Source organism: Peromyscus eremicus, chromosome 8a (genome assembly GCF_949786415.1).
Source record: "Peromyscus eremicus chromosome 8a, PerEre_H2_v1, whole genome shotgun sequence".
NCBI classification, from domain to species: domain Eukaryota; kingdom Metazoa; phylum Chordata; class Mammalia; order Rodentia; family Cricetidae; genus Peromyscus; species Peromyscus eremicus.
This window is the reverse complement of record NC_081423.1, coordinates 32,983,772-33,120,157: the sequence shown is the minus strand read 5'-3', so window position 1 is coordinate 33,120,157 and position 136,386 is coordinate 32,983,772. Positions and strand designations below refer to the sequence as shown.

At 47.0% G+C, this 136,386-nt stretch overlaps 2 protein-coding genes across 10 annotated transcripts; both read right to left on the bottom strand.

Annotated features, from left to right (window-relative positions):
* Window positions 1-2,776: 2,776 nt before the first annotated feature.
* Rasgef1c (RasGEF domain family member 1C) lies at window positions 2,777-42,770 on the bottom strand. 2 transcript variants are annotated; one of them, XM_059270429.1, is made up of 14 exons: window positions 42,641-42,770; window positions 24,871-25,053; window positions 24,583-24,705; window positions 23,361-23,498; window positions 21,424-21,624; window positions 20,598-20,672; window positions 14,162-14,251; window positions 12,286-12,388; window positions 11,755-11,834; window positions 11,577-11,672; window positions 10,403-10,498; window positions 6,254-6,377; window positions 3,718-3,790; window positions 2,777-3,184 (listed from the first exon to the last, which is right to left on the bottom strand). In XM_059270429.1, exons 1-14 carry the CDS (start codon window positions 42,767-42,769, stop codon window positions 3,160-3,162), a joined length of 1,536 nt encoding a protein of 511 aa, XP_059126412.1. In that variant the 5' UTR covers window position 42,770; the 3' UTR covers window positions 2,777-3,159. The 2 variants fall into 2 exon arrangements, with proteins under 2 accessions (XP_059126412.1, XP_059126413.1); XM_059270430.1 differs by having other exon boundaries at window positions 42,646-42,770.
* Window positions 42,771-84,667: 41,897 nt separating this feature from the next.
* On the bottom strand, window positions 84,668-129,571 carry Mapk9 (mitogen-activated protein kinase 9). 8 transcript variants are annotated; one of them, XM_059270421.1, is made up of 12 exons: window positions 129,391-129,571; window positions 120,037-120,207; window positions 111,180-111,309; window positions 107,272-107,330; window positions 105,278-105,416; window positions 97,825-97,990; window positions 96,776-96,847; window positions 92,170-92,352; window positions 90,669-90,793; window positions 89,608-89,671; window positions 88,722-88,790; window positions 84,668-87,764 (listed from the first exon to the last, which is right to left on the bottom strand). In XM_059270421.1, exons 2-12 carry the CDS (start codon window positions 120,156-120,158, stop codon window positions 87,607-87,609), a joined length of 1,287 nt encoding a protein of 428 aa, XP_059126404.1. In that variant the 5' UTR covers window positions 120,159-120,207; window positions 129,391-129,571; the 3' UTR covers window positions 84,668-87,606. The 8 variants fall into 8 exon arrangements, with proteins under 8 accessions (XP_059126404.1, XP_059126403.1, XP_059126410.1 ...); XM_059270420.1 differs by lacking the exon at window positions 96,776-96,847 and adding an exon at window positions 96,357-96,428 and having other exon boundaries at window positions 129,391-129,568; XM_059270426.1 differs by lacking the exon at window positions 96,776-96,847 and adding an exon at window positions 96,357-96,428 and having other exon boundaries at window positions 87,644-87,769; window positions 129,391-129,569.
* Between the last annotated feature and the right edge of the window lie 6,815 nt (window positions 129,572-136,386).

Sequence of the window (136,386 nt, the reverse complement as noted above, 5' to 3'; positions counted from 1 at the left end):
TGACTGTCCCCCATATCCCCGTTAGTCTTTGCTGGGGTCACACCTAGCCATTAGGTTCCACCTCATTGATAAGTAATGGGTCCACTGCTCACAACTATGTCCCAGGGCATGCATTGCTGAAAGATTGATGCACCTGAAATACAGGCTCCTTCCCCAGGGGTAGTTTCCTGCAAGACTGCAGTTTGTTCTGACCCCAGGAGGGCTCTCTGTGGCTCAGTTTAAAAAAAAAAAAATGATTTTCTCTGGTAGCTGTTTGCCTTATGGTTTAGCTTATTGGGATTATGAGGCTGTGGCCTCCTGTTAATTTCTCGATACCAAGATCTCTACTGTGTTTTTTTTTTTGTTTGTTTGTTTGTTTTGTTTTTTCGAGACAGGGTTTCTCTGTGTAGCTTTGCGCCTTTCCTGGAACTCACTTGGTAGCCCAGGCTGGCCTTGAACTCACAGAGATCCGCCTGGCTCTGCCTCCCGAGTGCTGGGATTAAAGGCGTGCGCCACCACCGCCCGGCCTCTACTGTTTTTGAAACTGCCCTGAAGAAGTCCTTGAAGAGTTTAGATGTCGGTGCTTACAGCTTGCCTGTGGCCACTGTCCCAGGGTGACACCTTGCTTTTTGAGTTGAGTACTAACTAGGTGGGACTGGAGCTTCATCTGGCTCTATTTGTTTTCTCCCAGCATGGTATTTCCACTGCATGGGTGAGCTAGTGTGAGCATGACCAGGGCCCCAGCACTCTCAGAGCAAGTGGCCAGGACAATCTCCGCTCTGTGAATGGGGCAGGGTGCAGGAAGGGCTCCTTGCCTTCCAGCCGTGCTCATTCAAGACCGCATCTTGGCTGCACAGAGCTGGAGTCCAGTGGGAGAGGCTGGTAACCTCTTTCCTACAGGGCTGAGTCCTGGACTGGGGGCTGGTGAGGAGGACTGGTGTGTTCTTGGCTGTGCCCCTGGAGCTGACTTCTACTGTTCCTCACGAGAGGAAGCGGTCAGTTCTAATGTCATAAGACTCATTGTTCTTACACAGTTTTAGTAGATTTTCTTTTTTCAGTGTGTGTGTGTGAATGTGAATGTTTTGGGTGTGCTCATCTGTGCATGAGAATGCAGGCCAGATGTCAATATTCGGTGTCTTCTATTACTCTCTATTTTTTCGAGACGGGTTTTCACGAAACCGGGTTTTCACTGAACTGAATTTCACCATTTTTTGGGTAGACTGGCTAGCCAGTGGGCTCCTGGGACCTGATTGTCTCCCTCACTGGTGCTGGGGTCACAGATGTGTGCTGCTGTGCCTGGCTTTTACATGGGTGCTGAGGATCTGAACTGGGGTCCTCCTGCTTGCACAGCAAACATTTTACTCCGTGACCCATCTCCAAAGTCCAGATTTTCCTGAATAAACTTTCTTGAGTTGCTCCATGATCTAAGATAATTTCCAGAGAATTTAGAAGAAGTCATTTCCACCACATATGGCTGCTTTGCTGGAGGAGCTTGTCCACGGAGCTCTTCACACCAGTACAGGGCTCTGGGCAAGACCACAGGCTCTCAGTTTTGGGAGCTCGATCCCACCTCTCACTTGAAATTATTGCAACGTTTGGAAGTCCTGAAGACTGAACTCAGGACTTTGTATATTCTAGGCAAGTGATCAACCACTGAGATGTACCCCATCCCAAGGCACTAGAGAGGGAAAAGGTTTATTTTTGAGATACAGTCTTGCTATGTAGCCCAGGCTGGGCTTAGATCCTTGTGCCTCAGCCTCCTGAGTGTTGAGATCATAGGCATACAACCCCATCTAGCTTAGAGATTCAGTATTTGTCCAAGTGTTATTTGTAATAACTCAGTGTTGAAAGGCTTGTAACAAAGGCCTCCCCTCTTTTCTCCCCATGTCTTCCTTATCTCTATCCCCAGAGGCACTCTGCAGTTATGGGATGACCCACCGGCCAGCTTACTCTTAATGGAGGCTCCTCCTGGTGCCCTGGCTTCTCCCTCACTCTAGTTCCTCCCAGCTCCTCTCTCAGCAGAGGAGGCCATTTTGGCTGGATGCTGCCAGAACTCTTTCAGAATTCTAGGGATTCCTCACAGGCCTTGAAGTTGTCTTTGTGGCCTGGAGACAGGGATGGAGCTTTCCACCTTATTTTTTTTGGGGGGACAAAGGCTCTCACTGAACTTTCAGCTCAGCAACCAGCTACACTGGCTGGCCAGCAAGCTCCAGGGATCTGCTTATCTCTGCCCATCCAGCACCAGGGTTACAGATGTGCTCCACCAACACCTGGCTTCTGCACAGGAGCTGGGGATCCAAACTCAAGTCCTCCCGTTTGTACTCCACCAAGAAAGCCACCTTTCAACCCCACATCCTGTTCTGAAAGCGTACTGATACATTCCCAGGGACGATCTGGGAACCCCGCACTGTACTCCGTTAAAGCTCATCTTGGACCTAAGGATCAGACACACATCATGGACACTCATGTGCAGGATAGGTGTACAAACGTGTGTGTTTACTCCGACTCTAAAGTTTACAAGGGAGCTAGGCAGAAAGTCATAATATACACATTGCCGACTCCATGACTCGGGTTTGGCTTACTGACTTGGTTCACCGCTGTCGCCAGAAGGCTATCCTGATACCAGCAGGATTCGGAAGGAGATGGGTGACTGCAGAAACAAGTCCACTGGCAGGGGCAGGACAGGGGCCCATCAGCAGAATGCCAGGGGCCAGAGCGGGCTCTGAGCTGGTGCAGGCACATCCCATGTTGCACCATAATGCCTGCTGCCATTTTAGAGGCTCCCAAGCCACCTGGTGACAGATGGTGGTGTTCATCTCCACAGCACACGTCACTTAACAAGATCATGTGATTGCAGTCGCCCAGCCCATTGGGGTAGCGCCGTGTCCCTGTCCAGAATGGACAGATTGAGTATGTGACCCACTTGGTCATGAAGGCAAAGTTTGCCCAAGGCATGTTACCCATGCTCTTGGAGGCCCTGCAGGTCAGCCAGGGCTGAGATCCCGTAAAAGGTTTCCTAGGCCAATGCGGCCACTGTGGCAGGTGCCAGGCCACAGGGTCTGGTTTGCAAAGTAGCAAGGCTTTGCGTCAACCTCCACCTGTTGGGCCATCTGTGATGGAGCTGGGATGGGCTGTCAGCTCCATTGCTTCCTCCTCCTCCTCCTCCTCTGTCTCGGCTTCTCATGTCTTCCCCAGAATAGAAGATCTGCAGATTCAGACACACAGGAGAGTAAGGTGAGCCCCTCCCCTGGGGCCAGAATGCTTCCACCATAGGGCACCTTCTCAGCACCGTAGAGGTGGCCAGAGGGGGTGTGGCAGATCCTTTGGGCTCGGCCCTCTGAGCCCATTTCTGCTTGTTTCTGACTTCCCTCTGGCTCTGCTAACATGCTGAGCAAGCTAGAGACAGTGTGTATGGGCGGGGTGGGATGTACGCGTGCAAGCGTGTTGTTTTCTGGCATAAAAAATATGGACCAGGAGTTTCTGGCCCTGGGATATGCATCCTGACCATCCCACAGAGGTGCAATGACCCCAGGGAGGGGTCACTGGCTCAGTCTCCTTCCAGTATCCATAACCCTTGAGTTCCTCTCTGATCTCTCTGGTCCTGGCTTGTTCCTCTTCTCTCCTCACAGGGAGAAGACTGCTTCCTTGCAAACCCCTCTGCCCTGTCCTGGCTCCAAGTGACCCACTTGTCTCCCTCCACCCACCTTGCATGCCCCATCCTGGGGCACACAGACCCACCTTAGGGATCTCCACCTCTCCTTTTCTGTCTGGTTCTCTGGGCTCTCACTCTCATAGGAAGCCAAATACAGACCTAAACCAAAATGGAAGTGAAATTATACAATTATGGTAGATGACGGTAAAACTCTTTGCTCACCCAGAACTTGACCAGCTTTTTGTTTGTGAATTAAACGTCTCGTCTGGAGGTCATTGTTCATAGGCAGTTTTACAAAACAGCATGCAGAAATCCCATGGCCCCTCTACTCAGTTTCCCCCAGCAGTACCCACGTGCAAAACTATAATACAGAGCGTGTCCTTCACTTATGATGGTTTAATTTTTCTGCTCATGATGATGGTATAAGATGACACAATCTGAAATTTGAATTTGGATTTTTTTCCTGGCTAGCAATAGGAAGTGTGCTCCCCTCTGTGAGCTTCAGCCACACCCCCATCAGTCACGTGACTCCAACACATACAGTGTATCGTAGTCAATAAACAACACGGACTATTCTGCATATAGTGATGCAATCTGTTTCATGTTAGACTAGGCATGTTGGCACACCTTTAAGCCCAGCACTCAGGAGACAGACGCAGTCAGATCTCTGTGAGTTCAAGGCCAGCCTGGTCTACATAGAAAGTTTCGTGCCAGCCAGAGCTACATAGTGAGACCCTGTAATGTAAGCATTCTAAGCACGTTTGCCGCAGGTGATCTGTAGGCTCGGGGTACTAGAGATGTGTTTCTGACTTACAGTGTTTCCACCTTAGGATGGGTTTAGTGGGGTGTAATTCTATCATGAACTGAGGTGCCCTGGTACAGTATTACCATAATCAGGACACTGACATTGGCAGAGCTTAGACACCAGTCATTTCATAACAGCTGAAGTGCCCATGGGCAAAGGGGCCCCTTTAGAGTCACCTCCACATCCTTCATTGCTCCACACTTCCTTTTTCCTTTATCCTCTCCTCCCCTCTTCTCCCTCACCCGCCCCCCCTTTCTTTCTTTCTCTTTCTGTGATATTGGGGATTGAACCTAGGGCAGCATTCCATCACCAAGCTACATCCCAGATCCCCCGACCCCTTTTCTTAATTTCTGACAATCACTAATCTAGTCTCCATTTCTTTCTTTTGATCATTTGAAGAATGCTATATAAATAAAGTCATATATATATATATATGTACATATATGTAATCTTTTTGAGACTGGAGACTCAGACATGAGGTGGCATGTATCAGTGGCATGCATCCTGTTTGAGTCTGAAAAGGTCTAAAGCAGGGGTATATCACAGTTGGTTTAACCATTCACCCACTGATAGACACTGGGTTGTTTTCAGGTTGACATTGTAACAAAGGGAATTTATAGACACTGATATATCGAGTTTTGTTTCTCTGTGAGCATGGATATCATTTGTCTAGACTAAATCAATGCCCAGGAGTGCAATTTCTTGGTCATAAAATGTTAATAGTGCTCAGTTTTACAAGAAACTCTTTGCCAGGTGGGCATGCCGGTCCCTGTCTGTAATCCCAACACTAGGGGACCCAAGAGTGAGTTTGGAGTTAGTCTGGACTACATAAGTTCTAGGCTAACCTGAGCAACACAGTGAGACCCTACCCCAACAAACAAAACAAAACAAATCTAGATAACCACACAAAGCAAAACAGACAAACCCCAAACCAAGACCCCTTTGCTTGCACAGGGGCTTCCTGGGATGTGACACAGTTTGTTATGATCCGGCTATGTCCCAATAAACTCCTACAAAGTGAAACTGCTGTTCTTAAATCCATGCATTCAACAAGCCAGACATGGCGCCACAGGCCCGAAACCCCAGCTGCTCTGGAGGTTGAGGGAGGAGGATCACCAGGTCAAGTTTGCCTGGGCTACAAAATGCGTTCAAAGCCATTCCAGGAAACTTAGTGAGACCCTGCCTCAAAATAAAAAAGAGGCCTGGGGATATAGCTCAGTGTTAGGATATTTGCCTGGTGATGGTGTGAGGCCTTGGGTTCAATCGTTTCCAGAAATCAATGTCTCATGCCAGTGTGTATCACATGCTGCCCTCACACGTGCCCCCACACATGCACCATCCATGGAAAGACCCCTAACTGGGCCATTGCTCTGCTCTCTCATATGAGCCCCAGTTCTTATGCTCATTCCTATGTTAGGAATGAAGAAAACGGGGAGGTTGATGTTGAAACGAGCCTATACCCTACTCTAGTTCTTCCATAATGTATAGAGTTCTGACACTGTGCAAAGACAACCATGTTCACTTATGCTTGCAACATAGTATGCCCATGGCAGACAGACAGGCTGCTCGTGGTTAGAATGCCCAACGATGACCACACTGTGCGCAGGGAGGAATCTGGACTCAGGGGTCCTTGAGGTCCTAGCACGTACTGTTGAGTTGGCCTTGTGCTCCTTAGGAGGCACCTGGGTGCTCATTAGGGCCAGCAGTGTGATGTGTCTCTGCCCAGAGTTGGGGTCCCTGCACGGTGACTGACTAAAGGGCTGAAAGACCACTGGACAGTCTACTGCCTGGATGCCAAGGCCATGGGGCTACCTTACCGTCCTCGCTGAAGATGGGGGCGGTGTACAGGTAATGGGTGATGCTGGGATCTTGCTCAAAAGGACATTCCACTTGTTTCCAGGTGATGAACTCTCCAACCTGTTTGGCCAGTTCCAGAAATTTCTGCGGGGTTTACAGAGACACAAAATGGAACAAAGTGAGTGGCTTGTCTTGGCGAAGCCCTGGCTCATCACCCTTGAGTGATCTTGTGGATCTGAGAAGAAACATGGGGCCACAGGTGACAGAGAACCTAGGAAGGATGCTGGGGCTTCTGGGAGGATCACCTTGCCAATTCTCCTTCATCCTTCATAACAATTCATGACACCTGTCATCTCATCAAGGGGGGTGGCAGCCATTGGCCTATAGTTTTGTCTCATTATGTAGCCCTGGCTGGCCTGGAACTACCTATGTACGTCAGGCTGGCTTCGAACTCACAGAGATCCTTTTGCTTCTGCCTCCAGAGTGCTTGGATTTAAAGGTGTATGCCACCGCACCTGACTGCCCAAAGCCTTTATCTGCATGTAGCAAGAATGTGCATAGCTTTATTTGAATTTATTTTAGTGTTTTTCTTTTGGGAAAGTGACATACACTTGTTGACTTATAGGGTGATGTAAATATAGTTCAGTAAAACTATTTAAGTAAAACTCAAGTAATTTTAAGAGATATGTGTTGTTTTTAATTATGTGTATATATGTGGGTATGTGCACATGAGCACAAGTGCCCACAGAGGCTAGAAGAGGGCATTAGAACCCCCGGAGCTGGAACACAGGAATCCATGAGTCTCCTGACATGGTGCTGGGAACCGAACTAGGGGCTTGTGGAAGATCAGTACATGCTCTTAACTGCTGATCTATCTCTGCAGCACAGGTGAATTCTTAAAAACTTGATGCCATTTTATTTATTTATTGTGCATGTATGTACGTGTGTAGGCATATGTGTACCTTGGTGCTCCTGTGGAGGTCAGAGGACAACTTGCTGGAGTCAGTTCTGTCCTTCTAACCATGTGGATCCAAGGGACGGAACTCAGGTCATCCGGCAGCAAGTACCTTCATCCACTGGCTATCTCAACAGTCCTCAGTAAATTATTTCAAGTGTATTTTTAAATAAAATAATCTTTCAATATGCACAAGCAGTTGGTTCTAGGATCCCTTCACCCCCACCGAGATACCCAATTCCACAGAGGCCCCGGTCCCTTTTCTAAGATGGTATATTATTTCCATGTAGCAGATATACCTCATGTTGCCTGCTTTAAACCATCTCCAGGTTTCTCCTGACACCTAACACAATGTAAACGCTACGCAGATGGCTTCTGTGTGCATTGTTCCGGGAAAAGTGACAAGAGAAACAGTCTGTACATCTCCAGTACAGATGTAAATAAGAAATATTTTCCACCAATGCAGAACTCACGGAAACAGAGGGCTGGCTACGTGTGTGTTTAAATTTTCAAAGTATGCTAACTTTCAGAAGGGTTTTAAACACACAGCAGCTGGCTGTGGTTTGACTGTGAAATGCTCCCCACAGGTTGATGTGTTTGAACACTTCTTCCCCAGCTGGCAGTGCTGTTGAAAGGTTACGGGACCTTCAGGAGGTGGAGATTTGCTGAGGAAAGTAGGTCCCTGGGGGTGGGCTTTGAGGGTTTACAGCCTGGCCCCACTTGCTGCCTGGACTCCACTTCCGGAGTGCAGACACAATGTGGTCAGTCAGCTTCCGGCTCCTACCTCCATGCCTCCCTACGATGATGGACTCTCATTGCTTTAGAACTATAAGCCCAAACAAACCCCTTCTCCTTTGTTCTTGTCAGCAACAGCAAAGAGAATGGGACACAGGCCAAAGCTGACAGCCTGCCCTCTGTCACCCCTCAATCAGCCCTAGTAGCTGTGTCTGGCCGCCACCACCTGCTCCCTCACTGTGTGGTTTCATGAAGGAGTGTTTCACAGTCTTCCCCAGCTCTGATTCTAGGATCCAATTCAAGAAGAGGAAATGATGGAGTCCCAACTCCCAATTATATGTCAGGATCACCACCAACAACAACAACAAAAGCCCATCCCAGGCCCCTGGGCCCCTGTGATCTCATCCATGTGGCCTCTAGACAAAAGCCTGGGAGCACATGCTGGGTTGGACAGTCCCCTGTCTCTGCCAGCTTTGGGACAATTAGGCCTGTGAGTCACCTGCTACAGGCCAAAGAGCCTAGGCTTGTGCTGTGGTCCTCATGAGCAGGGAACACTCACAGTTTCTGACAGCTGCCAAGACCTCTGTATGGTCACAGTTGTGGCCCATTTCACAGAGGGAGGGCATGAGCTTCCTATAGCAGTTCTCGACGTTCCCTTTAATACAGCTCCTCATGTTGTGGTGACCCCCGACCATAAAATTATTTTCATTGCTACTTCATAACTGTAATTTTGCTACTGTTAAGAACTGTAATGTAGCCAGGCAGTGGTGGTGAATGCCTTTAATCCCAGCACTTGGGAGGTAGAGGCAGGTAGATCACTGTGAGTTCAAGGCCAGTCTGGTCTGCAAAGCAAGTTCCAGGACAGTCAGGGCTACACAGAGAAACCCTGTCTCAAGAAACCAAGGTTAAAAAAAAAAAAGAATTGTAATGTAAATATCTGTGTTTTCCGGTAGTCTTAGGCAACCCCTGTGAAGGGGTCATTTTTTGACCCCAAAGTGTCGCAACCCACAGATTGAGAACCACTGAAATAGAGCAAGTAAAGGTCCAGGATTTATGTTTCTTGGAGCTGAAGGCTGAGTGGGCATCAGGTGACCATTGAGGGTCACTTGCTGACCCTTGTGTAAGACAAAAGCCTCTTTCTTCCCACAGATCGGAAGGTCCTATTACTCCATGCCTTGCTCTGTTTGTAGAGCCCACCAGCCACACTGGATGTGGGTGGACCCCTCTGAGGTATTCAGGAACTCCAGTACTCTGAGCGAGTAACCAATGCCCTGGCCGGCTGTGGACCCCAGGCAGTGGGATCTCTCTGCCTGAGAGGTGCTGGGGACTTCCTGGAGGAGGGGACATTGGATGAGACTGGTGAATTGAGGGAGCAGATATCTCTCTTTGCTTCTGCCCTCTGTGGTTTCTGCTTCACAACTCCATCCTGCTGTTCAGGGACCGTCCTTCTGGGGACCTGCCCTGGCTCCCATGTACGAGGCATTTGTGTGGTCCCTGGAACACCTTGACAGCGGTCGTCATGGGTCTCCAGGGTTGGCTTTCTCTTCAACCTGATGCTCTTCAAGGATCAAAATGCTCCCTGTGCTGAGAACAACATTCAGCACGGAGGGCTTGTTGGCATGTGGCTGAGCCTCATCCTCTCTCTTGTGAGGGGGACCCAGATAATCCTACTCCGAAAGGGCTGTAAGCTGTTGTACTCTGCCTTTCCTGGAGCCCCCATTAATCCAGGTATCTAGAGGCTAACAGTCCCATATTGTGAGATATTTGATTACACTGTGTAAAGATATGTCACTCTGGCTGGTTTAATAAAAAGCTAAACAGTCAATAGCTAGGAAGGATTTTCGGGGCAGAGAGAATGCTGTAAAGAAGGCAGAGTTGCCAGACAGACAGAGAGGGAGCAAGATATTCAGGAGGACAGGTGAAAGCCGTGAGTCATATGGAAACACATAGATTAATAGAAACGGGCTAATTTAAGTTCTAAGAGTTAGCTAAGAACAAGCCTAAGCTATCGGCCGAGCATTCATAATTAATAAGAAGTGTGATTTGGGAGCTGGCTGGCGGGACAGAGAAAGACTCACTACAGTCCCATGCTGGCAACTTTCGTCTATGTGTGTGTTTGTATTTGAATGACTACAGGTGCATGTGGGCAATTAGAGGCCAGGGGACAACCTCAGGTACTGTCCAGCTTGCTTTTTGAGACAGTCTCTCACTGGCCTAGAACTAACCAGTTAGGCTAGGCTGACTGGCCAGAGAGCCCCAGAGATCCACCTTTCTCCTCCTTCCAGGACTAGGATTATGAACATGCGCCAACAAACGCAGCTTCTCTTCACATGCGTTCTGGGGTCGGAACTCAGGTCCTCAGTAAAGTGCATCACAAGCACTTCAGTGAGGTGTCTCTCCAGCTGCCTCCCCTGTTGGTGCTGGGAACTTTTAGCAGCTTGTCTCACTTGCTGGCATCACTGAAGGCCTGTGGACTCACCTCAAAGTTGACATGCCCATTGGGAAGGCGGTTGGCGCAGCCCTCGTTGAGGAAGTAGATGTCCTTGATGAGCAGACTGAAGAAGGGGATGACAATCTAGAAGGGAGAGGGTGCAGAGCAACTTACAAGCACAATCCCCAGCAGCCCAGAGCCGGAAGGGGGCTCAGAGTACAGGCACATGAAGCCCTAGCTTATGGTCACCTGCCCCACGGTCACCCAGCCTCAGCATGGATGGGAGAAAAATCATGCAGAGATACACTGTTGGAAGAGACTTCTCCACTCAGAGCTCAGCCCAGCTTCTATATAGTCCGCCCTACAGTCCAACTCCTGAGCTGTGAGCCAGTACCTCTGTGACTAAAACACAGCACCACCTGTGTCCTGGCAACAGAGAAGCAGTCAATGGACAAGGCCATGGTATTCACAGCTATGCAGGATGGGGTTTGATACCCGGCTCTGCCACGGCCTAACAGTACAACTGGACAGTGAAGAATCCTCTCTGAGACTCAGTCTTCCAATCTGGCAGATGGGAATGCTGAAGCCCGTCAGAGTTAAGTGGAGGGCCGGGAAGCATGGAGCCAAACGCACTAGATGCTCAGTGGAGAGAGCTTCCTGACCTTGCTGCCTGGCTTCCTAACGTTCTGGTTCCTAGGCTGGGACAGGCTTACGAGGGCAGGGATGGAGCTAGGTGATCTGGTCCCCCCGGTTCCTAAATGCTACAGTTTGGATCCTGTGTTTTCCAAAGGCCCATATGGCTATGGCTTGCTTCCCAGAGAGGTGTTCGTGGGAGGCGGTAGAAACCTTAGGAGGTAGGGTTTAGTTAGCAAGAGATATTTAGTTTCTGGGGATATGCCTTTGAAGGGACTATGAGACTCTGGGTTCTTTTCCCTCTTTTTGGCTCCCCTACCATCAAGTGAACAACTTAGTTTTTATCATGCGTCTTTACCAGGAAAGGCCCACGGCCACAAAGTCAACCGATCACAGACTGAAATCGTTGAAATGATCAGCCGAAACCGAACCTTTGCTCCTTATGAGTTGGCTGTGCCAGCTATTGGGATGCAGTAACAGAAAGCTGATCGACACATGCAGCGATACAGCCCGCCTGAGACAATACGGTCTGGAGGAGGGAGGAGCGATGGAGGCCGGCACTTCCGGCCTTTGACGGTCCCTTCCCTACCTTCTCTCTGCTGCTGTGGGCAGTCAGGGAGCGGTGAGCTGCCCCACGCAGGGCTGTCCTATAGTTGCAGAAATTCCCCGTTGGGTCCATCTGGTGCTGGAAGGAGACAGGGAGGCATTGGAGCGGCTACGTTCGGGGACCTGCTGGCCACACCCCTTGGAGCAGCAACCCTGTTTACCTCTAGGATGAAGAACTTGGCTGTTTTCACTTTGGCCCAAGTCTTCTTCAGCCTGGAGACAGGGCTCATGTTCATACCGGCTGGAAGAAGGCGTACAGAGCTGGGAGGGCTCCTCCAGCCTGGACAGTCCCCTTTGTTCCCACAGGCAAAGAGGTCTCAGTGTGCCCCGACTGTGGCTGAAGGGAAGCTGAGTGGGCAGATGCTGGTGGACACCGGACTGAGGTTGGCAGGTAACTGACCCTGTCCCAACTACATGGGCATCACCAGTACCTATGTTGGTCTCCTCATTCTCTCTGTCTCTGGGTGCACACTGCCAAACTCTTCAAATGCACCCTTTGGGGACTGGCCTTGCTTCAGATGGAGCGGCTCCATCAGCCTCTGGGGCAGGGATACGGCCTACTGGCCCCCTAGCCCACAGCCACCCACTGCAGGGAAGACCCTTGACATGCACCCCACCTGCCAGCTGTGCCCACTTTAACCTCTCTGGGGGTCCTCACACAGGGTGTTCCAGGCCCGGGCAAGCTCACTCACAGATAATGGCCATGAGGGAGTTGAAGTTGCCGATGTTGAAACACTCACGGGCCACATCAATGAAGAACTCGATCACCTGAGCTCTCTGCTTCTTCTTGGCTGGCTGGGGAGAGGACATCAGAGCTGCAGGGGGCACATGTCCCTCCCCCTCCCTGCCCAAACACCCCGTTCCACCAGCCTCCTCCTGCTCTTCTCAAAGCCCATTTCACAGCCGAGAAGTCCAAGGCCCAGGGTCTCAGGACCCTTTGCAGCAGAGCCAGCGCACACTGTAGAGGTGTGGAGGGCAGATGTGACCCGATGCAGCTCCTGTGGGGGCACAGGCACCCCTGCAGCTGTGAGGGGCTGTGAGGCATCTTTGAGATGGTTCCCCTCAAGGCTGAACTTCCCCTGAAAGACAGAAGTCCTGACATTGCCTTCCCTCTCACCACGGAACTTGCCTCTCCTCAGTAAGGGCCATACGCCAAGTCCAGGTCCTGCTCTGTGGGCTGCCCCTCTATTGCTTTCTGTCTGAGAAAGTCACCGTGGGGACAAGTACTTGGGACTCTCAACCTTTCTGGTGGGTTGGAATCAAACTGTCCTTTTCCCCAGGCCACCCCAGGTGGGTTCCTGGGTGTCCAGCCTCCACACAGGTAAACCCTGGCTTAGTTGCCGAGCCAGTAATGTGACTACAGGAACGGGGCCAGGCCGGTACAACTCAGACAGGCCAGCACAACTCGGGTGGATCCTGCTTGTCTATCAACACAGTGGTAGTCTCGCCAGCCACCAAGAAGTGTACCGTGACACTTCTGTAGATGTGCCACCAAAGCCCCTCCAAGGAGTGGTCTCTGCTGCAGAAAGCTGCCCACCTGAGGTCTAGTCCTGTCCTTCAAATGGCGACCTCACCGACGACAGTGACAGAGGTTTAGATAAAGGCTGACATCCCACCCCATTACGGACACCCCAGGGCAGTTTCTCCCTTAGCACACGCCTGACTGCCCTGGTCATGTCTCAGGGGCTGACCGCTAATGAGCATTGACCCTTGACCTCTGTCTTAATGCCTGCACCCAGTGAGCCCAATTGGACTGGCCAGTCTGTCCCGTTGTGCTTCACCTTATCGGACACTGCCCTTGGTACAAAGGAAAAGCAGGTGAGAGGCAGGGTGTGGCCAGGGTGGCCAACACTGGGATGCCAGAACTTCCTGCTGACAAACGCAGCCATTGGCCTGGACTTGTTTTATCATTCCGTTTTTTAAGAATTATGGTCCATCATTTTCTATATTCAGAAAATGACATATAAAAAGTGCACTGGAGGCTGATGGTTTGCGTGAAATCGTTCATACCCTTCAGAACACTGACTATACATACATGTTCAAAGCAAGGCTAACAGATACAGTGAAACCTGCTTTACTCCCTCAAATATCATTTACTAACAGCACGAACGACAGCATAGCTTTAGATTACACTCAAGACTCTAGTAAAAAGTAATAGGGGCTTGATATGAAATAAAATAAAGGATTTAGGGATAGATTTATTCCCAATCTCATTGTTGGCCTGGACTTTTAACGTGCAATTTCCCAGTTCTTAGAGGTTAGACCATTTTACCTCCAAGCCCCCCAAGCAAGCTACAGAGCCCAGCTGCCTGAGGCAGACAGGCCCAGAATGAGGCACACAGCGGCCCGCCCTTGCTGCTCAGCAAACAGTCCGGCTTCCTCTGCAGCCTCGGCTGGTGGAGCCACCCTGAGATTTACCTACAGGGGACCTTCACTGGAGGGAAGAGGTGAACCTGGTCTGGCACGGTGATCCAGCCAAGCCCTGGACTTGGGAGGTTGGGATTCAGTACATCCTTCCAGGCCCCAGGTAGCCTCTGGCTGGCAGGCAGGGCCAAGCTGGCTACTCACCATGCAGATCTCAGTTGCCACGAGATAACACAGCCTGTTGAACCACTTCACGTAGGCCTCTACGTTGTTACTCTTGTCACTGAACCGGGGCTAGGAGAGACATGTGCACTGAGTCTCCTTGTTGGTAAGTTTTTAGGGAGCAGAAGCAGATCACAATCATTATAGAGAACCCAGACACTATGACCGTCTCAAAGTCAGCCAGAAACACAATGATCCAATGCGAACTTCCTGATCTTCTTCCTACAGTAGACTGCACACTCCCAATGTGGGAGGTCTTTGGTTTCATCCACAGATAAAGTACAAATAAATGAATAAAGGAGGCTGTAATTCAAAATTATGCGTGTGTACACACAAAACCAATATTTATTATCCATAGACTCCGTATTTGCAAATCTGCCGACTGTTTAATTGTCTTCTGTAGTTCCAACAGCTTGTATTGCTCTCCCATTCATTGTGTGCAGGGACAGAAAGGCGAAATATCTGAACCACTCAACTTCCGCCAGCATTTCCAGCCAAGACTGAACTAAATGAAGCTGTCCTGTTCTGTTCTGCTCGTACTGTTGAGCAAGGATCCTTTCCCTGCCTTTGTTCAGTGTCTCTTTTATTTTTGTGTTTTCTTTGGAGAGCAGTTTCAGTGTTTGAAAGGATTCCAAGAATAATACTGAAGTGATATATTTTATTCCTAAGCACACGAAGGTTATGGTGTGTCCTACAGAGAAATAAGTGCTAGACTGCCTTCATTTATCTGTGACTTATACAGACTTGGATAGACAGAGAGAGAGATGGATATATAGACAGACAGATGGGCAGACAGACAGATAGATGGATAGGTAGATGGAGAGATAGACAAGTAGGTAGATAGATTAGATACACATACAGATAAATATTTCCTTTCTGTGGTGCTAGGGCCTTGTGCATGGTAGGCAAGCTTTCTACTTCAGAGCTACATCTCAGACCTAGCCATGAGTTGGTCTGGCCATCTGCCCTGAGTTTAGTGTTAATCAAGGATGCACAGTAAATATGTGTCTTTAAACATAAGCACATAACCGTGACTATGTGTTGATTGTTTCTAGAAAGTATTAAAAAGTTTGTCAGAACCTAATGCTGCATTTTCCTCCAGGAACAATAGCTTAGGATTGCTACTATGATGTTTGTGTTGGCATTCTAGAACATAATTACTTGGAATAGCAGAATCAACTCTGTATGTGTGTGTATTATGTATGTATGTATGTATGCATGTATGTGTGTATGCATATCTATAACTATAGATTTCCATTAGAAACTTTTCCTGAGTCATAAAATGATAGGAGAAAAACAAATTTAAATCTACGCTGAACATTCTCTGTGTGGCATATACTTGTGCCATTTTTTAAATGATTAAACTTAAGGTAAAGAAATGTGTATGTTGAGCTGGTGGTGGTGGCACACGCCTTTAATCCCAGCACTCGGGAGGCAGAGGCGGGTGGATCTCTGTGAGTTCAAGGCCAGCCTGGTCTACAGAGTGAGTTCCAGGACTACAGAGAGAAATCAGAGAGAGAGAGAGAGAGAGAGAGAGAGAGAGAGAGAGAGAGAGAGAGAGAGAGAGAGAGAGACAGAGAGAGAGACAGAGAGAGAGACAGAGAGAGAGACAGAGAGAGAGACAGAGACAGAAAGAAAGAAAGAGAAGGAGGAAGAGGAGGAGGAGGAGGAGGAGGAGGAAAGAAATCTGTATGTTAAAACTAGCAGGATAAATTACAATTACTAGAGGAGGTAGATGGAAAAAGATGCAGAGAAAGGCGAGAGAAGGAAGTAGGCCGTCAAGGAAGACAATGACAAATGCCGCAGGAGTCGGGGAGGACAAACCCTGCAGAGCGGCCATTGCAACCAAATCCCACTTCTTGCCATTTTCTAAGTCAAGGATAGAAGTAAAAAAGAAATAAGAAATTGCACACTTGCTGAATGTCACATATTTGGAGGATCCAGACCTTTGTGGCTCAACTAAGATTTTTCAGCTTTATGATGGGCTTGTCAGGATAGAACCCCGTTGGGAGAACAGGAGGACCTGTAATGTTCGGACAGGTCTGAAGGCAAAAAAATATTCTGAGGGAAAGGCATTGTAGAAGCAGTGAAGGGTAACCACACAATAAGAGGTCCAATTCGTTAGAAAAATGTCCTGAGTTCAAACATGTTTGTGCTAAGGAACATTATCTTCAAAATGTGGAAGTAGGGCTGGGGAGATGACTCAGTTTCCCGAGTTTGATGCCAAGAACCACAAAAAAAAAAAAAAAAAAAAAAAGCCAAGCTTGGTGACACTCACTTGTAATCCCACCCGGTGATGTGATTGTTACATTGATGAAGAAACAGAGAAATAAATCACAATGACTATTAAAGAGATGCCAACGCGGATGTGAAGAAATTTAAGAGAATAGTTATTAGTGAGTAACTTTATATCTGTCAATGTGAAAACTTAAGGGAAGTGGTTAAATTCTTGAAACACTATAAGAAATTACAAAATAGCCGGGCGGTGGTGGCGCACGCCTTTAATCCCAGCACTCGGGAGGCAGAGCCAGGTGGATCTCTGTGAGTTCGAGGCCAGCCTGGGCTACCAAGTGAGTTCCAGGAAAGGCGCAAAGCTACACAGAGAAACCCTGTCTCGAAAAAACCAAAAAAAAAAAAAAAAAAAAAAGAAATTACAAAATAATTTAAGAGGAAAGAGAAAAGCAGGGCCCACTTTCAAGGTCTGGCTGAACTAGTTAGTGAGCCTGTCACAAAATTTAAAAAAGCAAAAAGGAGGGTTGGGGGTGTGCAGCTCAATGGTAGAGCATCTGCCTGGGAAAGGGAAGGTCCTGGGTTCGATCCTCAGTACCATGGCGGGCGGGGGGAGAGGAAATAGAAAACCCAAACAGTCCTATAGTCACTAAATAATAGCAAAAATAAACTAAGAAACAATCCAACAAAAACAAAAATTAATGTTTTTAGAGGAATGTGTTTCTCTAAGAACACATCAGACTCAGATGTTTCCCTGGCAAATGCTGACCAAATGCTCCAATAACAGGTAATTCCAGTCTTTTATACATAATAGAGAAAGAGTAGCCAAAAATAATGCCAGGAAAAAAAGTACCAGATCAATCTTACTCCTGGTTAACAATGGCAGAAACTCTAAACAAAACAGCTCACAGGACCCAGGGACGCACCGAAGAGATAAAGGTTTCTTTTGTCCCAGTTCTGCTTATTTCAGAAATGTAAGGTGGATTCAACGTTGATTTAAAAAAACCAATAAAAACAATCACTTAGCAGTTTAGAGGAGAAGCAACACACGAGTTCTGTGGCGATGCATTATGATGAAAATATCTCTCACATCTCAGAGACGGGAACTTCTGCTGCACCTTACAGGCAAGGTAATAATTACCTTGAGGTCACTGAAGAGTGACTGATAGTCTGCTGTGTACTCAGCCTGTTTGTTCAGCCTACCTCTAAGAGAACAATGTAAAAACATCCGTACTCGCCTTAGATTTCCCACATAATCAGCTTTTGCAGCCTCAGCTAATGCATGGCTTTAATCTTAAATTGTGTATTCTTCCATGCTCCTGGCCCAGAGCAATGCATGTGTGTGTGTGTGTGTGTGTGTGTGTGTGTGTGTGTGTGTGTGTGTGCTATAGAAGTTGTTTGCTGGAAATAGCAAACACTACAAAAGAGACCTTGTACAATAAATATCTGCCACTAATGCTGAAAACAGCATGGAGATAGTCTGTTTGCAGAGCTGTTAGCTGGGTCAGTTGGAATCAGTGGGTTCATCCCTTGTAAAACTCTGTTAGAGATTTCTGTAAGGTATCCATCAGTCCTTCCTCATGTGATGCCTTCTGTGCTGTTTAATAAAGGAGAACAAAGCCCCATGTTAGGGACAGATTCATAGGGCAGCATTCAGGCAGGCACAGAATCAGACTCATCCGACAGATTACAGACAGGACAGATTGCAGACAGGCCAGAAACCATAAGCTACACAGAGACAGGAGACATGTGGAAAGGAGTGGAGAATTCAGATTTGGGCTCACTCTTGGCCAAAGACTTCCAAGAGAAAGTGTTAGATTATTTTCCTTAATTCTTTTCCTTAATGCGTATCGGTGCATCCAAGACTATCTCTAATGCTGTTAGTCTGTGCAGAGCAATAGAGCTGGAGAAAGAATTCAACAAAACTTCACAACCACGCATGAGGGACCTCTTGACAAACTAAGAAGCAAGGCACCTTTCAGACACCTGAAGAAGGTAGTGGTGGCGCACGCCTTTAATCCCAGCACTTGGGAGGCAGCACCAGGTGGATCTTTGTGAGTTCGAGGCCAGCCTGGTCTACAGAGCGAGATCCAGGAAAAAGCGCAAAGCTACACAGAGAAACACTGTCTTGAAAAATCAAAAAAAAAAAAAAAAAAAAAAAAAAAAAAAAAAAAGCTTAAAGCCGGGCGGTGGTGGCGCACGCCTTTAATCCCAGCACTCGGGAGGCAGAGCCAGGAGGATCTCTGTGAGTTCGAGGCCAGCCTGGACTACCAAGTGAGTTCCAGGAAAGGTGCAAGGCTACACAGAGAAACCCTGTCTCGAAAAACCAAAAAAAAAAAAAAAAAAAAAAATAGACACCTGAAGAAATAACCTAACAGCAAACACACTTGGATATGGCCTGCTGAAAGTGTTCTTTCTAAAATCTGTCTTCTCTCAATACCACTGCTCGACATTGTAGCAGGGGTGCAAGCTGGTGCCATAAGCAAGATTGGGCAGGGGTGTCCCGCATTGGTTAATGATCTTAGCATTTCAGAGACTTAAAGTGATAGAGGAAGGCCTGTCTACTATTCATGTCCCTCTTATACCAGTAGATTTTCTATTTTATGGCTGCCACAGAAAGAAAACCAATACTGTTTCATTGCTGGAGGGATGGCTCAGTGGTTAGGAGCACTTGCTAGAGACTCCCAGCACCCACGTGGTGGCTCAATGGTAGAACACTTGCCTAGCATGCACAAGGCTCTAGGTTCAATCCCCAATACCTAAAATAAAGTTCCATTCAGTACTGTCAGTTACAAAATTGATATACAAAAAATTACTGTCATCTTAAGGGGGAGCGCCTGTTGGCCTCACGTTGAACCAACCGCTGGTTTTCACTGAATATTATTTTGACTTGAATGACAGAGAAACTCAGCATTCGGCTGATCTGGCCTTGATAATGAATGAAAAGCTTGTCACCTCCAAGAAAACAATCCACAGCATTTGCTGCCAATGATCAAGTTCAAGCTTTCAAGAGAAAATTGGGAACTTACAAAACCCCTGTCCACCTCTGTGAGCGTGACAGCCTCCGGGTGTTCACAAAGTTTCTTCTCCCCAGCAGTGGGGAGATCTGCTTCACTCAGTAGTATCTCCAGATTTTTTAAGTGGTCAATGTATCATATATTCAAGGTGCGTTACTGTCCAGTGATGCCACGGTGTATGGAAAGCTCACGGATACATTTTTAGATCTTATGTTACAACGAACGTTTAAAAACAGCACTTGCAGTACCTAACAAGAATATGGACAAATATCTCACAGGAATATTTCAAATTCTCAACTACGCCCCACGAGATTGGCACTGGGATGGAACCCAGGGTTCCCTGCGTGAGAGGAAAGTGCTCTGCCCTTGTCCTCCAGCTCCCAGCCTGAGGACATACATCTCTGTAGTTGATGCCATTGCTCATCGGCCTTGTAAAGTCATGTGATCTCTACCAACAGTGTACAAGAGCTCTCTTTTCCTTCCATAACCACCTTATGGTCCTTGCCTCTCTCAGAGGCAAAAAAAGGCACTCACACACCACAGCATTTAGTTTGCACTCCTTTTGTTAGGCAGGGCCATTGGGATGCTTCCAGTTCTGGCTGGATCTAGCCCTTTGGTTAGACACCCTACTTCAGTGGTTGGGCCTCTAGGAACTAAGAACTAGCTCTAAATCCTGGAGTGGCTCTATGTGCCCAACCTTCTCAAGGTACCCAATCTTCTCAAGCAAGAGGCACCAGCCAGCACTTCCCTCGGTGGCCGCTGGAGGGCACCAGCGCCCGCCGAAACGCACAAGGAGGACCTGCAGGTCCCGGGATATGCAGGACGCCAATCTCTACCCAACGTAGACATAGAAAGCTGACTCAAGGTGACAGCAGACTTCCCGACCACACAACCACCCTGGCTGGATGAGTGATTTGATGCAGTACACCCAGTCTGTCCCCTAGGCTCCCCGGGACTCAGTACTGTTGCCATCTGAGCTGGAAAGGCCTGGATGTAGTGGCCAGGGGCCCTCCATTCCCTTCTGGGCATCATCAAGGCTCCCCCAGCTGGTGCCTGTGAGATCCATCCATATCACGCCCCCCCCCCCCCCCCCCCCCCCCCCCCCCCGCCTCCTACATGACCACCACTGGGTGGAGGCCAATGTTGTCTCAGCTCTTCCAAGAACCTTTTACCTTTGTGCCCACCAGGGGGTCCTTGTTCACAAAAGCCTGGACAAACTCCTCAGGTCCTATGTGTCTTAGTCGCTCCTGTGTGGGAAAGGGAGAAGAGTCAGAAAAGAGGGAAGGCAGAGGGAGGGGTTGCATGCTGGAAGGCAGCAAGGGAGCCGTGAGGGGTACAAGTGTGGCAGGAAGGCGTCCATTTCTCTTCACTGCTTCTCTGGGGGTGGGGGGCCTTTGGCCTCTGCACCTACATAGAACACCATGTGTTTGGGGCAAGGTCAGCTCATTCCCTTTTACCTGCATGAAGGGGGACTTAGCTGCTACTCTGGAAAGCTGGGAAGGGCAGCCTCCCTCCCCCGACCCCCATGCATGTAGGGCCCAAATGGGAAGTTCCTCAGGCCTGAGAAGAACAGACATATTGAATGGCATCATGAGAGTTTGAATCCAGTTCCTCTGTCCTCTGCCTAGACTCTTTTTTTTTTTTTTTTTTTTTTTGGTTTTTCGAGACAGGGTTTCTCTGTGTAGCTTTGCGCCTTTCCTGGAACTCACTTGGTAGACCAGGCTGGCCTCGAACTCACAGAGATCCACCTGGCTCTGCCTCCCGAGTGCTGGGATTAAAGGCGTGCGCCACCACCGCCCGGCTCTGCCTAGACTCTTATGCTGGCACCTCTAGACCCTCCCGTCCCAGGCCCAAGGATGCTGAGGGACTGCTCCAAGGCCTTCTGCAGATGCCCCTGGTCACTAGGCCTAGATCCCTGGGCTAGCCTGAGATCAGGAAAGACAGGTTGGGGACAATGCTGGCTACTTATAATGGCTCCCTTCGGTACGTCCCACTCACCAGCTCCACATGGGTCAGTTGCTGGGCCAGCGTGTAGGGGTCGCTGCAGACACCTAGGAGCTCCCTGTGGATGGAGGCTGGAGACTTGGTCCTGTACGAGATGGGCTTGTCCGCCCCTGCCAGGCCTTCTGGCCCCTGGCCAAGTGATGCCAGTTTCTGGTGCAGGGTCTGCAGGAGCTGATGCATCCTGTTCCCGTAGGTCTAAGGCAGGGGTGAGGGGAGAAGGTGCTCAGGCCTGAATACCCACACCCCAAACTCATCCCCAGCCGCAGGCCTCCGTGTGTGTGTGTGTGTGTGTGTGTGTGTGTGGGTGGGTGGGTGGGTGGGTGCGCGTGCGCGCACGCACGCCTCTGTGAACAAGGCCAGGTACCAGCAAATATCGTGGGACCTATCCCACCCTGAAAAAGGACCCTATGTTGGACATGTGGTAGTTGGGGCCAAAGTGAAGGCCTGTTAGGGAGCAGGCTGGAGGGTTCCAGGTGGGAGCTGAGAAAATACTTTGGGTAGAACATCTCTGGCTAATGTACACCAGCTGTCTGAGCTTCGGGGTGAAGTGGAGAAGGCCAGCTAGGGAAGGAAGGAAGAGGAGGAAGGGACGGCATGGGACAGGCCCTGCCCAGAGGACTGGCCTCTTACTGGCTCCCGTGGGAACCATCCTGCTCTTCCAGCCCAGCTCAGAAACGCCTTCCCGACCAGCCTCACTCTCCTGCCTCAGTCCTTCTTCAGTGAGACTTCTTCGACAGGGCCCCAGCTAGAATGATGCTGAATGGGACAGGAAATGCCATCTCTGTCACCAGAGCTCAGCCCAGCTCTGGGCATGCAGCATGTACCCCATAAATGGGGCAAGGACAAACCTGTTCCACGTGGAGCTCAGATCGACAGCCTGGTTTGGATTATGCCCTGAGGGACAAGAGGTTCCTGCAGGGGCACCCTCTTCTACCCACAAGGGGGCAATCCATCATCTCTCCTTCAGAGACCTTATTTCTTTTTTTTTTCTTTTTCTGGAGCTGAGGACTGAACCCAGGGCCTTGTGCTTGCTAGACAAGCACTCTACCACTGAGCTAAATCCCCAACCCGAGACCTTATTTCTTTAAAAAAATAAATAAATAAAATGGATGCAAACATGTTTGTTGTGTGTGGGTGTGTACATTTCAGTGCAGGTGCCCTCAAAGGCCAGAACAGCGCTTCAGTCCCCTGGAGCTTGAGTTACAGGTAAGCTGTGAGCTGCTTGGTGTAGATGCTGGGAACTGAACTCACATCCTTCTGCTTTTAACCACTGAGTCCCAGAAGCACTACTTCTAAAGAGAGAGATGCCACATGGGTTATTGAGACATCTACATATCCCAAAAGTTTGGGCCAGTAACCCAGAATAGCCCCCTGAGTGTGTGAGCCTGTGGCCAATGTCACCCCTTGAGATGACTCTACTCCTCCCGAGCCAAGGAGCTATCCTGGGAGCTGGCAGAGCAGCAGTAGGCAGTGGGGGAACCCTGCTCTCAGGAGCTCTCGTGGTTCATCTGTGGAGCCCTTCTCCTGCCCCAATTACAGGTCCCTGGCCACGAACACTGACTACCAGCTCAACTCTGCATGGGGAGCAGGGCAGTGGAGGGAGGCCCCTGTAGCACAGGTCCCTGGATATGGGACTTTGCAGGTGGCTTACTGGGCCAGAGAGCCTGGACACCAGTCCATCTGCACCCATTGGTGGGTCTTACTCACCACCTAACACCATTAGGGAGAGGAAGAGATCCTGGGCCTAAACCTCACCCTGGGTTCCCTCCCTGATATGCAGGGCCTGGTTCCTCTATGGGCTCCGGAGGGCCCACTGAGGGGTTGGACTATGCCGTGTGGGGAGAGAGGAGCCCAGAGGAGGCTGGAGACGGGCTCAGGTCCTGGTAGGAAGATACAGGAAGGGGGAGTGACTTCCACCCCGGCTGGCCCACCTCGTCACACGGGGCGATGCGGCCCACGACGTCTGTTAGGTGTCCAATGGTGGACTCCTCCTCGAAGTCCCGGGGGAAGGTTTCAGTCCACTCGGCCAACAACTGGAGCAACTTGGCCCCAAACTTCCGGACTCGGGCCTGCAAGGTGAAGCAGAAGCAGGGGCCACTTGGCGGGGGTAGTAAGGAGTTCTCAGGGCCCCAGGAGCCCCTCACTGAGCATGCTCTGCCTGTCGGGATCATACCATGGGCCCCCCGCAGGAGCGGTGGTAAGCCTCAGGCTATCTGTGCGTGCAGCAGAGAGAGGACATCAGACTGGGGGGTGGGAGGGGAAGGTGCCCACTCGGCCCTGCTCACACAGGGGACGGGAGTGAGGCAGACACACATCTTGAGGCTGGGTCCATCTCATTTCTGTGGCCTACAGCATCCCTGGCTTCTCTCTTTCCCAGGGTCAGGGTATCTTAATTTTCCCACGGGGCTCCCTCTCTTTTCCCAAGAGGCTCAGGGATGGAACTATATGAGCACTACCTGATTGGTCCTAGCATTCAAATTCATCATCTTATTCTATCACGTAATGACTGGCACACAGATGAGCATGTGACCTATACTAGGCCAATGAAATCTCAACCTTTTACCTTTAAAGGCCCTTCCACGTGATTCAAAGGTTAGAAGGTCTCCCTGACAGAGGAGGCCACCTACCACCGTGCAGGAGAATCTGCCAGCACAGGGTGAGGCCTTAGTCCCAGATGAGATCAGGACAGAGCATCCAAGTGAGGAAACCCATGTCCTAAGTGCTGGGACTTGGGCCCCCAAAGAGAAGGCAGTTACACGAGTCAGCCATGTCCTTTCCTTGAGCCGGTTGAAGCTGGAATTCTACCACAGTCCCCAGAAGCCTGACTGCCACGGGTGTAGAAAACCATGAGGTCAGGGAGAAGGGGAAGGGTTTGAGGCGCCATGGCATGGAAATAGAATAGAAATAGAATGCAACTGGACGGAAGCCCAGCAGCAGGTCTGGCTTTAACATTTTCTCACTGGACTTTGGAAAATGGCACAGGAATAAGGGTGCCTGTCCTTGCAGGTCCTGGGCCTCAAATAAGTCACAAACTTAATAGGCTCCCTTTCCAGAGGGCGGAGCAACCACAGTCTCCCGGAGAGGCTGACACTGGGAGGTCATGCCCCCGGGATACAGATGCACTCAGGGGCCCCCTCCTGCCCAGCCCCTCACCTTGTCCAGCACCGGCTTGTCCAGCTGCTGCTGCTCTATGCACAGGTGGCACACCCGAGCCAGGAGCTCCCGGGGCTCGATGAAGAGGCGTGAGCTCAGCAGGAAGGTGAAGACATAGGCTTTCTGGGGAGGATACCGCACAAGCGCATCAGAGAGTGTGTCACCAGCCTGCCCCAACTCCCCAGGCACGAGGCCATCCTCCCCCCCACACACACACACACACTGTCCCATCCCATCAGCTGCCCCATGCTCTCTCCTGCCCCTCTCCCTGCCAGGAGGCTCACCTACCTCGGGGTAGTAATCGGCTGTGGGCACTAGGTGCTGAATCAGAGTGTCCAGAGAGGCTGAAGATGGAGCTCCGTCCAGGAGGGGCTGTCCAGCCTGCTCGCCTTCTGTGGATTCTGTGGGAGGCGGGCTGAGGCTGCCCGGGGTGACCATGTCGGAGGCACTCAGTGTCCGGGGCATGCCTGCCTGCAACGGTAAGAACCAGTTGGGGTAACCCGAGCTGGGTTCCAGGCTGGAGAACTCTGCCTCTCGCTGTCCGCTTCAGTTCAGTGAGCACATCACGTGAGGCGGTCTGTGTCCCTTACTCCACAGCCCAGCATCCACTCTCCATTTTCGTGTAGCCCCTCAATTCTTCCCCTAGGAACTCTCTTCTTCACTGTCCGTTTCTCCAGATCCTTCTCTTCCTGGGAAACCCTCCATAGAAGCAGGTTCTCCCTCTATTTCTCTCTCATCTTTATACTTCAGGCTGGCCTGTAACTCTCAGCAACCCCCGTTTCAGATTCATCCGGGGCTGGCACTCTAGGGGTGAGCCTCCATGCTCACCCTTAATAGTCCTTAATAGTCACCATATTCCCCCAGCTACTGGCCACAAAGAGTGGCTCAGGGATGACTGTGATCCAGACTAGGGGTTCAGGAACAATCTCAGATCTTCCTTGACTCTTTGAAGCTATTGTTCCCCTGAGGTCCTATTGACTGGATTTTGGGGGGATGGATGTAAGCTCGATATTGTTGAGTTCATCTTGTCATTATGAGGATCTGGGAAAGCGGGCACACTCTTTTTTTAGGGGAGAGAGCTGAGAGTGAACCCTTGTGTATACTACCTAAGGGCTCTACACTGAGCTAACATCCCTAGCCCTTTTGCTACTTTTCATTTCGAGACAGGGTCTTCTAAGTTGCCCGAGCTGGCTTTGTATGGACTCTGTAGTCCAGGCAGGCCTTTGAACTTATGGTCCCCTTGCCTTAGCCTACTGAGCAGCCGAGATCACAGACCTGCACTACCATGTCTGACTGAAAGCAGACACATTCCAAGAATGGTGTTAGAGCTGGAGCACTTCCTGAGCCATGCTGCAGACTTCCCGGTTATCTGCATCTGCTCAAGTTGGCGTTCTTGCCAGTGCAGTTCAAATCTCTGCCTCCCGCAGCTGCCATTCCAGGAGCTTTGTGACACAGGTCCACTCACCCACCCAACCTTGCTTCCTCCCTTTCCCCTTAGGCTTCTGCCACCACCATTTGCACTCCTCTCCAAATATGTCCCACTCTGACCCCCTGTATACGCTGTCCTTCCTGCAGGGTGGCTCCCACCCTCTTCACTCCTCTTCCCTCAATCCGTGTCTGAAACACCTCTGGGGCTATCCCTGCTTCCTCCCAGTGTCCCATGGCCATGCCTGATCCCTCGTGGACACCAGGGGACTTTCAGAGTCCTGTTGTAAGTCTGGGGCTTCTGTCAGCTGCTGGTGTAGAGAAAGCCCTCTGTAGGCATTACAGTGTTCTCTCCATGCAGGCCTCCTCTCCACCAGTGCCAGAGAGTCTCTCTGGCCTGGCCAGCAGAGGGCTGCTGCACATTTTTACAAGGAGCGTATGCTTACTCCCAGAAGCTCTTCATTACATCCCTATAGGCCAGTCTGTGGGTGTTGGACCAGCCTCAGCCTAGACAGTCAGGTCACCCCGCTTTCTCAAACACAGAATCTTATGGGATCACCCCAAGGAACTTGCCAGGACTTAGTATTCTCTGCTGCCCCCTGAACGGCTCTGGCTTTTTCTGCCCCTGAGTGACTCTGACCTGAGAGTAGAGACAGAAAGAGAGGGGGTCAGAGCACACTCAGGGATGAGAGGGAACCCTTCAGAGAGCTATCCACAGTCTGTGGTGTTGGAGGTGCTGGGATGGGGCTTGGTCGCCAGGCATGGTGGCGCACACCTTTAATTCCAGCACTCTGGAGGCAGAGGCAGGCAGATCTCTATGAGTTCTATGTCAGCCTGGTCTACAAAGCAAGTTTCAGAACAGCTAGGGCTCATACACAGAGAAGCCCCGTCTCGTAAAACCAAAAAAAGGGGGTAGGGGGTTGGTCACTCCAGGTGGAGGCAGATTGGACAATCCTGACCTTGGTGACAGTCACAGACTGTCACCTCTCTAGCAAGCTGTACGCACTCAATTTTCAGTCCTGAAACTATAAATTTCACAAACCACCTCTTGTCCAACCACATGGGGAAGCCACTATAGATGAAGAGATGCAGGGGTGGGGGTGGGGTCCCCTGAAGATTCTCATTGGAGAAGGTGGCTATCTCTAGGGACCGCGGGTGCCAGCTCTGTCTCATGCCTGGGGCTCAGCACCTGGTTCTAACTCCACAGGCCAAAGTGTGTGAGCTTAAAAGGTCCCCTCTCTCCTGAGTGATATCTGCTACCTCTTCACCCTGCAGCCTGTCCTGGACCCTGGTCCAATTTTCTCCAAGACAGCCTAGTGACAACATGGAGGTAACACTGAAACTCTCCATGGGACAGGGCAGCAGTTTGCCACATGGTGGGAGGAACCATAGAGGGATGCTTCACGAGACAATCAGGGAAGCTCCCAGAATACCTCTGGGCCTGGCTTAGCGGCCATCGGGCATTTGATGCTGGGTCCATGTCAGTGGGTGGCTAGATCCCCAAGTTCACACTGGGAGCTGAAGGAGTGTCCCACAGGGATGATCCGAGAGGGGACAGGCTGCACACAGGAGGTTGGGAAAGTCACTGCACTGAGGCCGGAGCGCAGGAATGAGCCCATGGAAAAACATGCCTGGCAGGAGACCAACGTAGGTGAAGGCTGGGATGATTGCGGAAGGTGTGCTTAGGTGGCAGGGGCCGGGTGGCAGGTCCTGAGTGACAGAGTAGGGGATGAGGGAAAGAACAGGGTGATGGGGATATCACACATCCATGTGTGGAAACACAAGCCTTTCCAAGAAGCCTGTGGAGGCCCCAGACCCTGCCCCCATATGTCTTTTCCTGTAAGTATGACTGACTTTTTATTAGTTTCTTAACTATTTCCCTATAGCCTCTTTACACAAAGACAATATGAGCATATATTTCCCCCTTTCTTTATTACACACATACAAAATAGCATATCCCCCACACTGATCAGCTCTGGACTCTTTTCACTAACAATACATCTGGGAAATCTTTCTGTGGAAGGCCAGGGTTTGTTTCATTTTTTTTAAAATTTTTTTTATTTTTTTTAAGATTTATTTATTTATTATGTATACAGTGCTCTGCTTGCGTGAATCCCTGCAGGCCAGAAGAGGGCACCAGATCTCATTACAGATGGTTGTGAGCCACCACGTGGTTGCTGGGAATTGAACTCAGGACCTCTGGAAGAGTAGTCACTGCTCTTAACCTCTGAGCCATCTCTCCAGCCCATCATTTTTTTTTTTTTTGCTTAAAATTTTATTTTAATTTTAAAACCATCTTATTCACTATTTATATGTCCAGAAGTAATTCCATAAAGCCAGTGATGAAGCATCGTACATGTTCATCAACGGACGAATGGATAAACAAAATGTACTAGATATATATGATGAATTATTATTCTTCTTTAAAAGGGGAGAAAATTCCGATATGTGCTATGGCATGGAGAAACACTGGGGACATTAGGCTAAGGGCAGAAGCCAGTTACAAAAAGACAAAAGCTAGTCTGGGGAGATAAGCAGTTATGAGCATATACTTCTCTTGTGACTCACAAAGCCCTCTTTTGGTTCCCAGAGGTACCACACTCAGTTGTGTTCTCTGTCTCTGTCTCTCTCTCAGAGCAATAACTGTTTGAATTTCTCTCGTGGCATTTTTGGTGGCATGAAGCTGTGTGTGTGAACTGGATCCAGGGACAATATGGTTTTAGGAGGTCTCCATTTCATGACGCATCACTGAGCTTCACAGTACTGTAACAAATACCTGAGATAGTCAACGTATCAAGATAAATGGTTTATTTCAGCTTACTGTTTCGAAGCTTCCTTTCTGGTCAGTATCCGACTGGCCTAATCGCTTTGGGTTAGCAGAGACACCACGATAGGGTTCTTAGTAGAAAAATAATCACTTGCCTCATAGCTGGTAAGTGAAAGAGATGAAGAGTAAGAGCTCAGCTACCATAGTTCTCTTCAGGTGCATGACCCCAGTGACCTGAAGAGCTCTCACTGCATTACACCTCTTAAAGGTCTGCCACCTTTCCACAGCACCATCCTGGGGACCAAGCTTTGATGCAGAGGTCTCTGGAAGAACCTCAAGATCCAAACTAGAGTAAGACCATGTATAAGTTACTGTATCACTGCTGTGATAAATACCCTAGAGTAAGACCTGTATAAGTTACTGTATCACTGCTGTGATAAACACCCTAGAGTAAGACCACGTATAAGTTACTGTATAATTGCTGTGAGAAAATAACCTGACAGACACAGCCTACGGGAGAAAGGGTTTATTCTGTCTCGGTTCATCAGGGCAGAGGAGCTGTGGTGGCAGGAGCTGGAGGCATCTGGTCTCATTGCATCCATAATGACAAAGCAGAGTTATAAGGGCTGGTGCTCAACCTAGCTTTCTCCTTTTTATGCAACCCAGAACCAGAGCCCAGGAATGTTGCCAGTCACTTTTGGGGTAAGTCTTCCCACCTTAACCTAATTAAAATAATCCCTCACAGGCATGACTTGAGGCTAACCTAATCAAGGAAATCCCTCATAAGAGAGCCGGGAGCCACTAACCACCACAGACCATGAAATAGATAAGAATTATACAATAATCAGTGCTGGCGGGCATGTTGGAGCAACCCTTTGAACACTGCTGGGGTGAAGGGGTATATGACGACGTCGGTGCTTTTGACTTGTACCAAGATTCAGTTTCATGGGCCAAGTGCTTTGAATCACATTGTCCTTTCACACCAATCAAATCCTTGGCCACACACTCCACGACAATAATCACAAGGGAGGGGTGCTGGGAAGAAAGGTGTGTGCATCGGCTGTAATCTGGATCATACCTGACGTGGCCAAGCCAAGGCTTACACGACAAAGTCCACTCTGTGGCTTGTACTGGCAAGGGTCCCCTTATTTTTCACACTAGCAGAAAAGCTGCCAGCCCTCTACCCTCATGGGGACTTTACCTACTGTGTTTAGGTCATCTTATTTTTGTCATGAACACTGTTCAACTTCGCCACTTCCTGTTCTGCACTGAGATGACTGGGCCTGTGTATGTGTGTTTCTAGTAACTGTGTACTCCGTCCATTTCCAGTTGAACCATCCTTGCCTTCCATCAGTGGCTCCCACTTACTCCGGCAGTACAATCCTTTTAATGTGCTGCTAGGTTTGGTTTGATTGCTTTGTTGTTGTTGTTGTTGTTGTTGTTGTTGTTGTTGTTGTTGAGGACTTTTGCATCACATCACTGTTCCTGGAAGAAATATTGTTCTCAAATTTTCCTTTATTGTAGGACACCCTACATCAGACCAAATACTTGCCCTATAGAATGAGCTAGGAAGTGTTCCTCCCCTTTGATTATTGGTAAAAGTTTGAAAGGATTGGTATTAGTTCTCCTTCATGTATTTAACAGTGAGGCCACCAAGTCTGGGCCTTGTCTCTGTTGGTGCTTTTGATCACTAGCCCAATCTCCTAACTAGTCTCAGGGCTTTTTCAAATCTTCATTTCTTTGTAATTCGGATGTCATAACTTTTATGATTCTAGGAATTTCCATCTGCTTCATCTAGCTTATTCAATTTGTTGGCATACGATTGCTCGTGGCATTCTGATATCACTTCTATTTCTGCAGAACTGGCTCCATTCAGCTGTACTTCTTTCTTTCTCCTCAGAGCTTTTGGAAGCTTGGGGAAGAGGCTAGAGTCCCCAGCTTTCTCTCAGGGCCTGGAGCCAACCTGCTGTGTGGGCAGGCATCTAGAGGCAGGTGTTTAGGGTCGCAGCCAACCCAAGGCAGCAAGGCTGCTACTTTGCTTGGCTGCTTCTTCAGGAACAAGGAACAACCTATGTCCTTCAGGGCTGAGGCCCTCAACACAGAGCTGTTTCCAAGGGTCTGGGTGAAGAATTTGCTCCACCTAGTCCAGACAGGTTCTCATCTCCAGAGGTTTCGGTAAGAAACAAATTCTGTGCCACTCCTGGTCATTTAATCCTTAAAGCACCCTTTAATCCACCTGGCTTCATCCATAGGTGGCTGGTGACAGGACTGGCTGGGAGGGGAGCACTTACCTGGGGCTCCTGCTGACACAGCCTGCTGCTTCCATACTCCCAGAAGCAGTGGTTTTGAAGGGCTCGGGACACTTGCAGGAAATCTGTTGTTGCAAATGGGGAGCACCAAGACCCACTGCAGGCTGGCTGCTGAAAAACAGAGCTCTCCAAAGAGGGCAAAGCTGGCGTCTCCCCTGCTCCATTCCCCGCCCTCAGCCTTGTCGACAGCCATTTCCTAAACTTTGAGGAGAGGCACTGGGTCAAAGGACACCAGCCCATGAAGAGCTGTCCCACTTAACTGATCCCCGAAACCACAGCAAAGGGCTACTGTTTCTACGTCCCAATCACCACGCTTCTGAAATTTTGAGTTGAGACAGGGTGTCCCTCTGAGTAGCACTGGCTGTCCTTGAACTCGATATGTAGACCAGGTTGGACTTGAACTCACAGAGATCTGTCTGCCTCTGCCTCCCGAGTGCTGAGATTAAAGGCGCTCACCCACCAATGCTTGGCTCCAATCACTGTGCTGCTATTGTTGTTGTTATCATTATTATTATTAATTTATATGTCCGAGTGTTTACCTGCAAGTATGTATATGTACCATGTAGGTACCTGGTGCCCATGGAAGTCAGGGAGTGTGTCAGATCCCCCAGAGCTGGATTTTCAGACAGTTGTGAGCCATCACGAGGCTCACAAAAACCCAGGGAGTGCCTTTAAGCACTGAGCCATCTCTCCACCGCCCCCCAAGCCCCACCCCAAACCCCACTACCACTATCCCACCCCATGACGCTTCTTTGCTTCCAGAAGTCACTTTTGCACTGGTTGGCACCAAAGTCAGGAAGACTAGAGGCAGGGTGGGGGTGAAAGAATCTGGTTCACGAAAGTATTGGATTCTTTTCCTGCTGAGCTGGTGACCCAGGTTATACAATTAGAGTAACTCCTGAGTCCTGTTTGGAGAAGACCACGGAGAAGTGTCCTTTTGGTATTTCCCCTTCATTAATAAAAAAATAAAAAAGAAGACTCTATAAGCATACCCAGAAGTTAAATAATAACAACTATTATTATTACTATCATTGTTATAAAATGAACATCTGCGACCTACTTCCTAAGCTAATAAAATGAGCATTACTGGTGCTACAATGTATCATGCCCTTCCCTCCATCAGTCCCACTATTCACCCTAACCTTTGGTGGATAAGCGTCTTGACTTTTGTGCTAAAAGTTTCCTTGTTTTTATTTACAGTTTTTCTCATATATCTATCACTAGGCAATATGCAGCAATATATTGCTTAATTGTTGGAGATTTAGGAAATGAGTTTATTAATGACTGAGAAATGCATCATTAGGTGATTTCATCATTGTGTGAACACTGGTATATACTTATACAAATCTAGACCAGTTGGTGCAGCCTATTGTGTACCAAGGACGTGCGTGTGTGCGTGTGTACGCATGTGCGTGTGTGTGTGTGTGTGTACATATATCATTGCTCTGAGGGCTATGGGGAACAAAAAATATGAGAGCAAATCAAAGACAAGAGAAAGTGATTTAATCAAGAAAAGTGACAAACACATATGTACAAAGTTGTGCCCATGTGACATGGTATACTTATTATCAAGGGTGATGGCTGGTATATTGTCAACTTGATGAATTTTAGAACCACCTAGGAGATGGGCCTCTAAGCATGTCTGTGTGTGTGGTGAGGGGTATCTTGATCATATTAATTGAGGTAGGGAGATCTTCCCACTGTGGGTGTCATCATACCTTGAATGGGATACTGGAGTATATAAATGGGGAGAGGGAAATGAATGGTGCAGACATTCATTGCTCTCCACTGACTAGGCATGCAATGTGATCCGCTGATTCAAGCTCTGCTGCCTTGATTTGCCTGCCGTGAGGGGCTGCACCTTGAACTGAGGTCCAGAATAAGCCCTTTCTCCCTGATTGTTGATCCTGTTTGGGCATTTTATCACAAAGTTACAAACAAAAAACAAACAAACAAACAACTACCAACAAAGAAAAAAACCCCAAGACATCAACCAGTTTTATTATCAAGTTCATTATCATTAACAAGCGCTGTGGTTTAAATTTAAAAATGCCCCATCCCAGCTTGGTGTTTAAAAGTTGGCTCCCAGCCAGTGCTGCTATTTTGGGAGATTGTCAAACCTTTGAGAAGTGGAGCTTAGCTGGAGAAAGCGTAATGGAGCACAAAGGGTAGTCTCCGAAGGCTGTGGTCACCAGGGGCTCTAATCTGAATTCTCTACTCCCTGTTCTGGTCACCATGTAAGGTCACAAGCTCCTGTCACCATGGCCAGAAGCCATGCTGTCATGCCACGAGAGACTGAAATATCCTGATGCTCTGAGTCAAGACAAATCTTTCTTCCCTTACGCTGTTCCCGTCAGGCACTTTGTCATAGCAACCAGAAAAGTGACTAATACAGAAACCTGGCGCCAAGTAGAGCTGTGGCTGTGACAAACCTGACCATGTGGTCCTCGGCCTTTTCAATCGGCTTAGGGGAGGAAGGTGGAAGAGCTCAGAGACGCGGGGTAGAGAAGTCCTAGAGAGCTAAGTGGGCCATTTGGGTAGACGTTTGGATCAAAATGCTGGTAGACATGCAGGCAGTAAAGACAGTGCTCATGAGGGTTCAGACAGGAACAGCGACTCCAGCAGGAATCGAAATAGAGGCCATTTCTGTTATATTCAAAGAATTTGTCATTCTGTCAGTGTCTGGAAAATGTGGGTGACACTTAACTCTAAAGTAATCGATCAAATGGTTTGGCTGAAGATATTTCAAGACAGTACCACATCCTGGCTGCAGCATGGTTATTACTTGCTGCTTTTAGCTAGATATGCAGAGATAATTTTGCAAAAAGTACAGCAAAAAGATGTGAAAAAACGTGCAGCTTGGCAAAGAAAAGAATGCATTTAAAGCTGCAGACAGATGGGGCAAAGAGAAACCATGCAATTTGTACTTGGACAAGAGGAAAGATGCTTTGCTGAGGCAAGACTCTTCCCACTGAATACCTCAGCCTGTGAAAATACAGTTTGAAAGACTTCCCTTTGGAAAGAGAGTGTTTGGGAAATGGAAACCCTAGGGTACCTTGCTCAAACAAGAGGAGTATTTTCCCTGGTTCAACTGTGTAGGCATTTGCAACCTACTGCAACCGTGATCAGGCAGAGCCCTGAGCTGGCAGCAAAGCTTGGTATAATTCATGTGGTGCCAATTTTGCAGGCAAGTACAAGTGGCAGAGTTGTGAATCAGAGTTTCAGAAAGAAAGCCTGTGAAATCAGGCCATGTGTAGCAGGGTCAGATCCCCTGCATGGAACTCTGAATGAATTGTACACGATGCTTTAAAGAGAAGCCTGAGTTGTAAGGAACCTCCAGGATTTTGGAGATTCTAGGAGCATGGAATATGTCGGAGTGGAGCCTGTCCAAGAGCAAGCCTGTGTGCTGAAGGCAGAAAGGCAGAGACACCCAAGCCTGTAGACCTCAGATGGTGCCACCATGACCCCCTAAACCTTCTCTGCTCAGATGGGAATCACACTGCTGTGCCTTCTCAGTCATGGTGGACCGTAGCCTCTGGAAGGGTGAGCCAGAATAGACCCAACTTCCCTTCAGTTGCTTCTGCCACAGAAATGTGAAAAGTAACTAATACTTCAAAGGTTATGCGTACATAATCATGCACACGATGCTATCTACATGGGGTAGCAGCATGGTAATTTTGCCACCAGCACCACCACGAATATGCAAGCAATGTACTATGACATCATGGGGTGATAATCTTCTGTCGCATATACAATCCATTACTGGCCAAAATATTATATAGCACTTGACTGTACTTTCAAGGCAAAGGACAATTACAAAAGTGGCCTGCTTCCTCTGGATAGAGGCTCCAGGAAGAGGTACATGTAGATCAGTCTCAAGGTTCTGGTCTCACCTCTGCTTCTTCCATAGTAGCCAGAGAGGTTGTGTCAGCAAGAGTCTTGGTGGGGAAGGGGGCGCTCAGCACAGCTGGGAGTCTCGCAGGGCTGAATTGTGGACTAGATCTTGGACATGTGGCTGAAATAGTCGGAGAGAGGGGGCTGCCCTGTATTCTCTGCTCCTAAAATTGCAGTGACCTGTCTCCAGAACTTAAGGGAGAAACTGAAAACTTCTGTGAGTGACATGGAGGTCCTCAGCAGAGCAGGAAGGAAGAGACCCGCCCACATCAGCATCTGGTGAATATGAAACAAATACTGTTGTCAACCTAGGCCAAGTTCTCCAGGGCTTCTGTCTTCAGAGTTATCACACAGCCTGATGAAGACTGACTCTAAGTCAGCTGCAATCAACACTGTGGTATGGTGAAAGAATAGCCCAGAAAGAGACCCCACACAAATAAAGTCCACTCCCAGAAACAGACCCCACACAAATACAGTCCACTCCCAGAAACAGACCCCACACAAATACAGTCAATTCCCAGAAACAGACCCCACACAAATACAGTCAATTCCCAGAAACAGACCCCACACAATACAGTCCACTCCCAGAAACAGACCCCACACAAATATAGTCAACTCCCAGAAACAGACCCCACACAAATACAGTCCACTCCCAGAAACAGACCCCAAATACAGTCAACTCCCAGAAACAGACCCCACACAAATACAGTCAACTCCCAGAAACAGACCCCACACAAATACAGTCCACTCCCAGAAACAGACCCCACACAAATACAGTCCACTCCCAGAAACAGACCCCACACAAATACAGTCTACTCCCAGAAACAGACCCCACACAAATACAGTTCACTCCCAGAAACAGACCCCACACAATACAGTCCACTCCCAGAAACAGACCCCAAATACAGTCAACTCCCAGAAACAGACCCCACACAAATACAGTCCACTGCCAGAAACAGACCCCACACAAATACAGTCCACTCCCAGAAACAGACCCCACACAAATACAGTCCACTCCCAGAAACAGACCCCACACAATACAGTCAACTCCCAGAAACAGACCCCACACAAATACAATCAACTCCCAGAAACAGACCCCACACAAATACAGTCCACTCCCAGAAACAGACCCCACACAAATACAGTCCACTCCCAGAAACAGACCCCACACAAATACAGTCCACTCCCAGAAACAGACCCCACACAAATACAGTCCACTCCCAGAAACAGACCCCACACAAATACAGTCCACTCCCAGAAACAGACCCCACACAAATACAGTCCACTCCCAGAAACAGACCCCACACAAATACAGTCAACTCCCAGAAACAGACCCCACACAAATACAGTCCACCGGACTTTGATGAGGGAACAAGAGCGATAGGATAGAGAATATATCACCTCTGCCACAGGGTGCCAGAACATCTGGATATTCTCATATGAAAAACTAGCCCAGGGCTGGTGAGATGGCTCAGTAAAGGCTAAATTCTGAGTTCTATCCCTGGGCTCCCATGGTGGGAGGAAAGAACCGAATCCTGCAGGTTGTCCTCTCACCCTACATGCATGGAATGCATGTGCCCCACCTCCACCCCACTAAATAAAATGTGTAAAAAAGAAAGCAGTGACTATAGACACAGATATCACATTCTTCACAAATATCAAGTCAACTTGGTCTGTAGATATAAATGTCAAACACAGACGTCTAAACTCCTAGGAGAGAATGTAGAAGAAAACTCAGGTGATCTTGGGCTTTTCAGGTTCAACACCAAAAAACGCGTTCCACGAAAGAGAGAAATAATATGCTGGACTTCATTAAGATGGCCATTTTCTGCTTCTGAAAAGGCACTGCCCATCAAAAGGACAGAAAGAGGAAGCACGGTCTCGGGGTAGATGCCCTGTCATGGTACTTTCCCGGTTAGCCTTTGTGGCTTTCTGAATGGGTACCATCTGCTACCAGGTACCTGGGCATGCTGTGGCTGAGTCTCATGACCTTCCTTAGTCTGTGGTCAGGGGTTGATTCCTCACAGAGGATGAATTAGCCTGTGTTGGAGACACATAAAACTACTGCTTCACCTCTTGAGCTTCCCCCCCCCCCCCCCCCCCCGCCTGGCTCCTTTAGTGGAAGAAGACCTTCAAGCTAGCTGCCCACACCCACATCACTCGTCTATCCAGCATCACCCCTCCATCCACGCCAGCTTTGCCTCTGGGAACTGGCCCCTTGTTTCAGGAAAGCCATGTTCAGTACACCTGACACCAGTGATATGGTGCTGGAAAGCTTTTAGTGCCTTTACAGCTGGAGTTATGGCTCAGCGATTATGAGTACGTCCTGCTCCTGCAAAGAGGACCCGAGTTTGGTTCTCAGTCCTCACATCAGGCAGCTCACAGCCACCGTGAAGTCCAGCTCCAGCGCCCTCTTCTGGCCTCTGTGAGCACTGGCACTCATATGAACATACCCATGTGCAGACACACATATATATGCCATTAAAAAATAAAATTAGATGCTGGTGGTGCAGCACACCTTTAATCCCAGCACTCAGAAGGCAGAGGCAGGTTGATCTCTGTGATTCCAGGCCAGCCTGGCCTACAGAGTGAGTTTCAAGGCAGCCAGGGTTACACAGAGAAGCCCTGTCTTGAGGAACCAAAATAATAATAATAATAATAATAATAATAATAATAATAATAATAATATCTTAAATTATAAAATGGCTTTAAACCTAAGAAATACAACATGAGCCACTAGATCAGAGCATAGTGGGAAGAAATGCAACTACCTACACCCCCAAGGATCTGTGTCCAGTAATTCATACACAGCTCAGGAACCCACCCATAAAAACAGGCAGCTCCACAGTGCAGATTCACAAATGCTTCCCACAAGTGCTTCAGACCGTCTTCCTCGCCCTGCAAACAATCTCATGCATATTCATAGCATCTTTATTTACAGTGCAACACAATGTGGTGATATGCAGGAACTGTATCAGTAAGACAGACAACAGAAAACTAAGAAAGGGGTGCTCGCCGGCAAACTGGGACAGCCCGGGAAGGTCGTGGGCTTTGAAGAAAAGTGGGAAGGAAGAACATTTCTTAAAATAGTGACAACTTCCCTACCAGCATGCCTCTTTCCCCATTTTGTCCCCACTCCCACAGCCAGCCCACACTCAGAGCCCTGGGGGAGGGTAGCAACAGAGAGCAGAGAAATATAAGACCCTTCCTTGGGCCTTTGAGCCTCGCTCACCCAGGGAGATTTCATGGACGGAGGGACGGTTCCTCCACTACAGTTAACAACAGTGGTTTTCTGTATACTGAAAACTCACCATAGCAGATTTTAGGTGCTCTTACCATTAAAAAAAAAAAGTATCTATATAAGATGATGGATATGTGAATTTGTTTAGTAATAACTCTAATATATATATATATTTATATATAGATATATTTATATATATATCAGCACATTACATTACAAACGTCAAAAATAGCATGCAGAGTAGAAAGAAGTTCCCTTGCTTGAGGGAGAGGACATTACAGGGATAAAGGTTGAGTAAATGCTGGTAGCAAGTGGGAGAGAGAGGGGGCTTTCCCTCGGCCTGGGTCCCTCTGCAACTTTGGGGAGGTAAACATTGGCCACACAGGTGAGTGGAAGCAGTTTCCATGGGAAATGTGGAGGCAGGAGAAGAGCAAGAAATGGCTGTCAGTCTCTCTGCTGGGAGCCCCCACCTCACCTCATGTGGTTGACTCCCTATCATCCAGAGCTCTGGAGGATGCTGTCTCCTGGAGAGGACCTCTCAGTTCACACCATGCAGACCTGTCCTGTGGGTCCCTCAGCGTGACTTCACCGGGGTTATTTCTCTATAGCCTCTGGCATCTACTGAAGCTGTTTTTGTTTACCGATTTCTTCTCTGTCTCCCCCATAAGGCTGTGAGCCCTGGGACAAGGTCTCTCATATATATAGCCATGATCCCAGTGCTTAGAAAGTACTGAGCACCTGGAGGGTACAAGCCTGAAATGAAAAATGAGTCAGGGAATGGATGACTATTAGTTGTGTTTTTATTTGACTACCGACTTGCTGGGTGGCTTGGACAGACTGCTTCTCTGCTCTTGGTCTCATTTCCCTCCCTGAATTATAGGAACGAGAAGTTAACTCTGGCTTAGTACTGGTCTGCTGAGAAGTATGAACATTATAGGAAGTCATTAGTTGCCTGGACTCCTGTTCACAGGCCCCACCTTCCTCCTCTTGAAAATCAAGATGATATCCAGTTGTCTCTAGCCCCCAACCCTCCTCTTCTTCCTACACCATAGGATTAGCATCTAGCCCTGAGTTCTTAAGCACCAGGGGTCAGATCTATGTGGGCCAGGTGGGAAGCTCAGGGAAAGGGCATTTGTGGCATAGTGCCTGTGTGGCGGTCAGAGGACAGCCTGAGGGAGATAGCTTTCCCTGCCACCACACAGACCCCATGAATTGAACTTAGGTCATCGGGCTTGGTGGCAGAAGCCTTTACCCACGGAGCCGTTTCATTGATCTGTGTTGTTCCTGGTTAAAATATGACTGTTGACTGCCATCAAGATAGGTCAATGAGTAGTTTGCTACCAATCCTGATGGCCTGAGCCATGTCCCAGGCTCCTCAGCTTTTCGTCATTGCAATACCAGAGACGATCAATTTATAAAGAAAAAAGGCTTAATTTGCCTCAAGGCTTCAAAGGTTCAGTCCGTGACTGGGCAAACTGTCTATATCTAACCTGTGTGGTGATATTGTGTTCCCCAATGTATTGTGCACCCCAATAAACTTATCTGGGGTCAGAGAACAGAACAGCCACTAGATATAGAAACCAGAAAATGGTGGCACTCACACCTTTAATCCTAGCATTCCAAAGGCAGAGATCCATCTGGATCTCTGTGAGTTTAAAGCCACACTGGAAACAGCCAGGCATGATGACACACGCCTTTAATCCCAGTAAATGATGGCAGGAAGCAGAAAGGTATATAAGGCGTGAGGACCAGGAACTAGAGCTGGTTAAGCTTTTAGGCTTTTGAGCAGCAGTTCAGCTGAGATCCATTTGGATGAGGACTCAGAGGCTTCCAGTCTGAGAAAACAGGATCAGCTGAGGAATTGGCGAGGTGAGGTAGCTGTGGCTTGTTCTGCTTCTCTGATCTTCCAGCATTCACCCCAATACCTGGCTTCAGGTTTGATTTTATTAATAAGACCTTTTAAGATTTATGCTACAAACCTGTGGTGATGATAGTCTGTCCAGTGGAGCAAAACTGCTCACCTCACAGGTCTGTGATGGTTGATACTGTCGATTGGACAGGATCCAGAACCACCCAGAAGACAGGCCCCTGGGTACATCCACAGGGGATTTGGCGGATTATGCTAGTCTCTGGGCTTGCCTGTGAGGAATTATCTATATGGCATTAATTGAGGTGGGAAGACCCAGCCTAAAAATCAGACAAAAAGGAAAACAGGAGCTGACCACAGCATTTACTGGTTTCTGATTCCTGACTTCAGGTACAACGTGACCAACTGCCTCAAGCTCCTGATGTCAGGGCTTCCTTCCATGATGGACTGTACCCAGGAACTGAGCAAAAAAAAAAAAAAATTATTTAACAGCCTACGTCTCCTGAGGGTAGCACTCTCCACCCTTGCAGGGTAATTCCATTTAAACGTCTTTTTAAAAAGTTGTTTTTTGAAACTAGCTTCCTAATTAAAGGGTTTCTATAAGGCTTTTAATGTCTCCCTAGTTTTGGCTAACACACCCACTATTCCCTCCTCCACCCCATTCTCGTTTATTCCTTCAACTCCCAGTATTCCCCACTTTGAATACATATTCATTCTATTGGCTCTGCTCCTCTGCATGAACCCTAACACGTATAGAAAGCGATTTTTAAAAGGGTCCACTGAGCATGGGTGTGACATTGAGAGACCTGGTAGAGGTGAAGTAGGAGGCGGGTGGAGAGAAGCAGTATGGGTGTAGATGGGGTTCCTCTTCAAGCCTCAGTTCCTGCCGCCATGCACAATGAAGATGATAAGCCTGTGTAGGCGTGGATTGGCTTGGAGCACACATGCCCCGCTCAGTACCACCTGTACATCTTACGATCTGCCCCGGCCTTCCTGCTGGCTTAGAGGGGCCTACCCCATAGGCACCAAGCCCATCTATCTAACATTATACCTTCTCTCTTGTGTCCATGTGGGGTGAAGTCCTGCCATCCTTACCCTCAGGAATAAAATACACCACCTCTGCTCAGAGCTTGTACTCATTCCCACCTCAGGGCTTGCTGTCCTCTCGCTGGACACACCCTTCCAGGTCTTCGCCCTGGCTGCTCCTTCTCCTCCCTAAGAGGCTTCCCCTCGACTGATGGTCTACATGGTACTTGCTGCCCAGTCCCTCTCTACCCTGGACCACGTAAGTCATCTCATAATAAGTATTAAATTGCAACGTGAGTTCTGGAAGGTTCAAGCTATACTGAAGCCACAGCCCCTTCGACATGTGCTTGGCTCCTGGGGCCCCCAGCCTGGATATCCTCTGTGCCCAAACAGCTGCTAATTAGCCTACCCTTGTTTATGGTTGCCCGCCCAGCACGCCGAGCAGACTCTGCCAATGCTTGCCAGATAGACGAATGAATGAGTGAATGCACGACACCACTGGAGGTGACTGGAGGAGCAGATGGAGGAGGCTGGGTGGCAGGGCATGGAGGAGACAGCTCCGGATATGGCTGGCTGGAGGCCAGGGGGGACAGCAGTGACCTGGCCGCTTCTGCAGGGCTGACCAGCTGGAGGGCAGGTGGGATGGTGGGGAAGCAGCATGGTCGGTGAGGCGAAAACAAGTCCCTTATTTATTGTGGGGAATGGATGCCAGAATGTGCCAACATCCTCTTTGTCACCAAGACCTATGCAGTGACAAGTGCCCAGGGACACTGTGTCTTTGAACTGCCCTCACCCCAGCTGAGAAGCGCCGTCTTCTAGGACTGCCCACCCTGCCTGGGCATGACCACCTAGTCTCTGCTGCGACTCTCCTAAATCAGCCACGGTGGCTTCTTCACCCAGTACACCTTCTGTGGGGAACCTCTGCCCAAAGCCAGTCCTCCAGTGGCATTTCCTTCACCCTCTGTGCAACATTGGGACCCCAGACGGCCACTTGCCCTGCCTACCTGGCCTCGTCATTCGATGCCTGAAGATTCTCTATGTGCTGCTTCACCAGCCTGTCAGGCCACATCCCTCTCCTGATCCCGGTCCTCAGGGTCTGGTCGTAGTATAGTGACCCTTCCCTGTGGATCTGCCCCTCAGGTTGGGCTCCTTGGCTTGTCCCTTTCCTTCTTCTCTCCCTCCCTCCCTCCCTCCTTCCCTCCTTTCCTTCCTTCTTCCTTCCTTCCCTCCCTCCCTTCCTTTCCCTTTCGTGTGTGTGTGTGTGTGTGTGTGTGTGTGTGTGTGTGTGTGTGAGTGCACACGCACATGTGGAGGCTAGAGGTCAACATCAGAGTGTCTTCCTCAATTGCTCTCCACCTTATTTTTTGAGACAAGGTCTCTCGCTGAGCCTGCAGCCCATTGGTTGGGTAGACTGGCAGCCAACAAGCCCAGGAATCCTTCCCAGGGCTGAGATTACAGGCATGGGCCCTCTCATCTGGCTTATTTATGTGGGTGCTGGGGAATTCGATCATAATGCTTATGTAGCATACTTTACCAGCCCTGGGCTGCCCACTCTGCCTTCTCATTGGCTTTGTTATATGGGGTGCTGGCTCCTCCTGTCTTAAGCATCCTTGTCCTGCCAGGGCCTGGACAGGAGGAATACTGCTGAGCTGCTCCATTGGATAGGGAGATAGCTCAAGGCTAAAGTTCCATGTTCTAGGGTGTGGGGATCACTGTGCGACATAGGCCATTGTTCCCCATAATAGACCCTTGTCCTAGTTAGGGCTACTATTGCTGTGATGAAACATCATGACCAAAAGCAACTCGGGGAGGAAACAGTTTATTTGGCTTATGCTTCCACATCATAGTCCACCATTAAATGAAGTCAAGATGGGAACTTAAACAGGGCAGGAAGCTGGAGGCAGGAGCTGGTGCAGAGGCCATGGAGGGGTGCCCGCTTACTGACTTGCTCCTTGTGGCTTGCTCAGCCTGCTTTATTATAGAACCCAGGACCACCACAATGGGCTGGGTCCTCCCATATCAATTACTCATTAAGAAAATCCCCTACAGGCTGCCCACAGCCCATTCTTATGGAGGTGTTTTCTTAACTGGGGTTCCCTCCTCTCAGATGACTCCAGCCTGTGTCAAATTGACATAAAATTAGCCAGCACGGACTCCTATATCTTTTCCCTAGTCCCAGCATAGGATCCTTCTGGGAAGCAAGACCCTAGTAGCACATAAGATGCCGAGAACCATTTTCAGAGGTGAGATTTCTGAGCCAGTTTCTGAGCCACGAGAGCCTGGGATGCTCAGTTCCTCTGGCGAACACACACACACACACACACACACACACACACACACACACACACAAGAAAAAGAAGACTTGAGATGGAATATGTAAGGATGAGGGAGCAAACTGCAAAAGCAGAACTTGACCTGCTCACACTGGGGGTGCAGGTGTGGGGGGGCTAGAGCAGTGGCTTGTGTTTGGACTTTTTTTTTTCCGTTTTTCGAGATAGGGTCTCTCTGTGTAGCTTTGGAGCCTTTCCTGGATCTCACTCTGTAGCCTAGGCTGGCCTCGAACTCACAGAGATCTGCCTGCCTCTGCCTCCTGAGTGCTGGGATTAAAGGCGTGCGCCACCACCGCCAGGCCCTGTGTTTGGACTCTTAAGACTTGTGGGAAGGGAATGTCAACAAAGACCACAGTCCTTCCTCCTTACAACTTTGGAACCCTAACAAAACTTAGAAGAGGACCAGGGACCCTGCCTTTGGCAGTGAGCTGAGCCACCCCAGAGCCTGCCTGGGGATGGGTATGCAGTGTTACTGCCCTTGCTGTGTCCGTTCCGGCTGAGGGTGTCACCACATGGGCACCCGCTGCCAATGTGGGGCTTTGGGCTTGGCCTCTTGTTGCAGCTGGGTCATCCTGAACACCTGCTTCCTAGTGACAGGCACCCTGGAGAGATGCTGCCCACCCCCCCCCCTCCTCCAGAGTCTAGGGCAAAAATAGCCAGTTCCATCTCCAAGTGGCTGTGTGAGTCACCCACACCTCCTGACAAACACCTCTCGGGCTCTTTCCAGAACGGGGAACATCAGGCAAAAATAAACACTTTACTTTTCCTCAGCAGGCTGCGGGAATTATGTCTAAGAGTGAGCTTGAGAGACAAAAGTTTGGATGCGGCCTCAAAGACCTGCTTCAGGGATAGGGTCGGAGTGTGAGCCCTCGGGGTGGGGTGGGGGCGGCGTCTTCCCACCGACTGGCTGTAGAACAGCCCCCTCTACTTCCCAGGTGGGTCTCAGGCTTTTAAAGTGGGGCCAGGAGCTGAAGACAGTCAGTGTTCCACTGGTGGGGTCCTGCTCCACTCATGTCTCCCAAAAGATGGACCAAGGAGGGTCAGGAGGACAAGTGACAAGTTCTGTGATGAGAGGAACAGTAGGGGGAAAAGCCGCCACTGGGAGTCCCAAGCCTGACCCAGGGATTCAGGACCGCACATGCTCACCAGCTAGCTGGCTGGTCATCCCAGCCTGCTAACCTCTCTCAGGTGCCCACCTCTGGGAAGCATCTCTAGGCCTGAACTGCTGTCCCTCCATCACTGTTCTGTGGCCCCGGCCTCCACTGAGCTCAGAATTCAGGCCCTGGCTGAGCGCCTGTGTCCCGGTGTCCATGAGGTGGCTCCGGCAGTGGGGTGTATGTTGGGGAACAGGGGTGCAGGGGTCCCTAGCAGTTCAGACCCTGAGGCCACAGCAGCTGTATCTTCCAGATGGAGTCTGCATCCGACTCCACTCACGCTCTCCCACAGAGCCACAAAGCCTAGGCATGAAGGTGCAGCCATCTTACGGGCCTCTTGGCCAGCAAAGAGCCAGGTCCCCACCCTCATTTTCTCAAGAGTCCCTGCCTAAGGTTGCACCCCAAGCTGGAGCCCACTCAGTACTTCTTTCTTGCACTCACCTACCTAGAGCGGTGCCCTCCCCACTTCCGGCTCTCCCTCTTGTCCACAGTGTTCACTTCCAGCTCTTCTCTGTGCTCCCTCTCTCCATACCTTTGTGTCTACACTCTCTTCCCAGACTGTCCTTTCCCGCCAGCAGGCCTGGCAGAGGCCGTTCAGGTTCAACCCATGTTCTTTCCTCCAGGAAGCCTGTCTCAGCTCCCATCCTAGATGCCATGGCTCCTTTTCTGGGCTGTGTACAGTCCTTTGGATTCCTTTGTCTTTTTTTTTTTTTGGTCTTTCGAGACAGGGTTTCTTTGTGTAGCCCTGGCTGTCCTGGATCTCGCTCTGTAGACCAGGCTGGCTCGAACTCTCAGAGATCCGCCTGCCTCTGCCTCCTGAGTGCTGGGATTAAAGGCGTGTGCCACCACCGCCGCCGCCGCCGCCGCCGCCACCACCACCCGGCTACCTTTGTCTTTTGACACGTCCTGCTACTACTCCCTGGCTGGCTCCCAGCCTGTTCTCTTACCCCTGAGTGCCCTGAACCAGTCCTGGTAGGTACTTGCCAAGTGCATACTGATGGCAACTCCAGATAAATGACTGAGGCTAACATACTGGGTTTCATGATGTCCTTTTTTCTATTAATGTCCTGGCATTATTTACCCAGTGGTGGCTTTCATGACAGTGTGTCTGCTTTCCCTGGCAAGCTAGGGGGATTGGCCAAATCAAGACATCCGTGCCTGGTAATGTCCATTGGCAAGAAGTGAGTGGTCTGCCTATAGCCTGGGGAAGCCACCACAGCATTGCCCCATCACCTGCTCACCCCTGCTGCACCCAGACTGCTGTTCTTCATCTTATGACATCTCTGGCTATCTCAAGTCTGGTCAGGAAGGGACTGAGGCAAATGCTCTGCTTCCTGAGGACACACATCAGCAATCAGATTCTCACAATGACCTCAGACGTTCAGGCAGAAGTGACCACATAGACATCACACCTCGGGACCGTTTCCTTTCAGCTAGAGATGTCTGCCAAGGGTACAGAAAATCTTAGGTAATGAAGAATTAATAACCAAAACAATTTACATTTCTCCTCTAAGTCTGGAAATTTGGGGAAATGGGTTAAAACTTGTATGTATTTTTTTCATAATGGTGATTTGTGACTTGAATGCATAGGTGTGGGGAACCCAGGGTGGGCACAGAACGTTGGGAAATTGAGAACCTGCTGCAGCCTGAGAAGCTCCATCCTGTGAGGGATTTGGGGCAGGTCTTTATGGAGGGCAGGTCTTTGTGGTATCCCTAGAGACAGCGGGACTCAGAGAAACATCAAATGGCCACCATGGAGCTCAGGCCATATGGCGTGGGCTTGAAAAAACCAAGACACCAAATAAGACCCGAAATAGCTGAAAATAACTCTGAAAAGCAAGAAGCTGCTTTGAATATTTCTCATTTTTTTTGCTGGAAGAGTAGGCCCTCATGGCTGAACTTTAACAAATTCGTCACCGTCTTTTCTGGGAAGGACAAGAAAGATGAAGTCATTGGTGGTGTGATAAAACAAAGAAACATAGTGTTTCCTCTGCCTTCCCTTAGAAAAGACAAGCTCACAGAGAAAGGGCCCTTGTTAGAAAAACTGAGATGTGTGTGTGTGTGTGTGTGTGTGTGTGTGTGTGTGTGTGTGTGTACACCCCCATTCCCAGCAGCTCCACACAAAATTCTGGGCTCGGTCCCTTTCCTAGGTTACAGTCTCTAGGATAGTGGGGCCATCATCCATAGCCAGCACCCAGTGTGTGCACAAACACACAATCACTAACCTCCTTCCCTTCAGTCAGCTGCTACGAATTTTAAAACATGATAAGACATGTTGAGATGAAGCTGACACACCATTCCACCCCCCACATGAGGTGTACAACTCAATGTCTTTTGGTGTGGTCGTAGATTTCACTCTGATTTCACAGGGACTTTTCTGTGCCTGTCTTATCCTCATGGCAAAACCACTGAGTCTTAATTATTACAGTTCTCTGCATCCCCCCTCCCGTGTGTGTGTGTGTGTGTGTGTGTGTGTGTGTGTGTGTGTGTTCACGTGAATGCACCTGTGTGTGGAGGTCAGAGGTCACAATTCTTCAAGTGCCACACACCATGCATTTTGAGACAGTCTCTCACTGGCTCATCAACTAGCCTGGCTGGCCAGAAGGTCCCAGGGATCTGCCTGGTTCTGTCCCCCCAGCCCTGGGATTACGAGCGCTCACCACCACACCCAGCTTTTTTTTTTTTTTTTTTAAACTGTGGGCTCTGAGGTGGAGCTCCCACCCCCAGGCTTGCAAGCCAAGCCCCTTACTGACGGGGTTTTCTCCACTGTTGTGGCTTTACAGTAAGTCCGCACATTAGAAAATGTGGGTGCTCAGTTTTGTTTTTCATTCAAGAGTGGATCATTTGAAGGCCCTTGAATTTCCATATGAATTTTAGGGTCACCTTGTCAAATTTTCCAAAGAAATCCTCCAAGGCTGTTTGCAAGGTTGTGTAAAGCCTACAGGTGATTTAGGGGAACACTGCCTCCCTAACAAGCATTTTAACTTGAGGTATCCTTTTAGATAATCTCCAACTCAAAGATTTTTTTTTTTTTTTTTTTTTTTTTGGTTTTTTTCGAGACAGGGTTTCCCTGTGTAGCTTTGCGCCTTTCCTGGAACTCACTTGGTAGACCAGGCTGGCCTCGAACTCACAGAGATCCTCCTGGCTCTGCCTCCCGAGTGCTGGGATTAAAGGCGTGCGCCGCCACCACCAACTCAAAGATTTTATGCTATAAGTTTTACATTTTGATAATCTTATTTTTCTCTTTGTGTGTGTGTGTGTGTGTGTGTTTCTCTGTGTGGCTTTGGAACTTGTCCTAGAACTCACTCTGTAGAGCAGTCTGGCCTCGAACTCACAGAGATCTGCCTGCCCCTGCCTCCCGAGTGCTGGGATTAAAGACGATCTTTCTGTGTATTTTATGATTAATGCTATTATTTGATTCATATAGCATTCATAATCATGTAATATTTGTGGGATACAATGTGAAGTTTCAATACATATGATTAGCTAACGAAGCTAACGGCCATATCTACAGCTTTAAGTGGATATCATATTGTGGTGAGACATTAAAAAAAATCTTCTCTTGCAAAGCAGTTGTGTTGCCATCTGCATTCCACAGGAAGGGAAACTGAGGCTTCAGCAGAGCCTGCCTACCCTGCACTTTAGCATGCAGCAGGAATGCAGGGTGATGGCTCAGACTTAGCCCCTCCTATGGACTGAGACTGGTAATAGGTTTTGAGCATCTTTTGAAGATAGGTTTGGGGTTTCCTGTAGGTAAGGTCTCTGTTTCTGACTGGGGGCGGGGTAGGTCTTCAAGTCCTAGGCAGCCTTAAGGTCTCCGTGGCTCAGCCCAACCAGGTCCTTTGATCTGAAAAGGAGCCTTTGTTTGGGCCCCTCCGGACATGTGCTATGTGACTCTGAGTCACGCAGAGAGCCTGGCCTTGGCTCAGGACCTTCAGGTCACTCCATTTCAGCGCTGTGGGTTGAAAGAGTCAGTTCAGGGACATTCCCTGGGGCCCAGCCCTCCCTGTACCACTCCCCCTGTTACTTACATTTTAAAATGAACGTTTATCCTCACCATGGTATCCGTGGGCTCAAGGGTAAAAAGCGCTAACTACATTGCTTTTTAAAATGCATTACAATAAACACCTACTAATGACTGAAGACAGTGACTGATGTGGCATTATTGTATCTGGTTCTTAGCCTGAGCCAGGGAGGCAGAATTGCTGGACAACAAAGCGGTGGAGGACACAGGCTATTGGGGTAGATCGTAGACCTCGGCGGATTAGTCATTAAGAGGCTGGCCCTTAGCCTGGGTCTCAGTGCAGCAGGTGGGCCCTAGAGGCAGAGGCAAAAAGCCAAGGCAGCCCTCCCCACCCTTTGCAGGCTTTTGGTAACAGACAGTCCCCTGGAGGGCACTTGATTCAGCCACGCTAAGTGCCCACTTTAATCTTGCGAAGACGGGGCCTCGCCCAGGTCCATCAATCCTGTCATCAGAATAATGACTTCCGGCCACATCTCTGCAGTTCTGGGATCAGCATGGGGCTTCTGGTCAGCTCAGGAGCTATCTATCACACCCACCCAGCTCTGCCAGGACAGGATGGGGGAGTGCTGCACGGGCTCAGCTGAGCTGTATCAATGATAGAGGGTCCTAGCTCTGTGTGTGTGTGTGTGTGTGTGTGTGTGTGTGTGTGTGTGTGAGAGAGAGAGAGAGAGAGAGAGAGAGAGAGAGAGAGAGAGAGAGAGAATGTTTGTGTCTAAGTATGTGTGTCTATGTGTGTCTGTGTGTGAGTGTTTGTAAGTTTGTGTGTGTATGTGTTTTCAAAACAGATTCAGCCATGATAGAATATAGAAACACCACAACTCTAGAGATGCCAGCTCTTGCCATTGGGCAGGGGACAATCCTATCTACCTGTCTCGGCTTCTGCATAGCCCAAAGCCTGGCCTCTGACTCCTGCCTCACCTTAGTCAACCTGGCCTCTTCAAGGAAGAGGCTGAAGGTAAGGCAGAGGGAGTCTAAAGGAATGTTAATTTTATTGGTTTGTATGGAATTGGGGTGATAGGCAAGGAAGGCCCTGGCAAGGATAGAGAGGTACAGCCAATTAACTTTCAGAAACGTCTAGAAGAAGATGCCTTCAGAGTCCTCTGCACAGGAGCTCTGCCTGTTTTCTCCACCCAGCCTCCTCTCTGCCACTTATTATTCAAGCTGAACTCACTGAGTGCCTTGCTGTTCTCCAGCGCTTCCCTGAGGAAACAGGCTGTTAATTGTCTCCACTTTCATCCTGTCTAAGCTCCAGCAATGAAGGCCCTCAGAGCACGCCATTGCTCGAACCTCCCAACCAGGCTGCAGGGAACATGGGCACAGAGTGAGGCTAGTGTGGGGTAAGCCCTGTGTGTCACAGGAAGAGCATAGCTTGCCTCTGGGTCCCATGCCAAGGCTGGGACCTGCTGCAGCTGCCCAGGGTCGCAGCCTCTATGGCTTCCGCCTGCCCAGCATCTGTTCTTCCTCCGACAACAGAACCATTTGTCCTTCCTCTCTGGCCTAAGACAGAGGACACACAGTCCCAATGCCAATGGAGATGAGTCGCCTGGGTCGGCACCAGTCTGAGATGGACATGAGATCCAGGCTTGGGTGTTTACTTGGACTGTGAGTGCAGAGCCTGGCTCCTCCTGCTGAGGTCAAGGGAGGAACAGGAGGTGATAGTGAAGCCATTGGACCTTGTTGGGAAAGTCAAGAGTCGGAGAGACCATGTCTTACATTCAACCGTGCCTGAAGTCTAGACTTTCTGTTCACAGAAGTTTGCTTTTGTGCTTAGGATTGTTTGAGTCAGGTTTCCTTACTTGTCATGGAATCCTAACCCCCAGGCCCTAGAGCCGGCATGTTTTTGGAGAGTGCTATTACCACCCACTACCGTGAGTCAGGTTTGGACTGTGGGAAAGTTGTCTTCACCTGTTTTCTGTTTCTATAACAGAATACCTGAGACTAGGTAATTGATAAAGAGCAGTGTATGCTGGCTCATGCTTCTGAAGGTGGAGACGTCCAGGAACACGGTTCTGCTCCATCTCATGGTGGGAAAGAGGAGCGGGCAGGGGTGTGTGTGAAAGACATGGCCAGGGGCTGCTCTGCTTTATACCTATTTTGTGGTGATGAATTCACCAAGAGAGTTTACTCGGTGCTGTTACAGTGGCATGATCTCTCCATAAGGACGGAACCTTACAACCCAAACACTTCTTAATGGTCCTACCACCTTCCCAGACTGGGAATTATTGTGCAACACAACCATGTGTGTGTGCACACATGCACATGCATGTACATGTTCATGTGTGTGTGTGCTTGTGTGTGTGTGTGTGTGTGTGTGTGTGTGCATGTCAGGGCCAGAGGTAGGCATGAGGTGTCCTCAATTGCTCTCCCCTTTATTTTAAGACAGGGTGTCTCATTGAACCAGGTGTTTACCGATGCACTAGACTGGTCGGCCAGCAGGTCCCAGGGACCCTTCTGTCTCTGCCTCCTGAGATCTGAGATTCCAGATATGTAATGTTGTGCGTGGCTTCTTTTTTTCCATCTAGTTATAAAATGGATGTGTGTGTGCGTGTGCGTGTGCGTGCGTGTGTGTGTGTGTGTGTGTGTGTGTGTGTGTGTACCATGTTACATGTGTAGAGGTCAGAGGCGAGCTTGAGAAAACTGGTTCTCTCCTTCCACCATGTGGGTCCTGGGAATTGAAACACAGGCGCCTTGACCTGCTGAGCCATTCGGCCGATTTGGCTATTTTTTTTTTTTTAATGTGGGTGCTGGTGACCCAAACTCAGGTTCTCATGTTTGTGCAGCAAACACTTTCTCAACCAAGCTATCTCCTAGCCCCTCAACGTGAGTTTTTAAGGGAACACCCCCCCCCAGTCAAAGCACAGTGGCTTTCCCACAGGCTGATCAGAGGGCAAGTGTGGGATCCCTGCTGGCTGTGGGGTCCAGGGGATGTCATTTCCTTTGACATCTCATCTGTAAAATGGGTCTAAGGACCCCACCTCACAGGAGGATGTTGACAAGTGATAGCTGGTCTGGAACATCACACGGGAAGGGCTGTGGGATGGACATCCCCAGAGCAGATGGAGCTGTGCGTATGAGTTGGTGGGAGAGGAAATAGAAGGCAGTGAGGACCATGGCCCAGAGAAGAGAGCACACTAAGAAGAGCACCATCATTACGGCTGGGACGAGGTGAGGGAGGACCCTCACCAGGAGGCAAGAGTTGTGGTGGAAGTGGGTGTGATCAAAGCCCCAGAACAGCCCCGGAGTGGACAATGGACAGTGGCCAGAGGGAGAGTCAAGGGTCTGGAATGAACTGGACTTAAGTGGGTAGCAAGAAAGGGCTGCAAGCTAGCTGGACAGATCAGAAGGATGACACCCTGGGTCAGGCTACTGTTTGGATGGAGGTGGCCATCACATGACACATGAACCCTTGGCTCCCAGGGTCAGAGCAAGATATATCCTTCAAGGACACCCTCCATCCCCCTGTGATCCAAATCCTCCAACCAGGCCCCACCCTTTATAGCCCGTCGATAAAATTAGCCTTTGGTCATCTCGGCACTTCTCAATGACCGGGTTCAGCAGCTGGGGTCCAAGCCTTTAACATATAAACCTTTTAGGAGCACTTCAAGCTTCAGTCATGGGAGAATGTACAGAAGAACTGGAGGGTTTGGGAGAGGTGTGAGCCGCAGGAGGGAGTCCTGAAAAGGGAGGGGGTCTTGGCCGTGCACTGAAAGTGTTCAACAGGTGTCTTGTTACAAAACACCCTGATCAAAAAGCAAATTAAGGAGGAAAGAGTTTATTCAGCTGGCACTTCCACATTGCTGTTCATCGTCACAGGAAGTCAGGACAGGAACTCAAACAGGTCAGGATCCTGCAGGCAGGACCTGATGCAAAGGCCATGGAGGGGAGCTGCTTACTGGCTTGCTTCCCCTGGCTCGCTCAGCCTGCTTTATTATAGAACCCAGGACCACCAGCCCAGGGTGGCACCACCCACCATAGACTGGAACCTCTCCCACTGATCACTAATTAAGAAAATGTCTTACAGCTGGATCTTATGGTGGCATTTCCTCAACTGAGGCTCCTTCCTCTGATGACTCTAGCTTGTGTCAAGTGGACATACACAACTAGCTAGTATAATGGGCCAGGAAAAAAAGAAGCTAGTCAGTGGACCAGGGATGCAGAGCAGGGAAGAGGAGCTTGAGAGCATGAAAAACCCCAGAGTGTGATAATCCCAGCTTTGAGGATCCCTGCCCCCTCCAGAGCAATTCCAGAGAAAGCCATGAAAGCAGAAGCCAGCTGGAACTGATACCTTTGAGCCTGGACCCAGTAATTATCCTGAGGACCTAATTCAGAGAGAAGATGGCCAATGCAGCAGCTGTCAACGGGGAAAAAAAAAACAACAAAAAAACCCTGACCACAGCACTGAGCAGTGAGAAGCAATTAGTCCAGCCATGGATGTGGGGTAAGCAAGAAACAGCCCACAGCCTCAGAATGCACACAGGAGCCTGGGGCTGAATGGCTGAACAGCCAAACTATGTTTAGGACAGAATCTTCCTGACAGAAAACCACGCACCTCCTTGCAACTCGGAGAAAAGGCCAGGGTGTCTTCAAAGACCTGGGTGTGGGAGGTGAGCGCTTTATTTTCTGGGTTAGCGCTCTGCATTTCTGACTTTTCCTCCAACAATGAGCTTGGATCATTTTTACAAACAGAAAATCAGAAAGGTGCTCTCAGTTTGGGCCAGGAAGAGGGGAAGAGAAAGGAAGAAAGAAAGACAAGAAAAGAGAGAGGGGTGATGGGGTGTGGGGGTGGGCAACAGCTCCCTGTGGGCTGCAGCCCAGACTCTCTGGGCTACCACCAGGAGGAGGCAGCCTGCTGGTGCGGGGACTTCACACAGCTCTGGGGGAAGCCAGCCAGCCAATTACTCTAAAAGGCAGCAGATGTAGTTTCCTCTCCCTCCAGCCACTTATTACTCTGCAGAGGTAATAACACATCGGAGCATTTAGGGCACATTTGAGTATGACAAAGAGCAGGGATGATGGATTCCACACCATTTGTCAAAGTAGGAGTTGGCATGAAAGGTAGCCCCTGGCTGCCGACAATTACAGCTACCCGGGGCGCCCTCTTTTCTGAATCCAGCGCCCCATCACAGCCCTTTGATATGAGCTCCAGGGTCCACGGTCCGTCAGAATACTAACCAGCCACCGCACTGTACTTCACAGTTGGCAGCGTCAGACTGAAAGGTGCACGCCACCTTAGAGTTTGCAGAATCAGGCTGGCATGTGCACCCCTTTACAGTGTGCAGCGCCAGATTGGGCACTGTGTCACATTTACAGTGTGAAGTGACAGACAAGAGCTGCTGCTGCTGCTCCTGGGTCCTCGGTTTCTTCATACACACTTAGGGAACTAAGTCGCTGTCCTAGACTGGCCACTGGGCAGTGTGCTACCACCCAAGGGACAGGCAAACCCATGCCTCTGGCTCCACTTCCAGACTCAGTTGTTGTTTGTATGAAGTTTTTACTGAAATATACCCTACAGCATGGGTTATATATAATATATTATATATGTACATATAATGTAATTTAATATAATATAACCTACAGCACATGTATTTGAAGGGTCAGCTAGGTAAATTCTCCCAATGTCATGACCATTCTCAGGCCAGCAGCACCCACACTAGAAAACAGAAGTTTCCAGCTGTCCAAAAACCCACCAGTGTCCCTTTCCACTAAGCTCTGGGTTCCAACCACGAGGAAACATGATTAAGAGTCACCACATTGGAATTCATTGCTGCACATACCAACTTTCAAGTTTTAACACATTGTCCCCAGGTGAGGGCATTCCCTGAACACAGAAGAGAGGTGGTGAACCCTGCATGCCTGACACCATGGACACCAAGATGGGCCACAGGAAACAGCTGCTAGGGATCTGCCCACCTGCTGGGCCACCCCATCTTGGACTCACATTCAGTAATCAGGACTTTTTCCCCCATCAAAATATATGTCAAGTATCCGTAATCCAGAAATCTGAGCTGCTCCAAAATCTGAATTCTTTGTGTAGCAACATGAAGCCACAAGTGGAAAAGCCCCACCGTGGAACACACACACACATTAGTAATACTGGTTAGCATCGTTCCCGGGTTGCAGATTGAAGTTATATACGACATATCCGTGAGTCTTGTGTTGATCCCACTATGGAAGTATTTTGGATGAGAGATGCTCAACCTGGGTCACAATGAGGGAACACCCTGTGACAGTGACAAGAGACTGGAGTAGTGTGGCTTCACATCAAAGAATACAAAGAACTTCAGGGAAGCCACTGGAAGCTAAGAAGAGAGCAGGAAAAGGATGAGTCCCCTTGATTCCAGACGCACCACAGCTCTGCCGTCACCTTTAAAAATATTTTACACACACACACACACACACACACACACACTCGTGTACCCATGTGCCCACAGAGGCCAGAGGAGGACACCAGATTCCCTGGAGCTGGAGTTACAGGTGGTTGTGAACCCCCTGACTGTGGGTGCTGGGAACTGAACTGGGGGTCCTCCGTAAGAGCAATGAGTGCTCTTAATGACTTAGCCATCTCTCCTGCACTTATAGCCCTCTTGCTTTCCTGACCGTGAGAGAACAGACTTCTATTGTTTTATGGCATTCCAGGTTGCAACATTTTACTAGGGCAGTTCTAGGAAACTAACACACGTGCATAGGCCTAGAGAGAGCCTTTGGAGGCATGCGGGCCCAGGGCTCACACACCTTCCCGAGAGAGAGCCTTTGGAGGCATGCGGGCCCAGGGCTCACACACCTTCCCGAGAGAGAGAGCCTTTGGAGGCATGCGGGCCCAGGGCTCACACACCTTCCCGAGGGAGAGAGCCTTTGGAGGCATGCGGGCCCAGGGCTCACACACCTTCCCGAGGGAGAGAGCCTTTGGAGGCATGCGGGCCCAGGGCTCACACACCTTCCCGAGAGAGAGCCTTTGGAGGCATGCCGGTCCAGGGCTCACACACCTTCCCGAGAGAGAGCCTTTGGAGGCATGCGGGCCCAGGGCTCACACACCTTCCTGAGAAGTGCAATATCCTCTGCAGGCTGCCTGTGCCAAGTTAACAGTGTTGCAGTGGGAAGAAATCTAAGATGGCCCCCAATTCCCACCCTGGTGTACCTCGCCTCGTATTATGCCCTCTCCTCGAGTGTTGGCAGGACCTGTCAATATGATGGATGTCACTCCTGTGATTAGGTTATGTTCTCTGGCAAAGATGAAGGGAGTTTTGCAAATTGAATTAAGGCCCTTCATCAGTTGACTGAGCTAATCAAGAGGGAGATTGTCTTCCGCAAAGCTAACCTGATAAGGTGAACTCGGAAAGAAAGTCTAGACCAAGGCTCTCGTTTTAAAGAAGCAAGCCGCCATGAATTCAGCAGCTGCAAAAAAAGTTATGCCACCAGCCAAATGAGCTTGGAAGGAGAACAGGAGAACCTTGGTCTCAGGCGGAACCTGGCCCCAGCCCTGGACTGGTGGGGCCATAATGGAAGGACCTAAATAAACCGTCTGAACACCTGATTCTTGCAAAATCAAATAACAGATGTGTGTTTTAACAATATTAAAGAAGAGATCATGAACTTGCAGGTGAGAAAGGTAGGAGGAGTTGGAGGGTGGGAGAGATGTACATACAGGGTTCACATATGAAGTTATCCAAAATAAAATTATAAAAGTAAGTAAGTAGATCAATGTGTGTTTTACATTTTAAAGGTGGCTTAATGTTTGGGTGGCATATGTGTATTATGTCCCTTAAGCACTGAAACAGAATGAAAAGGAGCTAAAGTAAGACAACAGAGGGCATTAAATGGAATCACAAGTACCTAATTCATTCAGAAGATGCTAGAAAAACAAGATCAAAGGAACAAATAGCTATGAAACAAATAAAAATAGATTGAAGGAGGTTGGAGAGATGGCTCAGAGGTTAAAACCATGTACTGCGCTGGGTGGTGGTGGCACATGCCTTTAATCCCAGCACTTGGGAGGCAGAAGCAGGCAGATCTTTGTGAGTTCGAGGCCAGCCTGGGCTACAGAGTGAGATCCAGGACATGCTCCAAAACTACACAGAGAAACCCTGTCTCGAAAAACCAAAACCAAAATAAAACATGTACTGCTCTTGTAGAGGGTCTCAGTCTGATTCCTAGCACCTATACTGGGTGTCTCATAGCCAGCTGTAACCACAGGAAATCTGATGCCCTCTTTTGGCACTACAGGTACACACACACACACACACACACACACACACACACACACACACACATATTTTTTTGAGACAGGGTTTCTCTGTGTAGCTTTGGCTGTCCTGGAACTCACTCTGTAGACCAGGCTGGCCTTGAACTCACTGAGATCCACCTACCTCTGCCTGCTGAGTGCTGGGATTAAAGGTGTGTGCCACCACCACCCCGCTGTACACATATTTTTAATTAATAAAAAAAAAGAATATTAGCAATAACAACAAAACCGGTAACAATAAAATTCCTAGAGAGAAATATAGGGAGAAAATATTTGTAACCATGAGGTAGGTTAAATTCCCTTAAACACCAAAATATGATCAAAAATATTCTGATGGAGTAAGGACCCTCAAAATTACGAATTTACACTGATTCAATCCATAGTGGGGAAGAGAAAATAATGACTCAGGTATCTGGTAAAGATCATGAATTCACAATATATAAAGAGCTATCAGAAAACAATAAGAAATCTTTAAAAATATGGAAAAAATGAACTCATGGTTCATCAAAAAAGATTTACAAATATCACAAGCATCAAGAAAATGAGAACTGAGCCGGGCGGTGGTGGCGCACGCCTTTAATCCCAGCACTCGGGAGGCAGAGCCAGGCGGATCTCTGTGAGTTCGAGGCCAGCCTGGGCTACCAAGTGAGTTCCAGGAAAGGAGCAAAGCTACACAGAGAAACCCTGTCTCGAAAAACCAAAAAAAAAAAAAAAAAAAAAAGAAAATGAGAACTGAAGCCACACCAAGACATCACTACATACCTATATACCTAAAATTTAAAAGATAGATAGTATTAAATGTGATAAGAATATGGTACAACTAGAATTATCTTATGCTGCTAGAGGGAGCATAACATGATTTGATTGCTTTGGGAAACAATTTGGTCCTTTTTGTTAAAAGTTAAAAGCAAGGGGTAGTGAGATGGGTCAGTGGGTAGAGCGTTTACTGTACCAATGTGAGGACCTGAGTTCAGATCCCTCGTCCTCACATAAACATCCAGGCATGGTGTCAAGCACCTTGAATCTCAGCATTGGGAGGTGGAGATAGGTGAATGCCGGGGAGGGGGACCTTACTGGAGCTGATCTAGTCAGTTGGCAAGCTCTAGGTTCAGGGAGGGATTCTGTCTCAAAACATGAGGTGGAAAAGTGATTGAAGAAGACACCTGATGTCAAACTCCAGCCTCTACATCACATAGGTACATGCGCTGTATGCGCATGCACGCGCGCGCGCGCGCGCGCGCACACACACACACACACACACACACACACACACACACACACACGCTGATGTGAATTTAGCATACAACTAAGTCATTTGATCCATAGGCATTTATCTGAGAAAAACAAAATCCTGTGTGCACACAAAGACTGTCCGTCACAGCTTTATTTGTTATCTCCCCAACCCAAATCTTCATCAGTAGGCACAATGGCTACAAAGATTAGTTTCTTATTGCTGTGGGATTAATGAACACAAATTTAATGTTTTGGAGACAAAGCAAATCCATTGTTTCTTAACCTCCTGTAGGCTGGGATTCTGGAGCATTCGCGTTGGATCCTCTGCTCATGTACCCAGCAGGCTGATATTAGGAGGCCCATTTGGTACTTAGTACTTTTGAAACTTAGTCCCCAATGTAACATGCATTGGTATTTGGCCTGCATTCATGTCTGTGGGAGGGTATTGGATCACCTGCAACTGGAGTTACAGAGAGTTGTGAGCTGCCACAGGGGTGCTGGGAATTGAACCTGGGTCCTCTGGAAGAGCAGCAAGTGCTCTTCACTGCTGAGTCATCTCTCCAATCCCAGAATCTGAGAACTTTAAAATATGTTTCCAACTATAATTTTTATGAAATTCAAATACATATCAATTATTTCTGATGAAAACAACCTTGGAACGGAGAGGTGCTGTACGTACAAAAAGAACACATTTGACTTTTTCAGTGTCTGGTTTTATGTTGGGTGATAACTTCTTAAATATATACCAGTTTAAATAAAATATATTATTAATATTCTTTTTAAAATATTTATTTAAGCCTGGGTGTGGTGGCGTACACCTTTAATCCCAGCACTCAGGAGGCAGAGGCAGGTGGATCTCAGAGTTCAAGGCCAGCCTGGTCTACAGAGCAAGTTCCAGAACAGCTAGAGCTATACAGAAAAACCCTGCCTCAAAAAACCAAAATAAAATAAAATAAAATATTTTTGTGTATTTGTGTATGGTGTGTATATACATGTTCACATGTGTGCGGGTGCATGTGTGCGCATGCATAGGAAGTCAGAAGTTGGTGCTTGATGTCTTCCTTAACACTTTTTATATACTGAAGCAGGGCCTCTAACTTGAACCCGGGACTCCCCTATTAAGCTAGTCCAGGTACCCAGCCTGCTCCAAGGTTCCCTTGTCTGCCTCCTGAGTGCTGTCACTTTAGCAGGCTTCCATGCCCACCACCATTTCTGTGGGTCCTGAGGGTCAGAACTCGGGGTGTCATGCTTGCTTGACAAGAGCCTTACTCACTGAGTCATTTCTCCAGACCCCAGGTTTCCCTTTTAATTCAGCTACTAGAAAAGCTCAAGTCACCCATGGGTTCCACATGCTACTTCTACTACTATTAGCTCTGTAGGTCTAACTACTGTTGAGGGGGGTGCATCGCACAGGGAATAGACAGATGAGTTACATGACATTCCAAGAATACAAACAACCAAATCCAGACGCACGGGATTCTCTCCAAATGCCCTATTTCTCTTAACACATCAGTGGACAAAAAGGAAAAGAGACTTAAGAGTTATAAAAAAGCAAAGACCACACGTGGGATCTGAATCATTCCCAATGTGAATAAATCAACTGCAGAAAGGCATGAGGGGGCTGGAGAGACCGCTCAGTGGGTAGGATACCTGCTGTGCAAGTGTGAGCGGATCCTGAATCCCCAGGGCCCACGTGAAAGAGCGGGGCACGGTGGCACGCGGGCACACAGGCACGCAGGCACGCACGGTGGCACACGGGCACACAGGCACGCAGGCACGCGTCCGTGAGCCCAGCGCTTCTACCCAGAGATGGGAAGTGGAGACAGGAGAACCCCTGGAAGCTTGAGGGGCAGCTAGCCTGCTGCACTTTGCAGTGATTGATACAAAGAGACTCCATCTCAAACAAGATGCAAGGCAAGGCAAACCACTCAAGGTTGTCCTCTGACCTCTGCATGCATGCCATGGTATGTGTGTGCTCATGTTCACACACAGGAATCTACTCACACATACAACACACACACATACACACCCCAGGAAGATTTCAAAATTCATTTTGAAGTAACTGGGGCATGACTGCCATGGTTTGAGTGTGGCTCCCACCCCGCCCCCGACAAGGGTCATGTTTCAGAAACAAATCCCTAAGGCCATATGCGGATGGTATTTGAAAGTGGGGTTTTTGAGAGGTCATTAGGGTTAGATGAGATTGTTAAGGTTGGGCCCCTAGGGTGGTGTTAGCGTCTCTAAAAGGAGAGGAGGACAGACCGAAGTGGACACAGTTGCTCTGCCTCCCTGTGAGAAACCCTCTGCCACTCTGTGAGGGAAGACCCTCACAGCACACCAGCCAGTGCCAACCCATGCTTTGGGTTTCCCAGCTTCCAGAGCCAGGAGCCAAATACATTTTCAGTCATCATGTGCAATACTATCTGATCATAGGTATTTCCTTACAGAACTACAATATTATTAAATTATTGCCAATATGAATAAATTATTACCACTTTCAAGAAATACATCAAGAATACCAGGGTTATGAAAATGTAGTTGCTGTGTAGCCAAAGATATATATTGGAGGCTTAAGAGGACTTGAGATGGGACCTTAGATTCTCTTTAAGAAGCTAAGTGGAGGCCAGGTGGTGGTGGAGCCCACCTTTGATGCCAGCACTGGGGAGGCAAAGGCAGGCAGATCTCTGTGAGTTCGAGGCCAGCCTGGTCTACTAAAGAGAAGAACAACTCACAGGAGGTAAATGGAGGAACTACAGAAATCGCTGAGTCAGGGAAGTGCTTGTCACGGAGACCTGAGTTCAGATCCCCAGCATGCACATAAGACTCCACCAGAAGCCATGATGTGTGCCTGTAACCCCAGAACTGGGGGAACAGAGACAGGGTCGCTAGGGTTCAATGGCCAGTCAGTGTGGCTGAGCGGGTGAGCTCCAGGTTCAGCAAGAGATGTTGTCTCAAGGTGGAGAGTGATGAAGATATCCACCTCAAACCCTGGCCTCTTCGTGCATGTGCACACATATGCACAAGCATCCATGCACACACACACATACACAGACACACACAGACACAGACAGACAGACAGACACACACACACACACACACACACACACACACACACACACACACACTAGAAGGCAAGCTGGGAGCTGATATCTGTGGGCGCTGGGGGATGGGAACAGTGTGACTTACATTTAGTCTATTCTCTCCATGTTTTTGAAATTTTCTGTAAGAAAAGGTTAGCCTTGAACTCACAGAATTTTATTAAAAAAGAAAAAAAGGAAGAAAGAAAAGGTTAGGGGGAAATAAGGCAGGTCTGTGACTTTCTTCCTGGAAGTCTTGGCAGCCCTTGATGCTGTGTGACCTTGGCTTTGACAGGGAAACCTGCTGGCTCCTGGTCCCTGTCAGAGCCGGGAAAGACGGTAGCAGGAGGGACAGCAGGCTTCCCGTTGCTCTCTCTCCTCATTAAGGTGAGTGGCAGTCCTGCTGATCACGTTCATTATGTGAAATGTGCCTCTGTCAACGACTCCGCACATGAAATTGGTTACGGCACAATAACCTAATTTGTTCCTCCTCCTTAGACTTGCTGTTTGCAAAATAGAAGTCCATTTTCCCCCGAACAGCAACCCAAGGCGCCTGGCGCCCCTTCCATCACCCTGAGTGCTATACAATTTGGCTGCGCTCATTCCCAAACATCTGTTTGCAAACCGCAGGCCACTGGGGACCTGCAATTCTTGTCCCCAGAGCAGCTGTCACACACTCTGTCATCTCCGCCTCTTTAAGCCTTTCCCGCAATCTGCCTCGCACAAGCTCCCAAGACCTCTGTGTGTGCCATTTTTTATCCTTAAGGGGCTTGTCAGAGCAGACCCACTGCCAGAAGCCCTGAGCTGGAGAAAGCCCTGGTGTGGTCTGGACACGGCCACTTCCCAAATGACTGGTGGTGGGTGCTGTTGCCAGACACTGGGGTTTTGCGAAGTTAAACCATTTGATGGCAATTTGTCACCAGTAGAGAGCAAACCCCTCTGGGGATCGACAGAGTGTGACTGACCTCTGAGGACTCAGAGCCAGCCCACGGTCCCCAACCGGTAAGCAGAGTGGTCAGGGCCTGGGAACCGAGACTTGCCTTTCCAGGCGTGTTCCCAGTCTGTTGTGGCTCAGAGCCCCAGGACCCACCTCTGGCTTCTCTACCAGCCCCTCTGGTGCACGGAGCTTGCTTGGGTTTGGCAGGGAACCCTGGGATGTCTGGTTAAGGGAAGGTACATATAATGAGCCCCAAAATACGGTGGGGTAGTAGGAAAGGACATCCAGTGTTCTATAGCATAGTGGGGGTCACTCGGTCTACAAGAATTAATTCAGCATGCCTCAGTGGCCAGGGAGGAAGGATTGGAAGGATCCCAGGACAAAGAAATGATCACACTGAAGAGATGGAAAGGAGAACCCCTGGCCTGATCGTTGCACACTGTCTGTGCATGGTAGTAGAGTGTTGCATCCCATTAATAAACACTAACAAGTCAGCCTACAAATAAATCTTTTTTTTTGTTTGTTTGTTTTTTTGTTTTTCGAGACAGGGTTTCTCTGTGTAGCTTTGCGCCTCTCCTAGAACTCACTTGGTAGCCCAGGCTGGCCTCGAACTCATGGAGATCCGCCTGGCTCTGCCTCCCAAGTGCTGGGATTAAAGGCGTGCGCCACCACCGCCCGGCCAAATAAATCTTTTAAAATCAAAAAGGGAAGACAGCCCGGAGCCCCTGCACATTTGATATATCACCTCACCCCGGCCATTCAGGATGGAGACGATAGAGCAGCGCAGGGCTCAATGCAGTGGGTCCTGAGACCAGGGTCTTCCATGCCAGGATCTAACCATCACTCCTTCCTCCGCCAAACATATTTGGTTTGACTTGACAGCTGGGGCATCATTGTCCCATATCAGCTCCCCTTAAGTTGATCCCCACAGCAACACACACACACACACACACACTCACACACACACACACACACACACACACACAGGAACACCCTGGTTCCACGCCCAAAGCCTACTGCAAAGAGGCCCAGTGACCATGTGGCTTCATTAGTCAATGGTGTCCAAAGTGAGAACAGTAGTCCATGGAGAGCACGGGAAGAGGGTATAGGGACTCATCTCAATATTTTATTACAGACTGAAAGTCCAAAGTGTGGTCTGCTCCAAAACCCAAAGCTTTCTGAGCAAGTGGAAAATTCTACACCTGATGTCATGTGATAGGTGCACCAAAATGAAGGCACACTAGAAATACTGTAGAAAATGACCTTCAGGCCATGTGTGTGAGCTGTAGAAGAATTTCCTGTTTAAATCTGGATCCTATTCTCAACATATCTCGTTATGTATACACAAATACCCCTACCCCCAAAGAAAAACCCTTAAACATATAAACTGGTTTCGGGTATCCTGGATAAGGGACGGTCAACTCATGCTCGTTGAAAGGATCATGCTAACATTCTCCAAGAATGTGTAGCATATGTCATGAATCACAGTAGCAAATTAGAAACCTAGGGGATTCTGGCCATTCAAGCAGTAATCGTCATTAGTCATTGTCTTAATTAGTGTTTCTATTACCGCGATGAAACACCATGGCCAAAAAGCAAGTTAGGGAGGAACTTCCACTTCCACATTGCTTTTCCTCACTAGAGGAAGTCAGAACAGGAACTCAAGCAGGGCAGGGACCTGGAGGCAGAAGCTGATGCAGAGGTCATGGAGGCGTGTGGCCTACTGGCTGGCTCAGTCTGCTTTCTTGTAGAACACCAGCCCACCAGCTCAGGGATGGCTCCACCCACAATGGGCTGGGCCCTCCCCCATCAATCATTAATTAAGAAAATGCCTTAAAGCTGGATCTTATGGAGGCATTTTCTCAAGTTTCCCTTTCTCAGATAATTCTAGTTTGTGTGTCAAGTTGACATAAGACTAGCCAACACAGTTATCTATGCCCTGACCCCAGATCCAAAATATATGACATTAAAGTTTTTTATTTTTAAACTAATTTGGTTAACTAGTTTTTTTTTTTTTGTGTGTGTGTGTGTGGTATACTCCTGTGTATTCACATGTGTGCACGTGTAGAGGCCGGAAGCAGATATTGACCGTCTTCCTCTATTGTTCTTTGCCCTATTCCCTTGGAACAGGGTTTTTCAGTGAACCCAAAGCTGTCTGGCTAATGAGCTCCCTGAGATACACCTGTCTCCACCCTGAAATACTGTGGTTCCAGGCATGCCAGCCACACCTGACTGTGTTGGGGACTCAGTGCTGGGGACTTAACCCTAGGACTTCAGCTTATACAGCAAACAAGCGCCCTCACCCGCCGAACCGTCTTCCCAGCCCCTATTAAAGCACCTCTTATGAATAAAAATTATATATGTTTATGGCAGATGACATGCAATTTGACAGAGATATGACGAGATCAAGCTAGTATTCTGTTGTATGGAACTTTAAAAATTCACTTATCGAACATTTTCTCTCAGGAGAAGGCATCCCTAAACACTACATTGTACAGCTGGTTTTTACATCTTACAAAAATGGTGTCGTCCACTATATTACAGTACTTTTTAATCTAACACGATGCATGCACAATTACATGGCTTCCAGTTGTTGCTAGGGAAAGCCAGGGGTCTCCCAGGGACAGATGCCATGGGGGCAGGACTACTGCTTTGCAAGTGTATACAGCAAAGACCAATGACACCAAGTGATTTCACAAACTGGTTATAGAAATCCACACCCCTACCCAAAGACCCTAAGGGTCTCTGTGCCCCACACCCTCACTGGCATTCAAATTGCCAGATGTACCGATTTTTACTGACAGAATGAATGTGTGATGGAATTTCTTTCTTAAATATTTGGTAGAATTCACTGTAGAAGGCTCCTGGGCCTGACATTTTCTATATAGGAAGAATTTAAATTATAAATTCAATTTCTTTAATTAAAATAGTGTTGTGCAGGTTTTCTCTTTCTTATGTTATTTTTGATAAACTGCAACTTTCAAAATATTTGTCTCTTCTACATAAAGGATCAAAGTCTTGGTATACTTCTAAAAAGTCCTTGTTATCCTTTTCTCGTGTGTGTGTGTGTGTGTGTGTGTGTGTGTGTGTGTGTGTGTGTGTGTGATTTGCAATACTATCCCCCATTTTCACTCTTGATATTGGTAACCAATATCTATCTCTCTCTCCCTCCCTCCCCCTCTCTCTCTCTCTCTCTCTCTCTCTCTCTCTCTCTCTCTCTCTCTCTCTCTCTCCTCGGTCAGTCTTTTTTTTTTTTTTTTAGTTTTTTGAGACAGGGTTTCTCTGTGTAGCTTTGCGCCTTTCCTGGAACTCACTTGGTAGCCCAAGCTGGCCTCGAACTCACAGAGATCCTCCTGGCTCTGCCTCCCAAGTGCTGGGATTAAAGGCGTGCGCCACCACCGCCCGGCCTCCTCGGTCAGTCTTGCTAGGAGTTGACCAACTTTATTAATCTTTCCCAAAGAGAATTTCTCTACCATTTGTGTCCCCCTTTATACATGTCCATTCTCATAAGATAATGCTCACAAGGACCTGGTACCCTGCATAGTGCATAGTAGGTACTCAAAAAAGCACTCTACTGCAAAGCAACATTTAACTGTAAACACGCCCAAGTATCGCTTAGGTTTCCTAAGACCCAGCATCAACACCAAACATACAGCCAGATGCTGTTGGCTGGAGGCTGACACTGATGGAGCTCTCTCCAAATCTATAATGGAAGGACAAAGTCACTCTCTCTGTGGCCAGCCCAACACCGATATCCCGTCAACTCTCCTTAATCTCTCTGGAACCACGGTGCCTTTCCTAGAGTCTCAACCTAACTGTGACGTAAGGAGGAGTTTACCTTAAATTCAAGGGAGTACTCGTGCTTGGAAATGCACACCCTTGTGAATTACTAACAACTGCTGGGTGCAGGGGAGTGCTGATCCTGAGACAGCAGAAGAGAGACTGTGACAGAGTCACGGGTGCCCGTCAGAGCAGTGGTGGCTTCAGGTGGTGGACACAGAGTGGACAGGAAGGTGTCTGAGAAGCCTTAGCGTAGTTACTTCCTTTGTTCTTACATCCTTCCCCAATCCTTTTGGGGAATTTACATACCCTCACTGCTGTTTGGCATTCTAAATCCTAAATAGAAGCCCCATTTACATGGTTACCGTGCTGACAATCTTCCGTCAGATTTCTACACCCTAGAACACCTGATGCCCTGTGCAATAGCCCTCAGATGCACCAACACACACCAAGTGTGGCTGGAGCTAATGCTCCCAAGGTGAAGGATAAAAAGGATGACGAAGACCTCTGTCCCCATCCTCCTTCTCTTCCCTGTAAAGGCCCCTTGGGATTAGAGGGGTCTGGATGGAGCTCTGAGGAGGCAGCTTTACGTTATCTTTAGGAACGGCTTTGAATAAGCCTGATTCCTTCGTGCTAACGCATGCCTCTTGAATGTTGGCTTGCAAGTGGCGGACTTATTCCAGCAACACTCTCAACTGGTTCAGTAAAAACACTGAGCAGTGAGACCCAGCAACTATTCCCCACTGTTTTAAAACCTGGTAAATTTAGACAGAGTACACCATTCTTTATGATGTTTTCCCAAGTACCAAGGTTGGTGACATCTCCAAGTCCCCATAACAACATCTTATCGGGTTTAAGAAAGGAATTCAAGTACTTTACAATCAGCCGATCAACCCTTCAAGAATCAGGGGCAGAGAGAAAACAAAACCAAGAAACACTAGTCATGAGCTCTTCTTAAAGATCCTGTCAGAAACTAAGCAAGGGACGACAAGAGACCTTCTAGCAAAAATAGACACTAGTAACCTGAAATCCAACACCACAGTGGCCTATCCCTATAGCACCCAGCCAGCATCCCTCTCTTGTGATTCACGCCCTGGAGAGTAGATGGGAGCTTTCACTTTGCTCAAACTGGTAAACTACACCAAAGGTGACAGAAAATCGTGTCCATGATGACGTCAGCGCTTTGCCGAGCTATGTTTTGCTCAGTTACGATGCTGCCCTGTAGTCTTTCCTCACTAGCTTAGTGGAGTAAGCAGTCATGGGAAAGACTCCCACATGACAAGGAACTGGAGGGGGTCCCTGGGAACTGTGGGTGACCACTGAAGGTTGAAGGTGTCCTCCAAAGTCTGTGCGTTGATGTCATCCCCCAATGCAGCAGTGTTAAAAGGAAGGGGCTAATGAGAGGTGATAGGTCACAGGGGCTCCATTTCAGCCAGCACCAGCTTTGAGCCAGCCCCGAGTGGTAATGGGCGTGTGCCTTAATCCACTCTCTGTTACACTAGCAATCGCCAGAGTAACACAGCAGTCGCTAACCGAAACAACCATATTAAAGCAGAATGCACCCTGCTCACATGGAGTTGGTTTCAGGAATGCAGGGATGGCTGAGGACTTTATTTATTTACCTCACCTTCGTCCCAGACCAGACATTAGGGAATCCCCTAATATGGCTCACTGTCCCAACTGTGCCAAGGAGAAGGAACATATGCTTCAATAAAAACAGAATGTTTCCAATAGAATTGGAATGAACAATGATACTCCATGACACAGTGTCAGTGTGTCCCCCCAAAGACCAGAAACTTTACCCTCAATACTACAGTGTATAGAGGTAGGAACCAGGGGCTGGGCATGGCGGCACATCTCTTTAATCCCAGCATGTGGGAGGCAGAGGCAGGTGAATCTCTTTGAGTTTGAGGCCAACCTGGTCTACATATTGGGTTCCAGGCCAGCCAGGGGTACAAAGTGAGACCCTAATTTTAAACAAAAATGAGGTAGGAGATCCAATAAAAAGTCATGGGTGTTCAGCTCATACAAATGAGTTGTCCTTTTTCCTAGGATGGGTTAGTGGGTCATTGGAAAAGTCAGTTTAGCTCTCTCTCTCCCTCTCCCCGCTCCCTCTCCCTCTCATCTTTCCTCCTTCTGCTATGGGATGACCAGGCACAATGGCCCTCAAAGATGTAGTCCCTTAATTGAGGACATCCCAGCCTTCAGATCATGAACCAAAAAAACAGCCACTGTTTACAGATCACTCCATGTTTGGTATTCTGTTACAGAAGCAGAAAAGGGACTAAGACATTCCCTTCATAGCTCCATCCCTGCCTCCTCCAAAGTCTGCATCTTTGTTAGCTTTGGAACAAGGTAAAGATGCCCACTGCATCCAATATTTAATGCTGAACCAGAGGGATTGATTTATTTCTTGTTTATGTGTCTGTATGCATATATGCCACGTGCGTGCAGGTGCTCACAGAAGTCAGATGAGGGCACTGGATCCCCTGGGACTAGAATTACAGGTGGTTGTGAGCCACTTGCTGTGACTGCTGGGAACTGAACTTGGGTCCTCTGGAAGAATGGAGGTGCTCCCAACCGCTGAGCCATCTCTCCAGCTCCAATTAGCTAACTTAATTGGATGAAAGTAATACATTCCTAAAAGTTAGTAAAGAAAAGTGATACTGTTGAGTTTGTAGATGACAGAATACCCAAGCTATCTACAAAACGATCACAAAACAAATAAATCGAATATGGTAGAAAAACACATGTGCGGGGATAATAACCATTTAGGAGACACAACGGAAGGAAGAGATATTTACAACGACAGCAAGCCGGGTCAAGTTCTCCTGAGTAAAGAAATGTGAAAACCTTGTACAAGGGCAGCTTCACCTGTGGAAGTGACCTTGAAACAGAAAAGCATCTGTGATTCCAGAAGCTGAGATAGAAATTCAGCTGAGAAGAAAATGAAGTTGGTGAAGTGTTTACCTCCTGAGCACAAGGACTCAACTGTGATCCTTGAAAATCACATTGTTTTTGTTTTTTTTAAACCAAGGTTGATGGCTTGTGCTTTTAATCCCAGTACTAGGGAGGCAGAGACAGGGCAGATCCTTGGGGCTCTATGGCCAGATGGCCCAGCTTAGCTGGCAAGCTCCAGGCCTGTCTCAAGAACAAGAAGATGGAGCGTTCCTGAGGAATAACACCTGAGGGCTGTCCTTTGGCTTCCACGCTCCCCCACACACCTGCACCTGCACACAGGAACACGTACACATGTGTGAACACACAAATATGATCCAAATCCAAATATCATCAACACGATGGAATAGCTAGAAAACCTTTGGAATAAAAAGTGACAGCAATTAGCCCAGAAGACACAGAAACATAGTGAGGGGAGACTTTCGTTCAACTGCTCTCCCTGTACCATGCTCTTGCGTACAATTTTTCTTCCCTTTAAATGAAGATAAATAAAACAAATACTTTAATTAGTTAATTAAAATAAAACAGGCTCGCAGATGCCTGTAACTCTACCTTCCAGGGATCCAACACCCTCTTTTGGCCTCCATAGATGCACATCCACAAACAGACACATGCACACAACACACACATATAAAACAAATCTTTTAAAAAAGACTGAGAGGGAAAAAGGGAAATCAAAAGCCTGGAATAAAAAATCAAAGGTCCACCCACAGAACACAAATTGAAGAAACTAGGGGACAGCCACACAGTGGAGTGGGGTGTAGTAGTAAAAAACATCCGGGAAGGTCTCTACAGACTGGCGAGAGCTGACTTTTAGAAGGAATTTTTATCACAATACAAAGGGGATGTAACATACGCTAATATAATGTATAAATGGCTTGTTTGGTAAAAAAGAAAGATAGACAGATAATCTAGGGACTGTTTAAAATGGCTACCTCTGATAAGGAACAGGGACAAAGACACTATACCTCTAAATAACTTATAAATATAGCATTTGTATACCTTTGAGCCATAAAAATATTGTACAGTTTCAAAAATAAAATTGTATCATGAAGACCAAGGATGCGCAAAAACAGGTTGAATGCAACCAGAAACTCACAAAACCAACTCCATATCAGACTGAAAACAATGCTCAGTGCTCCGGGTGCACACCCAAGGGCATCTGAAACTTAGTAGTAGTTTTGGGTTGGTAGTGCTTTACTCATTTAATTCTGAAACAAGCTCTGTGTGTGTTCTAGGATTTAGCAAATGATCAAATATAGTGATGATTTGGGAATCAGGTTCTCACTGTGAGAAATGAGACAGAAATATTAATTTCTAGTTTTGTTTTGTTTTGTTTTTTGTTTTTCGAAACAGGGTTTCTCTGTGTAGCTTTGCACCTTTCCCGGAACTCACTCTGTAGCCCAGGCTGGCCTCGAACTCACAGAGATCCGCCTGCCTCTGCCTCTCGAGTGCTGGGATTAAGGGCGTGCAGCACCACCGCCCGGCTCTAGTTCGTTTTTAAAGATGCTTTGGTTGGGGCCACCTGACAACGTCTAGACTCAGTGACCCCAGGGTGGCCATGGGCACACCTAACCTAGACGGTGGCTTCTAGGCCCCTCAATTCCCACTTAAAGGAGCAAGGGGCTCTTTGGGAAACGGCCGACTGTAGGTTTGGTCTAAGTGCAAATGTGAGTGCTGGACCAGAACTCTAAGACACCTAAGGACAAATGAGAAGGTCCCAGAGGCTAGGCCTCGCCCAAACACCCAGCATCTCATTGGACCTCTGCAACCCCGCCCACAGTCGTGCGCCCCCTACTGGACAGGAGTGGGGCAGCACTTGAACGAAAAAAAAAAAATGAGGTTCCCTTTCCGAGCTCCTCAACTCACTATGAGACGCCTGCCCTCTTCCCGGCTCTGGTTTTCCCAGGACAACGGCCTTTGACTGGCTGCTATACCACCAGGAGGGGACTGCACAACCCGAGCCTCTCACCCATCTCAACACCTCTGATCCCCCAGTCCAGTCTGCGTTCTCTCTGCCTGGCTACTCCAGCCCTGCTTTCTTTCTACACCCCTGCACACCTCTTCAACCACCATTAAGCGTTTCCCTCACTATTCAAACTCCGACCATCGGGAGGCTGCCCACTGCACCCAGAACATCCAAGCCCTCCTTCCTCTCTCTGACTTACCCGGTCCCAAGCCCTTCCCATCCCTTGCCCGAGGGATGTTGCACCTGTTAGCCCATGGGCTGACTTCTCCATGGGCTCCACTCTTCACTGACAGCAGAGGGGTCTCTAGCCAGGGACAGACACCTTCTCTGGCCAGGCTCTACCTCCCTACCGTCTCTCTCCAGCCCATCACCCCGTGTTCCTAAAAACGATCTTCCGAGCCGGCCTCAGGCTTTCCCTTGGTAGCTAACTATGCTGTGGTATGTCCCTCTCACACCAGCGTGGGGCAGGGCTCAGGGCAGGAGCTGGCAGCACACAGTAGGTGTCAGTGAACATAACATCCTCAAGGCACCCGGCAAAGTGGCTGAAGTACTGGAGTAGGAGCCTGGGACCTCACCTCTGTCACTTCACGGCCCGAGACAGAACACATGAGTCTGTTTTCTCGACTCTGAAGTGGAACCAAGGCTCTGTCCATCAGGTGGGTCTTCCCAGGACCCTTCTTGGACTCTCTTACCTGTCCTACAGCCGCAAGAGGCAGTCAGTTGGGGTGCAGGGGACCTCACCACCTCACCACCTAACCTGCTGGGTAGACAGCAGGGTTGAAAGCACCCACTTCTCTCCAGGGCTTCTCTGTCTCCATCCTTGAGCCTGCCCCCGGCCATTGCCTGAGGGACACACCCGGAGCCCCAGCAGATGCCACTACCCTGCAGCCCCTCCGATGGGCAGGCACACTGGTCCTCTGATTCCCACAAGGCCAAGGACCTTTGCATCCTTCACACGCACATCGCAGGTCAACCTTGCTGTGCCCGTTTCATAGCTAGGGAAACTGAGGCCCATGTGGGTGGAGATTCTGGGCCCAGGCTGGCATTTTCTGCCACTAGCAGGTGCAGGGAGGTGGCCTCCCATCAGCGGCTGGGGGGGCGTGCCCTTCGCTGAGCCCCGGGCCTCCAGCTGATGCTGGGCATCTCCACCCCGGGACCTCACGCCCGTCCCGCGCCCTCAGCAGGTGGGGGGGGGCTCCCGCGTCGCTCGCCACCCACCCCGCCGTCCACCTCCCCGCCACGCGCGCCGCGGCTCCGGCCACGCGCGCGCACTGTCACCCGCGCACACCTTGCCCCGGGTCAGCCCTGCGCGTGCCCGCCCGCCCGCCCGCCCGCGGCCCGCTCCTCCGTCCCCGCCCACGCCGCCGCCTCGCCCCACGCGCGGACCTCGCCGCGCCCCGCACGCCCTTGTCCGTAGCGCAGGTGTCCCGCGCCACCGCGCGTCACTCACCGGCTCCCGGCGCTCCGGCAGCCCGGGCCCGGCCCATCGGCAGCGCCCGCCGCGCCCGCCGCAGCCGCCGCACCGTGAACCGGGCGCTGCCCGCCCGCCCGCAGCCCGCCGCGATCCCGCGCGCTGCCTGCCCGTGCGCCTGGCGGCCTGGCCGGAGCCGTGCGGAGCCCCCTCGCGGCCGCACGGGGAAGCGCGGGTGGAGCCGCCCGTGTCCGCGCTGCGCAGCGCTTGCCCGCTGCCCTCCCAGACGGCTGGCATGCCGCCTTGCCCATCAAGCCTCTCTTCTGCTCCCAGCTCTCCGGATCCTGGCCAAATGTCCAGGCCTGTGCTTGGGATCCTCCAGTGTGGTTCGCCTCCCGCGGGCTAAAACTTGCCCCTATGGTGCCCTCCCAAGCCTACTCCCTGAGGTCTCTGCACTCAAACTACCCCCTGGACAGACCTCTTCGCTTGACCAGCTTCTGGGTATCCTGAAATCCAGGTCGCACTTGCCCCAAGGCTGAGTCCTGGCCTCTCCTACAATGGCCACTGAACTTTGGGTGGTCTATGTCCTCGAGTCCTATTGGCACAGGGTGGGTATCAAAGGGGTGGTGAAGACTGCAGTCACCTTTCTCCTTACAGTGAGGGACATCGCAGAGAATCAGCCATGTTTCATGGCTCTGGAGGGTCTGGTGTGCTAGAAAGATAAGGGGTGAGGAGGGGGTGTGTCACAATTTCAAGTGAAAAGAAGGAGCCTACGCGGGACCTGGTGACTTTCTGTCCTGGCTCCATCCAGGTGTGTCTCACTGTAGAGGTCAGGGCATCTGTCTTCTGCTTCAGTAGGTCCTGCCTAATGAACTGTGGCAGAAACCCAACCCAATTCACTCAAGCAAAGAGTTTATTGGCTAGTAAAACATAATGAACAAGATCAAACTATGTTGATTTCTGGAGTAGTTAAATTATGGACTTTGGATCTTTTGTGGGGAGAGTGCCAAGGTGGAAGGGAGCAGGGCTGAAGTAGCCTGCTAATTGGGTGAAGAGCTGGACCTTGTCCTTGTTTGTGGCCCTAGGGACAAGTTTAGGCCCAGCTCTGCCTAAAGCACTCCAGTGAGAGATGATGGTGTGTCCCCAGCTGTACTGGCCTTGGCTCCTAAGAAGCCCCCTTGCCTTGGTTTTCCAGATGGCATCTCCCATTCATAGGGCCTGGACCATAAAAGTTCTCCCATAGGGTCGTCACTGAGAGGGGACAGAGGGAGAAGCAGGAGCCAGTGTGGCAGGGGCATGCAGAGGACAGCTGAAGAGTACAGACCCTGAACAGGTTCAGGGAACAGGGCAGGTCCAAGGAAGGGATGTTTCCAAGAGAAAAGCCACAGGGCTTGCTGGTCCAGGGCAGGAGAACATGAGTTGGGGCTTCCATGTTGGTGGGGAGTGTGGGGGGGAAGTTTCCTAGGGGTGGGTGTTGGGTAGGTGGTGGTTGTGAGGTTTGTCAGGGAGCCCTTTCCTAACAGGTGATGAGACTGTGTGACCAAGGAAGATCTTGAGGGATTCCTGGAGGTGGCTGAACTAGTGGGTGCAGTCTGGGGTTGGGTGCTAGGGGGTAAAAGGAGACCCCTGGGTTTCAGTGTCTGCAGACACCCTGTGTGGTCTCAGCAGCATGTCTCTCTCAGCCTTGGCACAGATGCCTCAGGTGACTCAGGAAAGAGGCTGACAACCCACAAGGTGGCCAAGCAGGATCACCAATAGAGTACAAGAACAGACAGGACAGAACTTTGGACTCCAGCCAAGGCATTTTATTAGCAGAGCCCATAAACTGTCCATTCTCAGGTCTCGTGAAAGCCCTCCCAAGTTACTACAAGGGCAGAGCACTAGGAGAAAGTCACCCTACAGTCAGCCACAAGGAGGTGTGTGTGTGTGTGTGTGTGTGTGTGTGTGTGTGTGTGTGTGTGTGTGTGTGTGTGTATCACAGTCTCATTGTGTACAGACCAGGATCCTACCTTTCCACAGAGCCTGGGTGAAAACTGGTGGGGGGGGGGCGGAAAGAATGCCAGTATGTGTATATATGAGCATGCACATGGTAAGTGTATGCAGTATATGGTTCATGGTGGTGTTCTATACATGCATGCAAAATAAATGTGTGTGATATGTATGCAGTATGTGGTGCATTTGCATGTACATGATATACGTGGCCAGTGGTGGCATGTGTGGCATTGGGTGCATGTGTGTGTGTGTGAAATGCATGTGGAATAAGTGTGGGTCTGGGTGTAGGTGTACCGGGTTCCCAGCATCATGATGAGGCTGGTCCCGAAATAAAGGATAATATCACAGATAGGACTCCTGGTAATGGAACCTGAGATAAGACTGAAGGTTGCTGAGGTGGAAGGAGATTCCAGGGAGCCAGGGCTGGAGCAGGGAAGGAGAGGCAGCTGACAAAGGGTACATTGTGAGGACGGTGACCATTCCAGCCAGCTAAAGCCTGTCTTCCTGGAGACTCTGTGGTGACTGTGCTGAATGCACGTGGTGCAGACTACAGAGGGGATAACACCTGCCTGCTACAAAATACCTACATTCTGAGACTATGGGAGACAGAGTTTAAAGGTAGCAAAACTAATCTCTCTCTCCCTCCCTCTCTCTCTCTCTCTCTCTCTCTCTCTCTCTCTCTCTCTCTCTCTCTCTCCCTCCCTCCCTCCCTCCCTCTCTCCTCCCTTTCTTTTCCCTTTTTCTTTTGGAGATGCCAAGGACTAAACCCAAGGCCTTGTGTATGCTAAACAAGTACCCTGACACTAAAATATATCCACAATCCTTTTTCCCCATTAAAAAAAAAATGCTTTTTTTGAGATAGGGTCTCAATAAGTTGCCCAGACTGGCCTTGAACTTGTTTGGTAGCCCAGGAGAATCTTAAAGTCACAATCCTCTTGCCTCAGCTTCCTGAGTAGCTGTGGAACCACATCTGGCTCTCCAGAGGAAATGTGAACACAACACATGGGCAGACTGTGGCTTGGTTATTACCAGCTGCTTTTAGCCAGACTTATAATAAGAATCAGGAGTAAAAAGAGATTTGAAAATATGCAGCCTAGCTGGGCATGATGGGGCACACCTTTAATCCTAGTATTTGGGAGGCAGAGGCAGGCAGACCTCTGTGAGTTCGAGGCTGGCCTGGTCTACAGAGTGAGTTCCAGGATAGCCAGGGCTGTTATACTGAGAAACCTTGTCTCGAAAAACAAAAAACAAACAAACAAAAAAAGATGAAAAAATGTGAAGTGTAAAAAGTTGGAGTTTTTCTATCCCTACTGCCTGGTCCCAAATAAACACACAAAAGCTTATATTAATTACAAAATGCTCGGCCAATAGCTCAGGCTTATTATTAACTAGCTCTTGCTTTAAAATTAACTCATTTCTATTAATCTATAATTAATAATAATTATTATAATTTATAATCTATTAATCACATGGCCCGTGACTTTACCTGTCCTCTGGCATCTTGCTTCTTGGGTGGCTAGAGAGTCTCTCCAGACTCCACCCTTCTTCATCCCAGTCCTCAGTTTGATTGTCCCGCCACCTACATTTATCCTGCCTTGCTATAGGCCCAACAGCTTTGTCATTAACCAATGAGAGTAATTCATACTCACAGCATACAGAAGGATCATCCCACAGCAGTGAAGTCTGGCCACGGAAAGAATGGTGTTTGAAGTTGAAGACAAGGAGAGTATGGGTGGGTGTTAAAGAGATTAGTGCCGGCCGGGCGGTGGTGGCGCACGCCTTTAATCCCAGCACTCGGGAGGCAGAGCCAGGCGGATCTCTGTGAGTTTGAGGCCAGCCTGGGCTACCAAGTGAGTTCCAGGAAAGGCGCAAAGCTACACAGAGAAACCCTGTCTCGAAAAACAAAACAAAACAAAACAAAAAAAAAAAAAAAAAAAGAGATTGGTGCCATTAAAAAAAATCCAAGCGCTTGCACCTTGAAGGTTATGGCAGAGGCACAATCTACTCCCTCAAATGCCCCCATCTGTCTGTCTGTCTGTCTGTCTGCCATGAGGTGAACATGCTCCTGCCACTATAATGTTCTTCCAGGAGCACAGGACTAAGGAACCATGAAGTGAATCCTCAAAACTGTGATCCCAAATAAACAATTACTCCCAAGAAGTTGTTTGTCTGTCTGTTTCAGGTATTCTGTCATAGCACAGGGAGTGTGACCAATATCATGGCTCTGCACAAAGTTCAATGTTCTTATGCTTGTGTTCAAAACTAGCCTTGAGCCATACACTGATCAACAGCAAGACTGTGCCAGTAATTTCAAGTTATAAATTTCCTTTGCTCATAATGACATTAAAAGGCACATAAAAATATCAGGACAGGAAGGGAGGAGATTGGAGAGAGAAGAGGAAGAAGCAGGGGGAGGGGGTTCATGTTTTGGTAATTTTGTGTATGCTGTGTGAGGTTGGAGCATTGTGGTTAAATTCTCCCAAATGCATTTGCTGAATTCTGAGGCTGTGGGGTGGCTGTGGGGAGGGCTGTGGGTAGGTTGTAAGGAGCCTCTCTGCTCAGGGATTGAGAGTCGGAGTTAAATCCTCATTTCCCAGGGCTTAGGAGACCAGAACCCTGAGGAGGGGACACGAACATGGGTTACCAGTTCAGGTAACCCATGAACTGGCCCTGAAAAGCCACTTTCGCCTCACCTGGTGGGAACCCTAACCACTTTCAAGCCAGGCATAGCCTGGGAGTCAGAAAAACCACCAGAGACTAGAATTGTTGCAGAGGTGAAGTAGCCAAGTTGGAGACTATGGACACAGGGTTCCCAAAACACTTGTAAAGACTAGATCGAGAAGGCTAAGGTGGTTTCTCTTATGGCAAGGAGCTAGAGACCTCCATCGCAAGAGTCCACAGGCCTGAAGTTGGCCAACGCTTCAGTAGGAAGCAGGCGCTACCCAGAGGCCCTCCTCACGGATACCTTTGTCTCAGCCTCACGTAACCTACAGCAAGCACATTACCCAAGCCAACTTGAGGGTCTTGGACCCAGAACTGTGAGCTGATAAATCACAATTGCTCTGAACATTTGCGGCCATTTGTTATGGCAGCAACGGAAAACTAATACAGCAGTAAAGCGGTATCTCACCCCCTCCCCCACCTCAGCAGTCCTGCTCCCATGGGAGAAGCATGCCCCAAGACACATGCAGAAATGCTTAGCACAGCACTATTTGCCACCGCCTCAACCTGGAAATGATCCAAATGACTATCAGCAAAAAGGATAAGTCAATTATGCTGTCGGATGTGGCAGCAATAGGCAAGGAGTTACAACCGTTCAGTAACGTGGAGAGAATCAGAAACTGCACCCGCCATATTACACAGTAACTCAGCACGGGGAACTGCTGGTTAGGGATGAGAGAATGGTGACCTTGGGGGGTCTGTGACTGCAGAGGGGGAAGGGGGGAGCCTGGGGGAGTGTGAAGTTTCACGTGGAGATCTGGGTGGTCCTGTCTGTACAGGTGGGCTCAGCTTGGAAAACTTCACTGAGCTATCCACTTGAAGTCTGTCCAATTTCTTGTATATGTGTTACATTTCAGAGAAAAGGCTATTTTTTTTTTATAGAAAGCATACCTGTTCACAGCAGGCATTTGACATGTAGTTTGTAATCTGTTGATATCAGGTATATTGCTGTCACAGGTTGGTCTAAACACAATTCATGTACTGGATTCAACCAGTATGCTTGTGTATGCTGGTTCAAATGCTCTACCAACTGAGCTACACCTCCTCTACCCAAGTCTTTGACTTAGAAAGGGATCTTTGTAGAGTGCATGGTGGGACACACTGTAATCCTAGCACTTGGGGGCTGAGGCAGGAGGCTCATGAGTTCCATGCCAGCCTGGGCTACATAAGGCTGCCTCAAAACAAACAAACAAATAAATAAATAAACAAACAAACAAATAAATAAAAAACAAACAAAGCCATCTTCAGGGTCAGGTGTGACCTTCCTGCCATAGTTTTCCCACCCTAACCCACCCAACTGTGGCCAAGGACTGATGCTGTCGTTGACCATATCCACTAATGCTGGATTATTTGGTTGTCAGAGTCGGAGTGGTGGGTCTTGTGTATGGTTCTGTCTCTAGCCAAAGATCCCGAATAGAAGAATGCTCAGAGGACAGGTGATGAAAATAAACAGCATGCAGTGGAGCTGGGGACTTTGGGAAACATCCCAGTAGAGCCGAGGAGTCATGGGTTGTTAAAGACTTGCAAACGGTCTGCTTTGACTTGGGTAGAGGCAGGTGTTTCCCTGGGGAGCAGTGTTCCTGGCCTCCATCCGGGCTGTTGTCTGTTTCTGGACTTGGAGCTCTGGCTGCCTGAAGGGGCTTCCTTCTGTCTTTTGCCTTTTCTTGTGTCTCAAGTTTATACACATATATGTATTATGCATGTATGCACAAGTGGGTGGATATGATGGGGCTGTAATGACAGCCTTATCTCATCACCAAGTTTTGCCCTCTTCCAGGAAGGCTTATGAGATTTCAGCATCATGTTAAAGAGGAGGTGCAGAGTGTCCGTCCCTTCCTCTGGCCCCATGTGTGGAGTGACAGTTGTAACCCCTTCTGCTCGTCCCTAACAAGCTCTGCCATCCCCAGGAGGGGATTCAATTTTTCTAACACTTAAAAAAAAAAGCCTATGTATCCGAACAGCTCTATTTATCCGAACATCCTTATACTCTGGAAGAAGGCATACGGTCCTGAGTTAGTTCACAGCCTTCGAGAAGGCCATAGAATTTTCTCGACTTCGCCCAACTTTGGAATCCAGGCAAAACTAGTCTGAAACTGGGTTGGGGAAGCTTCAAGAATCTTAAGTGAAATAGGGTTTATCTGTTTCTTGAAGTTAGTAAAAACAAAACAAAACAAACAAACAAAAAAACCCTCACTGCCAGATTAGTTTAACTTGGAGAATACTTGGGTTTGGGAGCAGGTGGCCCTTGACTATATTTCATCTTCTTTGATGGTCACTGGTCCATCTGAGTTTTCTGGAAACCATCTAAATACACAGTCTACAAGCAGGGGGTGGCTGTCTGCCATCAGCTCGAGACTTCAGCTCTGCACGTCCTTGCTTGGGGAATGCTTGCTCTCCCTGGCTGCAATTTGCAGATGAAGATAACAGGACCATTCTCATGAAAGTACTGAAATGAGATAGTTAACACACACGGTGTGCCCTGCTCTTGTTTCTTGGGCCACTTTCATAATTGTACATTTATAAGAAAATGTCTTTGTACAGATGATCACAATTGCCGGAAGATTCTAAACATCCTTTCTCTCCAGCTGCTTCCAGACCCCACTTTGCAACCTTGCACTCTAGATTTATCTTATTCTGTGACTTTGATATTTTTTCTTATTCTTACTTTCTAATGTCTTTGTGTGTGTGTTCATGTGTGTGTGGGTGCACGTGTGTGCAGGTGTGTGTGTGTATGTGGAGGCCAGAGGACGATCTCAAATGTCGTTCCTCCTTTTTGTTTTTGGAGACGGGAGCTCACGGTCAGCCCGGGCTGCCCTGGTGCTTCCCTCTCCCCAGCACCGGGCTAACAAGCGGCCGGGTTAACAAGCGGCTGCCACCACACCAGGTCTTTCGTATGTGGGTTCAGAAGATTGAACCCTTCATGCTTTTACAAGGCAAGCCCTTTCCTGACTAAGCCGTTTTCCACACAGCCCAGCTTGCCCTGTTTCCTAGTTTCTTGATCCCTGTGCCCATCTTTATTGTTCTTTTTGCTTGTGTTTTCTCCGCTCATCAGAGTCAATTTCTTGAGTTAAAGGCTGAACACATTTTCTGATATCTGTGGTAAATGTTTGTCAGCCCACGCTGGTTTCTATGAAATTTAGCATTTGGGCTATGCATTTTTCAGGAATTTTGTATTTTTTCTCATAATTTCCTCTTCTATCTAAAGTGTGAAACCTTATCAAATTTATTTTTGATTCGGTTAACATTATTATAGCAAAAAATCTTATGCCAACTTTGGAATTTATTGATATTTCCTCTGTGGACTGGTAGTTGGTTTTCCTTTAACTTCCATGGCATGATCAAAAAGAATATGCCCGGTGGGCACAAATATCCTCTATGAGTCCAGCTAAATACTGATACTTCCAACTTCAAGATTTTTCTTCAGCTTTGACCTGTCTGACCTATCAGTGTATGCAGATTTCAAACAGACTTGATGTTTCTCCTGTGATGTCAATCATCTATATACCCATAGCTGCCATTGTCTAGAATATATTTAACGGTGGATGCTTTTGTATCTCATATTTTGATACATTTGTATTTGCTCAGGATCCTTACACATGCTGATCAACTTGCTTAAGCCATAATCCCTGGTGATAGTAGCATTTATTTATGATCACATTTCCTTTTTTTTTTTTTTTTAAATATTTCCTTTTTTTATTTTTCTCTTTTCCTGTCTGAATTTCCTTCTTTTGGCTCATGTTACAAATTTAAATTTTCTGTTAACTTTATCAGGTTTTTTTTTTTTTTATGTGTATGAATGTTTTACCCGCACATATGTCTGTGTATCATGTGTATGCCTGGTGCCTGCTGAGATCAGAAGGTGTCTGTCCCTTGGAACTGGAATTACAGACAGCTGAGCTGAAATGTGAGTGCTAAGAACCAAACTCAGGTCCTCTGGAAGAACAAGTGTTCTTAACTGCTGAGCCGTCTCTTTCCAGCCCTTTAAAATGTCAGGTCTCCAGTTCTGTGCCCCTCATGTTAGCATGCTCTCACATCCCTCTGGGCTCTCTGTTTCACCCCACTGCTATCACTAAAGCATGTATCCTTCTGTGGCTTTACCCATGAAGTCCTGGGGCCACGACAATGTTCAAAGGTTCAGGAACAATCCCTTAGATTCCTCATAAAGTTTCGGGGTTCTTCAGAGATGTCCCTACAGCTAATGTGGACATGTTTAGCTACATGAATGCTGGTCACTGTGAATACCGCATATATATCAGCAGACACAAGCATGTCTCTGCTTGTAGCTCTACCTTTAAAAATTAGATGTATATACCTTTTGTATACATGAGTTAACAGACATTAAAAATCTGGTTACTAAGGCTGGGCGTGGTGGCACATGCCTTTAATCCCAGCACTTGGGAAGCAGAGGCAGGAGGATCTCTGTGAGTTCAAGGCCAGCCTGGTCTACAGAGTGAGTCCCAGGATAGGCTACAAAGCTATACAGAGAAACACTGTCTCAAAAAACAAAACAAAACAAAACAAAATCTCGTTGCTAGCCAGGTGGTGGCGGTGCATGACTTTAATCCCAGCACTTGGGAGGTAAAGGCAGGTGGATCTCTGTGAGTTCGAGGCTAACCTGATCTACAAAGCGAGTTTCCAGACAGCCAGAACTGTAACACAGAGACACCCTGTCTTGAAAAACAAAACAAAAACAATCTGCTTGCTTGTAAAAAAAAAAAAAAATAGGGGGAAATCAATGACTGTGTATCAGTATAAAACACGTGTGTTTATATGTGTATGCATAAATGCAATTGTGCAGACAGAGGCTAACACACATTTGGAAAATGTTAACATCTGGGGGTCTGAAGCGGGTATACAGGAATTCTTTGTTCTGTTCTTTCTGCTTTTCTATCAGCCTGAAGTTACTTCAAAATTAAAACTTGAAGACTTAATGGGAATCAATCAACACGGCATAGGAACTAGCTTTGGGGGGCCCACAGTTGTGGCAGTTTAAGTCTCAGAAGGAATAATGAGATAGACAGAAAAGCAAAACCTCTGGTGAGAGCATGCAGGTGGCCTTTATGCTGTGCCCATTTGAACACCAAGTACTAAAGAGAGAACAAAGTGCAGAGGCCGTCTTCAGGAAGCAGCCCTCCCTGATGCAAAGAAGAGCTTCCTGACAGCATATGACAATCACTGACAGCCAATGACAGTCACCTGGATAGATGAATTGAGGAAGTCACTCTTCCTTAAGGCCCCGTGAGATTCTCACTTCCAGCAAGATGATCAACCGAGGTTGACAGCATGAAAAGTGTGACAGATGGGGCATCCCCAAGGTAAGCCCATATAGACAAGCTTCTCATCACAAGGAGGAAAAATGTACCTGAGAAGGGGATTAGACTGTAATCATGCTGGCCAAGTGGTCAGCTTTAGTGTCTATGATAGTGGGCCACAGAGACATGCAATGTCTTTGGGTGTGATTGAATAAAGGACACATTATCAATTAAATGTATGATTACCTAAAGATCATGCAAACCTGTCTGGGCTTTAGGTATGCCTCCCAAATTCCAGAAATACAGGAAAGGGATAAAAGATCAGTGCGACCTTATGGAAGCTGCCACACGTGGCTGGAGGTGCATATCTTACAGGACAGCCTGCTTTAGTCTGTTTTCTGCTGCTCTAACAGAATACCCAAGATTAGGTCATTCTTAAAGAAATGTATTTGGCTCACAGTTCTGGACGTTAAGGAGCACTGCAATGTGCAGGTACTTGCTCGGCCTCTGGTGAGGGCCTCTTACTGTAAGATATTACAGTAAAAGGGCAGAATGGAGATATAGGTGCATGGTCATCAGAAACATAAAGGAGAACGTGACCTGTTTGTTTGCTAACAACCCACCCTTGGGACAAGTAACCTAGTTCAACACTTAACTCACTCCCATGAGACCCAACCCAGACTCAAGAGAATACACTCAGTCTCTAAAGAAAGGCATTAGTCCCACCATGAGAGCCTCTTGTGATCCAATCACCTCCCACTAAACTCCACCTGTTGAAGGTCCCACCACTTCTCAATTCTGGTTATACTGGGGACCAACTTGTCATTGCATGAACCTCTGGGACAAACAGTATCTGTAAAGGCTGGTCTTGAGAGTCAACTTCATGGGATTTGGATCTACCTAGGAGACACACCTCTGGGCATGGACATGAGGGCATTTCCAGAGAGGTGTGACTGAGGAAAGATCCATCCTGAAATTGGATGATGCCATCCCTCTGCCTGCGTATGTGTGCCCCAGACTGAGGAAAAAGGAGAAAAAGAGAAAATGATTCAAGCCACCAAGCCTCCCCCATGATGACGGACCGTACCCTCAAACTCTGAGTCAAAGTAACTCCCTTATTTTTGTAAGGTATTTTGTCACAGCATGAGGAAAGGGACTAATACAATGTCCAGGCCACATCCAACTGGTACCATACATTACCTTCCCTGGGGATGAGAAATACTTAAGAACACAACCGTTAGACGCCCGATGTCATCACAGACACGACTGGGCTCTGGCCTAAAGGACAAACTATGCTCTCAGTGACGAGCTTTTGAAGACAGCTCAGCTGGCGCCGGTTCACAGCTGTCTCGCAGGCTCCTGTGATGTTTCTGTCGGAAGGGCTTCTCCCCGGATTCTCAGAGGTCTTCATAAACCAAAGAGAGTGAGGAATGAGGCTATGAACACTCTGGGCCTTGGAAAGGAGCAAGTAAGTCTGCTGCTCACTTCTTTATGCCTGGCGGGGTATGTATGCTACCTCTCCCCACTTCCCTCTATGATGGGGATGACGGTGAAATTACCTTGAATTTCCCTTCCAACTCCAAGATCCCAAGACAAAGAACTGAAGCAGGAAACGCTCTGTCACAATGATCCCCGAGTTTTTAAACCATGGAGGAGCATGCAGTTCAAGGCTTTGCGGCATAGCATGGGACCAGTTCCCAATGGTTGTAAAGGAATATTCCTTTTACATCATGGTGACATTTAGCTGCAAGGGATGTGACTCACCACACTGCCACCCTATTACTGACGTTGCTGCTGACTGGTGATTCAAAATGACAACAACAAAAAGATATCAAACCACTACCTTATTGTCAAAGGTAACCTTATGCTTAAATTCACAGGAGCTGACACTCTTCAGAACAGTGTTGAGTAGCTGACCACACACTATTTTTACATACAAGTACTCCTACTACAAAAAACAAAACCCCATCAAACTATATACACAGACCACCTCAGTTAATAAACAATGCTGGAGCTGTCTATATTGAGAGATGGTAGGCCAAGAGAATTTCCCCATCTAGACCTTAACACCAAGGCTGGTGCTGACTATCCGCACCGGTTCTGGTTCTGACAGAAAGAGCGAGCCTCGGGAGGCCTGCTCCTCCTGCGGTTTGAAGTTTCAAGTGTCCTCAGTGTTTGGAACAGAGGTGAGAACGGCTCATCCCGTGCACAAAATTACAAGCACACAGGCACAGTTAAGGCTTTAAGACATAAACAGAGACAGCTCGGCAGGTTCTCCTGGTTACATCTTGTGAGAAGAAACCTTCACCAATATTCTGAGCATATTATACAATTTTTAAAGTCAAAACTTACTGCCATTGTTTTGAAAACAGATACAGGAATTTGCAGAAGCTTTTCAGTGAGAAGTAACAGAGCAATAGTCTTACTTTGGATGTGAAAACACTTGTGGATGTCTGAAATCACGACACTTCAACATCTATTTGTGTTAAGTTTGTAATCAAAATGGTGATGTGGAAAGATACAGTCAACTGTCACTTTAAAACACAGGAACTGGACATGCTGTACATTTCTCTTTTAAAATGTAGCTTGTATTACTTTCCACCAATCAAAACACACATAATAGATTTTATTATAAAACATTAGGCAATGTTACTTTTGAGATATGCAATTTGAAAGGTCACACCTGTATTTACTACCAGCATGAGACACCGGAGGAGTCACATCAGAAACTAACCAGACAAACTCATACACCATTATTATGACTCACACATCACTCAGCCCAGATGAAACCAGTGCTGTGTTTTTGTTTTAGATGCAGACCCTGGCTGTCAGCGAGGGCCTATGGAGGGCTTTCTCCTTCTAACACAAGGGCTCTGGGCTTTGTGTTCTAAAGAGGAGAGCACAGCCTGGCTCCAGCTGCAGGCCCAAAGCTGCGAGGCACTATGCAGCCTGTGCTCTGAGGCCGCTCTCCTCCCCTGGCGGGACACGTCTGCCCTCCAGACCTGTGCTTGAAAGGGACAGACCTGGAAGGGGCAGTCATTCCACTTTTGGCTGAAAACTAAGCCAACAATAACAACAACAACAAAAACTAACCTAGTGCAAATTCCAGATAATCATCAATTACCTGGTTTATAAAAATACATGTCCAAAATAGTGACTTCCAGGGTGTGTACAATATAAATTACAAAAATAAAATAGAAAAGATGAAAAAGTTGAGCACATTTCTCAGTTCTTCATCCACCTTCGGCGTTCGCCTGCAGAGGTCAGTTCGAAACCATTCGCATTGTCCCAGGACCCTGGCGAATCTAGGCTCAGGAGGGAGGACCCTGAAACTGGGTGAGGTATTTCTTTGGAGCGCTGTGGCCAGTCATAGGTGCACTTGCCTGATGGAAGGGGTCTTTGCATGAGACCCTGTCCACAGCAGCACAGGCTCCATCCACAACAGGCTCACTGGATACGCAGAGTAAGGGGAGAGCAGAAAGCTGCTCCACTTATGGGTGTCTCCTGTCAGTGGGACCCTGGACAAATCTCTATCATAGCATGCTCCCTTTACAGTGGAGGCAGACAGTGCAGCTTAAAAGCTCACTTTCTATACTTCCTCTCTTAAGACAGTCTTAGTGAAGTCTTTGAAAAGAATGTGCCTCAGAGAGAAGGCTGTAACTATAAGATGTTTACATATGTATAGTGGTAACATTCATACCTGTGACTTCTGGCTTCCAGGGTCTAAATAACCTGAAGCCATAAACAGGTGTTTCTGCCTCCGTCCACACTAGCATTTCCACTTTGTACCTAAAAGTGTCCATACATGATAGAAAGCTAGTCCTTACTTCAAGATGAATTTTGTTCACTAAAGATTCCAGTGATCAGACCAACCATTAGGACACAAGTGGTGCAGACAGAGTCATGTATCAGATGTACTTTTCACCAAAGTTCTTATCAAATTTCCTCCCAGAACACACTCCATAGCTCCCAAAGTAATTGAACACAAGATATGAATTGTTAACAAAATAAGCTCGAGGGAGAAAACACTCTGAGCACAGGTAGCCAAGGTATGACCATCCCAACTCCATTTCTGCAGCACAGAACACTCAGCATCTTACTACATCCTGAGTAATTTACAGACCAGGATCTGAAAGAATCGATTTCAGGTGAGCAGTTTTAAATCAGAAAATATTCAAGAGTGGCTACTTTCTAGGGTATTTCTTCTTATTCTCCTGAAGAATGTTTCCAGAACATTCATGGATTTCCCTTAGGAAAAGGAAATGCCTCCACAAAATGGAAAATGGCAGCAGCAAAAAGGCATAGTGAGTGAGCCTGGCCTCCTAAGAGACCACGTGCTCTTGCTGGATGTGGCTTCTGTCAGTGAGAAAGAAAATTTAGGAGATAACGCTACAGAAGGAAAGGCTGTGAGACCCAATCACCTTTCACCTTGAATAAAGAGAGGGGAGCAAAGACTGGGCGGGCTCTGCGAGGGGAACATTGCTCATTGGCTGTTCTGGAGAGGCCACTGTCAGCTTTAGGCCAACACCAGGCAGTGGATTCAGGAATCTCTGCCGCCGGCATTCTATTGAGATGGGTGCTTTGTGATATGCAGGATTCTAAATCCATGTCCAGAGGACCAAGAAAAAGGAGATGCGTGGGCAAGATTCAAGGTGACATATGTCTTAAGCAGCACGAAATACAACTGGAAATTTTGTCATGCAGAAAAGCTGTATGTAAAGTTATCCCACACTGGGTAGTTTAAAGGACACAGAGTGTCTATATAAAGAACTTGGTTTTAGCAGCGGTAATTCTCAGCCCAAAACATCACAAATTTAAGAAAAGCTGTATTTTTATTTATTAAATAAATTTAATTATATTCCTTCTGAAATACAAAAGATAGAATAAATCATACCATAAAAGTGGGTAAGATATGATAATATGACGGTGGCCAATTAATACACATAAATCTATTTTTTTGTGGACAGACACCAAATTACTAAAGAGGATTAAGAGATTATTCTAGAAGCAGAACTACCTGGAAGATTATTTGGCATTTAAATACTGATTCCCAAAGTGCTACATGGGCAAGTTCAAGCAAGCATTTGTGGTCACATGCATACGAGTTCCCACGGTTACACATGAGCTGTCACCACGGACACCACACAACTTGGAAAAGAAACTCATCTATTCTAATTGCTCACCTGAAATGACCTTGAACAAAATGTCTAATGGTGTGGTTTGTACTTTTTCTTCAGACATAGTCTGCCTCATTTTATAGTCTAAGCAGGCAATCCTATTGGAACTGAGCAGGGGCAAGGCATCGTGTTTCTTACATGCAGAACATGGAGTTTTCAGTTTGGTTCCATCAACTCCCATGTGCTTCGGGGCCATGGAAGCGAGAGTTTCTTCACAGACAAGCGCACTGTCTCCAACAGATCATCGGCAGCCTTCAAGGGGTCCTGTGGAGGCGTCGAGACTGCTGTCCGTGTCTGAGGCCAGCGTGTGCTCAGTGGACATGGACGAGATGTCGTTGATGGATGACGACTGCGAAGGCGTGGACTGCGAAGGGGCGGTCTTGCTGCTTACTGCTGCATCTGTGCTAAGAGAACCACACGGAATAAAACCGAGGCGCAGTGTCCATCCCGCACAGCATCCATCCCGCACAGCGTCCCGCACAGCAGGCCGGGGGCTCCAGGCCACTTCCTGACTCTGTGCTTTGCAGTTTCCTGATCCTAATGATCAAGAAACCAAGAGCTAAGAAACCAGTCAACTATACTTTTGAGCTTCTGGGATTTTTCCTTGGGTCCTTCTTTGGTTCAGTTTCTAAACAGTCTTGGCTCTCCCTAGAATATTCTCTTTTTCTTTCCTGTGGCAATGTGTATGTGGTCACATATGATCATGTTGATTACTTAAAAGATACACCCGCTGACTTCAAACATACCTTACAAAGAAATGGATGAATTTATCCTACAATTAGCACAGGAGGCTTAGGCCTGAGTGGGATTCAAATGTCATGGGACATTTCATTTACAACAGACATACCACGTCTACAGGAAAAAAGCATCATGATTCAAAAAATCTTTTGTGATAAAAATGCTTTCTGAAATATATACCCAAAAAAGAAAAAGGTCAGTGCCTGCCATGAATTTTATTTTTGTTTAATGAGTTTAAAAACTGTTATTTTAATTTCAAAGATAAATAAAGCTATCCTATTTCCTACTACCCATGTGTCAGTGTGGCCTGAACAAAAATAAAACATGCAGGATCTTAGGTCTGTACAAACACCCTCCTTTTTCTGAACTGAGGGCCACTTATTTTAAAGTCTGCAAATCCAGTCTCTTCCTCTTTAAACAGCTGACAGCATCTGCTGCAAGTCACAACGGGAATGTTTCAAAGGCAGTTAGTTAGTTAGGGCCTGCCACCTCAACAAAGTGACTGCATCAGGTGGCTATGTCACACCAGGGTGGCCCAAGTAGCATTAACACATCATTGCCAGTTATAAACATTGAGTAGACAAAATATTAGACAACAAAAGTAAAGCAATCACCAACCTGAAGGCTGATCCTTTACACCATTCTTGCTTCTTTCTTCCCAGTCCATCACTTCTTTGTAAATTAGTTCTTCAAAGAGAAACAGAAGTTACGATGCTGTGCTTCCCCTGCACCTGAACTCTGCCTCCACATCCCTGAAGCCATCCCGGGGCACCAGGATTCCTCAACTTCCTTTGGCTACCACATAAGTTATCAGGGGATCACATCAGCACACTGCAAGCATACACTGTGAGCATTGCCATGATGAGTGTGTACATGTGTGGGCCACTGGCATGCCAGTCAGGAAAGGCCATGATCAATGTTTGGCCTGTGCTGACTGTGGGCCTTAGTTCCTAATGACACTGCTTCTGAATGAAAACTTTCAAGTCTGGTTTCTTTGTTAACCAGCTTAGTTCACTGAGGCTATGGGGCTCATCTTAAAGTGCTAGTGATACCTTCTTGCCTTTTTTGGCAATTTCCTTCAAACCAGATTTAAAACATAAAACTATATGCCTTAATAGACAAAGACATGTCCCACAGCTGGGCTCCCCCACACCTGCTTAGACAGGCATCTCTGTAGGGAATATGGCCTGTCCATTGGGTTCGCTCCCTGAACTCCCATGCTATCAAGATGAGGGTAACACACTTACTGACTTCACAGCCACACATCAGCATGTGATCATGGAAAGTCCGTGTGTTTCACCTGAAGCAAACTAAGATATCACACATGTTCTACTCTGACACTGCTAGAGTCACACTCTTCCTCAGCTGGGAAGTGGAGAGAGAGGACATTGGGGCTTCTGGGTCTCAAAGTCCTTCCGAAGAGGCTAGTATCAAAATTAAGTGAAAGCAGGTTCTGTAGGACTATGAGAATATCATAAGTAAGGATCAAAATACGCTGCTTTACCTTTCCACTCTTCAATCGCATGCTCTCTTTCTTCCAACTGCGCATCATAAATTTGAGGCGGTGGCTGAAAATTAAATGACACGTCAGGTCAATAGCTCAAAACTGATGGGACATGATGGACAGATAACACTACTTAGAATGTTTTGAATCTACTTATAACATGGATTTAGCTTAATTAACACGTAAAATTTTTCTTGTAAGCATAATATATTTTATCAGTTTAGTTAACCAAAGGCAAGCTATAAATAATAAACCTCAATAATCATATGACCTCAAAATGCTCTGCAAACATAGCCCAAAGGAAATTACAAAATTAGTAACCATAGGCAGCTTGAGGCTCCCAGGGACATGGCCGTGTGGGAGTGGAGTGAGGTGTGGTACTTTCTCAGAACACATTTTACAGTTCTTTATGACAGGACACCCATGCCCAAGCCACAGCTCATGAATGGAACATTCCACAACTGGCTGTTCATAAATCCAATTCTTTTGATATAACATAATGTCAAAATGGCAGTGAAATCTGTACCCAGGACACAGCAGTGTGTTCCACAGCTGGCATGAAGTAAATGGCCCACTGTGTTATTATCTTACTCATAGCTAAAGAGCATTCACAGGTCATGAAAAACAGATGGGAGGTGAGATGCCTAGATGCAATGGGGAGGCGTGAGCTAGTGTGTCACTTGGGGAGGCGACTTAGCCGCTCTGATTCGAAGGTCTGAGTAAGATATAAGCAAAGCCCATGGCCTAGTACCAGGCATGAAGCAGACGTTCCATGCATTGTTACTGCATGTCAGCTTTACAGAGGCCATCTAGACTGCCACAACACACTCACGTGCACTCCTGAGTGCTCAACTCTGCAGCTATAGCCCCAGCAAGTGCTCCTGGGGTACCGACCTAGGCTTCAGATAGTACTTCTTTTTCTGAAGGGAGGGCCCTAAAATCAACAACCTGCCATCCTCACATAGCCATTTTGGACTAACAGAGAGAAAATCCAAAGACAGTGGGCCCTGGATATGAAAGTGAGCCCTCCACATCGACATCTTTTCCAGACAGACACTTACCGCTTCTGCTTCAGCAGGGTCATACCAAACAGTAATATACGGGTGACGCAAGGCTTCGTCCACAGAGATCCGCTTGTCAGGATCAATCACTAACATTTTCGATAACAGATCTCTGGCTTGACTTGCTAGGGTGCAAACAAATGACATACTTACATTGCTACTGTGGAAAAGAGGAAACCACACAATAAAGAACCAACTGTGAGAGTGGAGGGTACAGAGATACGCTGACTTCAGGAAATGTTTAAGGGATTCCAGATCAACACAGCTCACAACCTTTAAAAAGTCCAGTGGCCACTATTACAGACCAGGCTTTGAGCATGTGAGATGAAGGCAATGGGGTGGCAGCCTCAGAGCAGTGTCCAGATGACCTGAAGCTACGAGGTCACAGCAGAGAAGATGGCAAGCACCTCTCAGGATGGTGCTGCCAGGGGTGTGGACATGAAGTGCCAAGAGGATTCTTCATTTGTGTCGCAGTAGAACAATGTAAAAACCTTCACAGTACCCACAGTCCCAGAGCACAGCTTGCTTCACAGGTTTCTCTCCTTTGCCTAACTGTATACAATGCTGATAGCATACACTTTTTTTTTTTTCAATCTAGAGGTTAGTAGCTAGGAAAAAAAAACAAGCTCAATTTAATTAAGCAGAAGGCTCAGTGAGGTCTCAGCAATGAAGAGTTCACAACATACAGAGCCAAGGAAAGACTGGGTGACCAAGGTGCTGCTCACCCTGGGGTAGAGGAAAGCAAAGTCATAGTTTTTTCTCAGGTGATCACGTACTAGGAAGGGCACAGAAGGGTGGGGAGGGCCTTTCCCACTGAACCACACTCAACAGTTTCTGTCTAGAATTTTTACTCAAGTGTTCTTTATATTTGAAAACATTTTGAATTTGGATCACTGACATCACAATGAGGGGTGTGTGTGTGTGTGTGTGTGTGTGTGTGTGTGTGTGCGCACACGCACGCATGCTCACGCACCCACACCAGTACACATGCACATGAACGTTTTGAGTGTGTGGGTACCATGTACTCTGAGGCTAGAGGAGGGAGTCAGGTGACTTTCTCTATTGCTCTCCCTTTTATTCTTTTGGGACAGGGTCTCTCACTGAACTGGAGCTTTGATGCAGCTAGACCGACTGGTCAGCAAGCCCCCAGGATCCAGCTGTGTCAACCCCAGGGCGTGGGGGGTTGCAGGCCCATGCAGCCACGCCTGTGCTTTCTGTGTGACGCTGGAGACACAAACTCAAGTCCTCACACTTGCAGCCATCTTCTCACCACAACCTCAGGGCTGTCCAGAATGGTCTGGACATTTTAATTTTGGCCAGATTTTTTGACCTTGTTTTAGCAAGGTCAAGACTCTTGGCCTTTTAAGTTTTTACTCTGTGGTAACTTTGGATGTCAGTAAGAGACTCTATTTCAGGATTTCAGTTACTGCCCTTCCTAACATACATGGGCTTTACAGTTCAAACATTAGAGAAACAAGTGTAGCATAAAAGAATGCCTTACTTTTTATTTTGTCTCGCTCAGATTCTGATGGAAATATCCAATCTGGAAAGAGCTCTTCAAATTTGATTCCAGGGTACTTTGGCCTGTTTTCCACATAATTCCTCACGGTTGGCTGAAGTTTCTTCATGAACTCTGCGGATGGTGTTCCTAGCTGTTCAATAACTTTATTCCACTGATCAATATCTAAGGATTCTCTTGAGGAAAATACAGCTGAAATGCTTCACAGTAATAATACATACAATACCATCATGCAAAGGAAAATTATATTTATATGGACAAGTAAAGTAACTAGGCCACCCCACAGGATCAGCAAAAACATTTTGGAATAATATTTAAATAAAGTTTGGGTTTCTAAATTACTTAACAAAAATTCTTATTCTCTGCATCTTAAAAACTATGATCATGGTTCATTAAATCAACATAATCTATGTTTTTCCGTTATAATTAAAAATAAAATTATGGCAAAAATGATTTAACCTATGATATGATTAAACATGAAATAAATAAATAATACATAAGCAAACTGAAATCAATTTTCATACTAAAGCTATCTTAGACTCACAGGTCTCTGAAGGAGAGAAGAGCTCGAGAGACCATGTGATCTCTCTCACGGCTGGGCAGCAGAACCTGTGAGACAGGCTGACCAAGAGAAGCATGGAGAGGGAAGGGGCAGGGGTCCAGGCTCTGGCCTTCCCCACAGACCACATTCCCTCCTGAAACTCCCTTAGACAATGGTGCTTTCAGAGACCATTCTGTTTGACTTGGCACCGGGCCATCCCTTCAGCATCTAGTGATGTGCTGTTTCTTCCTTTCGCCGTACATGACCTGGGTTTCAGTCAGTGTGTACTGCCCTCTCAAGGTGACACCAGCTTTGCCTAGCTCTCAGGTGTTCATCAGGCTGAGGGTGGCGGGGACAATGTCTGTGCAAAGTGACACTGAAGCTGTAAACAGTCACATGAGACAATGCAAGCTAAGAAATCACATAAGCAGGAGCTTGGAAAGTGACAGGCTTTCTCAGAATATGCATTTACACCACTGGACATCGCCTAGGGCCAGCCACACACACTCAGGGTGCTCATTTGGAGGACCTATGCAGGAAATGGGTTCAGAGGGTGAGATCCTGAGTGTTCTCCTTCTTCTCTTCTCCTTTCACACACTTTGACAAATCGGGATTATGCAGACATTTTTATTTAGTTGCTTAGCCAAAACAGGGGACCTGGCTCATATTATCCCTCTTTCCGTACACTTTTAACACCTCTTCCTTATACTCATTCCTCACTGTGAAGACTAATCCTAAGAGCGATGTGTTGCCCCCACTCCCATATCTCTGTGCCACTTACCACTGGGAACCATCTGGGCTTCTGGCTAAAAGCCAAGCCCACCTACCTTCCCCTCTCACCTACTGAAGGACGAGGGTCTCCTATTCTTATTTCCTGCTGCTCCACCCCCAACCTGATCTCTACCGGAACCTTCTGTCGTCATGCAGACACGATGCTCTCTTCCACGTTAACAACAACCACTTTCCTCTGACACCCTGGCCTGCTGACTGATACCTGTATCTATCTGTCTCTCCTTATCCTCTCCTAAACATACTCTCATCAGGCTTCCCTCCCCAGTCATTTTGAGAACTGTTTCCACTAAGGTTGCCAGGGGCAACCACTAAATCCAGTGGTCAGTTCTGAGTCCTTCTTCCTTTTCCTTAGTTCCTGATCCTTTGTTCATCTTGTCAATGCTTAGGACCAGCTCAAGGTTTCAGTGCTATCAACAGACCAATGATTTCCACATTCCTATTTGTATTTCAGATCTTTGCCTTGAACTGCACACTTGATAGATCAGATACTCCGAACCCACAGTCATTTGAAGGTTACACCCTCAGAGCAGACTCCAGGACCAACCCACTGGCCTGGCGTGAGCCCCCACCATCTCTTTCTGGGTGACTAACAGCCTCTGCAGTGTCTCCTCTTTTCCTGTCCTCAAGTCAGTTGGGCAGTGAGCCTTTTACACCCTCACTCGGATGAAGCAGCACCTAGAAACGGGTAGGTGCTCACTATAGATAGATAGATAGATAGATAGATAGATAGATAGATAGATAGATATAGATATCTATCTATCTATCTATCTATCTATCTATCTATCTATCTATCTATCTATCTCTGGATTAGTGCTACAGGGTTGTTTTGATAGATGGCAGGGAGGTGGCATGGGGTGGGAGTCGGGTTTACCTGGGAAAGCACGGTGGGCCTTTTAGGTGGCTAGAACACAGGTCTTTCATTTAAAAAAAATACGAAGCCATGGCCCAGAGAGGCCTGAGTTTCTCCAGGAGGCATAGCTGACGTGGAGCTGTCTGAACCTGGGCTCCAGGTAGCCAGGCTAAAGCGTTTTCCTTCTCAGAAGCCACAGTGAGGACAGCAGTTATTTTTTTGCCGAGATCACAGGCAAACCTCTAGAGAACCTCAACTAGGTTTCTGGAGCCTTCCTATATCACCCAAATTTTCAGTCTAATCTTTGAAAAAGTGAGCAAAACTTTCTTTAGAAAATGATGTTAATTTCTGTGTGACTTTAAAGCACTTTAAGTGACCTTATATATAAAACATCAACTATTGTAACATGTTAATACATGAAGTATTTTTAATTATAATTTAAAATTATTAAAGTGTACCCAAAAGTACATATATTTTTTCATTTATTTTTGTTTTTTGGAAAAATTCTTTTTTTGTTTTTTGTTTTGTAGAGACAGGGTTTCTCTGTGTAGCCTTGGCTGTCCTGGATCTCATTTTGTAGACCAGGCTGGCCTCGAACTCACAGAGATCCACCTGCCTTAGCCTCCCAAGTGCTGGGATTAAAGGCATGTGCCACCACCACTACCCAGCAGGAAAAGTAATTCTTAATGGAAAAAAAAGGTAGAAAAAAATAAGAACTGCACAGATTTCATCTTAACTGCCATTTGTAGCCCGTCAGAGTAACCACCCATCACAAGTCCACAGAGTATTTCTAAGTCATTGGCTTCAGAACACCTCAACTTTTCCTTAGTTGATTTTACTTCCAAAATAAAGGCTTATTTATAAATTGGAACAGATAAATCCAAGGTAAAGTTATGGAAAAAATGCCAGAGAAATTATTAGAGCAAAATAAAATGCTATATTTAATTTTGCATATTTTATAACCTATGAGGAAAATGTAAAGAATGATAAATAAAAATGAGTGGAATAAAATATTTCACTCTAAGCTCATGTTGTGAGGAATTCGTATTTTAAGAAAGTTGTCTTCATGAAATTATAAAAACTAGAGCACTTTTTGTGACGTACACACTCCAAACCCTGACTGCAGAGCCTGTTCCCTTGAACTATGGGTCTGCTACCAGACAGAGGTCACTCCAAGCTTTCACAACACAAACAAAATCAAAGAGCAATGAAGATCTACGGGGTTAGAACACAGATGGGAAGCACACATGAAGAAGCATGTTAGCGTAAAGAATGCGGAAGATGGAAAATGTACAACGGGGGAGACTAGCGCCGCTGTGCTGTCGTCTGCCCCTTCCTTTACCCTCCACGCCGACAGGACTTGCTGGCCACGGCATGAGTCATCTTTTGGGTTTAAATTTACCTTCCCCAGTGCCACAGATACCCCTCTGCCTGGAGTCTTTAGAAATGTCTATAAAATGTCAACAAAGCAACAAACGAGAAAGTGTAATGTATCGATCCTGACACAATTTTCATCTGTTTCACTTACGTCTGCTGCAGCTCTGACATCATACCAGTAACTAACAAAATCATATATGACTTAAATCACACATGCATGTTAGTTAGCCTATTAAATTTAGACTGCACCTTTCCCAGTTAATTAATGGAATGAACTAATTTATAAAATAGTATTTTCACTTAAATATCAGAATATATTGACCAAAGAGAAATAATTTTACATATCCAGCTATGCTGATAAAAGAGCTAATATGACTGGTTTAGCATAACTCTAAGTCTTTACAAAACTGTTACAGGTATTTGAGTGAAAAGAAGAAAATGTAAAACTGAACCACTTGGTCTGTGACACTAATTCAGAAGTGTAACGATGACCCCTGAGTACACAGTCTGCATCCCCACAGTTCCTTCTGAGAGTTCAGTAAGTAGGCGCAACCATGCTGCCCTTGGCATGGAAATCATGGCCAAGGGCAAGGTCCTGGGGAAGGATACGGTCAGTGCCTTGGAATATCACACAACCTTTCACCAGCTCTCCCATGATGCAACCCACTGACCAGATATCAACTGAAAATAAAATGAAATGATAAAATTATGAAGTGTCATGAACAAAACAAAAGTGAGAGAAAAGGAACTCTAACAGTGTACTAGACACACAACTGTGGTCGAACTGTTCACACAGCACGATGACTGCTGACCTCTACTTTAGTCTCCGGTTTACGGCAATCTGTGGTTTAGTGCCAGAGTCCAACACTCTACAGCTTCAAAACAAAACAAAAGAAAACAAAAAAGGAACAAACAAACAAAAAACCAGACACAGAAAGTGCCAACGAACACGAAATTCTCAGGGCCACACCCCCAGCCCCACCCCAGCCTCCAAGGCCGAGTGCTGGGTCTCTCCCTGTGAAGGATACAGTCTCTTCCTGGGAACAGGACTTTATGGAGGACCATTTCTGCCATGATGCACCCGACAGACCAGATGTCCACTACCAAATATCAGGTGATTAAAAAACAGCCAGAGAGCCTTGCATCTCTGTTTCTAAACCACCTCCCAAACAAGGGCAGCCCCAGTAAACACTCATCAGGTGAACTTCAGTAAAATCCTAACACTGAATGTGAGTGACCATTTTCTAAACTGCCACAACAGAAAGGTGGCAGCCAATAAGGAAGGACTGGACTCCGGACAAGGCGTTGCTTGAGCATGGCTCTGTGGTGTCTGTCCTCTTGTGTGGGGTCAAGCATGGGGCTTGGCTGAATCTTGTGCCTCGGCCAGGGAAGGGAGAGCTGAACACAGGCAGCTACTGGAGGGCATTGTGCCTCTCAGAGCAGGCCATAAAGCACCTATATAAACTCATAGTCAAACTCATCTCTATAAAGACTTCAGCAAATTTCCATTGTTCTTTCCTTTTCTCTTATAAATAATCACAAATATCTGTTCAGGGCTAAAGTTTAGCTTATATTTAGCTGACACTGCTAGAACAAGTGAACTTCTGATGTCAAAAACATCAGCTTTACATGAAAGGAAGGAAACACAGTATTGTTCCATTCACATCATGGTTAAAAAAAGAAGTAGTGAAACCAGTCTACAGTTGGCGACCAAGGGACACAGGTCCCAGGGCTGCGGGTCACGTGGGTGTGCCCACTGAAAGCTGCGCACCCAGCACTGCACTCCTGTGAGCACACGGTACTCTGATCAAAAGTGAAAGATTTTTAAGTCCAGCATGGCAGCACATGCCTTTAACTCTAACATTCAGGAGGCAGAGGCAGGCAGAGTTCTATGACTTTGAGGACAGTCAGAGTTGGGAAAAAAAAGGAATTCGACAAATGGAAATACAAAATCAATGATTTCTTATCTGTGGATTACAGGCATCTACACACAGCACGGTGCTCAAACTGTATCTCACATGGTCCTTGAGGAAGCACTACTTTACTGTTGAGTGCCTGTGGTCCTAACTACACTTACCATTCTCTTTGTAGCCCATGCCCAGGATGACTTCGGGAGCCCGGTAATAGCGAGTCACCACATAGGGAGTCATCATAAAGTTGGTGCAGGCTGTCCGCGCCAGGCCAAAATCAAGGATCTTGAGAGTACAGTCTGATTTTACTACAATGTTGCTAGGCTTCAAATCCTAGAAAACAAATGGGTTAGCTATTTGAGGAATCACAGCGTATTAAATACACAATTTCATACGTTGGTATTTGGGCCAGCGTCCTTGGCATCTAGGCTGCGTGAGCAAAGATGGCGCAGCAGCACCGCTTCTAACACGACGACAGGCCAACACAGCACCGGAAACTTCTGTGGGTGTCCTGTGTGCTGTGAGTGTGTGCTGTTTCTAACACGACAGGCCAACACAGCACCAGAAACTTCTGTGGGTGTCCTGTGTGCTGTGAGTGTGTGCTGTTTCTAATACGACAGGCCAACACAGCACCGGAAACTTCTGTGGGTGTCCTGTGTGCTGTGAGTGTGTGCCGTTTCTAACACGACAGGCCAACACAGCACTGGAAACTTCTGTGGGTGTCCTGTGTGCTGTGAGTGTGTGCTGCTCTGATTGGTTGATAAATAAAATGCTGACTGGCCAGTAGCCTGGCAGGAAGTATAGGCGGGATAAATAGACAAGGAGAATTCTGGGAACAGGGAGGCTGAGGCAGGGGATGCCAGCCTGTCGTCCAGGGAGCAGCATGTAATGGCACACAGGTAAAGAAAACCTTCAGCTACAGGAAACCACTCAACAGCGACAGCCTTCATCTGTCAAAGCAGTCCTAAAGGATGGGGAACAGCCCCCATCTAAAAACTGTAGTGATGAGAAGAGTGTTCCACGTAACTGCCATCTGCTGGACAACTGGGGTAATAAAAATACAGCTCTGGATAGCTGTCAGGACACCTGGTGCTCTGTGCAAGGTGTCCAGGATTGTGAGAGGCAACTGATGTCTGCCAAAGAAATAAAGAGGTCACTGAGGTTTCTCAGCTCTCCCCAACACCCACAGACTCTCAAACTAGTGACTTGAAAGACTCATTTTCAGTGCCAAGATGGCAGAATCAAGATAGTTCTGCCTCTTCAAATCTCGAGGACCATCCAAAACACAGTAAACAAGAAACAAGTAAAGACACAATGACCCTCAGGTCATGCTAGACCTGCAGAAGGCTGTGGAAATGGTTACAACAACATGGCAGCCATAGGAGTGGCTAACAGATCCAAAATAAGCGAGAAGAGAGAGCTGTGTGTGTGTGTGTGTGTGTGTGTGTGTGTGTGTGTGTGTGTGTGTCATCCTGGCTTAACCACCACTACTGCTTGTTCAATTCTTAGATCCAGAGCCACCAACTGAAGAGATGTCCTAAGAAGGAGGACCCTACACATCATGACAAGTGTCTACTGTCTGGATTTCCGTGGTCCTCGCTCATAGGTAACAAAGCCATTCACAGAGGGAAAGGGGAATGAATGGAAACTTTGGGGGGATGACTGCATACAAGTTCTGAGTGTATGCTGAGCTGGAAGACCATAGGTATCACCACGCCTCCTCTACTTGGGGGAGTTTGGCGAAGGCCAGGTAGTAACTAGAGTCCGATCCAGATCCCCTCAGATGGAGGGTTAACACAGACCTGGGAAAACTGCAAGAGAACATCACTATCCACCCCACAAAAGTGGGAATGGTTTCTCACCCTTTTTGCAATCAGCATAAAGAATGCATCTGCACTATCAACATGTCAGTCCCAAGGACTTACTACTTTTAGCATCTATACTGAACCAGGACAGTAACTGCAACCCCAGGTAGTGGTCACAGCCATTCTCCAGGATTCATGGAGTGTCTTTAATGATCGGAGAAGTGAATTAAACTGAGTCGTAAGAGGGACCCCCACCCCTGCATCCCTGAGATTTTGATGGTGGTACTAACATCTATATCTCTACACTCACAGGGCAGTGATTCTCTTGAGCTGTGTGCTAAGGAGGCAGCTTCAGGTTTCTATCTGGCTTTCCCCATCTTTGTAGCTCTTACCTCACAGGCCAAGGAACCAATGCACAGGTTACTTGTGATGAGAGGCAAAGATGGGCAGACATTTATATAAAGCTTTGCACAGGACTGGGCAGGACTAGACAAATTAAAAGGGAACTCAGAAGAGGGAAATCAGTGCACTGAGTAATAAAATAATTAAAAATTTTTACACTCAGAGATGACAGAACACACAGGCAACAAGAAAAAAACACTACTGAAAGAACTTAAAGATTTTAAAAGAGGTGTGCTGACTAAAATGTTTCCGAGAAAGACTAAGTACCGAGGGGATTCTAAAGAATCTTGGGATTCCCAGACCAAAGGGCCACATGCTCAGCTCAATTAGTAAGAAAATGTCCATATCGAGGCAAAGCACAAAGATATTATCTTGAAAGTTTCCAAAGATGAATAGGGACACTTACAAAGAAACAGTAAAGAGAGCACGAGAAAATTCACTGTGGTGGGTACCATGTCCACGACTGCAGGGGGCTGATGTGTAACTAAGAACTCCACAGCTCCCCACACTTTTAACTGTGGGGCAGAACAAATCTGCAGCCTCAAAAATTTTCCCTCCTGCATACTTTGTGTATGTGTGAACATGTGTGTGAGCGTGTGTGTGTGTGCACGTGTGTATACATGTCATGGCACATGTGGAAATGAGAGGTTAATTTACAGGAGTCAGTCCTCCCCTTCTATCATGTGTGTCTCGGGGACTGAACCTGGGTCATCACTTGACTGGCACCTTTTCCCACTGAACCATCTTGATGGCTCACCACACACTATTTTAAGCAATTCACTGAAGACACAGAGCAGCCAGAGAAGGGAGTAAACGGAGAAAAGGAGACAATGAGAGTCAGGAAGTACGGAATCCAATGTGGGAGGGAGGTGAAGGAAAGTGTCAGGGAGACTCAGGGTCACTCCTGCATGAGGTGTCTGGGCAGCAGTCCAGAAGGGAGCAAGCCTGGAGATCCAGCATTTACTGGATGTATCTGAGTGCGTTTCACGAAGCAGTCCAAACCGTAGGGTTATAAGAGTAATAAGAACACAGTGTCAGGCCGGTGAGACGGCTCAGCTGGGAAAGTGTTTGTTGTGCAAGCATGAGGTCCTGAGTTTGAGCCACAGCACCACGTAAAAAGCTGGATATGATGGTGCATTTGGAACTCCACACTGGGAAGGGAGAGGGAGCCAGATTTCTGGGGGGCTCATCCCAGTGAGTGACTCAAAAAACAAAACGGGCAGCTCCTGAGGAACCATACCTCAGGTTGACATGTGAGCCTCTGCACACACATACATACACACACACACATACATACACGAACATGAATAACACGAGGACACATAACACATATAGTCCTAATCCCCCTTAAAACAAGCAAATGCACAACTCAGAGAAATAGAGGATAAGTATTAACTCCAGGAACAAAACATTGAAGGGGAAAGAAATATATTCAGAGTATTAATATAAGGCTCAGTTGTGAAAAAATTTTATATGGTTCTGATGATATAAAATACAACAGAGCCAGACTATAACTGAAGTGGGAGGGCAGGGAAGAGACAGTGCCAGTCACAGAGATGGACGAAGAATACATCAACAGCTTATGTCCCAAACTGAAAGGGCCAACGAGATCTAAACACACTGCCCTGAGACATGGAAATGAACACCCAAGTAATTCATTAAAAGAACTGAGTATCGGGCTGGTGACACAGCTCAGTAGTGGAATGCTTGCCTAGCATGCGTAAGGCTCCACTTCCATCCCTGGCACCACCATTAAAAAAAAAAAAAAAAAAAGGCAAAATCCAAAACAAACAACAGTAACAACAAAACTAAATTCAAAGTACACTTCTAAAAGGAGACAGGAATAGGAGCAAGGAGAAGAAGGAATCCAGTTTTCATAAATGTTTGTGTAACTATTCGATCCTTGATGAAAGTACAAATGCAAGCCAACCAATTTGTTCGGCAAGTTACACTGCTCTGTCAGAGGATTCCGACTTTGGGAACTATTAGTTAATGACAGACGTGTGCAGGCAGGCTGGTACTGGAGCAGGTGGAGCAGCAGAGGAGCGAGCATCTGTGCAAAGCCGGAGGGAGGAGCAGCTGTCTCCAGGTGGCTGCTGGCCTGGTGGAGGCTTTCATTTTCCCACATTTTGTGAATTATATAAAGTAAAAGTGGGAAGGATGAGGGATAAAACTTCACCTTTTGCCCTGTATCACTCTAAAAACTTCAAATAATTAAAAATTTTGTTTCTTGTGAAACCATTTTTGTTTCTTCAAGACAGAGTCTTGCTATATGGCTTAAACTGTCCTTGAAATTATGACGGTCCTGTCTTAACATCCTGAGTTCTGGATTACAGGTATGTGACAAATCAATTTAACAGCAAAATTGAAGGTATGATGTGTCTTTGTGTGAGGTGCTGTTTAGAAGAAGGGGTCAGCACTGCTTGCACTGGACAATTGGCACGCCGAGGCTAATGTCATCCAGTTTCATGGACCTGTACATTTGAAACCAACTGTGGATCCAGTGCTGGTTGGTTTCAGCGTGGGTATATCAACGTACTAGCAATGATGTACCTGTGTGTTTGAAATGTCTTCTCAATGACAGCTCACACCTTTCCCAAGTAGACACAGATGTAAGTATGTGAGGCAGAAGTGTACGAGGGATCCTGAAGGAATTGGTAAGATATGGTGGAGGTGTAGGGTAGGGAACAAAGCGGTTACAGAACATTTTCTCAGGTTGTCATGGGTTCTAAACACTGCGCTAAGCAAAACATACACTTCTTTGACTCTGTCTCACCAGCTTGTAGGCAGGAGTGCTGTCCCTGGGCTAAAGGACCAAATATTCCATGAAAAGGCAAGTACATGCCACAGTTTCATGAAGTCTCCAAGAACTGGGGAACATTCTTCCTGCCCTTACCTTTCTGGCTTCAAGGAGAGAAACAAGTAAGGGAAAATATTTCCCCTTCAAAAATTAATACAGCTTGTGAATCTGGGAAATTATCACGACACATACATTTCATTAAAGATCTATTCAGAGGCTGAGAACACAGCTTAGTGGTAAAGAACTGCCCCATTTGAACAGGATCCTAGGTTCCATCCTCAGCATCACACAAGAGGCAATATATTTAAGAGACATTAAGAATGCCTTCTGGAAGGCAGGTGGGTGGAGAGATGGCTCAGTGATTAAGAGCAGTTAGTGCTCTTCCAAATGACCATGTTTTGGTACCTGACACATGGCAGCTTATAACTATCTGTAACTCTAGTTCCAGGGGGTCTGATGATGCCTTTTCCTGGCCTCCATGCATGCATGTGGTACACCTACATAAATGTAGACAAAATATCCATACACATAAAAAAATGAGTATCTTTTTTTAAAAATGCCTTCTGTATGAGGGAAGAAAACAGCATTGTACTTTATAAGCATCACATTGTTGGTGGAAAATTCAGTATCTTAAATAAAACTAAACTTCAGTTATTTAGAGGAATTTTCTAGAAATAGAATGATTCATTGGAAATTTTTTAGTTACTATTTTAAAAGTGAACTTTGCCATCATACTATCTATCACTTGAAATGACCACTTGGTGGCAGCAAAGGCTACACTTTGAATAACAACTTGGTTGTGGGCGTGCACAAGGGTATGAAACACTGAAACCCAAGACAGGCCTTTGGACACAGTCTGCAGGGAGGATCAGGTCTTTCTTCCGGGGTGGAAGGGCAGGGATGATGGGGGTACACCCTGGGAAGCTTCCATTCAGTGGCTTGTGCTAGACCCAACCTTTCTTGGCACTGAAACCTAACTGATCAGAAAGAACGCTGCCCAATGCTCTGTTTCAACAGGCTTCATTGTCTGTATCTCATGGTGGTTTCCCTGCAGAAGGGGACTTCTCACTGTTGGAGCAAAGAGTCTGGAGACATTCTAGGCAAAATCAGCATAGAAGCAATTCAGAGAACGCTGTGATATTCCCAGTAAAACCAGTTATGATCTCTGCTCCTTGTCTCCTGTAACATGCTGAGTATTTTTTAAATTATTTTTAGTGATACATGCATTTGGGGAATTTGTACAATGTGTGTAGGTTCCCCTGGAGGCCAGAAGTGGGCGTCAAATCCTCTAGAGCAGGCAGGTGTTAACTCTCTGACCTGGGTTCTGGGAACCAAACTCAGGTCCTCTGGAAGAGCAGCAAGTCCTCTCAACCTCTGAGCCAGGTCTCCAGTCCCAGGTATTTTAAAAACTATCATGATTCTGTTTATACAGCAAGCAGTACACATTTTAAAAAACCAAAAGCTATCAAAGCAGTTCGGAGCATCAACTACACTCTCTCTCTGGCCTTCACTTTCAAGTCTTGACAGTGACAGCTCCACTATGCTCCTTGGCCACTGGTGTTCTCCTGCTCCGAATCTAACACGACTCAGGGTCATTGGTATTGTGGAGCCTTTTCCTATTCTTGCACTTTTTCTCTAAGTTTAAAGTTAACACAAAGTGAGAAGTTGAAATAGAAAACCAAAACCGTGGCTCCCTATCTCTGTGTCTACAGTGGCTGAAGTACATGGAGCGTGGGCAAAACAGAGTTGGTCTGCAGTGTTTTGAACAGTATGACTCCATAACTTAACCTGGCTTTCCAAAGTATCAAATTTAAGGAAAAAAAGGAAGTTCTTGGGGATGGGGAGATGGACTGATGAATAAGAGTAGTTTTACTCAAGCATGGAACCAGAGTTCAAATCCCCAGTGCCTGTGTAAAAGGCTCGACGTGGTTATACACATAATGTAAACATAGTGCTGTGGGGCTGGGGAGAAGTGGAGTCAGGAGGATCACTGGGTTTGCTGGCCACCAGCCTCCCCTCCATGGAATAAGGCCAAGACTGAACATTTGATTGCTAGGGATGTCTTTCTGTATGCTATGAATGTGTTGCTCTGATTGATTGATAAATAAAATGCTGATTGGCCAGTAGCCAAGCAGGAAGTATAGTACAGGCGGGATAAGCAGAGAGGGGAATTCTGGGGAAGTGGAAGGCTGAGTCAGGAGACACTGCCAGCCACCACCGCCATGAGAAACAAGATGTAAGGATACCGGTAAGCTACAAGCCATTGTGGCAAGGTATAGATTTATAGAAATGGGTTAATTTAAGATATAAAAACTAGATAGCAAGAAGCCTGCCACGGCCATACAGTTTATAAGCAATATAAGTCTCTGTGTGTTTACTTGGGTCTGAGCAGCTGCAGGAGCTGGGGGAACACAGGAAAACTCCAGTTACATTTGATAACCTCCCCTGGCCTCTAAACATATGTAAACAAATGTGCACTCACACATGTACACATGTGCACACACACACTCACACTCTCTCATACACAAAAATATTAAGTTCTTTTATAACTAGATGACTATGACAATCAAATGATGATTATTTTTAAAATAAAGTTATTACGTGCTTACTTACTCTGTGAATTATACCAGCTGAATGCAGATGCTTAATGCCACAGAGCATCTGGTAGAGAAGGTATGACATTCTTTCATGGTCTAGTTCCATATGAATAACCTGACATAAGTTAGCATCCATTAATTCCATAACCAAGTACCTAAATATTCAAAAGAGACAAACCACATTCATTAATATTATTTATATAACAATTACTTCATGATTGTTAGATCACAATTATTATGAAACAGTAAGATATAATTATTGCACAGCTAGAGTAAAAACACAAGGTGTTTCACTTTGTAAAATTTCCCAAAGAACACACAAACAACTAACTTACTCAGTGTCTTCCTTTCAAATTATAAACGAAGCAACTTTTACACCATGGAAACAATTTTATACAAACTCTTCTACTTTTCTTTTTCACCTGTCTGTTTATCCATCCTTCCATTCTCTACACTGTGCTCCTATAGATTCCTTGATCTTTAACAATACATGATTCTGATAGGGCTGCTGATGGAAGGTTCTACTATACAGGGGTAATGGAACTCTGAACTTGCTGCTCAGGTTCATTATGTATCTGGACTGCTTGAAAAATGAAATCTTTTTTGTTTGTTTGTTTTTTGAGACAGGGTTTCTCTGTGCAGCCCTACCTATCCTGGAACTCACTCTGTAGACCAGACTGGCCTCAAACTTAGAAATTTGCCTGCCTCTGCCTCCTGAGTGCTGGGATTAAAGGTATTCTCCACCATTGCCTGGCTGAAATCTATTCTTTAAGACTGAATATACAACAATAAACAGAAAACTTTCAATCTCACAGTCCACCACCACTGCATGTCTTTGGCTCATTGGGAAAGCATAGCTGCCCCCGCCCTCACCCCCACCACCAAATAAGTGCTCAGACATATCATCTCTACTTCTCCTCCCACTGTTTGTCATGCCATGCTCACTTGGCCTGTGCCAATTCTCTGCTAAAACAGATGGCTTCTACATCTGCAGAGACCCCAACTACGTCTTCCTGCTGGAGTGGCTGTAATCAGATGCCAGCTCTCCTCTCACAACACTTTCTTGGTGACATCCAGTCTGCCGTGTCTTTAAGGACCATTTACAGATTCTTTGATTCCTTTCATCCAGGCCTCTCTTCTGAACCCCAGGTTCTTTCCTATCTACCTACTTCAGAGTTCCACTTGGATAGGCAATGGACACCTCCTGATTCTACCTGCTCCCCACCTGTCTAGTCCTCTACAGCTCTCCTCACCTCAGTTGTGAGCCTGCGTGTGAGTCTTTCCATTCCTCTCTCATAGTCAGCGATCAGCAGAGCCTACGCCTCCACTCTCCAATAGCTCTCCTGTCTAATCTCAGGCCTTCACCCTCTTACCCACCTGAACCTCTCACATGAATTGCTGTGATGTCTCCCCATACTAACTAGGTTTTTCTGTCCCTATCTCTCACAGCGGATTCTCAGGCCCCCACTCCCCAAAACTGTTCTTTTAAACATGTCAGGTGAGATCACGGCTCTGCTGGAAATCTCATTCTGGCTCCTTTCCCACCTGCACACCACTTCTCTAAGTCCACCCTCTCTGTCCTGTCTGCCCCCCACTCCAGCCACACAGGCCTCTTGTTGGTAGCAGCACACACTAGCCATGCTCCACTGCGGCTCCTTTGCTCTGGCTAGTCCTCCATTCTCAAGTCCACCTCAGCCCAGTACCTGTAGGACAAACTCCTCCCCTTCCCTAAGCCCTTCTCCTAATGCCACTGCCCTTTCCTCCATCTACCCTGGGATGGTGAATTATAGAAGTCCACTTGACCAGGTCAAGGAATACTGCACTGGTGAAACCTCAGACTAAAAGCTACACCCCTGACATAGCCAGTGGCCCTGGTTCTGTGGCTGTTGCACTTGGACTGAGCCTCACTGGCAGCATCCTAGGGTCCTGAGCTTGCAAATGGCCTACTGTTTCATAAGCATAAAAATCACCAACTTTCTAAATTTTCAATCTGATGCAAAAGATACTTACACATCTTGAAATTCTTCTAGAGTTTTTTGTGGTGTGAACACATTTAACAAGCTAATTATCTGAAAAGAGAAAATTAATTATACTTTAGTATGTCAGATGGATTATAAAAATTAGGTTGAACATTGAAATGTATTAAAGGTGAAAAAATGATAGCAGAACTCAATATTTATCATTACTATGGCTGTCACCAAAGCATTCTAGTGGATGGCATTGGAAAACTTAACTACCAATTGAAAGATGTACTTTTTTTTTTTGGTTTTTCAAGACAAGGTTTCTCTGTATAGCTTTGCGCCTTTCCTGGAACTCACTTGGTAGCCCAGGCTGGCCTCGAACTCACAGAGATCCGCCTGCCTCTGCCTCCCGAGTGCTGGGATTAAAGGTGTGTGCCACCACTGCCCGGCTGAAAGATGTACTTTTAACAGAATCACTCATGTCCCCAGTAACTTAACCATTATCACAGAATTTACATATATATAAGAGAGTAAAAATAATGGTTGGAAACAGTAAATAAAGTACCATGCTAACTCTGGAAACTTAAATGCTATATACAACTTTCTGGAAAGTTTTTAAATTTTATGTTTTATGAGCTTGTACTTTATGGTCAGGAAGATGAGGCCTCATGGCCTGATGTTCCCTTAAGAGAGCTAAGGAGCAGACCTCACTGCTTGCTCCTTGTAGTCTCGGTGCTTGCAAACCAAGTGTTTCAAGCACACACCCTCACTCATTTCACATGAACTAGAGAAAGGTGAATTACTCATCACACAGGGGAAGGAAGGGAAAGAAAGCTGAGTCCACCTTTCAGTCTTGGGAACAAAACGGAACAAGTCTACAACACTAAGGTATAAAGCGAAGAATATGAGCAAGCATTTCTACTGTCCAGGTGTAATAAATCTTTTCTAAGCATGACAGGAAACCTAGGCTATCTAACTACATTGAAACAAAACCAGAATTAAACAACAAAAAAAAATCAGCATGACCAAAGCAACATATGAAGTCAAATAGAAAAATGGAGGAGGGGGACAGTTGAAGCTGGGCCTGGGTGACATGTCACATGTAATCTCAGCAGACATGCCACCATGCCCAGCTTCCACTATTTTCTTCCCATTTGTTCCATTTCAGGGAGGAGTTTGCAAGTTTGAGTCCAGCTACAGAGTTCAAGGCTACCCTAAGCTACATAGCAAAATCCAAGAATGAAAAAGGTTAATAATTGAATGTATAAAACCACCTATAAGTGAATTCAAAAGACACCAAACAGTTTAAGAGAAAAATAGAGCCACAGCCATGAAAAAGCCAATTTTCAATTAAATAAAAATAGTTGGGGCTTGTGAGGTGGCTCAGCGAAGGGTTCAGACTCCAGCGCCCACGTAAATGTCAGTGGGAATGGTGGCCCACTGTAATCTCAGAGCTCGGAGGAGGGAACCCTGGGGCAGGGTGGCTAGACTGCCAACTTAGCAAGCTCTAGGTCCAAGGGAGACATCTTGCCTCAGGAGATTAGGTGGAGAGTGATTCATGAAGACACCTGACATCAATCTCACACACAGCAGATCTGCACACACAGGTGTGCCCATACACATGCAAATATGTACACACACACACACACACACACACACACACACACACACACGCACGCGCGCGCACACACACACACACACACACACACACACACACACACACACACACAATCAATCCCATAAACATATGGAAAGGAAATTCAACCTCACAGAATAAAATAAGATTAGTTTTCGGGCCGGGTGGTGGTGGCGCATGCCTTTAACCCCAGCACTTAGGAGGCAGAGCCAGGCGGATCTCTGTGAGTTCGGGGCCAGCCTGGGCTACCAAGTGAGTTCCAGGAAAAGGCGCAAAGCTATACAGAGAAACTCTGTCTCAAAAAACCAAAAAAAAAAAAAAAAAAAAAAAAAAAAAAAAAAAAAAAGATTAGTTTTCATATATCAGATTGGCAAAAAGAAAAACGAAACCAGTACTACCTAGCGCTGGGAGAATCTGAAGTAAAACATGCTCTCAGAGGCTTTCCATCAAAGTCTAAACTGACAGTCTTCCCTGATGTCCATTTGTCAGGGTGTATAAAAGAAGGAATTGTACGTACTGTTTCACCAGCAATCGTGGCCAAGAACTTACCTGGATACATATGCCAAGTATTATGAATAAGGATATTCATTGCAGGGGGAAAAAAACAAACTAGAAATAATCTACCCAACAACATGGTGTGTGTCTTAGTTTGCTTCCTATGGCTGTTATAAAACACTATAACCAAACCTGGGGAAGAGAGGGTTTATCTCAGCTTACAGTTTACAGTCTATCATGAAGGCAACTCAGGGCGAGGAACTCAAGGAAGGAACCTGGAGGCAGGAACTGAAGCTGAGGACATGGAGGAACACTGCTTATTGGCTTGTTTGACTTGCTTTTTTAAATACAGTCCAGGAGCATTGGGCCCTCCCACATCAATCATTAACCAAATGCCTCACAGACTTGCCTATAGGCCAATCTGATGACATATTCTCAATTGAGGTTCCTCTTCCCGGATGATGTTAGCTTGTATCAAGGTGACAAAAATACCAACCAGCACAATTTGTTAACCAAATTATTATGTATCTATATATGCAACCATTTAAAAATGTATTACAGCTGTACCCATTAAAGTATATGAAATCTGCCAACATTACAGGGGCGGGAGGGAAGAAGAGCATAATTGACCTTGTTTATACATATGTAAACACACATACACAAGTATTCTCACTAAAATGCTCAGGCTAGTGAACTGTGGCTGAAGGGCCAGGGAGTTTTGCCTTCTAATATTATTTGAATTTTTAAAAATAATAAACATATTTTTGTAAATTGACAAAAATTAAATAAGTAAAATAAAACATACATTGAATAAACTGAAACCAACTCAAACCACAAATCCAGATGAAGGCCAGGGAGATGGCTCAGTGGCAGAACACTTGCCTTGTGTATGTAAGGTCTTGGGTTCAATCCCCAGCTCCCCCCAAAATTAAAAAACAATGTGACAAAAGAATGAACTGGTCTTAGTTGCATACTTAATGTCATAATACAGAAAGATCTAGCACAGATGTTGAAACAAAAGAGAACATAGAGAGTTTGGTATAATCCTAAATATTCTCCACTCATCTAAAACCGGAGAGAGATGTCATGAACTGATCATTCAAACCTCCTCTAGAGGCTGAAGAGAGGGCTCAGAGGGTAAAGGCAGTTGTCCCAAAGCCTGCTGATGATTGATTTCAGTTGTATCCCAAGGTCCCACACGGTGGTAAAAAGGTAACTAATTCTAGCAAGTTGTCCTCTGATCTCCCAAGTGAGCACTGGCATCTCCCTCCCCCCAATACCTAGATGCAATAAAGAATATATTTTATCAACCAAATTTAAGCTTTTTTAAAGTGTACTGGCTGGTTTTGTGTGTCAATTTGACACAAATTAGAGTCATCAGAAGAAGCCGCCTCAGTTGAAGAAATGCCTCCATGAGATCTAGCTGTAAGGCATTTTCTCATTTAGTGATCAGTCAGGGAGGGCCCAGCCCATGATGGTTGGTGCCATCCCTGGGCTGACAGTTCTGGCTTCTATAAGAAGGTGGGCTGAGCAAACCATGGGAAGCAAGCCAGTAAGGAGCACCCCTCCATGGCCTCTGCATTAGCTCCTGCCTCCAGGATCCTGTCCTGTTTGAGTTGCTGTCCTGACTTCCTTCAGTGATGAACAGCAATGCTGAAGTGTAAGCCAAATAAACCCTTTCCTCCCCAACTTGCCTTTTAGTCATGGTGTTTCATCTCAGCAATAAAACCCTAACTAAGACATATAGTTTGTCTCATCATTAGTTACTCTTTAGTCTGATCACACTATTGATGTCAAAGCACACAGAAGGAGCACCTGTAACTTACATTTTTATGATTGACACACTTTAAGAGGACGAGTTCACGATAGGCTCTCTTTGCATGCGTCTGGTTCTGGAAAGGACGGCTTAACTTCTTGACAGCAACATTTATCCCAAGAACTGTATCAAAAGCAGCACTATAATTAGGAAATATAATAAACAGTCTATTAAAATGGCCTTTGAAAATAGCAACAGAGAATGACAGACAAAGAGAAATGTTTCTGTTCTTCCCCAGTCAAGTTTTATGTATGTATGGAAAGTGGAGTGGCTGAGCCGGTGAGACACACTAACCCCCACCCAAATCCTCTCAAAGGCACCAAGCCTTTCAGCTACAGTTCAAGTAGAATTCTGCAATTCTTTGTACACTGAATTTTCTGTTAGCTAAGATTAGCAGGTTCAGAAACAGGTAATTTAATCCAAAGCATGTAACATAGGTCAAGGAATGAAATTTTCAGTTTAAACATGTCAAGAAATTGAAAACTTCCCTGTTATCACTGATTAAAATACCAGTATATTTTGAAGTACCACAGCAGATTCTGTGGTTGAGCTCATGGAAGGAATTTAATAAATCTAAGTTTTGACTGATTATGCTCTCCCAGGCCAAAGAATCTAAAAAGAAACAGAAGCCCAAGTCTCAGCTCATGATAAATTCCCAAGACACAAAGTCCCAGTGTAAGCACTTGCTATATATAAAGTTCTGCAGGAAACGCTCCTCCTTTTATAGGAAGAAGAAAACCTAAAGCTCCAGTTTCCAGCTCTCACATCCCTTCATGGAATTTAGTGTTAATTTTTCTCCGGAAATTGGACAGAAAAGTGAGTGCTTGATGACACATGGTCAAGTTTCAAGTTAGCAATACACAGTGTCATCAGTGAGAGGCCTTCTGATGGCCCAACAGGGGCTCAGGGCTGCTAGAGAGCCTGCGAGCCCAGGCACCCCTTCCAGCCCTGCTTCTGGGTTTATGTTCTCTACTTTGTAATACTGTTTGCTCTTAATCTTTTCTGTTAATAATACTTTTTGCTGAACAACTCTAACTTAATTCAACCTGTTTTTAAGTTAAAGGCAGTGCATGGTGGAACTGGCTAAGGAGAATCGCTACATTTGTTACGTGTGCGCGCGCGCGCACATATATACAAGTCATAGGTAAGCCCACATGCTCACAGGCAAATTTACTACTCACATGAATATAGGATGATGAAGAAAATCTATTGAGAAACCATTAATGTGCCTATGTGTGTGCACACTTGTATGTATGTATTTCTTAGATTCATCTTTCTGATCTCAAAGTTTTGTCTGAATTTTCAGACAAACAGGAGTTATGACTGAGTTCCAGGGCTCTACAGAATAACGTGGTGTCTTCAGTTAATAACATTACTATAATGTGGTTTTTTTTCTTTACTTTCTTTTTCTTCGAGTCAAAGTCTCTCTGTGCAGTCCTGAAACTCGCTATGTAAATCACTCTGGCCCTGAACTCACAGAGATCCGCCTCCCCCTGCCTCCAGAGTACTGGGGATGCAGTCCTAAAACTTGCTATGTAAATCAATCTGGCCCTGAACTCACAGAAATCCACCTCCCCCTGCCTCTAGAATACTGGGATTAAAAGTGTGCACTACCATACCCTACTGTATTCTTTAAAATTGAGAGATGTTAAGTGTTCTCACTGCAGAAAACATGTGAGACATGTATATGTAAATTAGCTGAATTTAGCTATTCTATAATGTATATATATTTTGAAACACTATGTATATGTATGTGTATGTATGTATGTACTGACTAGTTTTGTTGTTGGCCTAACATAAGATAGAGTCATTTTGGAAGAGGGAATCTCAATTGGAAAATGCCCCCCACAGACTGGCCTGTGGGGCATTTTCTTGATTAATGACTGATGTGGGAGGCCCAGCCCATTGTGGGTGGTACTACCCCTGCATGGTATAAGAAAACAAACTGAACAAGTCGGGAGGAGCGAGCCAGTAAGCAGCACTCCCCATGGCCTCTGCTTCAGTTCCTGTCTCTAGGTTCCTGTCTTGACTTCTCTGGATGATGAACTACAAGCTCTAAGATGAAATAAACCCTTTTTCCTCTATGTTGTTTTTGGTCATGGTGTTTTATCACAGCAATAGAAACCTGTCTAAATAAAATAAACATATGCGTATGTCAATTAACCTTTTTTGATGTATAAAATATGTCAAATGAACTAATTCTAAGCACTTGGAGACAGGCCTCTCCACTCCTGTTCTAGCTCTAGGGACAAGGACCTCCAGCTATCCATGTTCTCTGTTCTTGTGGTCACCTTTTAACTAACGGTGCAGACACTTCCTAGTATGCAACAGAGGCTGTAGTTCCTTACTTGGCACCTCCAACCCCTCCCAGCTTTGTTCTAATGGCATGTCAGGGTTTTCTCTGTAAGTGGGTTAAACGGACCTTATCTTGCTCTTCCCCCACAACATAAGGTGACTATTATGCTCCACCCTGCTCTCTTCTATCTCTACCTTCCCCCTTCTTTCCTCCAAAGCTTTGCCTTAAACACTCAAGCTTGCTAGCATCTTCATTTCAAACTGACAGCTAAGCCTCTGTGCTGCTTCTCGCAGCTGTCTATAAACACTGACAACCAACGGGAAAGTACACGTACGCATGTAAATATTACTAGTTGCAGAGCTGGGATTATGCTTCATTTTCCAAAGATCACACCTATCAGCCACTTGAACACCCTGCCCTTCTGTTTTCTATATTGACCATGCCTCTTTCTATACTTCCTTCCACAAGTTTCTAATAAACATCTTTTTCCTAAAAGGAGAAAAGCTCATCTCCCAAAGCACCGTGCCTTCCCACTCAGATATCTATGCTTGGAATCGATCCATCCTTTCTTTGAAGGCATCTCAAAGCCTGCTTCACAGAACTTATCCTGGGATTCCATTTCTGGCCTCCTGTATTTACTGCCTTCTTATATTACATGTTCTCTTGTTGTCTTGATTGTTGAAGTGAGTCCTTAAAGAATGTCCCCAGACAACATACGCTGAAGATAAATGATCTTACTCTGCCCTCATCTTTGACTGGCGATCTGTCTTTTAAGCTGAAAATCAATTTCCCTCAGAACTTAAGTTAAGGCCGCTGCTTTCCAGCTTTGAGTGCTGTTGGTGAGGGAGGCTTTCATCTGACAGCCACTCCTTTGCTTTGTGTTGTTTTGTGTCCCTCTGCTCAATGATGCATCACAAAGAGCCATGCTCTGTTGCTGCCCCCCAAAAGTCCCCTTAACAACCCTTCCCAACTGTTATCATTTTTGCCCACCAAAGAAGAAAATAGCTTCCGAGGTTTTATCTATTTTTAATATAAATTTTTTGATATTTTGAGATAGCGTCTCTCTACATAGTCCTGGCTGTCCTGGAACTCACTGTGTAGACCCGTTTTTCTGGTCTCGAACTCAAGAGATCCTCCTGCCTCTGCCTCCCAAGTGCTGGAATTAAAATCCTGTACCACCAAGCCTGGCCTAACTTCTAACTTTTATGACAATCACTTTCTTGCTTTCACAAACTCAACATGTGCCCTTATATCTATCACTTAACTCTATCACTTATTTTTGCCGTTTTTTTTTAGATGTCTTTGACTTTTCACTCAACACTGTATCTATGACTCACCCACTGGTCTGAGTACTGTAGTTTACTGTCGTTGCTACAATGTTCCTTTGTGTGACTGTCACATGACACCGATTGCTACTTTATTTTCAGTTCTCAAGTGATGGTAAGAAGCACCTCCATCGCGTTCATGTGCGTGGCTCCACTCCTCCAGGCATGCATCTCTGACAGGCACATAGCCAAGTGGGAATGCAGAGATTCTACTTTAGTAGATGAAGCCAGACTGTCTTGTAGTAAGTGATTACGGAGCAATAAAAGATGAACACATCCTCTCTTCTGTATCCTACTCTTTGGTCTCTGAGGCTTCATTCCGGGTATTTTCTGCTGATGCACCTTCCGCACGACCATTCTCTCTTCAGTTACGTCTCATATTTGCAAGCACTTTCTGTGAGTCTGTAATTCAATCACCACAGCTTCCACTTTCACGTCTATCATTTCCACCTAGTTCTCTTTTGAAGTTCTTGTTCTTCCACTCAAGTTTTCATCTTGTCTTTTATCATCTTGAACGCACCACCACAGCTATTTAAAGTTTTGGATCTAATGATGCTGGGATCCCCTGTTGAACTGACCCTTTTGTCTTATCTCCTTGTATCTAGTCATTTTTAATTGTGTTAAGACCTTGCATTTATAAAGCTGCTGTAGAAAGGATCTGAAATGGAAGGTAATGCGACCCTCTTTCAGAATTTACATTTGAGCTACTGGGCACATGGGAGCACTAACCGTGTAGACTCACCTCTAACATTTCAACAAGTGCATGATGACCGATGCTGAGTGGCAGGGCCTCACTCAAGTTAACCCCATTCCTTCTAGGGTGCGGCCTTTCAACAGCCCCAAAACAAAGCCAAGGAAGTTTTCCAGGCCCTGTTAGAAAGCCTCAGGATCTCATTCCTATTCTCTAGCCACACGGACAGTTCCAGCAGTCCCTTTCAGAATTTAAATGATCCCAAGAAACAGCCCCAAACGTTGGGCTTCCTATACTAGCCTGACTGATGTGACACTGACTTCAGGAACTTACTAGCTCTCTAAGGGCAGATGCTGACCATGGAGGGCAGTGTGGGAACGCTGGTGGCAAATGGGAACCTGGGTCATTGATGTGTTTTATTATCCAGGTTTTAGCCTCCTCCCCATTGTGGTCTCTGTACTTACAGTACCCTGGAGTTCTGTGGTAGAAAGGCTCCCTTTCTGGTTACAATCAACACTCTACTTATTCTCACCCCCTCTGCCGTGTCATCTGGATCAAGACCCCCAACTTATTTTATGTTGCAGAAATTTATTACAACTTTTTTTGCTACTGATTATTGTCATTCTCTTTTGTCTGGCTCTTCGACTTACCATCTGAAGTCTGAAGTCTCAAGCCATCATTTCACTCATGAAGACACAGTGAGCTGCCTAAGGTCACAAAGAACTTTAGCTGAGGATCTGCACTGGGCTCAGAATCCAAGTCTCCTCTCTCACAGCCATTCTATGCTTCACACTAAGAACCTCCTTACCAAAACCATGTTATTCTGGACATTATTTATGGTTTGTTTATATTAATAGAGGTAAATAAGACAATTTAAAGACAGATGAGTGTTCATGCTTACAGAAAGCTAGAAGGAAAGCATGCAAGATCTATCTATACTAATTATTTTGCATTAAGGTTCTAACTGGTACTCCTAGGAACTGCCAGGCCCAACATTAAAAACTTAAGGAAAGGGGCTAAGCATGTCACAGGACCAAAGGTTTACATTTGGGCTGAACAACTTAGATTTTAGAAGGAGAAAGGAAAAGTATACACTTGAGTCAATGATAACTTTAAAAACTTATTTCCTAATAAGTTTTTCTGTCATCTTCTACGGAACAAAAACATAGGAACAAATCAAATAAGCCAACAACTGTAAAGACAATTGAGAACAGGAGGGAGGGCCTGGGAACACAGCTCAACAACAGAGGCTCGCCCAGCACATCTGGAGCCGAGTCTGATGCTTAGCACTGCAAACAACAGTGAAATGAAGTTAGGGGTCAGAATATTTTATCCTGGCTCCAGCTCTTACACTTAACTCTGTGTGTCACTGTGGTTCCCGTGTACACCTGGTCCTATGTGTTTACAATGGTCTAGTTTAACAAAACTAACTGGTTTAGAAACCAGAGTGGTGCTAACACATTTTATTTCTCAAAACTGTAAAAATACACTTGCGTCTACATCAGCTCCCAGTGCTGTTCTTGTGGCTACTGAATGGCCACAAATTATTGATTTAAAACAACACAAATTTATTATCTTACACTTCTGGACTTCAGAAGTCCAAAATTAGTCCTAAGGGGCTAACATTAAGGTCAGGGGGCTGTGATCCTCATGGATGCTCTGGGAAGAATCCATTCCCTTCCTTTTTTCCAGCTTCTAGAAGCTTCCTGCATTCCTGTCCCACAGCACTCCACATTCTGTAATCACATTTCCTTCTCTGACCAGGATATTCCGGACTCCCTTTTGTAAGAGCAACTTCGATTACACTGGCCCACCAATGCTCCCACCTCAAGATCACTGATTTGTTGCTTTGTTTTTCAGACGGGGTCTCACTCTGTAGCCCAGGAAGGCCTTGAACTCACTATGTGGCCCAGCCTGACCTGCTGCCACTTAACAGTAATCCTTCTGCTTCCAAGACTTGAATGTTAAGATCACTCATTTAATCAAGTCTGTAAAGTTCTTTCTGTCCTGTAAGGTCATAATCACAGGATTCCAGGGTTAGGACATGGCTATTTCTGAGGAGGCATTATTCTGCCCATCGTACCCTCAAAAGTTTATTGATGGACATTTCTAAAGTACAAACTCAATGCTAACAAGAAGTTCTAGACCATTAATTAACAGCAAAATGGCTAGACCTTAATGAGATGGGTAGAAAATCCAGTTCTATTGTCAAGGTAGCAGCTCACCCATTGCTGAGATCATTTCAGCAAAAGTAAACCTTCTGTTCTGCTTTGATAGGAACGTGCCACTACCTGACCATTCCCCATCCGATCTGAAACCATACAGCTTGGCAGGATGAAAAAAGAGGAAGCGGAGGGCAGGAACAATCACTTCTGAAGGTTTTATTTTCCTATATAAGAACATAGGTGGGAGGATACTATAAAACTGTCAGTTACAGTTACAAAATTAAAGTATATGTACATATGCACATATGTATACATGGGTGTGTATATATATATGTATATATACACGTGTGTATGTATGTATATATGTGTGCATAGGGTATATCTGTGTATGTACGAATATGTATACGTGTGTGTATATATACATACATATGTATGTACACATGGGTATATGTATACATGCATGTGTGTATGTATATATGTACAAATGTATGTATGCATGCATATGTATGGATGTTTTAGTGCTGGCAAGAAATCCAGGTACTTCCATATACTAGGCAAGTGCTCTACTGCTGAGCTTCCTCTCTAGCCCTCAACAGTTCTTGGATGTAATCATCCTACAAAGATGAATCTAATTTATTAAGAATTTCTAGAGAGATATTTAATGAATATTGATTTGTTCATTATTATGAAGATTTTAAACAGAGATTAGGTCAGAGTCCTGGTCATACAAAAAGTGTCAGTGACTCAAGTCATCAAGCTTTAACTAAGTGCAATAAGGTCCCAAGAGACCAACAGGTGGTTTAGACCCAGATCTATCCCGAACCCATGGAACAGATAAAAGTCAATGAGCTAGTCCTCAACTGTACCACACATACAGAGACAGTCATGGCAGATCTCATTATATAATACATACTAGTCACTTTACTTTTAATCTTCAAGAACAAGTCAATGATGGGCCAAGTAGGATAAATGAAGCCCATATTTAATATGGATGCTCTGTCCACCCTATAAAGGAAACTTCCCAAGATAATTCACGTTCCCCCTTCTTCCATCCTCTCATCAAATCACTATCTAATTCCAAATAAGAAAGAGTTTACAACTCACGTAAACACTCATGACTTTATACCACCCACGTTTCCTTACCTCAGCCAGCCACTGACTTGAAAACCTTTCTTGTCACAAAGGGTTTAAGTCTGGTTTGATCATCTCCAGAGTAAATTCAAAGTCTCAGCACTCTAAAACTGAAGCTTTTTGAGCACTGCCATGGTGCTCAGACTGCTGGATTTTAGAACATTTCAGATTTCAGATTTTGCGATTAGAGATGCCCACCAGTAAATACAAATATTGAAAAATGTGACAGGAGTCTACACTCAGAAATACCTCTGCTTCCGAGCCGTACAGACAACTTAGAGGTTAAACCCCACTGTGAGCAGCCGGCACTCCGTCCAGGCAGCACCTGTTCCTTCCCCAGTCTCTCCTCTGAGCACCCGGGGCCTGATCAGAGTCTCTACAGCAGAGGATCAGCTGAAGCCCACTGAGATGCTACGCTCAGCGTCTTCACAGGAAAAACCAAAACCCTCCTCCCGGAATGCCCAGGAGAGGCCTTTTATTTTCAACCCTCTTTGCCTACCAGCTGTAAACATTAAATGTTTTATCTTATCACAATTTCTTTTAAAGACAAATATAGTCTTGTTGATCAGTGAGGGGGGAAAAAAAAGCTTTGTCCAGAAAACTACAGTCTAACATGTTTGAGAGGTGCTGATAACGGTAGTCTAGAAAACACGTGAGAAACGTTACCTTTGTCTGGCCAGTGACGTTGCAGCCGCTGACTGTCTTACCATGCAAGAGCCTAAGGTTCAGGGTCAGACTAATGGTTCTGACGTCCTGGGCTGGACACCAAAGAAGAGACGGCCAGCCCAACCCCTCACACAGCAGCCCTTCCTGGTTAATCCATGGTGTGATAATGACACTGCCTGGCCTCATCCTGCCAATGAATGGCAAGGCACTGCAATGATGGCGCCTGGAAATGAATAGGAGTGATTGGGAATAAAAGGAGGAGGGGGGAGAAGGTGGCCATGATGAAGAAATGAATAAAACGCCAAATCCCTGCTACACCTCACTGTCATACCAATTATTCTGATATCATAATGACAGGGCAAATGAAAAGAAAAGAAACTAATAAATAAACAAAACCAACAACAAAGCAAAAGAAAAATTGAGTTTGTATCCTATAAATGACTGTCTATAACTATTGCAAGGACTGATTTAGCTTAGCTCAAAATCTAATCTACAACAGGGGGTATTTTTTTTTTAATCAGTGCTTCTAAACTCTGATTTAGTTTTACTTTTTACTAAAGATGTAGTCTATGCTATTAGAACGCCAGACTTACCAAACAATTCCTTGGGCTCCAGAGCCGATTGGTTTCAATTGCTGGTAACGCTTTAGGACAGTGAAAGTCGAGTCCGCCACTTGCACACTGTAAAACTGACCATCACTTTTACTGTCACTCATGATGTAGTGTCATGCAGTATTCCGGCGAGCGGGTACCTTCGTCAGATCCCTGGACAGAGAAACAGAATGAACTGATGCACTTACCAAATCGTGTACATGGAGCTCCGTTCACAGTGGTTCCAATCTGCTGGGATATAAAGGTATGGCTATGAGATAGGAAAATCAGCTTGGCCAAGCTCTCAACTTAAGCAAGGGGCACAAATTAAAAAAAAAAAGATTTCAGTGGTGAAAGTCCATCAAAAGAAGCAATTAAAACAAAACTTTTCTAACACTTATTTATGTATCTAGGTGCTTTGTCTGCATGCATGTATGTGTGTGCCTGGACAGCTGTGAGCTGTCATGTGGGTACCGGGAATGGAACCTGGGTCCTCTGGGAGAGCAGTCAGAGCTCTTAACTGTTGAGCACCTCTCTAGCCCTGAAAAGAAGGAATTTTGAGACGCAGAAAGGCCACGATTTTTTTTTTTTTTTTTTTTTTTTTGGTTTTTCGAGACAGGGTTTCTCTGTGTAGCTTTGCGCCACTCCTGCAACGATTTTTAAAGGACTGTACTATAATAAACTATCTTGGGGCAGGGGTGCACCTTAGTAGCATGCACAAGGCTGTGAGTTCACCTGAAAAATGGGTGGGGGTAGGGATGGTGAAAGACTCACCTCTGGAGAAAAGAATTTATACATTATTACCAGCCATGGTAAGACCACTGTGTCACTAATGTGTCTCACCCACTTCCTTCTTGTGGGACACCAGCTTATGTCTAGTAGTCTCAGGTACAGATGGGAGTATTAGTTCAGAATGATTGATTCTAAAGTTCCTGGAGACAGCAAGTACTAGTCATCTAAGTGCGTGGACTCAGGCTAACGTGATGAACCTCAAAGTAACAGGCTGTTAGGAGGATTAGGGACACTGGTATGAGGTGTGCACCCCAGCGATGGGCCTGTTTTATGAAGGTGGAGCCAGAGCTTGCCTTCATTCCCTGCACCCCAAACGCAGCTATAGCGCACAGTAAAACAATTATCTACACTCTAAGTATATTCACAGATATACAAACATACAGGGGCTTCAGAAAGTCGTCTCCTTGTGGTTTGGGCAGCCGGCTGACTCCCAGTTTGACTGGAGTGTGAAATGTCCTCTATAGCCTTGTGTTTAAACACTTGGTCCTCAGAAGGTGGTGCTGTTTAGGGAAGTTGTAGAACCTTTAGGAGGTGCAGCCTGGTTGGACAAATTGGGCTGCGAGAGGATAGCATGGAGGGTAACAGTCTCACTGTTTCCAGCATAAACTGCTCCCTGGTCTGGGGAGACTGAGGAATCCCAGCAGCAGGCTCCCACCACTGTGTACTCCATCAGGGTGGGCTGTACCTTGTAAGCATGAGCCAAAGTAACTCCTTTCTCCCCTAAACTGCTGTCATGCATTCCATCACAGTGACTAAAAAAGGGAGAAATGTGACTGACATGCTCACCCTGGGAAAGGTTGGATGATGTTAACTGAAAAATAAGTGAGTTATGATTTTGGCCTTTTAACTTAAGATGCCAACAACAAAGTCAGAGAGGCAGACATCCCATGAACAATTTTTGTCTACAGCTCCACCAAACCTCTGCCTTTCTGGTCCACCATCTGATATTTAATGGCTGCCTGGTGAGTTTTCGGCAAGGAGAACTTTCTTCTCAATACAGCGATGCCTAGAATTCCCTTGAACATGGAAATAAGTTCGTAGAGGCTGAAACAAAGGCTCAAGGGCAAATGAGCAATGGAAGCCACATGCTAGAAACAGTTGAGCTGCCCACCAGCCGAATCACTGAGTGACCTTGTGGCGCAAAGTCATCCCCATTTCTGGACCACCTGCCCCTGCGTGACTGGCACAGATCTCAGTCTTCTCTGGAAACTCTCTTTCTTCAGCTGCTCACATCCCACAGCTGGACTAGTACAATACAAGGCCAACTTCCTTGAACTTGGGGACTAGAGCTAATCAGACTAGGCTCAGGAATTATTAATATAATTTCACCCCAAGATTTAAAATCACTCTAAAATTAAGATAAAGTGCTCTTGTTAGCTAAGGAAAAAAGTCATCTAAGAACAAACCTTTCAAAGCCACTCCTCCTGTTACATTTGGGCTGCATGAGAAGACAAAAACCACCCCACAGAGACACACACAAGACAACCTGGGAAAACATGTAACTTAGGCACTAATGGATCTATTCAGTTGGAATGACATTTTAAGTAAAAGGTCCATAAAACAGGGCTCAGGAAAACCATTTTGCAAGCGGGAAGTACAAGCATTCCTCAAGCAACCACACTAGCCACACAACCAAACCTGGATGTACTGCCTCTGCCACGCCACCAGCATGGGTCCAACACAGTCTCTATCCATGCCACATCTACAGTCTTGGCAGCTTGCTGAGCTGGGGCTATAAAGGCTTTTATAGGTCTGTCTTTTCCCCCAGGCCATGAGCTTCTTCTCAAAAAGTAGGGAGGTACGAGCTGGGCAGGTAACTCAGTGGTAGAGTGCTTGCCTGGCATAAGGCCCTGGATTCATTCCAGAGTGGGGTGGGGGAAGGGCACAAGAGAAAGGAGTGAGTAGAAGAGTACAGACCATCATGAAGGAAGGCTTCATAGAGGCAAGACCGATCCTCAAGTTTGTTCACAAAACTGTGGACCTGTGAGTATTGGTGAGAACTGTAAGGTGGCGAATCATACAAGTAATAGCTGTAATGCTGTGCATGCATGTGAATCCTAACCCAGCAATTGCAAGTCTAGAAATGCACGGGGTGAGTATGTGTTCAATACTCAAAGATATCTGTCCAAGAACAGAGCACATCTAACCAGCAAGACTATGAACAACTCAAAACATAAAGTACAATGAAGGCATTAAACAGAATTCAGGGACTGTGTGTACTAGCCTGTAAAGATAGCTAAGAGACACAAAGGAAATAAAGCAAGTTGAATTAGAGTTCACATAATGCCAATCTGTGTGCACTGAGTATAAACACACAACACATACACACATGTAAGCACACAGTGTGTGTACACATTCTCTCTCTCTCTCTCTCTCTCTCTCTCTCTCTCTCTCTCTCTCTCTCTCTCTCTCCACAGACTGTATACCAGCAAGAACAGAAAAATAAATGGGACATGAGAAATGTTCCCATTAGAACTTTCTGTTCTGTTTTAACCACATAGGTTTATATTTTAAAAAACTAATCAATTTTAAAATTAAAACGAAAAGCTACCAAACGACCTTGTGACAGCTGCAGGGAGGGTGTGTTGGAGACAGATGACACTGGAGTGGGGCGAACAGCTCAGGCTCTGAGAGACACATTTAAAAATTCTTTCAAGCGACCTGTGAGGGGTGGGTGCACTGCCATCCTGACAGTAAAGGAGGAAGCTGAGGTTTCTGGACAGTAAGGAGCTGCCCCAATTCCCAGTGTGGCCCAGAACTGAACTGAGGTGTGTCTGACCACAGCACCCTCCTTCCTCCTAGCACACCAGTCGTCCATCTCTAATTAATGTAGGACAGAAAGCCACGAGTCCAAGGGCTGGGCAGCACCATGCCAGAGCAACACGGGCTTCCCTCACCAACACACTTTTCTCTGAAGAAGACTGAGTGATTCATACTCAATTAACCCTTTAATTACATTGAAGTTTCAGAATGCCCAAGACCTGCACTATTTAAATGGACCTGTTGCTATGGCTAAAAGCAGATTCTTAGTCACCCTGTTTCAAAACACACTCTTTACATTTTTTTTCATAAAGCTCTTCACTGGCCTATGCTAATCCTCATGGGAAAACAACAACAAACAAACAAACAAAAAAATGTAGCTTATGGTAATTTAAACTGCCCCCATGCTGGGGACTGAGCTGGAAAACTCACATGCTAGGAGCGCTCTACCACTGAGTGACATCCCCATCGCCAAATCCTGGCCTGATGCTGCACTGTAGTTAGGCAGACATACAACCATTTCATTCTCAAGAACATCACAGCCTTGCAGGGCCTCCCTTCTGAATTTCTGTTCTTGCGTTACTGTGTCTCTCTCTCTCTCTCTCTCTCTCTCTCTCTCTCTCTCTCTCTCACACACACACACACACACACACACACACACACACACACACACACTCACTCAATACAGGACATGGTGCTCACCTCACCACCTAAGGACTCCAGCAGGTTTCCTCTTTGTCAGCCCTGTTTTCAGGTACCAGGCCCCTTAACTGAACTATCTGCCCACATGAGAACTGGCCACAGATACTCAGAGCAACTTTGTCACAGATCAAAACTAGAAACTGCAAATATCCATGGCTGCATATCTAGACTACAGAATACTAGCCGGCACCGAAAAGAGCCACACTGCTGACTGGGTAGATCTCAAATGCATTACACAGTTGGTCTCCATATTCATGGATTCTGAACTTTTAAATTCAACCAACCACGGGTAGAAAAGATTTCGTAAGATCAACTGCACAGTTAGGTAGAACAAGACATTCTATGTGCCACTGCACAGTAGTGTAACTACAAATCACATTAATATACTGCACACTTCACATAGCTAAAAGAGATTTGAAAGTTTTTATGACACGAAATGATAGATGCTCAATGATCTAGATGTGATTTGACCTAATTTAAACACTACATGTATCAAAACATCACATAGTGCCCCATTAACAGGCATAATTTTTATGTTTTCATGTATCAATTAAAATCATCATAAATTAAGTGACATTTGAGGGAAATTATATCTGTATTGAATGTATACAGCACATTTTTCTTGTCATTTCCCTCAAGTCATATAATACAATAACTTCATAGTATTTGCTTTATATTATAAATACTCTAGAGATGGTGGAAGACATATGGGAGAATGTGCACTAATACTGCACCCTTTTATATGACTTGAACACCCATAGGCTGTGGCATCCATCTGGGAATTCTGGATCCAGTCCTCCTGAGGATGCTGGGAGACAGCTGTCCTTACTGAAGTAAGTGACCCTTGAAAGGTCACCTTATAAGCCCATAAGTATTCTTCAAATGACAAAACTGTAGACATATAAAACAGATCTCAGTTGCCAGGGGTTATGCTCGGTGGGGGCTGGTGAGTGAGGCAGCCATGCAGGGGCTACAGGAGACCTTGGGGATGCTAAAAGGGCTCTGTATCCTGTGGTGGCAATGGTGGTTCAGGAACCTGCATGTGATAAAATGACACTGAACTACACGCACACCATAGCAATGCCCCCTTCCTGTTATGGTACTATACTGGAGTTATGTAAATATACAATCAGTGGAGAAAACTGGGTGAAAGGTAGGTGGGATTTTGCAGCTTCTTGTAGATCTATAATAGTTTCACAGTAAGGTATTTAAAAAGAGAGACTGTTGGAAACACACAGCAATCCTACCCTTCTGTCTGAATTCTTCTGATAGTGCCTGTGAAAACTTGACTCAAGTCCTTAGCATAAGAGCAGACTGCAAGCCTTCTGGCCTGTTCTTGGACACCAGACACACCAGGAGACTGCACACCTGCAGGCCTCTGCCCAGCAGCTCCATCGGCCTAAGCTGACTTCTCCGTCCCTTCTGCTCTTCTGGCCAGCATTCACCCTCCTTCAAAACCTAGTTCAAGCACCTGCTTCTCATGCAAGGTTTCCTGCTCGGCCTTTCCCAGTAAACAGCACCAAAGGCTCCTTTCATTTTGTGTAGAAAGCCCATCAGTTCTACTCCAAGTCCCTCAGTGGTGGAGGCTGTACTGGCTATTTCTGAACCCTGGTCCATTATACAGCTCAAGCAATACCAATCAAAAGCAAAGCCAAGTAAAAGGATAAATGTGGGAAGGCCGTGTGGAACAGGTTAAGGTCAGGTCTCAAGTCAGTCTCGTGGTGGGCCAGTCACTCATCCAGGGCCACACGACTACCAGAGGAGCACAGAACCTCAGGACACCTCTAGATGTGAGTTCAGCGGACCTGAGAAGGCACTGTGACCTGAGTCCACCCTCAATCTGAGTGACTGTCATCTAGATTCAACGACTACTTCTCGGGAAATATAACACTACGTTACACCACAGAGATGGCATCAGTGAACTCCAACCATGGAGGTGCTCCAGAACCACCAGCTGCGTCCACAAGTAGACTACAAGGGAAACAAGGGAAGCAGGGGGGCAGTAACAAACCGAAGGAACTTCGCGAGTGTGCTGGCTTCTGCCTGTAATTCCAGCACACGCAGAGCTGAGACAGGAAAACAGATTTAAGGCCAGCCTGGACTACACAGTGAGTCTGAGGTCACCCTGGGCTACAATGTGAAATCGTGTCTGAAAGAAGAAAAAAAAAATCAACCAAAAACCAAAAGCCAACAGAGAAAGAGAGAGAATCAAAAGGTATCAACCAGTAATCAACAACATAGCCTTGGTTCTCCTTTCAAATGAGAAACTATAAAATACATGAGACAACTTGAATATTGAATTCCACACCTTGAATATTTATTTAACAACTGGAATAAAATACATGAGGCAATCTGAATACTGACCGGTCACTTGATGCTATGAAAGAATTATTGCTTTTAAAGGGTAAGAGAGCCCCTGTCTTTTAGAGAAATGGACTGAGAAGTTCTCAGTGATATTTAGGTCCTGCTTTAGAATCTATTCCTTACACTCTGAGGAAAGTTTATGTACTTCCAGATCCAGGATGAAACAAGACTGCCAGAGTTCAAACCTGTAGATGTTGATACTAAGCTGTTTATTCCTGAACATACTTGAAAGTCCCCATCGTAAACAATTAAAATAACAGATTACTGTTGAAATCAGTTCACAGAGAGGTCAAGTACAAATCATTGAGAATTTTTAAAAATAAAATTACCACCTTCCTAGCTGGGTGTGAAAGCTAACTTCATAATTAGACAAAAATAGCAGCCCTCCTGACAAATCAAGGGTTTCCTTTAAAAATCGGATTTTTGTTTTATATTATAATAATTTTTTAAAAATTGGTTCACTCATAAGTAATTGCTTTTTGGCATTTTTCTTTATGCAGAATGTTAAGATATTTTTCTTTCATTTGAAACTGGCATATTCAAGTATACCCTTGACCGTTTATTTAAGGGACGGAGCAAAGCCATTTTCTACTGTTAACAAGTTATTATAAAGTCCTGGCACCTTGCAAATTAAAACCTCAGGAAAACCAAAGCTCTCTGGAGATTATGCCCCCAAAAAAGACAATTATTTTTAACCAGGCAGGACTCTTATGAAAGGGAGGGGGAAACATTTATAGATCGGCTATTGTTCTTCTAACACAAACTGAAAGCCTAACGCAAACAGAGCTGAGAACTGTAGATTTCGGGGTGATCTGGGTTCGGGTTCTCACCAGCTGCTTGTGCTGAAGCAGACAGCTGAAGCTCTGGGAGCCTCCATTTCTTCCTCTTCGAAACCTGCTCTCAGAGCTGCCGGTCACGGGGTGCCAGTCACACTCAAACGAGTACCTGGCTGGTATCTGGGAGAACAGGGCCTAGCTCTTCTGGCCTCGGGCTACTGTTCCTGCTCCTCACTGCTTCTCCCTCCCACACAGCCTGCTCAGGAGGTTAGCGGTGCTGCATGAGGTCCGCATTTGGCTTGACACCAAATACCTAGTTTTAATTAGCTATTGCCAACAATCGAAAAATCAGAGTCCAGATACAAACTTGGAACCCTAGCTTTTACAAAAACTGCTGAGGGTTCTGGAGCCTGGGGGGTCTCTACCACTGCACAACCCCACACTTGCTTTGGAGGGTGAAGTTCCTTGCTGATCTTGCCCTTTCATTTTCTGTGTCTGTCCCTGCTCAAGGCTCACCAGCACCCCCACTCCATGTCCTCCATTTCTAGGGCACAGACCCTTCACTACAGCTGGTGACATATCCTGTCCTAGAACTGTGTGCATGCCAGCCTGCTCCACGAGGCTCCTGGGCTCTCTGGGGGAAGGTACCCTGTTGCTATCTCTTTTGTGTCCCTAGAGCCTGGGAAAAAGCATGACCTAGATAATGCAGAATTCAGCAGATAACTCCTGAACGTGTGGGAGGAGCCTCGAGCAAAAACTCTTCCCAAAATATAAAAAATGTTTATCATAAGTTGTTCTAACGGCTACTAGACAGAGATTAAAAACAAATTTAAAAAATTTCACCAAATGAGAATAAGAGTCTGTTTGCTTACAAGTTTCACAAGTTAAAAGTCATCAACACAAACGGACAAAGCGGAGACAACAGGTAGGCAGGGACGACGGTCTTGCGGCTCATTCACTGAGCTGACACTACTGAAGAGTAGACCAGCCCAACTATCCGTCTTCGCAATGCTACAGAAAATGAACAGGGCAATAAATCAGACAGCATCAAACCACAGTAGATGCTAGAAGGAAAATCAAAGAAACGACGGATCAACTAGAATGACTAAGCCAGGGGAAAAGGGTGGTCAAGGCAGGCCTCACCAAAAACAAGCCGCTGAACCACAGGAGGGAGCACTATGAGTGACAACAGAGTAAAAAAAAAATCTTACGGACAACTCCTAACATGGAAAATTGGAAGTGCAAAGGTCCTGAGGTAAATAAATGCTTTGGGCACGTCCAAGGCAGGTGAGGAGAGTTGGACATGAGAAGAGCTCTGCTTCGGCCTTTAAGAGAAGAGGGGAGGGAGTGGCAGGCGGGTGGGCAGGGCCCACTCTGGCTTTGCTGGGCGCTGAAGATGAATGACAAGGCACTGGGGGAGGGGGGATCGGAGGAGCGAGAAGTGGGGGGCGGGGGGAGGACTCGAAGCGGATGAGGGAGAGTTCCTACCACACTCAGACCAGCACTCCAGAGAGCACTCACCCACCCAGGTGCCCACCAATGTGCGCCCTAGGTTGTTTCTGCCCCAGCGCTTTGAGACAGTCACACTGCCTGATAACAACCCCGACCCAACCCGAGACCTTCTACCACTTCTCCAAGGGGAAAACAGAGGGCCGGTGAGGGGGAGAGTCACCGCCAAGGTCGCGGGGACCAGAGCTCGGGCTCCTGGGCATGCCGCGAGGTGCAGCTGCGTGCCTCACAGCTGGAGGGAAGGCGCCCACAGACCCCTGCGGGCAGGTCTACCGGGGCCCGGCCAGACAGCGAGCGGGTCCGCAGCCCGGGGCTGCAGACACCAGGCGGGAGTGGACGACTGCCGCACCGTGGACAGCCGGGCGGTACTGAGCAGCCCACGCCCCGCGCCCCGCAACCCAGGCCCTGCGCGGCCCGAGCAGCCCCGCCAGGCCTAGCCGCCCGCCGGGCTCACCTCGGCTCCGCGCCGCCGCGCCGGAGGCAGAGGGAGGGCGCGCAGGCGGCGATGCGTTCTGGCGGTTCCCGGCTCCGCGGCCCGGACCCGGCCGCCCCGCCCCGCTCTGCTCCGCCCCGTCGCCGCCGCAGTGGGTGTGAGGGGCGCGGGGCGCTGCGACCCTTCCGGTCCGGTTCCCTTCTGCTCCGCTGCTGCCGCCGCCACCACCGCCGCCGCCGCCGCCGCCGCCGCGGCGCTCGGCCTGACGGATCCTCAGACCAGCCAATCAGAGCAAGGAGAGCCTGGCAGGCGGGGCCAATCGCGACAGGGAGGCGGGCCGAGGCTGGGCAGTACGGGCGTGGCTGTAGGCTTGGTGTGGGCGGGGCCAGTGGAAGGCTCAGGGTACTCGAGTGCCGAGTGGCGCCCCCTAGGCTGCTCGCGGGCCTGGCAGTCTGCTTGCTGCAAGCTTGCGTGCTAGTGTGTGCAGCAGGCTGGGGGAGCTAAGACCCTCTCCTGAGCCCTCCCTCCAGGGCCAGGGGACCCACATGCGTCAGAGAGAGTGGACCAAGGGGAATAGGAGCCGGGGAGGAGCGAGGCGTGTCTTTGCTACCATGTAAGAGCGGTAGTCAGGCCTCGGTGGCAGCAGGTGCAAATGGCAAGGCGGCCTGGCAAAAGACGGGACAGACAGGACCCCCGGGGCAGGATCAAGGCCTTGGCATCCAGGAACCTGGAGTATAACGGCACCGGAGGAGGGAGGAGGGCGCGGAGCTTAGGGTCTGTTGCTTACTAAGGCTGGTGCGCTGCCTGCGCATGCCACACTGAATGGGCTCCTAATAGGGGTGCGGCCACATGTCCAGAGAGTGGGGGTTGGGGAGAGAGTGACCAAGACCCTGGTGAATCAGTAATGGGGTATGGCCTAGAGAAGAACTCTTGCAAGGGACAAACTTCTGCTTCGGTATAGAGGGGCCAGGAGGGCATTCAACGCTGAATGGGTTCTAGACAGGGGTCTTTGACACGGCTGCTTTCGTCACCTCTCCTGCAGCCCTTGGGCTCTCAGACACGTTCCAGCAGGTCTGAGGTTGTATAAGATGTTTGGAGAGCACAGAGTTTTAGGTACTGATCACTATATGTTTTGATAGAAGGTTGCAAGTGAGACAGGGAGGTTGGACCCTTTGGGGGAAAGCTCAGAGTATGAACAGGATAGGCTCAGGGCTGGCCTTTAAGGGATTGGAAAATGGAGACAGTAGTTGAAAAGAGGTGACTATAGTGGTAGAGCTGTTGCCAGGGAACAGTACCCTGCATATAGAAGGTCAAGGGACTAGGAGGCCCCGAGGATCTGGGCAGAATTTGAATAGGTGAAACCCTGTGATTCAGGTTTTGAGTACTGAGCCAGGGCGGCGGAGGCGTTGGCCTCAGAGGAGCGGTGGGATAGAGAAAGGGACCCAGTCACCCATGCTGTCCCTATCTTTTTCTGCTTTTCTGTTGCTGTGACAAAGCACAATGACCAAAAGCACCTTGGGTAGGAAAGGGTTTGTTTGGCTTACAACTCTCAGGTCATACTCCATCACTGAAGGAAGGACTCAAGCAGGAACCGGCAGGCAGGAACTGAGACAGAGGCTATGGATGAACACCACTTAGTGGCTTGCTCAGGCTCCTTTCTTATACAATCCCAATCACTTGATTAGGGATGGCTAGGACCCCCCTAGCCTTCATTAATGAAGAAAATGCTCCCACAGACTTGTCTAAAGGCCAATCTTACAGAGGCATATTCTCACTTAAGATTCTCTCTTCCTATTTATGACTAGGTCATGTTGACAAAACCCAACCCCAGCACAGGCCTCCTTTGGCCACCCCTTTGGTCACCAGAGGGAGTATGGTTTATTCCTGCTTAAAATTTCCCTGCCTCCTGAGTGTGCTGCATGGAGAAAGGTTCATTTTGTGGGCGTCTGTCCACACCTGTCCTCACCACACCAGCTTTACCTGGCACCTGCTTTAGGACCACCAAAGAAAACAGAGCCAATAACTTTGGCATTATTAAAAACCAGTACAGCCTGGCTGTCATATTTGCAGTTTCAGTGAAGAACACTGATACAGTTCCCTTTCATTTGAATGGCCCCCCACTTCCCAGACATCCAAGACTTTTTTTTATGGCACCAACTCAATGCCAAGCAAGTAACCAAAAATCATGGTTATGTTTACAGTGCCTATATTTAACCACTGAGTTTTCCATAAGGATTCTGTTCCTTCTACAGACACCACTCTTCATTCTGACTTACAGAATAATGGGGGACATAACATGCAGAGCTGAGGGGACATGACAGGGTGGGGTGGAATGATGCTGGTCCGTGCTTTGAATGAGTGCCAAGAATCCTGGTCGAGGCTCACAGTGAAAAGATCCTGCCAAAAGTATGCTGTGAACTCCATATATGGATAGTGACACCTGATGACCCTGGCCAGGCAGGGAGACACAGTGGAGTGAGGACTCTCGGCAGAAGGAAGTCCTTACTGGGGCTGGAAAGACAAAGGAAAGTGCTGGAACTGGGGCTTAGAAACACATTTGGGCCAAATGCTCAGGAAGGAGAGGGACATGTGTGCTGTGTCCAGGGAGCCACAGCCACCTGCGCTGGCAGGAGAGGGAGGTGAGAAGGTTGGAGTAAAACCATCCTGGGGATGGGCTGGCTTCCCTGACCTGCGGCACATGGACTGCCTTCAGCTCACTGCTATGCTTTGTTTAGCTAAAGGGGTTTGGATAGGTGGTTGTTTTTTGTTTGTTTGTTTGTTTTTTGACATAATTGCATCGTCTAAAAATTGAGAGGATTCCAAAAAAAAGGCAAAACTCCGTTGTTGAGTTCTCCTCATAAAGGACAGTGGTCACGAGGAACTGGGAGGAAGCTTCCCTTCAGGTGAGGCTGCAGCTTTCCTCCACTCTTTTCTTTCTGTGGCCCCCACTTCTCAGCAGCTTCACCCTTACCTGGTGGCCTTTGCAGCGTGATAGAGTGGAAACCTGTCTGGAGAGGTAAAGGGCCGCCACTGAGAGTGTTAAGCAAGGTGTTAAGTGGTGTGATTCAATGTGTGTTTTAGAAAGATCACTAGAACTTGTAAGAGCTGAAGAATGGTGGGCTTAAGGCCACAAGACTAGTTGAAGAGCTAGGGCAAAGGCCATTTTGAGAAACTGAAGCCCGGGCTGGGGCCGTGGTAGCAGGTACCAAGAGGAAAGAATTGACTTTAAAGCTGCTTCAGGACTTCAGGGAACTATAAATCGGTCTGCAATGGGCTATCACTACACAGCCACTAGGACTGGTGCTCCAAAATTTAATATCAGGTGTTGGTGGTGACATGAAGCAGTTGGAATACTCGTGCCCTGGTGGGAAGGCAAAAATAATATACTATTTTGCAAAGCAGTACAGCAGTTTTGGATAAAGCTGAAAATACACTGAACATGCCATCCAGAGATCCCAGGCTCCCCTCTTTGGCTTCCTTTCTCTCTTCTGCCATGCCTCTTGGCTCTATCCACTCCTTGATGCTATGGCAGACAGACTCCATCCACTTCCCTGTCCCACACTGACCCCTTTGCCGAGAAGGAAAGAGCACAGAAGGCATGCATCCTGGGCTGGGGGGCGGCTGGGATAACAAGGATTTGTCCAGAGGCCTGCTTCCCATGCAACCTCTGGACTGATAGATTTCCTCGGCCTGCGTTCCAATCTAACTCTGTGTATCAGCAATACTCCCTAGGGCAAGGGATTAGCCCCTCCAAGGGCAATTCTGTGGGAAATAGTAAAGATGGTGATGATAGCCTTTTGGGGGTGCAGAGAGAACAGAGGCCTGAGAATGCTGCTTCTCCTGCTGGCTTCCTGTCTCCCTCTCCTCCCTTCCTACTCCTCTCAAACATTCCTTCTCTTCTCCCCAGCTGTTACCAGAACTGATGAACCTAACTGAAGACTGTTTCAACTGTGCTTTGTAGTGGGGGTGGGGTGATGGTGATCTGCGCACAAACCAGTGGGGGACAAGTATTGTCCGTGTGTGTGTGTGTGTGTGTGTGTGTGTGTGTGTGTGTGTGTGTATGTGTGTGTGTGTGTCAGAGAGAGGGGGGGTTTGTTTAGGTGTGTGGTTGGAAGTAGAGTCGAGAGGCTTTATCTGGTTATGGCTTTCTTGCTGGCAAAGTCTCCAGGGAATTCAAGGCACCATATTGTATGAGACAGAGACTGTATACTTGTATATGTGTGTCTATCTGGTCTTTTTCCTCATAAAACCACCAGAAGTCTGTTCTAATCCGAATGACTTTATCCAATCCTAATCATTTCCCTAAGGCCTCACCTCTAAATAGCATAATTGAAATAACTTTCCACCTCTTCATACCTCACAGTAGCCCTGGGGGCCACTCACATCCCCTTAGAACCACAGCAGGACGTGTATTGGGATGCTCTCGTGCTGTGCACTGTGGTGAAAGCCAGGGTAGAGCCTGCCTCAGAGACCATCTGCTCAGGAGCCAGAGCTGGAGAAGCCAGGGAGGGGTCACTCTTTCACATCCTGCTCTTCTCTAGGTCAGCATCTTTCTCTTGTTGTGGAATTCCTGCTACCTGCATTCCATTCTGCTCCCCCACCACTCAAGAGCAAGAACCCTCTGTCCTGAAAACTCAATGTAAAAGACTCAGTGAACCTCTTCTTGTAGCTGCTACACATGTGCCAATCAGGGTCAGACATGAGTGTGTACCCTAATAAACTTGCCTGAGGATCAGAGGACAGAGCCAGCCACTAGATTAGACAGAGAGGTCAGGCAGCAGTGGCACACACCCTTAATCCTATTACTCGGGAGGCATAGATCCATCTGGATCTCTGTGAGTTCAAGACCACACTGGAAACAGAGCCAGGCAGTGGTGGCTCACACCTTTAATCCCAGTACTGGGAAGCACACACGCCTTTAATCCCAGGAAGTGACATGGCTGGGGAGAGAAAGGTATATAAGGAATGAGGAGAATCAAAAAAGGCAATTTAGATGAGATCCTTTCCAGTGAGAACTCAGAGGCTTTCAGTCTGAGGAACTGTGGAAACAGGATCGGCTGAGGAGTTGGTGAGGTGAGGTGGCTGTAGCTTGCTCCGCTTCTCTGATCTTTCAGCTTTCACCCCAATATCTGACTCCAGGTTTTTTTAATATAACACCATTTAAGATTCGAACAACACACAGGCTCACGTGACAACACAAGTGAGTGGACTAGACTGGCTGGAAAAGGCGGTAGTCTAGGGATATATTCTCTGATAACCAGAGGGTGTAGAGGTGACATGGAGGCACCCTCGAGGGGCCTCGTGCTGAGTGGAGGCAGATACTCAGGACTGGATAGCTGGAGACTGAATGCTGTGGTCTCAGCCTCTTTCTCCAGGCTTCTTCCGGAGTGCCAGCACCTGGGCCCTGACTCCCAGCCGGACGACCACACAGCTTTTCTGAAAGTCTGACAAGTTCTAAGAGGACATTATGACACCCCACGTTACCTAGGGGTTCCCAGCAGTGAATGTCCCTGTTAACAGATGTGTCCACAGAACTTCTTATCAGCCTGTCTCGAACCTGGGCAAGACAGTCCAAGGTCATATGGAAGAGAATATTAATACAGTCAAACAGAAAACTGAATCTTAGCCAGGCGGTGGTGGCACAAGCCTTTAATCCTAGCACTCGGGAGGCAGAGGCAGGCGGATCTCTGTGAGTTCAAGGCCAGCCTGATCTAAAGAGTGCATTCCAGGACTATTTCACAGAGAAACTCTTGTCTCGAGAGAAAAAAAAAAGAAAGAAAGAAAGAAAGGAGAGAAAACTGAATCTTGCCACACACAGAGACACCAAGAAGAGGATAAATTCCAAAAGAAAAAAAGAATATTATTGTTGGCTTCAGAGGGACTGAAAATATATCACACCCTTGGGACAAGAGCCAGCCATTCAGAAGCAATTCTGAATACTCATACATGTCCTTGGTCTCAGGTGAGGCGGCCTAGAGGTAATGATATCCCAGTAGCAGAAAGCTCAGGTCTTTGCTTCTGTATTCCCTGACAGAGGTGTCTAGGAACCACTAGATATGGTAAATCAGGGCTGGTTAGGCAATGTTCGAGTTAGACCTGGAGTTTAGCAGAGTATAAATCAGGAAGTACTTACAAAATACACACAGACAGACCCAGGATGGTGGGGGCGTGTCAGAAACACAGAGGCCAACTCAAACAGCTCCTAGCAGCCAGAGGTAGGATCTCAGGAAATAACATCTGACACAGCATCTTTGCAGAGGCAAAATCTGGCACCGGCTGCCTCAGGTAGGTTAATATCAGATCAAGATTAACACTGACAGGGGCCAGTAGTGTCAATGGTTTGTGTCTTGGAGGTGAAGTGAGAAGAATGTTGCTCTTCCTCCCCCCAGCTCCATAAACCCATTCCAACCACAAGGAAAACATGAGACAAACCCAACTGGTGAGCGTTCTACAAAGTTCCTGCCTGTGCTCCTTAACACTTGATGTAGTTTACTAGTGGATAGGTTGGTTGTAGATAGGGCAGTAGATATAGTTAGGGAGACAAGACTGAACAAATTTCCTAACTAGTTGAACTAGAAGACAAGATTGACGGCAGGAAAGAATGCATAGACCCATCCCATCAAAAAGCCTCAAGCTCTGAATCGGACATTGCACTTCAGAGAGGCCAGAGGAAAGTCAATATAACTCCATAACAAAGTAGTTCAAGGTTTCCCAGAACTCTGGGGCTGGAGAGATGGCTCAGTAGTTCAGAGCACTGGATGCTCTTCCAGAGGACCTGGGTTCGATTCCCAGTACCCATCCCCCCTAACCTGTAACTCCAGTTACAGGGGATCTGACGTCCCCTTCTGGTCATCATAGGCATCAGACATGCAAGTGGTGCACATGAGCTCACACATAAAGTAAAATAATCCTGTTCTCTCCCAGACCTGAAGGGGATGCATTTCTTGACTGAGCTTAACATCTAATGAAAAGACCCAAGGCACTACGCTGCAGTATTTGAGGATACCAGAAACAAAA

Excerpts from the sequence above, each read along its gene's own strand:
- Rasgef1c (XM_059270429.1), bottom strand. The coding sequence starts at position 42,769 with ATGGAGCAGCTCAGCAGTATTCCTCCTGTCCAGGCCCTGGCAGGACAA. Across the intron at positions 24,706-24,870 it reads CAGCCGATTACTACCCCGAG|AAAGCCTATGTCTTCACCTT; the intron begins GTAGGTGAGCCT and ends TATCCTCCCCAG. Across the intron at positions 23,499-24,582 it reads ACAAGCCGGTGCTGGACAAG|GCCCGAGTCCGGAAGTTTGG; the intron begins GTGAGGGGCTGG and ends TTCACCTTGCAG.
- Mapk9 (XM_059270421.1), bottom strand. The coding sequence starts at position 120,158 with ATGAGTGACAGTAAAAGTGATGGTCAGTTTTACAGTGTGCAAGTGGCG. Across the intron at positions 105,417-107,271 it reads CTAGAAGAATTTCAAGATGT|GTACTTGGTTATGGAATTAA; the intron begins GTAAGTATCTTT and ends TTGAATATTTAG. Across the intron at positions 92,353-96,775 it reads CCTGTTCCCAGGAAGAGACT|ATATTGATCAGTGGAATAAA; the intron begins GTATCCTTCACA and ends GAGAATCCTTAG.